The sequence below is a fragment of the Ziziphus jujuba genome, chromosome 12, assembly GCF_031755915.1.
Source record: "Ziziphus jujuba cultivar Dongzao chromosome 12, ASM3175591v1".
Taxonomy (NCBI): Eukaryota; Viridiplantae; Streptophyta; class Magnoliopsida; order Rosales; family Rhamnaceae; genus Ziziphus; species Ziziphus jujuba.
In genome coordinates, this window is record NC_083390.1 from 15562590 (window position 1) to 15687225 (window position 124636).

The 124636-nt window shown below is 30.3% G+C and overlaps 10 protein-coding genes and 1 long non-coding RNA gene across 19 annotated transcripts; 8 read left to right on the top strand and 3 right to left on the bottom strand.

The window, feature by feature from the left end:
• Positions 1-11938: 11938 nt before the first annotated feature.
• On the bottom strand, positions 11939-14898 carry LOC125418600 (probable inactive purple acid phosphatase 2). Its single transcript, XM_048462513.2, has 2 exons — positions 14065-14898; positions 11939-13559 (listed from the first exon to the last, which is right to left on the bottom strand). The coding sequence occupies exons 1-2, from the start codon at positions 14776-14778 to the stop codon at positions 12264-12266; spliced, it is 2010 nt and encodes a 669-aa protein (XP_048318470.2). The 5' UTR covers positions 14779-14898; the 3' UTR covers positions 11939-12263.
• A 2553-nt stretch (positions 14899-17451) lies between these two features.
• On the top strand, positions 17452-22712 carry LOC132800299 (uncharacterized). The gene is made up of 2 exons (XR_009635304.1): positions 17452-17962; positions 21805-22712. It is a non-coding gene; the product is annotated as an uncharacterized LOC132800299 (long non-coding RNA).
• Positions 22713-40280: 17568 nt separating this feature from the next.
• On the top strand, positions 40281-41081 carry LOC107428890 (inactive protein FON2 SPARE1). Its single transcript, XM_016039489.4, has one exon. The coding sequence runs from the start codon at positions 40592-40594 to the stop codon at positions 40952-40954; it is 363 nt and encodes a 120-aa protein (XP_015894975.3). The 5' UTR covers positions 40281-40591; the 3' UTR covers positions 40955-41081.
• A 1726-nt stretch (positions 41082-42807) lies between these two features.
• On the top strand, positions 42808-46602 carry LOC107428862 (heparanase-like protein 1). 2 transcript variants are annotated; one of them, XM_025078187.3, is made up of 10 exons: positions 42808-43233; positions 43944-44077; positions 44209-44245; positions 44605-44788; positions 44867-45021; positions 45108-45341; positions 45455-45644; positions 45721-45846; positions 45949-46048; positions 46166-46602. In XM_025078187.3, the coding sequence occupies exons 2-10, from the start codon at positions 44075-44077 to the stop codon at positions 46478-46480; spliced, it is 1344 nt and encodes a 447-aa protein (XP_024933955.3). In that variant the 5' UTR covers positions 42808-43233; positions 43944-44074; the 3' UTR covers positions 46481-46602. The 2 variants fall into 2 exon arrangements, with proteins under 2 accessions (XP_024933955.3, XP_015894941.4); XM_016039455.4 differs by lacking the exon at positions 42808-43233 and having other exon boundaries at positions 43266-44077.
• Positions 46603-50818: 4216 nt separating this feature from the next.
• LOC107428861 (protein KTI12 homolog) lies at positions 50819-52459 on the top strand. The gene is made up of 2 exons (XM_025077949.3): positions 50819-51188; positions 51362-52459. Exon 2 carries the CDS (start codon positions 51362-51364, stop codon positions 52268-52270), a length of 909 nt encoding a protein of 302 aa, XP_024933717.3. The 5' UTR covers positions 50819-51188; the 3' UTR covers positions 52271-52459.
• A 3351-nt stretch (positions 52460-55810) lies between these two features.
• On the top strand, positions 55811-57085 carry LOC132800143 (uncharacterized). The gene is made up of 2 exons (XM_060813149.1): positions 55811-55929; positions 56395-57085. Exons 1-2 carry the CDS (start codon positions 55811-55813, stop codon positions 57083-57085), a joined length of 810 nt encoding a protein of 269 aa, XP_060669132.1.
• Positions 57086-66639: 9554 nt separating this feature from the next.
• On the top strand, positions 66640-75531 carry LOC112493087 (retrovirus-related Pol polyprotein from transposon RE1). The gene is made up of 3 exons (XM_060813150.1): positions 66640-66884; positions 66996-67181; positions 75375-75531. Exons 1-3 carry the CDS (start codon positions 66640-66642, stop codon positions 75529-75531), a joined length of 588 nt encoding a protein of 195 aa, XP_060669133.1.
• LOC125418591 (probable methyltransferase PMT5) lies at positions 74750-81059 on the top strand. 7 transcript variants are annotated; one of them, XR_007237539.2, is made up of 11 exons: positions 74750-75044; positions 75375-76311; positions 76440-76575; positions 76833-77073; positions 77753-77978; positions 78354-78511; positions 78709-79012; positions 79230-79362; positions 79807-80008; positions 80227-80347; positions 80761-81059. XR_007237539.2 is itself a non-coding variant. In XM_048462437.2 (9 exons), exons 2-9 carry the CDS (start codon positions 75800-75802, stop codon positions 79954-79956), a joined length of 1860 nt encoding a protein of 619 aa, XP_048318394.2. In that variant the 5' UTR covers positions 74750-75044; positions 75375-75799; the 3' UTR covers positions 79957-81059. The 7 variants fall into 7 exon arrangements, 1 of the variants encoding a protein (XP_048318394.2); XR_007237535.2 differs by having other exon boundaries at positions 79807-80652; XR_007237537.2 differs by having other exon boundaries at positions 79807-80347.
• Positions 81060-81770: 711 nt separating this feature from the next.
• Positions 81771-83564, bottom strand: LOC107428860 (putative pentatricopeptide repeat-containing protein At1g26500). The gene has a single exon (XM_048462726.2). The coding sequence runs from the start codon at positions 83349-83351 to the stop codon at positions 81864-81866; it is 1488 nt and encodes a 495-aa protein (XP_048318683.2). The 5' UTR covers positions 83352-83564; the 3' UTR covers positions 81771-81863.
• Positions 83565-86828: 3264 nt separating this feature from the next.
• On the top strand, positions 86829-90003 carry LOC107428883 (14-3-3-like protein GF14 iota). 2 transcript variants are annotated; one of them, XM_048462105.2, is made up of 7 exons: positions 86829-87191; positions 88094-88400; positions 88764-88851; positions 88972-89081; positions 89165-89313; positions 89539-89585; positions 89666-90003. In XM_048462105.2, the coding sequence occupies exons 1-7, from the start codon at positions 87116-87118 to the stop codon at positions 89681-89683; spliced, it is 795 nt and encodes a 264-aa protein (XP_048318062.1). In that variant the 5' UTR covers positions 86829-87115; the 3' UTR covers positions 89684-90003. The 2 variants fall into 2 exon arrangements, with proteins under 2 accessions (XP_048318062.1, XP_048318063.1); XM_048462106.2 differs by having other exon boundaries at positions 86835-87191; positions 89678-90003.
• Positions 90004-94751: 4748 nt separating this feature from the next.
• On the bottom strand, positions 94752-96143 carry LOC132800144 (uncharacterized). The gene is made up of 4 exons (XM_060813151.1): positions 95994-96143; positions 95600-95855; positions 95306-95482; positions 94752-95257 (listed from the first exon to the last, which is right to left on the bottom strand). Exons 1-4 carry the CDS (start codon positions 96141-96143, stop codon positions 94752-94754), a joined length of 1089 nt encoding a protein of 362 aa, XP_060669134.1.
• Between the last annotated feature and the right edge of the window lie 28493 nt (positions 96144-124636).

The following is a 124636-nucleotide window of genomic DNA, read 5'->3' on the forward strand; positions in this document are numbered from 1 at the left end:
CCTAGGACAACTAGACTTGGCCTAAGCCATTTTGGACAAATTTATTTAGAACGAGAGAAAAATTATATAAAAGCACCCAACTCAAGTTTTAAGGGCCTTTTAATCAGGATCTTGGTTGCGGTTTAATTTGTGGGTAGAGAGTATGATACATTTTGTTGCCAACACTCCTTTCAAGCATACATGGTTATTCCAACACGAGATCCTATATGATAATTATGATTTAGGACCCATTTGGTATAATCCATAAAAGTAGAATTTAACCTGTAAAGCTTTGTATAATAGATTTTTATTAAAAAGTTAATAAGTATTTGGTTGTAAATAAAAAAAAAACTGTATTAAATACTCATTAAGTTAAATGTTTATTTGGTTACCATATAAGTTTAAAAAAATTAGAAAAATATAAAAATTAAGCTTCTTTAGAACAGCTTTAAAAAGCTTTTTTTTGTTCAACAAATGCTTGTTAATTCTTGTCAAATACCTTTATCTTTTAACAAAATGGTTGTTTGCCTTCAAGTAAAGCTTTTAGTTAAAAAAAAAGGAAAAAAAAAAAAAACTCAAACAAACACTTATTCTAAAAGCTTAATCTAGTATGAAGTGGACTTAGGTCCTATACTGTATCACTTTTAATTTATAATAATTGTTGCTTTTGGCATTAAGACTATTATAGATTATTTGGACAGCTTTTAGAAAGATCTTTATGCCCATAGAAGAGCTAATTAAGACCATATGTATGTAAACAAACAAAATACAATAATAAAAAATCAGAATAAAAAATTATACCAAATAGAAACTTAATATGTACATCTCCATGAACAATAATAATTACTGTAGTGTAGGTTTACATATATTGTCGTTGCCATATAAAAATTAAATTAAAGTAGCAACAAAATCTAAATAGGCAAGTGGTTGACAATTTATATACAGATATAAAGTTTTGATCTAGTAAAATATGTAGCTTACTTATGATGAATGTGGCTCAAAACTAAATGGGGATAAGAAATAAATGCATAAAATTTTTCAATCTTTTTCTAAAAAAAAAAAAATCCAATATTATTACCATGTATATAATCTACCAATCCTAATTCAAAGTAGTTAACGATAAAAATAAACTAAACAGTCCACTAAATCATTACTTTTATATATATATATATATATATATATATATATTCAGGTCTGAAACTTTTTTTAAGTCTTTTAAGTTCCATCTAAGACAAATAAATCCTAAATTATAGGCGCTTAATTATGCAGCAAATGAATGGAGAGATCAAGCTCAAGATTTGTTTATTATTAAGTTTCATAGGGGACCAAAAATTTTTGGCTTTGAGCTTTTTCCACTTTTGGTTTAGCCTTCGCTTTCATGAAATGACAGGCATCTTATTTTTATAGATGCCTTGTGCCTACAATTAATTTAATTTAATTTAATAGTTAATTTATTCATATATCAAATCATGACGATGATAATGATAATCATGATGATGATGACGATAATGATGGAGATCACAATTATGATTAATAATTCAACGGTTAAGAAACTTAAACAGCGGGGCCAACCGACAACACAGTTAGAGTAAAGAGTTATACGATGAGGAAAAAGTGGGACATAGTGGGGGGTTATGAAGAAGTGGGACATAGTGGGGGTTGTAAGCAAAACCATAAGCTAGAAGCATTGAATCTTGGTGATATCACCACTAGCACCATCATATATTTTCCCTTATTAGAAAAAGATCATCATCACATCTATACATATTTGTGGGGCCAAAGTCCATGGTATAGTATATGCATTTTCTTGAATTCACTCTTTCAGAAACTCTTCTGAAAATGACATGCAAAACCATTTTCAACAAGACTACTTCCAAAGATTTGTTATACATACATTTTTTTTATTTCTTTCTTTTAGAAATATAGTGATGAGAGTAAGTTCTAAATATTATCACTTTTTTTTTATAGGTTTTTAGTTTTAAGTTTATTAATTAAAGTGGACATCTTTAGCAACATTCAATTTTTATGTGGAACTGGTATCCAGCAGATCATAATTCTTCATATATATATATTTATAGTTATGATTCAACTTGATTATATTTCTATTTTACGATGGAAATTACACCATTATGAGACGGACTTTAAAACAGTGTCATGCTAATATATGACTTAAAACAAAAAATCTATAAAAATAAAAATGACAACTTCTAGGATTTATAATGTCATTGTAGAGCTCCAATAATAAAATTAATGAATGTACCTATTATATCAATATAATATATATATATATATATATTCATTATTCTATTTTAATCTTTGGTATTAAATTTTAAATTATTTAAAAATTCAGATTTAAAAATGTATTAATAAAATATGTAAGTCTAATAAAATGCGAAAATCATAAAATATATATATATATATATCTTAAGCAAAAAAAAAAAAATATATATATATATATATATATATAGAATTATATAAATCTTAAATGCATATTTAAATTTCAATGCCTCTTTAAATAAACTAAAAACTGATGAGGAGGTTCTCATATATTACTATCAGTAAGATCCCAATATCTCTCAAATTGAGTACACGTTTTATATAGTTGTATGCATGAACCAAACTAATGCTTCTATCGAAAATATGATCTTGCTAGGGTAGTGTAACTCGTTTTACCGCCTTTCATTTTTTTTTTTTTTTCTGTTTTTTTTTTTAATTTGTGGGTAGATTTGAGAGCCAAGGTCCCAAGAATATCTTCTTTCTTCGGCTTTTAGCTACGCCTTACTAATAAAATACATATATATACAACTAAGAGATTAAGGAGATGTACCAACTACTCGACAAGAGTTCTATGGCTTTTTTTTTTTTTTTTTTTGTTGGGGCTCCAAAGATAAGTTCATTATTGGCAAGATTAGCAATTAATTAAAAGCTCCACTTGCTAATAAAGTTTGACGCCTTTTAGGTGAAAGAGGTTGTGATTAAACAGCTCAATCCCATCATAAGTTTAATACGCGTCACGAGCAGTGTCGTTTAATAGTTTAGACAGATATATAAATATATTTAATAATTAAAACTCGGAAAAAATAAATAATTAAAAGATATATTGAGTTAGCATCTTTATATTTTATTTTGACGAACATTGAGCTAGCATTAAACGAAGCTCACAATTAATAATGACAGAACCCTGCTACGTAACTGGTCAAATTTAAAATTCATAATTTTTTGTCATTTTTGAAAGAAAAAAAAAATATTATTTTAAGGAGAAATATTCAGTTAGCTCTTATTTTCCATAAAATATATTGTGAATTTCATGTGTTTGTGAAGGGATCTATTCAAGGTACGCAAAAACATGGAGCAAAACCAGTGGGCTATAAGTCATGGTGATGATGCTCATATTGAACAGGTAAAAAAAAAAAAAAAAAAATTAATCATATACATAGACTATATTGAGCTCTAGTTAAGTGATCACGCGCATGCACTAGGGGTAAAGTACCTGAGCTACACGGCAATCTTATTTTTAGGATCTTATTTTAGATATGCTCTTTTTTTCTTTTTTTTTCTTTTTTCTGTTCATGTGGGAAAATTTATACTAAGTTTCTTGGGTTTATTTATTTAGTTGTATTATTTTTTTCTCTTTTGCTCTGTTAGAGTGGAAGTGGACCAAACTTTGAAACATTTCTTAAACAGTGAGAGAGAGAGAGAGAGAGAGAGAGTAGTATTTAGAGCCTATTACATGAATGAAAACCATGGGAATAACTAGTAAGAGAAATCAATCTTTACATCTGCTCTAAAGTGGTGTTTGTTTCACTGCCAGCACTTTTGAGTATAGGGAACTATCTAGGGGATCATAGGTGAAAGGTATATCAACGTGACACGAAGAAAAGATAAGTTCCAGAACTACTTTTCTGAAGGGAATCTTATTCCAAAGCATATATTATAAAAAACAATAGTTATATATATATGGTTTTTATCATAATGTTTGGCCAATTTCAATTCACTAGATATTAAATGGCATATTTCTTTTGTGTTCTCAATGAACTTTCAAGGCGACTTTTGAACAAAGTCACATATTTAATGAAGCAAACGGGGCTCTCCTCTAAAAAATAAAAATAAATAAATAAAATATTTACTAAATAAAAGTTCATATAAAATGACAAACTCAAGAAATCAAACCTACAAAGTAGATTCTAGATGTGGGGTTAATTTGGTCGTAACTTGGAATAGGGTAACTTTTACATAAAGTAATTACTTTTTTTAATTTTTATTTTATTGAAGTTCCTTTTAGCAAAGTAGAGAGCCATTCTCACAAAATAATAATAATAATAATTGTAATTATAATTACAATTATATTTACAATTATTATTATTTAAAAAAAAAAAAAAAAAACATGAGAAGGGATCAAAAGATTGCTACCTTTCTAATTAAGTTGATCAGATTTACAAGGACCCACTAAAGATTGATCAATGCTCTGATTGGTTTTGATTACGAAGTGACTAGCTTATAGATCAAACGGAATTTGATAGGGCCATTCTTAAAGCAATGAGAACATTTTTCTTATAGAGCGAGAAAACAGGAGAATAAAGAGTACATATTCTTGGCGAATGGTCTCCAGCACAACCCTAAGTTGAGTTTTACATATATGTATGTATATATATATATATATATATATATGTATGTATAAATAAATAAATTGGGATTAATTATACTTTTGTATCATATAATTTAGAAAAATTGCATTGTAATTTAAGAGGTTGTAATTTAAATCCTCGAGTTTTAATGGTTGTATTTTGATTCTACTATATGTATAAATATATATATATATATAGTGAAACTCAAATAAGATTTTTAATATGAAAACTAACATTATTTTTTTTATTTTTTTTTAGTTTTTAAATCATATCAAGGGTAAATAAAATAATATTTATTAATCATCAAATTTAGATAACGTTTATTTTTTCTAATAGGATTTAATATGCCATTAAATTTTTATTTAACTACTTTTTGAATTTTAAATTCTAAATCTTATTGTAATTTAATGATTATAAGTGAATCTTAGTTTAATGAAGTAAGATAAACATTACTTGAAACTGACTGATATATATATATATATATATATATATATGTTTTATGAACGTGCTATAAAGTATTAAAATACCAATATTCTAAACCAGATTGTTGGACCAATTGTATTTTAATATTGGTCACATGAGAGACAGGATGAAGTCATAAACATTGTCAGTCAAAATATTTAATTGAACCAAAATGCACAAAATTAAAACTTAAAGCCTTGCAACGTTTTAAACCTAAAGCTTAAAGTACAACAAACCAAATGATAATAAAATGTAATTAACCCAAAAGATTAGAAAGTAGTGTCACCATCTTTCTAGCCTTGAAAAATCTTCAATAAATATTCTCCAAAATAGTGTATCCTCTCTTAGTATGAAAAGTAATTTGATCTTGGAGGGACAATCTGGTGGTATGAATCCAGGTTATGGTTCAAGTCACCAAATGAGAAAAAGTATACATATGATTCAAAAGCAACTTCTCGAAATTAGGTGATATTAAATGCAATTAATCTAAATGATCAGAAGTAGTTTCTTCAACCTGCTAGCTATTTGGACTCTTATTTAATTTGGATTTTTATTAATTTAACATTTGATTATTCAAAAAAAATGGTTAGATGTTGAAGAAAAATGGATTGTCCCATATGGTTTAAAAGTAAAAGATTTTGAATAGTCGCAACTATAAATGGAATTTCTTAAAAAAATGTAAAGTAAAAAGTCTAACGTCAAAAATACAACAGGCATATGAAAAAGCTCCATACCTATATATTGAAGCTCCATTTGCTAATTGAGAAGACATCTCTCTACATACAACTACATGAATATATACTAATTAGTTTATTATCATTAGAATTTACTTTTTTTAATCTATTGTTCTTAGTTATTTTTAGTTGAAATTTTTATTTTTAAAAGTTCTTTAATCATTAAGTAGTTTTCCAATAATCAATAAAATCATCTAAGTAGTTTGCTTCAATTGGAGCATATGTTTTCTTCTTTTGAACCGTTATAAGTTTGAAATGGCGCTCTTTAGGGAATATTTTTCTTTCTTTCTTTGAACTGTTGCAAATTTGAAGTGAAGGCTTGAAGTGACATGCTTTGTTGAATTAACATTTTTCTTTCTTTGCTCTTTGGCAAATATAATTTTTTTTTTTTTTGAACGGTTGCAGATTTGAAGTGGCGCGCCCGCATATTTAGGAAAGTTTCCGATTTATTCCAACACTAGCCTTGGAAAATTTTCAATATTTATACACTCCAAAACAACATATTCTTTGCTAGATGAAAAGTACTTTTGACTTTGCAAGAACGATCTAATGGCATAAATTCATTTTTCCATGTGAAAGGTTCTAGTTTAAGTCACCCATTAATAGAAAGTACATATGCCGAATATGATTTTTATTAAAACTCCAAATATCATATCATAAAAGTATTTCAAAACTTTGCCTTGAAATTTTTTTTTTCTTGGGGGGGTTAGGCATGCCACGATTTATTACTAATTTTTTGGGGGATTAGGGCGGGGGATTGGAAAAAACCAAATCATGAGACGACTTAATAGAGTTTGATTGAGGTTTAGCAAAACCCAAACCAGTTGTTACTTCGAGGGCTTGTCGGTGTCTATGATCTCAAACCCAATAAGGCCCATGAAATTATAAAACTGTGGTCGGTCCAGAAAGATCAGGGCCCGGTACAGGCCCAGTCTTCATCATAGACATCATACGATCCATCATCCTCTTTCCTTCCTTTTTTCTTTTATTTTTTTTTATTTTTTATTTTTTGGTTTTGTTTTTTCTCTTTGTCTTTTTATATATATATATATTTTTTAATCAATAAGAATTCCATTAATCAAAATTGAATTTTTTTTTTTTTTTTTTTTCTTTGCTGGAAATTCTATGGTGAGGACGGTCCGCATGAGAACCGTAATATTAGTGATAGTTTTTCATAGTACTAACGACGGTTTTTTAGAAAATCATCACCAATACTATGAAAAACCGTCACCAATACTATGTTCCGCATAAGAACCGTCCGCACCATAGACGGACTGTTTATATATATATATATTTTATCAATAAGAATTCCATTAATCAAAATTGAAAATTAACAAATTTTTTTTTTTTGGTTTTTTTTTTCTTTTTTGATAAAATAGATTTTGACCTTTCAGCAGAATTTTTAAACCAAAAAAAAACTTGGCCAAACATAGTCATAATCTAGAAGGGAGATTAACACAAAAAATATACAACCTATGTAAAAATCATCCATCAAATCTGATTTACATAGCTTATGAGCTGAAAGATAAACTAATCTAGGAATCCAATAGAATTTTCAAAGTTCAAACAGAAAAGAAATATTTATAATGTCCTCTATGAATCCTTCACGCTCCCAATTGCTACAGCTATAAGTTCCGCATACAGATTTAACAATATTGTGCATTAGATTCACATATTGTTCTATTTCAACTATTACTTCTTGCTACTTCCAAAGCATTAAATTTTGCATAAGATTCAGCAGCCGATCGAAGAGTCCGATGAATTAAGTTTAAAAATCCACATTCCAACAATTTTCCTTTCCTCATCATAAGTTATATACTATAGCCATTGCCACTATGAGAGGCAACTGCATCTATAGTAAGTTTCATCATTCCACATTCAGGAAGAGCCCAAATTTGTTATACAGAAGAAACAGACCTTCTACCTTCATGCTTTGGACTTTTACCATTTCTTTTAAATTCACAAAGTCGTTTTTTAAACTTTACAAATTTCATCATTGATATTCATACTCCCATTTAGATAAGAACTTCATTACGAAGTTGCCAAATTTTCTCAATCAAAATTGCACCCCATATAGAAAAGTAGGAATTTAACGGACCGTTATCCATAATATCAGCATGCATAATGATAAATTTGCCTAAGTCCATAGTATTTTTGGAACTAAAAGAATTAATCAATTCTAAATCCCCATAGACTGCCATTGCAAAGAGCTTTAGCTAGAGGACAGAAACAAAAAAGATGTCTTTCATTTTCCTCTCCTTCACCAAAATAACATAACATTTATTATTATCTTGTAATTTAGAAGCCAAATTGCATTTAACAAGAGAGAATTAGATATCAAGCTCCACAAAATAATTTCCAGCCTCTCATGCATTTTCAACTTCCATAATTTCTCGAAGATTTGACAATTAGATTTATCAAATCTATGACCTTGGTTCAAAAGGTATGCTATTTCAACAGAAAAATTTCCATTCATGTTCCCTAACCAAATGAGTTTATCTTTTAGCCCCCTCCTATGCCAACGGATTTTTAAAATACTTTCAGCAAGTTATTCAACAAAAATACTTCTCACTAAATCTACATTCTAAAGAGAGTTAACAAGTATCAATTAACTTAGCTCGATATTTAATATTGGTTTGGCCATAAATCTTTTGTTCCAAGGAATCCAAGAATGTTTCCAAATACCCCCTGTTGAATCATCCCTAATATTAAAGCAGCAACCTTTTTTGAGCAGATATCTTGCTTGTCTTGAAGACAAAACTACCTTCATGCACTTTAACTTTCCATTGCTAGAAGTTTTTAAAAGTTCTATGAATGTCCTTATATATCTTAGAAGGAACTTCCATGGAATACATTTCATACATTTGATAAAGGAGCATCGCTTGAACAACATATTTAACAAGAATGGCTCTTCCAGCTTTTCAATAGAAGTCTACATTTCCAATCTTTTAATTTCTTCCACACCATTTCTTTTAAATCCCCTAAAACTTCTATTTTATTGTCACCAATAAAAAATCTAGTTGTCTTTATTCCTTAACTTTTTCATTCTCCAAGTTTCTTATGAAAATATAATTATTTTTTTTCTCAACATTGGCAGTAAGTCTCCGAGCAAATGTTTAATTTTGTTGTTCATTACGAATAATTTTTAATGTATCTTTATCGTAAAACTTCATCTCTATGTGTGATACTGTTCATGTAACATGGAAAATACACAGGTAAAACAAAATTCTTGATCATGTTTTTATGAGGATTTGGATGAATAAAAGCTAAATTCATTTGGTAACACGTTAGTTTTTGGTTTTTTACCTAATTATGTGTAGTTTAGTTATTTTTAAATGTTAATTGAAATTTGTTAGACATCTTATTAACTACAAGTTTAAAAAAAAATAATAATAATAATTAAATAAATAAAATATGCTCTGAAATTATTTTCGATTATTAATTTTATTTTTCCTTTTTATGAAATTTATAGTTACTTGAAATACTTTATAAATTTTAACTGATACTAACAAATATTTAAAGTAGGTAAGTTACACACTATTTGCTTATAAATTTAAAAAAAAAAAATGAAAAACAATGGATTGCCAAATGGAACCAATATTTTTGGGAAATATATCCGTTATAAATTCTAATATTAATATAGGGTAATTGGTGCCACTATCTCCTAAATTTAAATCAAATTTTGCACTTTAATCCTTAAATTTTTATTTTTTTTATCATTTAAGCCCCTGTCCTAGAATATGTGTTGCACCATAACGATCTTCAAGGCGCATGGATAGGCATTAGTGGTCTTCTTATCTTGTAGGCTAATAAAAGGGATCAAAATGCAATTTTTATATAATTTATGAAACAATAATGCCAAAATTTGAGGAAAAAAATCTGTAAAATTGTTGGTTAAAAAATATAAAAATATTTATTATTGGTACTAAAAAATACTGAAAAAGTATTTGGTAGAAAAAAAAAATTTTAAACAAAAATTGAAGCTTACAAATAAATATATAATAATTTCTTCATTAAATAAAAAAAGAAAAAAATTTGAATAATAATACAGTTCCACTCCAATGAATATGCTAATTTAAGAATACCGTGAGGACAAACATCACTCAACATATTGCATAATAAACTTGGCTTCCGTAGTATGTTACATTATTTACGTCCGCACGACATCCCTTAAATTATAATTTTTTTAAAAAAATGAAAGAAAAAAAAAAACAATTTTTTTTATATATTTTTCAAAGCTAGTTTAGTTGTATTCAATATATATGTATATATATATTATTTTCTTATTTCTTTGTTTTGAAAATAATATTTTCTTATTACAAGTAAAAGTTTTTAAACAAATATTTTTGCAAGTTTTTCAAAGTACCAATACTCAATAGTTTTAAGGTAATTGATGTGTTTTCCCCCTAAATTGAACATATTTTGGCATTTTAATTCTTCTTTTTTTTTTTTTTTTGTTAAGAACTTTATTAGTCTCTTAAGTTGAATTTTAGTTGGAAAAATCCTCCTTAAAGTGCTAAATCATTATCAGTTTAAAGACTATTTATGCAAGTAAATTCAGTTTAAAGACCATTTATGTAAGTAAAGTTTAAATGCAAAGACCAAAATAATAAAAATTTTAATTCATGAACTAAAATATCAAAACATGCTCAGTTTAAAAGGAAACACACTAATTACCCATTTTTTCAATTTATAGTTTTATTTTTGACAATTTTAAATATACATTTTTAAAATTTTACCCCCCTAAACTATATAACATTGTCATTTTGGTCCCTCTTAGCGAATCTACACAGTGAAATGACCAGCAATGCCGTTCCACATGCATTTCCCATAGGGAATTGACGAAAAATAGTTCAACTCCTGATTATAATACAACACATATTTGTGTAGAAGGAGCTAAATGCCAAAAGAAAGAAGTTTAAGGATCAACGTGCAGAGATATTAAAAAGTTTAAGCTCAATAGTTCTGCTTGAATTCAGGAATTCATGGAGGTGAAAACATCAGTGACTCAAAGATGGCAATCTCAACGGTTAAAGAAGATGATGCTTATTTAGGAATTAATTGTTTTTTACTTCATGATATTAAAAAGCTGTTATCTATTACGGGTGGTTTTCAATGTTACTTTGCTCACCGTGAAACAAAATGTTGCTATCATGCTCTATCTTTGGAGTCTTTTGAGTCTTGGAAGGAACAATGGTCTAATTGGTTAGTGTCCATTTTGCAAGATAATGTAAATCGTTATTTCGGTCTTAATAAAGTTACTAATGTTTATTTCAAAATAATAATAATAATAGTGCGAGAAATAGTAAAGTTTAGAGGGGCATTTGCATCAATTACCCATATAGGATAATGGAAGCAAATACCCCCTAAATATATAACATGGAACGAAGTCTGATTTACCAAAAAACAAAGAAATGGAAGGAATAGTTTAATAAAATTCACAGTTAACACATTCCAACTTCAGTGCATAATAGCGGAATATTTTTCTGTTAGAACACTGCGGCTTTTATTCTTCATCTATATATATATATATATATTTTTTTTTTAAATTCAGCCAAACACTTTCTACCCGACAACACACACAAAGCGAACCCCCAAAAAAAATAAATAAATATTAAAAAAAAATAAAAAAAAAATAAAAAAAAGAGGAGAAGAAGAAAGAGCCAAACACTAGAAACATAAAACGAAAGTTGGAAGTATCATGGCAGGATTGGAAATATATTTTTGTATCTTCTTTAGGCCAGAAACTATTATAGCCATCAAATTCTGCAGCAAGAGAGCCTAGATGTCAATCTAGAGCGTAAGCAGTTGCTATGTTCCTTGGAAAATAAGATATCGACAATTCCAAACCCATTTTTCCTTTTAGAAGATAAAAACGTTTCTGAAATTTGAAAAATAATTTGGTGGATTTAACCATTAACCTACTGTGCTGGTAAACGATCCTAAAAAAGATTAAATAACATGCTTGTTTTCAAGCAAACAGAAAAAAAAATAGCAACATAATAATAAATAAATAAAGTGCAGCTTTCACTGACGAGAAACATAGTACTTAAGAGGTGATTATATAAAGTTGATCAATCCACTTGGTTCCTTCTAGATTGGAACACGTTAGGTACTCCATTTAATTGAGAAAAAATCTTGTTAAGGTTTTTCTTTTATTGCTGAACAAAACAGAAATACAATAAGGCACAAAGTAGTATTCATCTACAAGGACATAAACCTCATTTTACATGCCACTGCTAAATATCATATTACAAACGAAGAAAATCTTTGAATATTTACAGAGAAGTTTTCAGTCTTTGCAGTAATACAGTTACAAAAGTTTGGATTATTTCATACCTGTTTTCCGGGCTTGCAACAATGAACAATAGCAAAGCCCCCTTCCATATCGCAAACTAAGAGGTGATGATGCTAACTACAAGCAGGTTTGGAGTACAGGAGGAATCAAATTCGATCTTCTAATTCATGTATCCTCACTGCTCTTAACAGGTGTCCAGTTATTTCTTGAGACAGCCTCTTTCCTTGCATGTGAAACGAAACCAAGAATATAACCTATAAAAGCCCCAAGCACCAAAACACTTGCTACTTTGACAAACCAAGAGAATGTGTCCTCGTCTTTAACATTACTCCTGGCTTCAGCAATGTCAATACTGTTATCCACATCACCTCCACCATTGCTGCCACTGAGAACTTGTCCAGATGCTAGAATCTCCACCATATCATGCTCCTTTCCATCGTGGTTTCCAACATATGAAAGTCTAAGCTTCTCCTTTGTAGCAACCAATTTAGTGTACCCAAATTCTCCACCTCGGTACATAGAGTACTTAGGTTGTGGGTAGATTGGGACATCTGGGTGATCTTTTCTTGGTTCCCAGATAGGTTGCCAGTCTTGTCCTGCCATACCAATCACAACATGAACAGGAAATGCTTCCCAATCATCCCCATTAAGGCCCGTTCTTCCACAAGTAAAGTTATTTATTGGACAAAACCTCTCGTATCTATGGACATGACCCCAAAATGCAAGGGTTACCTTGTTTTTCACAAACAAAGGTTCCAAGTGCTCTAACAGTCTTTCCCTTAAAGAAGTATCTCTATTTTCATTACTTGTTGTGTACATCGGCCTGTGTCCTTGGACTACCACAAAAGGAGTCTTGCCACGATCAACCGACTCCAAATCATGCTTTAAGAACTCATATTGTTTGCTTCCCTGTAGAAAATTGGTTTCGGTCGACATGTATACAAAATGGACTGACCCCATATCAAATGAATAGTAAAGGTTCCGCGTGGCTGGAGCACGAGTTCCAGTTGGTTCAGAAGAGTTCCCAGGCATGTTAAACTTAAGGCTGTAGGGTACACCACATTCACCACCTCCATCTTTCCTGTAGATTGGCATGGACCAATCAGGTCTCCAAGGTTGTTCAGGCCAATCATATTCATGATTACCAATGCACACATGGTACGGAACTTTGGATGCAACAGGTTCAATCTGAGTGAAAAACTGATCCCACAACCATGAGTAACCTCTTGCATAGCTGATATCACCAATGTGTGAAACAAAAGCAGGCTTGTCACCAAGAGCTTCAATATCACGGAGGATCCACTTTACAGTCGATATGCTCTCCTCTTGCGTACGAAGAAATGTTGAGTATGGTATTGAAGTTCCCATATCACCAAACAGGAAAGCAATTGTTTCATCGGAGTCCCTGTTCCGTGACACAAAGCTGTGAATTGCACTCCAACCTTTAGAATCACTTCCAACCTGTTAAGAAAAGTGTATTATAGAGTAAATGGGAGCTACGGCCTCTATTTTAAGGCAAATTCCATGCTTGTGACAGAAGGTAATCACACTACATTATAAGAATCGAAAAGAATTCTTAGATGCATATGAGAATCGAAATTGATAGGCAACAGAAAATCACAAGAAAAGAAGACAAATTTAAAACTTTGGAAGTTGGAATTCCTCTTGTCATCATTTAGTTTTAACCAATCCATTGTTATCTTATTATTAAGTTTCACGCTTAAACAACACTCATAACTATGAACTTGAGGTGATTTTCAAAAGTAAAGATTTGGAACTTAAACATTACAAAATAAATAAAATAAAATAACCCAATAATGAATTTAAAATTTTAAACAAGCATCCTAATATTTTTAGGCAATGATATGTATAAGCCATATAAAGAAAGGAACTTTTTTAATGATCTCCTAAAAATTACCAAAATTAATAAGAAACAGCAAAAGGGTATGTGACAAATGACAATTACCTGATAATAATATCTGACACCATTCTTTAAATTCTTCATAACCCCATCATGGATAAACCCAGGGTCTCTCCACCCAATGCTCGAATTCGCCGGGGAGTCGCACATGTCCTCCCTCTCGTACCTGCTCACCCGTGCCACCGCCACGTCACCAAGCGAGTCCCGTCCCTCCCCGTACCTCACCAGCCGCTCCCCACCATCCTCTGTCAAGAACATGACCCGCATCTCATCGTCACGGTCCGTGTACGACAAATGGACCTGCTCCGGCCCACGACCCGATTCAAAACCGAGCTCCTCCGAGGTGGCGAGCAGGTGGGCCGTGCCGGGTAGTGGGTTGTGGTCGTGATCCTGGCGTTTTGGGTTGACCTCGGATTCGGTCCAGTGGAAAATCCGGAAGGAGTAGTTGGATCGAAGGTTGACCAGGGGGATCGACACGTTGCCCGACCCGGATTCCCATGTGGGTGAGGAGGAGAGGAAAACGTAGCCCAGGAAGTGATCGTGTTTGGAGGAAGGTGGGGAATAGATGCCGAGCCAATCGAGCTTGGAAGGGGATTGGACGCCGGACCACCGGACGACGACGGAGTCGCCGGATTTGTTGAGGACGGTGGGGGAGATAGAGATTGAGACCTGTTGGGTTGGGTAGACGAAGAAGAAGAAGAGGTTGGAGAGGAAGAAGAAGAGGTTGGAGAAGAATATGGGTCCCACAGGAACGGTCATTTTGGAGGGTTGCCGGAGATCTTGGATGTTCACGGTGTTGGATATGTCCGACAACGCCCTGCAGAGATGGAAGGACGTGCAGCAGAAGTTGATTCTTATTGGTGATGATGTTTGAGAAGCTAATAGATATTTATTATTTATTATTTTCTTTTATTTTGGTATATTCCTCTTGATATTCTTTTTTATCTTTCGTGTAATTTACTTTTTTAATTAAGCAAAAAATATTACTTCTAAAAAATTAACAACGTTTGGACCATCGTTTAGCGAAAACAATTATTGGATTATATAGTGTAATCATTTATATATATATATATATATATATTTTTTTTTTTTTAATTTGAGAGCATTCTCTCAATATTTGAGTTTTTACCCCAAAAGAAATGGAAATAATATTTGAGCGTGAGAGTAGATGGGCTACCATATCATGGAACAGGCAACTTAGACTTTTTTTTTTTTCTTTTTCCTTCCTTTAAAAAACTCTTAAAAATATAAATTTTATTGCATTTTAGTTTTTTTTTTTTTTCTAATTTGAAATTTTTTGCATTTTGAGCATTGGGCCTAAAAGTCTGATTACATTGCCCTCAATTTTTAAATTGCTACAATCTTATACAATTTGATTTTGAATTAACAAGTTATTAATAGACATTTTTTATCAAAATTTGAAACTAAAAACTATAATATATAAAATTTTAAAACTAGAAGTAATAAAATACATTAAACATAGTATCATAGTGCTAGTTATGTCATGATACATATTTTTATAAGGCAATATATTACTTAATATTAGATGTATACGTTATAGTGCATATTTAATATGCAACATAGAAAATTAAACATGGTTGCAGGGAATTAAATTTAAAGATTTTTTTTCTTTTTCTGAAGAGAAAATTAAAGAATTATATGATGAACAAAACCAAAAATCCAAAGTGCAAATTCTCAACCTAAGAAATACCAACATACAATAAATCCAATAAAAAAATTTGTCCCTAGCTACTCCAAACTTTCATCTGCAAAACAAGTACATGTAACCGAAAATAAATTATGCTAACAATATGGTTGCAACCAAATTCGGTTTGAGAAATTTAGGGGATTCATATGCTAATTTTTTAAAGATTATAAACTAAAAATATATATATATAGCTGCCAAAAAAAAAAAAAAGAGAGAGAGAGAAAAAAAAAGGGGATAAAGTTCAAAAGATATTAGTGCAAAATATCTTTACTATTTATCATCGCATATGATATTTTTTACCCAAAAAAAAAAAATCGTATGATATATATATATTTTTTTTCCTATTTCAAAATATTCATTTACACCTAACTTCTAAAAAAAAAAAAATGCTCTCTAATAATATTATAGACATCGTTCCTTTTATTTATTATATACTATATTTATATTTATTATATTATTCTTACTATTTTTTTATTGCAGATCAACTTATATGATAATAAGGCCTTCCCACACCTTGGATTGACTCATTAATAGAATAGGGGGGAAAATAAAGGAAATTATTCATTTTTTTTTTGGATTATTAAAATAAATGGAAAGGAAACGATAAAGAATGAAAAGGGAAAGAAATGAAGATATTATATTATATATATTTTAATGAGTCTAGTTTTCTACTAAAATTTAACTAGAAATGAAAAGAAAGAAAATAGTTTAATAAAACCTTTAAATATTCTAAAAAATTTATTAATTAAAAATAATTGATTGAGATATTTTTGTAAAAAAAATAAATTGCATAAATTATTTCTTTTTATTTTCATCAGTAATCATCTAAACAATGTCTATAATTATAATAACGTTATATATATTAAAATATTTATTAAATTTATTTAACAATCAATGTATGTTAAAATATTATTAATTGACATATTCATATAATCTAAATATAAAAATATTAATTCTTAAATATACAAATGAATTAAAAAATTAAATCAATTGGTAAATAAGTGTGGTAACATTTAGTTAACATTATTGTTTTTATAAATACTTTCTTTTCCTTTCTTTTTCATTTTCCAATCATCCAAACAACAATTATTAATAAATATTTTCTCCTCGTTAAACTTATTTTCCATTTTCTTTTCCTTCCTTCAATTTAAACATTGTGCTTATATTTTTTAGCATTTTGAGATTAAAAAAAAAAAAAGAATAAATAAAGGTAACATTTTGATGAGGATATTGAGAATGGCAAAGTAATTCTCTTCCTCACGATGCCGTGCTCTTTGTTGGAGCTGCATTAGTGACTAAGCTCAGGCACTCAAAACCCCCTCCCCCCAAACACATACACTCAAAAAAAAAAAAAAAAAAAAAGACTAAGCTCAGGCTATTAGTGATTCCATAATACAATTTAACTGCAAAATTCATTGGAATCCGACATTTCACTTTGGTTTATACTATGCCATTGAGAGTGTTTCTACTATCTTCCCATCGAAAGCTCAAGACTTCTGAGATGAAAGATATTAGTGAAAGACACTTCCTTCCTTTCATGCCAACAAATAAATTAATAGATAAGGGAAAAAAAAAAAAAGAAAAATGTCCAACTGGCTATGGTGCAAATAGGCCAACACCAAAAATCGCAGAGTTGGAAGCTATTTTGAATGCAATTCAACTGGAGCAACGTCCAGTTCGAATCCGATGCTTTACATGTGATCAAAGCTCTTCAGATAAAAGACATAAGGAATCTTCACTGGGCTGCCGAACCTTTCTTCAATTCTCTTTCCTTGTATTTGGATATTTTTAGTAAGGGAAATTTGGCCTAATACCCTTGTTTTAAAGGCTCTAATGAAAACTACCCATCCGTTTCCAACCTTTTTTGTTTTACCCTTCTATTTTCAAATATCCCCATATTACCCTTTGCAAATGTGAAAAGGAAGAATGAAGATGTAAGGTTACGCTATTTTTCCCCTAAACGGAGCACGAAGAAGAAGAGGAAGAGAAAGTGAGAGAGAATGGCGAAGCGTTTTGGGACAATCGGAGTTCTTCAGGAGGAGGAGCGAGTGGAGGAAGCATCCAAGGCTCAGCAATTAGCTCTGTCATGCCTTTCTCGGTCTCAGAGTTGACGAGCTGGTCTACAACAAACTCCTCCTTCCTCTTCTTCTTCTGCTTCTTCTTCTTCTCACCACTCTTCCCATTCCTCTGCCTCTCACTGACTCACTGAGACAACTAAAACAATAACCTCATCAGGTGACGATGATTATTCAGCCCCCTTAAATCTTCTTTTACTTTTTGTTCCGTTTAGTTTTTTGGGTCTGCTTTTACTTTTGTTTTTATTAGCTGTTCTGGAAATTTTGTTGATTATTACAATTGAAAATATTAAGTTAATGGATCTTATACATGGGATATAGTAATTATTAATTACTGAACTTGTTTTTAGAATGCTATTATTTTTGGGTTTTATTATTTGGGGCCAAAATCATATGCATTTTAACTGTTTGTTGATATGTTTTATTGGGTTGTGTGTGTGTGGTAGAAATTATATAATGCTTTTGCTCATACAAATGAAGAGAAAATTTTAGTAGTGAAGCTATTCCATAACCTGTTCTGTTAAAGTCTTGGATGTGTCTATATGCTCAGATCTTCCTAAGATCTTATTATTGGCTATTTCCTATACGTCAATTACAAATTTCAATCTCCAGTTCCTCTAATCTAAGAAAATTTTATCATATATAAATACATGATATGTTGATATACTTTTAATTGGTATTTTAGGATGATGGATCTGTTATATGTATATTTTCTCTTTCTGGAAGTAATGCCTAAGATGGACATTTAGCTGCTGGTCGTAATGGTGTAAAGCGTCAGAACTATAAGTTCTCATCTGTTTTACTCTTTGATGTGGTTAGTATTTTTCTTGAGAAAGTTCCTATTCTCTTTGGTTTCTTAGATTGGTTTAAATATTCTTCTATTTGCAATTTTCAATATTTTGGTTGCTACTTTTTTGAATTTAGATATTAGCGGATTGATGCATTGTGGATTTTCTTGTCACATACACCTATCAAAATCAAAGAGGGAATTGATATGAAAGATTCTCACATCCCTGAAATTTGAAATCCAATAATCTGATAAAATTTAAGTGTAATATTTTTGTAAAAAAATGTTTAAATTTTTGATTTTATCAAGCATTAACTCAACATGGTTGTTTTTTCAAAGTCCATAGATTTTGTTTGATAGTATGCCTATTTTTCTAAAGCTTTAATACATGTTTTGTTTCCCTATCTAGCTACTTTATCCTTCTGTTACTAGCCTTTTGTAAAGGAATTTTTTTGCGATACCTACTAGTATAAAAAGGTCACATTTGTTCTTTTCAGGTCAAACAACAAAATATTTTATCATTCCTTTATAGTATGGAGACTAAAACTTTTTGTGGTAATACGACAAAGGTTGCTATCTATATTGTCATAGAGCCTATTGTTCCACTATTAGAAAATATCAAGGAACTAAATTTGGAAGGTACATAAAGGTATAAACAATCTGGTCTTCCTGGTTGATATTGGTTGTTTGATTGGATTAATCTGATTGCATGATACACGTAATTCTTCTTGTGCTAAAAAATGTTTAAGGTACTTGCATTAATGGTGATAGCATATGAAGAATCTTGGAGAATTTAAAACTACTCTTTGACTTTTTCTTTTGAAAATGGAAAATCTAAATCAATATTAGCCACCCGTTTAGTAGGTTATTGGAAACTCTTCCTGGCCAACTTGGTTTCTTTGATTCATTTAGAGAATATGTTCTATCAGTGTGATGTTAACTTTTGTTTTAGTGCTTCTCTTTATTTAAAAATTGAAATTTCCATCTAAATGCAAACAGTAACACGTAATATCTTTTGGTTTCTTTGTATGATTGTGCATACATAGGATGTGTGCCAATCCTGTTTATCACCATCTTGAACAATTTTGTAATGATCCTATTCAGAATGGTTTTCAGTGGTTTGGCTAGGAATATAGATTGAAGAAAATGGAGAGGAAAGTGAAGTAATAGAACTCGACTACAAAAACTATTGTCAAATATTTGTTAAGGCTGTTGAGTGTTTGCACTGATGCCTTTTAACGTTTTCTCCAAAATAGTTTTGTCCTACAAACAATTGGAATTCTGAAGCTGTTGTTAATTAGATTTTCTATATCTATCCTTCAAGTTTTTGAGTCCACTTTCAGCTGTTCCTTTGGTAGCTTTAGTTGGATTTGGGCTCTACGAGTTAAGTTTTCCTAGGGTAGTGTTATTCTGCAGCATTAATCATGGTTTACGAAGTGAATTGTTTAGTGATATTGTTTTCAGTGCCTTTCTTTGAGTTCTATGAATGAGTTTTTCGATTTAAAGTATTTGCATTCGTACCGCTTCATAACACTTAATATCTAATGTAAATGCACTTTGTTTTTCCTTTATTTTTTTGTATCAGCATGCATTTTTCTTTCTAGTTTTATTTATATTATTATTATTACTTTAATATCTTTTATTCAAGTAAATTATTCTTGTGTCAAAAAGATACTTCACAAATATTGTTCTCCATTTTCTTTGTTGATATTTTTTGTATTTATCCCCTTCTAATTTAGTCATTTCTCATACATGTTTATTGATTTAAACAGTCCATTGAGGCTTTCATTTATTGATTTAACTCAAACTCCAGTTATGATGTTGTGGAATCATTTCCCTCTGCACTTCATGTTAAAAGATGCAATGATAGGTTAACATATGATAATAATAGAAAACTATGGGAGCTATGCAAGGAAGACATTTTATATGAGTTCCTCGGTTTGGCTGCGAATCAATTATGCTTTTTGGAAGTTAGCCACCACTATATTATCTATTGTATTGACAAATACACACACATTAAGGGAAAAAAAGCCAAGAAAAGATATTAGAAAACAGGCAAAATCACAATGAATGTAAAATAAGGTGTTCATATGAAAAAACAAGTAAACCAATTGAAATTGCACAAATAGATATCAACATTTACATGCACTTCAAAATTTAGATGTTGCTTTTCCTCATTTCATCATTAGCCAGACTAAAAAATTTAGATGTTCTGAATTTTGGAGGTACATTTGGTTCCTATATTGATCAAAGTAGTGCAATAGTATTATTACCTATATTCTTCTTGTTCAGTTCATATTTGCTGACCTTCAAATTAAGGTCAACATTGAGTTCCTTTCATTGTTGTATATTTGTACATTCTACACACAGGGAGTTGGCATTTTGATCTCTGACTTGGTTGGAACTATTAATGGATCCTCATTATCTGTATAACAATGTTCAAATTAATATCTATGCTTTAGCTTTCTACTTTATTTTACCGAACCATAGAATTTCCACCTTTATCTAAGAACCTTTTTTCTCCTGTGCACTTAATAACTAGTTTTTAGGATTTTAAAAATTAAGCAATTTATTTGTCACATGTTCTGAAACATTGTTAATTTTTAAGAAATGCTCAACCCTCCCTGCTATTTGTTATGTGGGATGAACTTTTTCTCTTTAGGGTGAAAGGAACTGGTGGAAGATTATTCACTCAATTGTAATTGTGTTGTCAGCATATTATGATATCATGAAGCTCTTTCACTTTAGGTTTCTATTCAAAATTTTAAGGACCACAAGGACCACAGCTGTTGTGGTTTGGATTATTGGTAGGTCCATGGTAGGAGCCGCATTTGATGATTATTATCTTCTTGGGGACATATTAAATGTTTTATATGAGAAGTCTACTTGCTGTTGATGTTTTATGATATCTAAATATCCACAGTTATAGTCTTTAGTTAACTTTTAATGCTTTTATTATGTGATTACTGTGTTTAATATTATATTGGTTGATATTATATTGGGCTAGATCACATTTTCCGGGCAATAGATACAACATAATGACAACTAACATTGCAGAGAGCATGAACTCTGTGCTTATTAATGCTAGGGATAAACTTGTTTTGCCATTACTAGATCACATTCGTGATGTCTTGCAAAGGTGGTGGTATGATCGTCGAACTAACGCCGCTGCAGTGCAAACTCCTGTTACTAATTGGTTGGAAAAAATCATGCAGGACCGCTCAAATAATGGCAGAGGCTTACGTGTTATGCCAATGAACTTATATGAGTTTCAAGTTGTTGGCCATGGCATGTTCGTTGGAGTTATTAACTTAGAAAATAAGACGTGCTCATGCAAGGAATTTGACATTGATGGATTTCCTTGTGTCCATGCAAACGCTGCTGCAGTGCAAACTCCTGTTACTAATTGCTTGGAAAAAATCATGCAGGACCGCTCAAATAATGGCAGAGGCTTACGTGTTATGCCAATGAACTTATATGAGTTTCAAGTTGTTGGCCATGGCATGTTCGTTGGAGTTGTTAACTTAGAAAATAAGACATGCTCATGCAAGGAATTTGACATTGATGGATTTCCTTGTGTCCATGCAATTGCAGCATGTAAGCATCGACATATCTCTCCATATTTCCTTTGCTCGGCGCATTACTCAGTTGACTCACTCCGTGATGCATATTCGGAAACCATATATCCACTTGGAGATAAAAGTCAGTGGCATGCTCCAGATGATGTCATAAACCAGGTTGTAGTTCCACCTTAAATTGGCAAACAGTCAGGAAGACCGAGAAAGAAGAGGATTCAATCTCAAGGAGAGGAGCGTCATCAATATAGATGCGGGAGGTGCAAACAGGTTGGTCACAGCAGCCGATCATTCTCTGCCGCCGTACCTCTTGATAGCACTAACAACCAACAGCACCACTGAAACGAACGCCCATCAATCGCATAATGCTATATTCAGACAATGAGGCCATGTTATGTGGTATGCGTGTGTATGAAATGTAGTCAGGAATGCAATTAGTTGGTCAACCGCGTAACGTGTGTTTTGGAGTAATAGACGTTGGCTTTATGTGTTCTTTTATTGTCAAATTCATCTGTCGTATTGTTTTGATAACATATCATTCCATCTTCAGTTTTTGGTTCAGTTGTTTGTATGTTTCTTACTATTGCATGGATGATATTACTGCCCAATGGTAATGACCAATGCATCATCGGTAATTGACATTTGTACACCATCATAAAAGACTCACAACAATTCCATCCGGCAACTTCAATCATGTGTGTTCCAACCAATAACATGCTAAATGTAGCATTATTAATGATAAATTCTGGCAAAGTAAGTGATCAAACGGCTTAAAAAATGAAAACGTTCAATTTGTTTTTTATTCAAATATTACCGAAGGTTTTGTCGGTAATTACCGAAACCCTATGGCAATCACATTTTACCAATTTTTTGGGCCCCACAAGTCCCCTAAGGTGTGTTGAATGCAAAAAAATGAAAAATATGGATTCTAAAATTATCCTAAGGAGAGAAAATCCCAAAATTACTTAAAAAGTTCTCAAATTTTCTAAAAAAATAGGATGACTGTTCACCCTCGGTAATTCCCGAGGAAATCCTCGGTAACCAACAAATACCCTCTGGAAAAATTATCGACAGTTTCGTTGGTAATTCCCGAGGGTGTACAGTCCATAACATTTTACCAAATTTTTGGGCCCCACAAGTCCCATAACGTATGTTGAATGCAAAAACATGGCAAATAGGGATTCTAAAATTATGCTAAGTAGAGAAAATCCCAAAATTTCATAAAAGTGTATCAAATAAATCCCAAAATTTGAATGACTGTTCACCTTCGGTAATTCCTGAGGAAATCATCGGTAACCAACACATACCCTCTGGAAAAATTACCGATGGTTTCGTCGGTAATTACCGAGGGTGTACAGTCAATCACATTTTACCAATTTTTTTGGGCCCCACAAGTCCCATAACGTGTGTTGAATGCAAGAAAATGAAAAATATGGATTCTAAAATTATCCTAAGGAGAGAAAATCCCAAAATTGCTTAAAAAGTTCTCAAATTTTGCAAAAAAATTGGATGACTGTATTCCCTCGGTAATTCCCGAGGAAATCGTCGGTAACCAACACATTACCCTCTGGAAAAAGTATCGACAGTTTCGTCGGTAATTACCGAGGGTGTACAGTCCATCACATTTTACATTTTTTGGGCCCCACAAGTCCCATAACGTGTGTTGAATGTAAAAACATGCAAAATAGGGATTCTAAAATTATGCTAAGGAGAGAAAATCCCACAATTTCATAAACGTGTCTCAAATTTTACAAAACAATTGGATGACTGTACCCCCTCGGTAATTCCCGAGGAAACCATTGGTAACCAACCACATACCCTCTAGAAAAATTACCGACAGTTTCGTCGGTATTTACCGAGGGTGAACAGTCATCATATTTTTTTGCAAAATTTGAGACACGTTTAGGAAATTTTGGGATTTTCTCTCCTTAGCATAATTTTAGAATCCTTATTTTGCATGTTTTTGCATTCAATACACGTTATGGGACTTGTGGGGCCCAAAAAACTTGTAAAATGTGATGGACTGTACACCCTCGGTAATTACCGACGAAACCGTCGGTAATTTTTCCAGAGGTTGTGTGTTGGTTAGCGACGATTTCCTCGGGAATTACCGAGGGTGAACAGTCATCCAATTGTTTTGCAAAATTTGATACACTTTTATGAAATTTTGGAATTTTCTCTACTTAGTATAATTTTAGAATTCCTATTTGCCAAATTTTTGCATTCAACACACGTTATGAGACTTGTGGGGCCCAAAAAATTGGTAAAATGTTATGGACTGTACACCCTCGGCAATTACCGACGAAACCGTCGGTAATTTTTCCAGAGGGTATTTGTTGGTTATCGACGATTTCCTCGGAAATTACCGAGGGTGAATAGTCATCCAATTTTTTTGCAAAATTTGAGACACTTTTATGAAATTTTGGGATTTTCTCTCCTTAGTATAATTTTAGAGTCCCTATTTTGCATGTTTTTGCATTTAACACACGTTATGGGACTTGTGAGGCCTAAAAAATTGGTAAAATGTTATGGACTGTACACCCTCGGGAATTACCGACAAAACCATTGGTAATTTTTCCAGAATGTATGTGTTAGTTACCGACGATTTCCTCGGGAATTACCGAGGGTGAACAGTCATCCAAATTTTTTGCAAAATTTGATACACTTTTATGAAATTTTGGGATTTTCTCTACTTAGCATAATTTTAGAATCCCTATTTGCCATGTTTTTGCATTCAACACATGTTATGGGACTTGTAGGGCCCAAAAAATTGGTAAAATGTTATGGACTGTACACCCTCGGGAATTACCGACGAAACCATCGGTAATTTTCCTAGAAGGTATTTGTTGGTTACCGACGATTTCCTCGGGAATTACCGAGGGTGAACAGTCATCCAATTCTTTTGCAAAATTTGAGACACTTTTATGAAATTTTGAGACACTTTTATGAAATTTTGGGATTTTCGTGTATTTGTGTGTTCGTGTAAAGCCGTTTGTTTGGTTTTTTGTATTTGTGTGTTCGTGTAAAGACATTTAGAAAAAGTTTATTTTTGTTTGGTTTAAAATATAATAGGATATGTAAGTAATTTTTTTTTGTTTGAAGGTTACAATGAATATTGAGGGGTAGAACAAAAAAGATATCAAGTGAGGGGGCAAAAATCATTAACCTCGGTCCTATGAGGATATTGGGCCAAATTCCCCTTTTAGTAATTTTTCCTTTTGCTGGCCCCTTGGAAAGCAAATGCTTCGGCTTAATTAATTAGCCAATGGGCGGAGAACCAAGAAATATATAGGCCTATTGACCCAAATTGGCTCCTGCAAAATTGACTTCTTTGCATGACTCGGTAAAGTACTTCTGAGGACACTCCCCAAGTCTAGGCTTTTGTTTCTGCCCTGTTTTTTAGTTTCTATGAAACCCCAGATTTCAGCCAAAAAAAAAAAAAAAAGGGAAAATGTCCAAATGCCTATGTGCAAATAGGCCAACACCAGAAAAAAAAAAAAAAAAAAGTGGTTCTCACACAACCAAAATTTCGCCCGCAACTACAACTTTTCAAATTTTTTATTTAGAATTTTATCCTTATGTGAAATTAATAGAAATGACTAATAAATCAATTGCTAAATGCACACTATATATGAAATAAAAATTCTTCTATTTTGATGTTAAATATAAAAAATAACAAAATTTCAACTTCTTTTTTTTTTTTTGGCTCAAAAAACAAAATTTCAACTTCGAAAGTATGTATTTGGATCATCTTCATTACCTTCCTACCTTCCATTGTATATCCAATAATATTTTCTCCTTTTTTTACGTAAATTTATAAATTATTGAAATAAATTAAAATGGTTGTTTGTAATTTGCCGGTTACATATAAATTCATCCAAATTTGTTCGACCAAAGCATTTTACTTGTCTCTTTTTATTTTTATTTTTATTTTTTGATTTTCTGATTTAGTGTAAAGGTGTATAAAATTGGGGTATTTGGGAAATTAGATGAAATGTGAAAGTTATTTTCAAATTATGGCTAGTTATTTTCAAATTAATTATAGCTATTTTAACGCAATGCAAGAAGTAAAAGTGTCGAAAAAAGATTTTGGTTGTGTAAAGAAGGCACCTCAAGGTCAAAACAATATATAAGGGTGTTCTTTTTACACCACCATAATTTCTCCTCTCGTTGTTTTTCTTTTTACACCACCTTTTATTTTAGTTTATTTTATTTTTTGTGCATGATTTACACAGCCTTTTAGAAACTTTTTTACTAAAATATCTGTTTCTTCACACCTCAAAAACGCATGCGTCACCGTTCTGGAAAGAAGAAAAATACGAAAACGCGTCGGTGTATCCTCGAACAAAATAATATGTGGATGGAACTTTAGTTATTCAGTTTTTCATTGAAAGATCTTATAGTTAAGGTTCTAATTATCAAAATTTTAGTATAAATTTTTTTAAAATTTTTATATTTTTAAGGATTCGAAAAAAAATTTAAATCCTAAATGAAAACGGATAAAATTTTTATAATATCTATCGAAATTTCAAAATTTTTGTTCAAATTTCTATGAAAATTTCTGTTAAAATATCCACATCAAAATTCTTAATAATTTTATGAAAAAATCTATAATATCTATCGAAATTTGAAAAATTTCTATATAAACTTCCGAAATTTCCATAGAAATTTTGGAAATATCTATGAATTTTTCTTAAAGATTTTTTGTAAAAAAATTCATAAATATTATTGATGTTTAGTATTTGACCAAATTAACTTTAGTGATTTTTTTTTTTAATCTTTTAATTGTCTTTGAAATATTTAATGATATAAATGAAATGAAGTGAATTAAAGTGAATAACCTTGATAGGTTCTATTCATTGATAAAGTATATATATACTTGTTATACATTTTGTATAAAATTGATTCATTAGAATCTTATAATTACAAGTTAAAAATTAATTATATAAGAATAGAAAATAATAACATAAAATAATAACATGAAAATATAATATTATGTATATACTAAACATAAAGAATAATTAGATTTAATACAATATCTTTATGGTTGATATATTAATAATTAGAAATATACATGGGTCGGATTGAAAGAAAAATAATAACCGACCCGATCAATTCGGATTTATCGAGTTTCTACCCGATCCAACACAATGGCCCATAAAAATCCAACCCAAACCAATCATAATTAGGTTGGATTGAGTTGAATGATTGAGTTGAATCTCAAATTGGGCCTAAATCCAAATGTTAAATTTGAAGATTGGGCCACAAGTTGGGTCTAAGCCCAAATAATAATTCTGATCATTTTTCAATAAAAATTCATACAACTAAGGACCAATTATTAATTTTGGACTCTTTAAAAAATCAAATTACTTAAAAAAAAAAAAAACACAAATTGAGATCTAAAATAACACAAATTAAATCCAAACTTGTTCAATCAAATTATAACAAAAAATAGTTATCATATACAAAGTCCTTACAACTCAATATATTAAATAACATGTCACAAATTAACAATACACACATAAAATAAATAAATAAATAAATAATATATATATATATATATATATATATATATATATTATCCAATCAAAGCTTCAATCTCCAAGCCATTGTAATTCCAAAGCTAGCTTAAAGTCTCCATCATTCCAAAGTTTCAATATACAACACACATATCACACTCTTACTGTTTACAACACCACAAATAACCACAAATAAATAAATAAATAAATAAATATGATTAAAACATAGTTTGCTTACCACCAAACTCAATGAAAAGATAATTTCTTCATGTATCATAATCAGAAATTATAGCAGATCCTGTATCTAAAAGAAAAAAACAAAGTATAAAAGACATAAAAGTTTCATTGAAATATGTTAATGAATGTAAATATTAAAATAGAATGTTAAATTAACAAGTTAAAAAATTACCTGACTTAAGATGTTGACAAATAGCAAAGCATTCATCATTAGCACGATCACGAATATCTAATGGAAGTGAGATTGCACTAAGCCAATTTTGAGAGCAAATCAAAGCTTCCATCATTTTTGGAGTAAGTGAGCTTCGATATGGATCTAAAATGCATCCTTCAGTGCTAAAACCTGATTCGGAAGCTACTGTAGATAATGGGACAGCAAATATATCTCAAGCCATAAATGATAGAATCTTAAATTTTGTGGAATTCAATTTTCACCAATCCAACAAATCAAACAACTAGTTGTTGCAATCCTCTGTAGATTCCATTAGATATCTATCTACCTCATTTTTTATTTTTGAAGTATTGTCCACTCTCTTATTCTTGTACTCCCATAATAAATCATCTTCATCATCATTATCTCTCTCATAAACCTCAAAATTGGTTTCCTTAACATTTTTGGAAGATTGACTATCAGTTGTTGATTTATCACTTGCAGCATAAAAATCAAATAATTGACAGTTTCTTTCACTCTTTTCATCATTGTTTTACACACATCATTTGAATAAAGTTTACCAAAACTAAAAATCATATAATCTAGCTTGTATCGAGGGTCGACGACAGCAGCAAAAAACAACAAATTATTAATCTTATCAATTGTCCCTCAATACTTATCACATTTCAGTTTCATATGTTCAGCCATGGTACTTAAAGGTCTATTTTTTTTTCCAAAGTACACCTACTCAATTGTTGCTGAATTTTACAAAACTCTTATCATAAACAAGTGAGATGTCACATGCAAAGAGCCACTGAATTTCCAAGTAATATCATAAAAACTCCTTAAAAATTTCAGAAATAATTTAGCATCATTCCAATCTTTTTCTGCTGGTGGTTCATTATTAAAATAATTAAGGTAGTATTCATCCTATTCTTCCATCTTCTCAAAAGCTTTTTGAAGCTTAATTGCACTTTCTAACATTAAATAGGTGGAATTCCACCTAGTTAACACATCCAAAGATAAGAGTTTTTTAGACTCTATCTTTTCTTTTTCAACACATGCTTTAAATGTGGCTAACTTTGATGGTAAAGATCTATATACCTCACAACATGACGAATTAGATCAATTGAAGTAATGTGATCCTTCAATCCATCGCTCATAATCAAGGTAGTGATGTGAGCACATGTGGAGGAATTCACCATCTAAGACAAGACTATTCCAATTTCTAATCCTCCTTTTAATGTATGCAATGGCAACATTATTTGCCGATGCATTATCTATAGTGATAGTAAAGACCTTTTCAATCCACCACTCAATCAAACAACTTTTCAATTGTCTCACCCTTATGGTTAGCTATTTGATAAAAATTTAATATCCTTTGTTGTAATTTCCATTCACTATTAATATAGTGAGCTATGACAACCATGTAATGAATATTTTGAATAGAAGTCTATGTGTCTGTGGTTAAGCTAACCATTGGTGAGTTATTCATAAATAAATTTTTCATCTTTTTCTTCTCCCCCAAATAAAGCTTATACACATCTCTAGTAATTGTAACCTGAGATGGTGGATCAAACCTTGGACAAGCCACACTATAAAAATCTCTAAATCTTTCTCCTTCTACAAATGTAAACGGCAACTTATCTCTAATAATCATTCTAGCACATGCAGTCCTACAAGCCTCTATATTAAATCCCACAGCAATTCGATTACTAATATCACACATTCACCTTCTTTTTTACTTCTGAAAGGGAGTATCTTCTGACTCGTATCCTTTTTTCTATGTGAATTCTCTTTACATTGACTCAAATGATTCCACAAAGTAGTAGTCCCATATTTTTTAGTATTACGTGCATAATCCCTATCACAATAATTGCATTTACACCTATCACCTCCTTCAATTTTACTAAAATGAGCCCAAATTTTTGAAGTTCTTACCCGTTTTCTCTTGCTCCAAGTGCATGGTGGAGGCACTTGAGAAGAAAAAGGTGGTGGCTCTACTCATATATCACAAGCGGCTGATGTACTACATGCTTCAGTTGGTGTAGTAGATTCTGTTGTTGATGGAGTTTTAGAAGCATTAGATTGAATTTCATCCATCTAAAAATTAAAATTACAATTATATGAATCAAATCACATTAAGAAGGAAAATATATCATATAGCAGTAGCTAACATAAAAAAACCAAATATATCCTTTAGTGGAAGTGCATAAGGGGGTGGATATAGCTTTTTGGATTAGAAATATTTACACTTGGTCCAACATACAAATTGACACATTCTTCCAAATAAATCAATATATTTGGACAGTAATTGGCAGTGAATTAATTGATATATATATATATATATATAGAAGTTGCAGGGGTAAAATAATCCTAGAAGCAATATTCTCGATACAATTGAAATACCTTCCTCCATTTGTTAGGAAACATGTGTGTTTCAACATAATATTTTTTTTTTAATTTTTAATGTAATTTTCTTCAAATAAGAAGCTTCACATAAATTTTCTACCCAAAAAAAATGAAAAAAGAAAACAAGCCGTAGTCCAAAATTGAATCCAAGCTGTAGTCCATCTTCTTTGAACAAATTAAGAAATACACAACCTATTAGGAATGTTCTTGCAAAGATGGTCCAAAAACAATAGCCATTATTTCCTTGACTAGAACTCAAATTTGTAAAAATAACCAAACACCTTGACATATATATTCACCATGAACACATATTTAATCTATTGTCCAAGACTAGAACCTACTCACAAACTACCTTCAGAAGAAAGAAGAAGGAAAAACAAAAAACAAGAAAAATAAAAAATAAATAAACAAGCAAAAGTTCACGTAAGCTCCTTGTATAAGTTAGTCGCAATCACCTCCACCATGTGTTTCATTTTCTAAACATCTAAGCATCTTAGTATTGCAGTAAATAAAATTAAATAAACTAAATAATATATTTTTTTAAGGGAACTTCCTAGAAGAAAAGGTAGGAAAAGAGACCAATTTGAAAGACATTGTTGCTATGTGAATTGTGAAGTCCTACATCGGTTGGAAAGGAAAATAAAGCATGACTTATAAGCGTGTTGATATCTTTCCCCTGTAGACACGTTTTAAACCCGTGAGGGCTGGGTTGTAAGAGAATTCCTCAGGCCCAAAGCGGAAAATATCTACATGCGGATGGTCTGGGCTGTCACAAATGGTATCAGAGCCGGACCTGGATCGGTGTGCCAGCGAGGACGCTGGGCCTCAAAGGGGAAGGATTGTGAAGTCCCACATCAGTTGGAAAGGGAAACGAAGCATGACTTATAAGCGTGTGGATACCTTTCTCATGTAGACATGTTTTAAACCTGTGAGGGCTGGGTTGTAAAAAGATTTTCCAGACCCAAAACGGACAATATTTACATGTGGGTGGTCTAAGCTGTCACATGAATAGCTGGAAAGATCTGAACTAGGGGGAGAACTCTCAGGCTGGAGACTGGAGGCGCGTGAGAGAAGAAGCAAAATCAAGGGTTTCAGGGGTTTCACCAGTATTCACGTGTGAAACCTTTTTGTTTTTTGAAGCCCATGAGTCCAAAAACAGCCTTATCTAAGTGAGCCCACCAAATGCACAGGTCGGGTTGGATTATATCGAATTTTAAATCTGTAACCCGAAATCTGACCTGATAAACTCAAGTTGAAAAAAACCAACCCGCAACCCATCCAAGTTATATCGATTTCTTTTATTCACGGATTGAGTTGGTCGGGTTAATCGGTTTTTTGAACAGTCCTATTAATAATTACATAAAAAATTATCAAGGAGATATATTTTTTAACAATTACTCTTTATATTTCACATCTCAAAATAAAAGTAAAAAAGAAATAAATAATTTTCAAATATCTAAGAGTTTTATGAGTATTGAGATAATACTTATAAAATTTAACATAATTGTAATAATTATTTTATCTTAATTAATAAATTATTTAATCCAGTATATACTTTTTTCACAAACTCTTATCAATAACACTCTATTTATTATCATTATCCAATACTATAAACCAAAGTTCAAAATTTCGATATTGATGGAAACATCAAAAGTTCAAAATATGAAAATATCCACAAAAATACCGAAAATTATCAAATATCGATAAAAACTCATAAACAATTATGGAAATTTATTTAAAAATAATTTTTTTTATTGAAACTTTAGTATTAGCTTGTTCAATTAATTAATTATCAAATTAATATTAAAATTACAAAGATATTAAATCAATATCATATTTTTCTTAACCAATTGATTTATAATAAACGTTAATAGTTAAAAATATACTATTATTAATAAAAATAAAAATAAACATATATTTAATAAAACTAATTACTAATTAAGATATACAGAACAATTATTACAATTACATTGTATTTTATAAATGTTATTTCAATACTCTAAAGAATTTCTGGATGGTTGAGACTTGTTTGTATTTTTCTTATTCTCATTTTAAAATGTGAAATATAAAAAGTAATTATTAAAATATATATCTCCTTGATAATTTTGCATAGAATTATTGATATACTATGAATATGAATATTTGAAAGTTAAGTTTACATATATCAAATACCATCGATATCGAAATTTTAAACTTTAATTTGCAGAAAATATATTTCCTGTAGATCTTTTAATTTTTATCTACTTTATAATATTTACACAAATATTAAATTTATTATTGTAAAATAATAATTATAATAGATTGGTAAACTTGTAACTTATGATACTAATTTTGTTTAAAAATATGATAGGTAGATTTGTTTAATATAATTTTAGATATTATTTGTTAAATATGAGTATTAATTTGGCAAAAAGTTTTACTAAATATCAATAATATTTATAAAAGTTTTTGATAAAAAAATTTAACAAAAGAATAATAAATATTTTCAAAATTTCTATGGAAATTTAAGAAATTTCCATGAAATTTTTGAAATTTCAATTCCACGGAAATGATGAATTTTTAAACCAAATTGTGAAGGATTTGATATAGATATTATGATGGAAATTTCCATGGAAATTATGGATAAATATAAAAAAATTTGATAGATATTATAAAAATTATATCTATTTCAACTTGGGAGGTAAATTTCTTTTCGATATGTTTGAAAAATGGAAATTTTGCAGAAAGTTCATGGAAAGTTCGATATTTTAAACTATGGCAAAGTTCAAAATTTTAGTATTGGTGGAAATATTTAAGGTTTAAAATATGAAAATTTCTATGGAAATATCAAAAAGTATCAAATATTTTATATCAATAAAACTCATAAAAAATTATGTAATTGATGGAAATTTATTTAAAAAAATAAAAAAATTTGTTGAAATTTTAGTATTAGATTATTTAATCAATCAATTATCAAATTGATTATAAAAATTATAAAAATATTGAATGGATATTATATTTCTCTTAATCAATTTAATTTATACTAAAGGTTCAAAATTTCGGTATCGATAGAAATATCAAAAGTTTAAAATATGAAAAGTTCCTTAGAAATATCGGAAAGTATTGAATATCGATAAAAAAATCATAAAAAATTATGGAAATTTATTTAAAAAAATAAATATTTTGCTGAAACTTTAGAATTGACTTGTTTAATCAATCAATTATCAAATTGATTAACAAAAATTACAAAAATATTGAATAGATATTGTATTTCTCTTAATCAATTTAATTTATAATAAGTGGTAATGATTTAAATAAATTATTATTAATAAAACTATGTAAAAAAGAGTATATTTTTGATGAAATTGTTTGTTAGTTTAGATAAAATAAAGATTACAATTACATTATATTTCATAAATATCATCACAATACTCATATAATTCTTAGGTGATTAAAAATTATTAATCTCTTCCTCTTTCTCATTTTAAGATGTGAAATATGAAAAGTAATTATTAAAAGATGTATTTCTTTAATAACATTTAATGTAGTTACTAATATGTCAACCATAAAGATTTTGTATTAAATGTAGTTGTCCTTGATGTTTAGTATAATATATTCTGTAATCCTTTTATTTTTATTTGCTTAATGTTATTAATTTAAATACTATCAATACAAATTCTACATAATATTGTATTTCTATATTATTATTTTATGTTACTATTTTTTATTTTTATATAATCGACTATTAACTTGTAATTATGGGATTATAATGAATCCATCTTATACAAAATATATAGCAAGTATATATATACTTTGTCAATAAATAGAACCTATTAAGGTAATCCATCTTATACAAAATATACAGCAAGTATATATATATACTTTGTCAATGAATAGAACCTTTCAAGGTTATTCAACTTAATTAACTCTATTTTATTTATATTACTAAATGTTTGAAAGATAATTAAAAAGTTAAAAATAATATATATTAATAAAGTTAATTCGGTAAAATAATTTACTAAATATCAATAATATTTATGAATAAAAAAGTTTTTTAAAAAAATCATAGATATTTTTTAAATTTCATGAAAATTTTAGAAATTTACATTGAAATTTTCAAAATTTTGATGGATATTGTGGATTTTTTAACCAAATTGTTAAGGATTTAATGGGGATATTTTAAAGGAAATTTCCATGGAAATTTTGGTGAAATTTCATAAATTTCAATGGGTACTATAGAAATTCTACCTATTTTCATTTGGAACTTAAATTTCCTTTCAATCCCTTAAAAAAAGAAAATTTCAAATATATAAAACCTTGTTTACAGTAAGGTTAAAATATCTAAAATTTTCTCGAAATTTCCATTTCTTTAAAGGGATCAAAATAAAACTTACTTTCCAAATGGAAACGGCTAGAATTTCCATAAAATTCATTGAAATTTCTAAAATTTTGCCGAAATTTTCATAAACATTTCCATCAAAATATTTACGTCAATTCTTTAAAAATTTGGTTAAAAAAATCCATAATATCCATCGAAATTTCCATGTAAATTTTCAAAAATTTTCATGAAAATTTTTAGAATATCTATGAATTTTTTTAAATTTCTGTTAAAAAAATTCAAAAATATTATTGATGTTTAATAAATTACTTTACCAAATTAACTTTATGATATATTTTTTTAACCTTTTAATTGTTTTTTAAATATTTAATGATATAAATAAAACAAAGTGAATTAAATTCAATAACCTTGATAAGTTTTATTCATTGATAATATATATATATATATATATATATATATATATTTGTTATACATTTTGTATAAGATGAATTCATTAGAATACTATAATTACAAGTTAATAATTGATTATATAAAAATGAAAAATAATAATATAAAATAATAACATGGAAATACAATATTATGTAGAATTAATATTGATGGCATTTAATTTTATAACATTAAGCAAATAAAAAAAAATGATATAATATATTATACTAAGCATCAAGGACAATTATATTTAATACAAGATTCTTATGATTGACATATTAATAATTATATAAAAAATTATTAAGAAGATATATCTTTTAATAATTACTTTTCACATTTCAAATTTCAAAATGAAAACGAGAAAGATATTAATAATTTTCAATTATCTAAGAGTTTTATGAGTATTAAGATGATATTTATGATATATAATATAATTGTAATGATTGTTTTATCTTAATTAATAAACAATTTATCAAATATATATATTTTTTGTATATTTTTATCAATAACAGTTTATTTATTATCGTTATTGCTTATTATAAATTAAATTGATTAAGAGAAATATAATATCTATTCAATATTTTTTTAATTTTTTTAATCAATTTGATAATTAATTGTTTAAATAAGCTAATGCTAAAATTTCAACAAAAATTTTTATTTTTTAAAATAAATTTTCATCATTTTTGGTAATTTTTATCGATATTCGATATTTTTTTATATTTGCATGGAAATTTTTATATTTGGAATCTTCGGTATTTCCACTGATACTGAAATTTTAAATTTATTTATAATTTAATGATAAAAATTTAATAATTGGTGTCATTTGTGAAGGTGTTCAATTTTATTTTTTTGTTTTTATTTTTTCTTATAAATTTATGTACTTTGCTTACTTTTAGACATATTAATTAACTAGAAATGTAAAGGAAAGAGAAAAAAAATTAAAAAATAACACAATTTTATGTTTGCATCGTTTTTTGTTTTTTTTTTTTTTTTTTTGGGTTTACTTTTATTGTTACTAGATATTTCTAACTACCATAAACTAATATTAACAAACAATTGAAATAAATAAACTGCACACAATTTAGATGTAAAAAAAAATTAAAAATTAAACAAGCCAACAAGCAACCCTTAACTATTCAATTTTTTTTAGACTTTTATCTTGAATCAAGCTTAGTTGAGCTAAGTTCTAGTTTTTTATGTATGAGTCGAGCCAATCCAAACTCAAACTTTTTATTAACAAGTCGAGCCAACTTTTGAGCAATAAATTTCAAATTTTAATTAGCTTTAGCTGAGCTTGGTCATTCCAAGACTAGGTGAGCCAAGCTTAACAATCATAATATTCGACTCATTTATGAAAGGATTTATACAAAACTTAGATGCTTTATGAATTATCTAAGTAATTCATTCACAAAAATAGTATATATATATATATATATATAGACAATTACATGGGTAATAGATCGTATACGCAAACTCAACCTAAGCACCAATAGGAGTTATATAGCCTAATAGAGTAATCAACTGATATGGTAATAACTCGGACTACAAGTATGAATATTTCATACTACATCAAATTTACATTGTCATCAAGATAAAGCAAGGGAATTATCTTAGGTGAAGTGGCAGTCATTCTTATGCATGGAACAACATCCAATAAAGATACATTTTTCAAAATGGTATGAGAATTTTTTGTTATTGTATGGGTGTATGAATGGATAGCGTTCACACCTAAAACTATTTAAAAATTTAAAATCAAAATCTTTCAGGAAAATTTTTTGAAAAGGAGATTTCAATCAAAAAATTTTTGTTGGTAATCAATTAATTATGAATGCAACTATTGCACAAGTATTTCACCAAAATTTTAGTAGTAGAGAGCTGTGAGCAAGTTAGATATGTTTCGATCACATTACAATGTTTTCTCTCAATTTTTCCCCAACCCAATCTGACTGAAAACATTTTACTTTCTTGAAATTGATTCTCAATCATTAATTTAAATTTTAAAAATATTTGATTGACATTTTATTTTAGTCTCATTGGGTATATCCACACAAACTTAGAGTAGTCATCCTTGAAAAGAAAATAGTATCTATCCTTTATTGGATAGAACATGTGCAAGTTTCTAAACATATGAATGTATAAGATCAAGAGGAGAATGAGATTTAGTGTAAGATGGAGGAGCAAAAATTTTATGACCTTTACCTAATTGACAAGGTTCACAAAAATTATTCTCTAATTTAATAAAGAAAATTTATTACATTGCATGGAAATAGAATTTAAAACCGAAAAAGAAAGATGTCCTAGTCTAAGATGCCAAAGTTGATTTGTAGAACTAAATTAAACAATTGAAAAGACTCATTACTAATGCTAAACACTTTGGGACACATTGCATGAGTGAGGTAGGAAGCAGCTTGAACAATTGGCAAGTGCACCTTGTACAATCCATTTTCAAGTTTTTCTTTGAGTATTAACTTTCTCATATCATTGTCCTTCACAAAAATAAAATTTTTATTTTTGTCAAATTTAACAGTGGCACTATTGTCAATCTTAACAAGTTTTTTTTTAATGGATAAAACATGTAACAGGTTTTTCAAAACAAGTTTACCAGTGGGTGAGTTAACAAGAGAGTAACCAATATTTTTAATGATTAAAACTTCACCATTACCAATTACTAATTTTTCACCTCTATTTTATGCACTTTTCTTGTGAATATTAAATTGTTCTCCAGTGACATAATTGATGGGTCCACTATCCAAGAATCACTTAGGATTTGCAACTAGATCAAGAGAGGCATAGTAAATCTAATTGTTGTTGTTGTTGGGCATTGAAGGTGATCTTGTATAATTTTTATCAAACCGAAAATAACAATCCTTAACAACATGTCCAGGTATGTGACAAAGCTGGCAATACACCGTTTTTGGTTCATCGCGAGAACGTCCACTACCTTTACCTTCTAAATGCACCTCTATCCGAACCATCAGTCATGATTCTCATTACTTTTTGAATGATTTGGCTTATCTGCAATATGAGCTTAACGCATTGCCATGGAGATTGCATATTGAATCCTCATGTCTTAGCTAAGTAGGAGGACTTGAACTTCTTCAACATTTAGAAAAATCTAATGAGAATTTATATTAGCAAATGTGACATCATATTTAAAGGGGATACTTTGTAAAATCTACATGATAAAATCTTCATCAGAAACAGGATTCCCTACTAGTGCCAATTTGTTTGCAATTTCTTTTATCTTTGAAAAATAGCACTCATTGATAAGGCCTCCTTCTTTGTTGACTGAAGCTACAATTTAAGTTGCATTAGTTTAGCCCTATATTGACTACCAAAAAGCTTAGCAAGCGATGTCCATAATTGGAAGAACGTTTGAGGTATAAAGAGAGACATCTGAACATTTTGAGAAATAGTTGAGAGGATCCAACCAAGTAAAGCTAGGTCTAGTTGGCACTATCAATAATAGTCAGGATTCAAACTCCATTGGATGGTAACGGTGCTTCTCGATTCAACAAGAGTTAACTTTTGATCTCCTTTGGTGGTAGTAATATGTTGCCATTAATGAAACTTGAAGTTGCTTTCTATGATAATTGTATAGATCTATGAGATCCATATGTGTGATTATCAAATTCTAGTTTGTAGGGAAAACTATAAGTTCGTAAACTCACTTGGCTAAGTTCAGGGATTGCAAAAGTTGATGTAGCAATGGCCATGACTTTTGTTAATGATAACTCTGATACCATAAAAGGGTTTATACATGATTGAGATGTTTAATGAACTCTGTATTTCATTCATAGAGCAGTATATATATACAATTACATGAATAATAGATCGTAATGCAAACCTAACCCTATCACTAATAGAAGCTATATAGCATGGTAAGGTAACAAACTAATAGGGTTATAACTAGGAATATTTGATACTATAATCAATTTACATCGGATTTATGTCAACTAAGTAATTATTATGAGGTGAAGTGGCACTCATCCTAACATTTTACACCCTTAGTTTATTTATTTATTTATTTTTACATGAAGTGGAGGAGTATAATGGATATTATATTAAATCTATTAAGTAATTTTCTTATAGGGTTAAGATCTTAAGTAGTTGCCTTCAAACAAAAACTTTTAGCATTACAAGACCAATCATGGATGCAAATATTCATGATATTATCAATATTTTCATATTTTTTCATGTTTGATACTGATAACAAGGGGTAAAATATATTCGTCGACATGTTCGACATTGATAAAGAATAAATTTTATCTATCACTAATATCAATGGAAATATTGAATTTTGTCACTAATTGTCGATGGTATCGATAATTATGGACAAAAATTGAACAAAATAAAAATAAAAATTTATAGTTTATAAAAATAATTTTCATATTTGTAGTTTTTCTCCACTTTTAACAAAAATAAAAATTAATCACCATAATTCAGAATTTATGTATTGTAAATAATATTTATTACATTTCTCAAAATTCAATATCATATATGTACTAATAAGAGCTATATTTACTTATATATATATACATTACATATATAATATTTTTTCAAAATGTTTATCGACATCGACATATCTATTAATATTTTTATAAAATTGTAACTTCGATATTTTTGCCGATATCAAATCTTTTAAGCCGGCTAAACTAAACCCTTTAAGGCATGACATTTTTAAAATAATAATAAAAAAAATCATATTTTGCTAAAATCATATTCAAAGAATACGAAGCTTTTTTTATTTTTTTTATTTTTTTGGTTTAGAATAAACGTGGACAATTCTCGAGCAAGCTATTCTATTTCTTAAAAACAATAAAATCAATGAAAACGCCCACATAATCAATCTAATCCAAAAACAAAGAGCCATTTGGATTTATTTGTCAAATTGGTTGCTTCAGCAAACTAGTAATCATAGTCTTTGATAGAAACTTGTTCCAAATTGAAATGACCATCAAATTATCACCTATATAGATATATATACATATAAAACCAAATTAGTCAATATTCAATAAAAACGAAAAATTTATCAGATTAGACCCCACATAAAATTAATTAAGTGTAGGGTATATACACCTGCATATATACGTGACCCATTTGATGAATATTGTAAATATTGCTGACCATATATATTTATATATAAAACAATCTCAACCTTTTCTAGGCATATGCAATTTATATTCTTTCATGTGTCTCTTGCTCTGCGTTAAAACTCTCTCCCTCTAATTTTCCTTTTGTCTCCAACTATTAACTCCGTCTTCTATTTCTTTCGCTTTCTCATCTCTCCCTTTCTCTTCCACCCCACAAAACCCCATTTCTTTAATTTCTCTCTCTCTCTCTCTCTTTCTCGCTCTCCAAACAATGAAGAACTCTCACTCTTCAACCTCGAGTTCAGCTTGTACTCACCGGTTATCGCCATTCATAGTAGCGGTTCTACTCCTCTTCCACCTTGGTCTCGCTTTACCAACCAGCGTCTCTGACCAAAGATTGACGTCATCTTCAAGAAACCGCCTTGACGACCCTCGACTTCATCCTTGTGATTCCCTTCATCACGAAAAGTCACGCTCTTTATGTACTCGGTTCCAAAGATTGCATCAGAACCGTCACCGATCCGTTTCCTTCCCTCCACCACCACCGTCATCAGCGGAGCTCCATGAGATTGATCCAAGATATGGCGTGGAAAAGCGACTTGTTCCTTCTGGTCCGAACCCTCTTCACAACTGAAAAAATATCAGGAAGAAAACAAAAAAGACAAAAAAGAAAAAGAAGACGAAGAAGAAAGAAAGTAACCCATTTCATTGTCATTGTCAAATACCAGAGTTTATTTCACAAGGGAAAAAAAAGAAGAAAAGTTTCTAAACATTTATTTTATATATATATATATATGGTTCTTTAATTATCTCATTTTTCTTGCTATATTATACGGTTACAATCTTGCTTGTTTCTTGGGAAACTTACTGCTATACTACTTGAAGGGAATTTTGATGGTGCAGAAGAAGAACTTAAGCAGCAGAAACAAGCTATCAGAGGCAGAGAGTTTTATTTGTTTGTATTTTGTTTGGTGTTATTATTTTTAATGGATGTTGCTATTTCCATGCTTGTTTTTTATCCTTTTAGTGCTCTGTGTTTTGTGTATATTTTTGTGATTGATGGGTCTCTCTCTGATGAGTAACGAGATCAGCGGTAGAGAAATTTTGTTGGGAATATTGGCAAAAACAAGCATGGAAATGGACTACTCCTGGTTTTGGTTTTTAATTTTGGCTTTTTTTTTTTTTTTTTTTTTTTTGGGGGGGGGGGCAATTTTCTTTTTATATTTAATATTTTTTAAGTGTACTTTGATTATATACAGTTCAAAATTATGGTAAAGGCGGAGTTCAAAAGAAACCCATGAACTTCATTAAATTTGGGAGGTTGAGTGGAGCTGTTAAAGAGTCATGGTACTACTCCAATAGTCCAATCCATTGGGTTTAACCTTTTCTTTCTTTTTTTTAGGTAAAAAATTGACTTTTTTCCTAGTGCCATTTTGGTTTGCATTAAATAACTTCATGTGTATAGTTTATGTTCAAACTTGAATAATATCTCCTCACCAAAAAAATAAAAAAAATAAAAAAGCTTGAATAATCTCTCTATCAAATCAATAATCTTCTATTTACTCTTTTTGTGTGAATATTTGTATGAAAAGGGCAGAAAAGAAAAAGGAAAAGTGGGAAAAAAAAAATTTGTCTGATGTAAATTCTTGGGTTGTATATCATTTACACAATATTTCAAGCGAAACAAATTAATTAGATATGCTACGTTTTAGGATCTTGTTATCAATATTCGGAGTGGGTTCTCCGATTAATTAAATTAATTAACTTAATTTGTTGGGATTGAGAGATAGAAACCAAAAAAAAAACACTAAGGAGCATCAAATTGGACGATAATTAGAAACCGTATTGTTAGCAACTAACTAAGCCAACATATAGGTGCGACAATTCAATTCAGTTCTTTCCATTATTGGGTGGAAAAAGGTGTAAGAAGATAAAAGAAACTGCATAATAAGTATGAAAGCTGGTTCATTAATTAATAAATCATTTTTGGACAAAATTAATTAATATACGGTTGAAGATCTAAAATGAGATAGGAATTAAAACTTTTAAAAGGGTATTTAATAATAAAAATAATAATTTTCGAAAGAATAAAATAAAATAACAATAATAATTCACTTAGCATATTTCAATTTATTCCTTTCATGGGTTTTTACACACAAAACCACCAACCATGTCTATTTCGTCATAATTATTATGGTCCTATATGTTTAATAAAAAAAAAAAATTCTTGTAACTTTTTTTTATTTGATCAATTTCAAAATGCAGGATTCAATTAAAATTTTTTTGATTTAATTTGTAAAATTTTGAAAAATAGTAACCTTTTTTTCCCTTTGGACAGAGGATAATAATGACCTTCAAAATACGAAATTTTTAGCCACCGTAGCTATTTCAAAGAGAATTTCAAAATCTACTCAGAAAAATAATAATAATAATAATTATAAATATCCATATGGCAAAATAGGAGATATAAAAACGAAAATCACGGGGCCAAATTCCTAGTTAAAACTGAAGTCGTGAAGAGTAACAAGAAGCAAAGCTAGAAATGGCGCTATGTTTTCTGTTGTTTATTTTCTGTTTGATTCTCACGATTCTTATCTTTCTACACACCAAAACTCTCAAATGTGAAGCTTCAGGCTTCCTTCATCGAAGTTTTTTACTTGGGTTTTCTTATTTTCCTCTCTTTCTGAAGTAAAGATTTTCGTTTATTTTGGTAGTGAAAGAATTAAACAAGATAAGGGCTTTAACCAATTTCAACCCCAACCCCATTTCTTCAATTTCTCATCCTTCATTGATGGTTGAGTATTTGGAAAGTGTGCTTGAATTGGGTTTACTTTGTTTGCGTTCAGGTACATTTGTGCAAGGTTGATTATGGGGCATTTTACCATCATCCAATCTACTGAACCACTCTAGGCTGTAAGGCTCCTTCTATGCCATCCTCCGGTTTTTTCTTGTTTATTTGCTGTATAATTATATTTGAGCTTCATTATTTGCTTTCAAGGTTAAATTGTCACTATCACTGCCCATATTTTGCTGCAATACTATGTATATAGTCAGCATCTGTATTTTTTTTTTTTTTTGGGTATTTTCTGTTTTTTGTGGTTTTTTTTTTCTTTTTTTCTTTTTTTCTTTTAATCTGTATATAGGGACTATTCTTTGCTAACTAAATTCTGTTCTTTTGTCCAATTCTTCAAGTTAGCAGGCACATATCGGTTTCTAATAAACTGCTAGTATATGCTATACTTTGATGCTGTAAATCTAATCCTATATGCGTTTGTTAAGTAAAATGAACAAGTAAACACATTCCCATGGTGAATAATTATAGCATTTTTAATGAAATTGCTTTATTTAACAGTAGGATGACAGCTATATTTAACAATAGGATAATTGTCTTAAAATTAGAAAAAAAAATTAAAAAAAAAAAAAAACAAAAAACAAAAAGAAGAGTTAAAGTTTTGATGTTATCGTAACAGATTGCTTGTTATTTGAACAACCATGTAGTATATAATGTTCTCAAAATGTTTTCTTTTTCACAAAATTAAAGCTTTGTGAGAGAATGGAGTTGAGAGTAGTATTTTGTTGCTTCCTTGTACCATGTTTTTCACTTTGTTTTGCTGATAATATAGAAATTACAATTAGAGGAGAAACCTCAATAGCCGAAACAGATGACAATTTTATATGTGCAACCTTGGACTGGTGGCCTAATGAGAAATGCGACTACAATGATTGTTCATGGATTGAATCTGGCATTCTCAATATGGTACAACTATTATTATTATTATTATTATTATTATTATTATTATTATTATTATTATTGTTATCTTTATCTTTTTCTCCCTTTAACTTCTGTGTGTTGCGCTAACTTTTGTGGGAATTTTCAATATTTCACAGGATTTGAAAAACAAGGTTTTGTCAAATGCTATCAAGGGTAAGTTTTTAAACAAGTTATGGTTTTCAAAGTAAAAATGAATAATTGTCAATTTACTCAATTTGGAAGTTTCTTATTCACATTATCTCTGTTTGATCTTCCATAGTCTGTTTCGTTAATACTATCATCGCCACATAATAAATAAATATATTTGGAATACTATAAAATAATTGATGAGTTAAAAGCTTGTAGCTTCCCTAAGTTTGTGTTTTTGTCCTTGTCTGTTTTTAACTTTTTATTTCCTTAGTTTGTATTTTTGTCTTTGTCTGTTTTTACTTTTTGTTTCCTTTCAATTTGCGATCTTCAAAAGTGCTGTGCTAACTTCTTACTATTGGTTAAAAAAAAATAAAAAAACTCAGCATTCAATTCTCTTAGGATCAGAGTTGGAGGTTCATTGGAAGATCAGGTAGTGTACGGTGTTGGAAATGCAGCTCAAGAAGATTGCCCTGAGTTCACAAAAACCAGTGGTCTATTTGGATTCAGCAATGGTTGCCTTCCCCAGAAGAGATGGGATGAGCTCAATCACTTATTTAACGAAACAGGGTAAGTATGTTTACCAACTCTTTTCCATATTTAAAAATACGAGTAAGAAGCCAGTAAATAATTTATCTTTTATGACAGAGCAAAGATGACCTTCGGGTTGAATGCCCTCTATGGAAGGAAACAATCCCAAGAAGACAAAGTGCTTTGGGTAGGTAAATGGAACCCTCAAAATGCCCGTGAGCTTATGGAGTACACTATATCAAAAGGATACATGATTGACTCCTACGAACTTGGTAAATATGGCTGCCATGTTGAATTATGAAGCTTTCTCATTGAGCCATGCACATATTGCAATTACATATCAATTACTTTTTGTCAGGAAATGAACTATGTGGGTCTGGAATCTCGGCAAGGGTGGAAAGTGAACAATATGGGAAGGATATGATTGAGCTGAAGAATCTAGTGAAAGAATTGTACCCTGATACCTCTAGAAGACCAAAGGTGTTAGGTCCTGGTGGTTTTTATGATGAAAAATGGTTTAATACCTTCCTACAGGTCTCGGGGCCAGATGTGGTTGATGGTTTGACACATCACATCTACAATCTTGGTGCAGGTATGTTTGCACTCTGCTGCACTTTAATGAACCTAAACCACCAAATGTTATTGTGGTACTGCCGTGCAATATGAAATTGATTCTTTGGGTGCTGAACAAAATCATGGTTATAGGTGTTGACCGCAATCTTATCAATAATATTCAAGATCCATACTATCTGAACCAGATTGCACAGACATATGCTGATGTCTCCAGGTCCATCAAGGACTTTGGACCATGGGCAGGCGCATGGGTTGGGGAATCAGGTGGAGCTTATAATAGCGGTGGCAAAAATGTTTCACATACCTTTGTTGATGGTTTCTGGTTAGTATCCCTCCTACACATATTTTTTAACAACGAAACTTGTATGGAGACTAACTTGAAGGAGAGAGAAATACAGGTATTTGGACCAACTTGGCATGACATCAACCTTCAACCATAAGGTTTTCTGCAGACAAACTTTAGTTGGAGGGAACTATGGTCTTCTTAGTAAAGAAACATTTATCCCCAATCCAGATTATTATGGGTTAGAATCTCAATCTTAAGTTCATGAAGATACTCCAAAATTATTTATTCAGCTTATCATCCTTATTGATTGTTTCCAACTGCTTTCATGCTTTCCTACCAGTGCACTTCTGTGGCATCGCTTAATGGGAAAGAAAGTGCTGTCTACTAAACACGAAGGCTCTCCATATTTACGAGCTTATTCTCATTGTTCAAGAAATCATGTGAGAAAAATGCATCATAACTTGAAATTGAACTCTACTTTTCTTGTTGGTCTATAAATAGGATATGAATTTCATTGTTTGAAAACTTGTTAACCAATTCAAATCTCTGTTTTCCAGCCTGGAGTTACCCTACTTTTGATTAACATGTCAAATTCTACATATTTTGACGTCTCTGTTGAGAACGATTTCAATCTGTATCCAGAGCAAGTTGCAAGGTCAATACAAAGAGAAGAATACCATTTGACTCCAAAGGATGGTGATATTCTAAGTGACGTGGTTGTACTGAATGGAACACCTCTGAAGCTGACTGATTCACTGGGCATCCCTAATTTGGAGCCTGTTCTTGTGGATGGTTCATCCTCAATAAGGGTTGTGCCTGATTCTTTTGTATTTGTGGTTCTTAAGGATTTTAAGGCTGCTACATGTGCTTAGAGATCCTTATTTCTTTGGTTTATTTGTATCTGTATATATCCAAGAACAAATGCCATACGTGCTGTTGTAAAAGAATTCAATTAAATTTAATGAAACTTGCAAGCACTCAAATTTACTGTTAATTGGACCTGTCATTAATTTTCTGCTAAATTATTAAACTAATATGGCTAAGCACTCGGTAACTAAGAATTGCTCACAGAAAAACCCACAAATCTGATTGGATAGGAACTAAGAATTATTGGACGTCTTGAGACTTTGCCGTCTTCAAGCCTTTTGTTTAGAATTAAATTTCTTCTAATGTATAAAATAGCAGGCAGGTATTACTAAAAAAGATAATTAAAAATAAAATAAATAAATAACAAACCATAAGAGGACAACAGAGCCATTTGAAAGAGGATAAACAGTTAATGCGTTTACTTATTGATTGTTATAAAACACAGTCTGAGCTGATAAACTAAAAACAAATCCAATGTACACAAAATTAATAAACACATTCAACCAAAACCATTGAATGTGTAGTGGGTCAAAAAATTAAAACTTTTTGGGTTGTGGTAAACACTTTAACAACAGTTGAATACTATGCTATTGTAGCACTGGAAATTGGAGCTTGAATGGTAGCCTGATACAGCAGCGCCTTAAGTTGATCTTTGGCTGCTTTTGTTCGTTCAAATCTTGAATGCCGCGATCAAGAAGGCCGAGTTGCTGCTGTGACTTGGAGATCACGTCCATAAAGCGGGACTTCAACATGGAAACCCTAGTGGCCTTTCTTGGTGATAGTTGTGTCGATGATGTTTGATCGCTGCTGCCATGGATGATTTGACCACCGAAAGACTTGGGCTCGTTGGTTGTATGATCGATGATGACCTCCTCATCATCACGCTTGAGAAACAAGCCCAGCCCATTTAATGGGTTTCGACCGAATACATGATAGTAAGGAGAAGCGCGACACATATTCCTGATTTCCATCTCGATTTGAAGATTGTCTTCGAGCACCACGCTTTTTTCTAGTTGGTCCAAAGCCATGCGAAAGGCTTCCCTCTCTCTTTTTCGCCTCAACTCGATCTCTTCGCAGCTTTCAAACTCAATGATTCTTTCCAGTCGAAGTAGAGCAGCGCGTGAAGCTTCTCTTTCTTTTTCTCGGCTCCTCTTCAACTCCATCGTTTCCCAGATCATGGGTTGTGTGATCACAAGGGATTGCTGCTGTTAATGGCGGAATGAATGCAAAACAGAGAGAGAATAAGATTACAATTCGAAAACAGAGAGAGTGTGAGAGAAAGAGAAAAAAAGAGGGTGAAGGAGTAGCAGTTAATGTTATAGCAATGGCGGTGGATATGGTAATTATTGGAACCGCGTAAAGGAAGAAGAAGAAAATTGGAAAGTAGAGAAGGGCAGAGCAGAGAGAGAAAGAGAGTGAAGTGGGTAGGAAAGTAACATATATGACCGTTGGGTTTGAAAGGCGGTGGAATGGGTATATCCAATAAGAATCATGGGTTGTTGGTTTTGACTGAGTCAGCATGAGGAGGCCAAAAAGTTATGTTGCTTTACTTGAATGGTAATTTTACAAAATTTGAAGCCAAACATAGCGTAATTGTAAAAATGTAGCAAAATTAAAAATAAATAAAGTAAAATAAACAAATATTAAGAAATTAATTCGAGAAAAAAAGGGTTTTGTTTTTCGTTTGTTCTTTTGTTATTGCTCAACTCTGGTGCTGAAAGAAAATGTAATTGCGAGAAAAAATTAGAGAATTATGTAGTTAAGAAAGTGATTTGAGCTTCATAGCTATGTATAAGAAAATGATTGGGTTCGAATAACAAAAATTCAGTCAACTAACTGGTACAAAATTGCAGATGATTTAAGGAACAAGGTTTGTTTAATTACCAAACAATGAACTCCACAACCCTGTGTCAAATCTAATGGAAAACCATATGTGCCCCACAAAACAAATGGATCATGCAGTCAAAATTGGAAGGGAGTTACATTATACACAATCGCAGGTAAAATCATCAAGGTGATCCCAAAATAATACAGACTTCATCATTTAAACAATAACTCTATATTTTCTTTTTATATTTTCCATTCACTCAGTGAAGAAAATATATCTCCTTTAATTGCTTACTTGTTTCATCCGATTTTTGAGATTGGTGAGGCATGGTGAACAAGCATTCAACGTAAAGTTCAAAATTTCCAAGGTGAATTCAAACAGTTATATTTGTTGGACAGGAAGACTTTTGAGGTTTCTTCAAGTCCAAGCAACATGTAAAGTAAAAGTGGTTATCATGAAACTAGAAGTAAACACTTCCATGATCTATACGTTAAAATAATCATGGAAAGTTAGTGATTATCTTAACACCTAGTAGCACAGAAGAGTTCCTTGAAAGTCAACAACCTATAATTGTCCCGGTGGATGGTGCAACAGCATGTACATAGACCATCACAATCAGATTGATTTTGCACTTTCTTTTAGGTTTTTCTCCTAATATAAGAGAGAAATAAATGGATCTGAAAATTACCACACCACATAAACGTGAGATACACAGGAAATTCTTACCATCCGAAAACAGTAGCACCAGGCCTTCAGCAATCTATTTTGTAAGCTTGATTAGATCTTCTATAAATTTTCTTAACAATCTTCGTTTATGATTTTTCTATTAAAAAGAAAAAAAGACAATGGTTGAATGGAAGAAAGGTAGTAGCTGTAGTAGTAAAGAATCAACGGAAACAAATCCAATGAAAACATTTTGTTTAGCCATAGCTGCAATCCCAGGAAGCTGAAGGAAATCTTATTTTCTTGATATCAGCTTTCCTGGCAGCTGGAATTTGTGGGGATTCCATACTAATTTTCCGTATAAACTAAACAAATACATATGTCTAGTGCCTGTAAAACATTATCCTAAACTCTATTAGTTGAGGCAAAAATGGGAAAGGACTAGCTTTACTAGTAAGCTTCATTCAGTTCCTGCTCTAGTAAGTATGCCAATTTCATTGCTTTAAAGGCAATAACAGTAGGATTCCTTTAAAAATTCCCTCTTCTGATAAAGGGTAAACTACTTCATATCTATTTGATCTAATAGAAGACAGAGAGACCATGACTAGCTAAGCTTGATATTTGTATGTCTTGAGGTTCTGGTGCGCCAGGAATTGTTTTTTGTCACTCTTTATCCATCAAATCCACTAGTTCTTTTGTAATATTTAACACAGACGAGTACACATATATTTATATGGTTAACATTGATTGTTGATATATTGGCCGGGTGTGAGGGATATATGTGAGATTGTTCCCGCTCGTGATTGAAAAAAAAAAAAAAAAGGAAGAAAAACCGATGAAGAGGATGGCTTTTTTATGCGACACTGCTCATGATTACTTATTCCAAATGAAGCTATTTGTCCCAGTTTATTCATAATTTATTTTAAATATGTAATGTTTTGTTGAAGTAGATTACAATATTAATTACTTGTGCAAATCAATGGAGTTTCATTAATATACATATATTTATACACATTTATATATAGTACTTTGGAAGTTTACATGAAAGCATGGAGATTCTATTTTAGACGTTTGGTCAGACCAAGAAAGTAGTATTGGGAATTCCATCAACAGCAAAGAAGCAGTTAAAACAAGCAAAGCCAAAGTAAGAATGATGCCCTGTTAAGAATTTTTGTTGAAATAAAATGATACCTTCTAATAATACTATAGGCATCAAATCGAACTTTTATATAGCAAGAAATTTTTTGAAATAAGATTTGTCGAGAATTGAATTATAATTTTTAAATCAACAGATATAATAATTAAGTGACTATTTATTGTAAACTACCATTTTTACTAATATATTCTTTTAAAGATGTTTTTGTAAGAAATATCTTTTTAAATAAAGAACGTGAATTAGACATAAAAACAATAATTAAATATTCATCCAAAAATTAATTAATTAATTAATTAATTAATTATATATTTTTCTTTTTTTTAATACTTATTTTTTTTGTCTTAATTTAAAAAATAAAAAAAAAGTACATTTACCAAAAAATAAGAAACAGAAAAATAGAAGTAGATACCTCACTCTTTTTCTTTTTTGTGTAAATACTCTTATGTTTTTTTCTTTTTGGTCTGACAAGTAGATTTACATTAATCATCTTTAGTTACACTAGAAATCTAAATAAATTATACAGTCTAAACCTTTAAACTTATTTTAAATTTATTAGTGGACAATAAAATATATATATATATATATATATATATCTTTGTCTTTTGCTTATCATTAATTTTTTTTTTATTTTAAAAAAGGGAAAAAGAATGTTTCAAAACGGTGTCGCTTCTTCCAAACCGCACTTACCACTCTCCCCATTTCCCAATTTCCTTGGGTCGTCTTCATAAGCCCTAACCTACCTCCGTCTCACAGAGACGTCTAAATTAGGGCTTGGCAACGGTGATTTGAATTTTTCCTCTAATTTGTTCTTATTCAATACTCTCCCAATATATTCATTGTATTCTCCATCTATGTTTCACTGAAAAAACAAAAGCTTCAAAATTCTATCAGATTTTCTTCTATGAGCTTGAGGCTATTGAACAGTCCCAAATCCCAGTTCCCAATTTCCCTTGGTCCCCTCCATAAACCCCAGAGACCTAACTCCGTCTCGCAGAGACCCACGCCTATAATCTGTTCAACTCGCTTGACTTAATTGTAACGCTGATTTCACTTTCCAGCTTTTCAGGTATATTCGTATTCTTCATTTATGTTTTCTGACAAAGCTTCAGAATTTACCATATTTCCCATTAATTTTCACTCCCAAATTCATCCAAAGTCAGCAAAAAATTTTATGGGTTTTAGTTTTTAATTTTCAGCAATTTTTTTTTTTTTTTTTTTTTTTTTTTTTGGGTGGGGCAGATGGCATTGGTTGTGATTTGTGGGCAACCATGCAGTGGGAAATCAAAAGCGGCTTTCTGCTTAGCCGAGGCTCTTAAAGAATCAGAATCGAAGCAAACTGTTAAAATCATCGACGAGACTTCCTTTCATCTTGATCGAAACCAGAACTATGCTAATATGCCGGCGGAGAAGAACTTGCGTGGTGTTTTGAGATCGGAGGTGGATCGATCTTTGTCCAAAGACAACATCGTAATAGTCGATGCCTTGAACAGCATAAAAGGTTACAGGTACGAGCTATGGTGTTTGGCTCGTGCCGCGGGAATCCGATACTGCGTTTTGTTTTGTGATGTTGAAGAAACCCATTGTAGGAAATGGAACGAAGAACGCAGAGAGAAAGGTGAAGCTGCTTATGCAGACAACATATTTGATGATTTGTTGAGGAGGTTTGAGAGACCCGATAGAAGAAACCGATGGGACTCTCCACTGTTTGAGATTTTTCCTCAAAGAGATGGGATTGAGAAATCTTCTACTGCTATATCCGATGCTGTTTCGTATTTGACAAAGAAGGTGGATTCGAAATCAAGGGATGTTAAGATTCTTCAGCCTACCATTGCAACACAGAGTGTGAGGTTTTCTGAGGCCAATTCTCTGTATGAACTGGACAGAGCAACGCAGGAGGTGATGAATGCTTTGGTTGAGGCACAGTCTCAGGCACTTGGTGGTCCTCTAAATGGTGTTTCTCTTGGTCAAGGTTTGCCAATTCTCAACCTTTCGAGGTCCGTTGGGCTTCCTGAGCTTCGTAGGCTGCGGAGAACTTTCATAAAGTTAACAGGGCAAACCAGTTTGAGTGGCCCTCCACCACCTTCGGATGCAGAAAGTGCAAAGAGGATGTTTGTGGATTACTTGAACAGGGAATTGGAAACCCATTGAAGGAGACAACTGATGGATGAAAATGGTGTAAGAAAAGTTTTCTTTTAGTAAGATTTGGTGAGTTGAGATTTGTCATCTGGGTTTAGTTAAACTAAGATTCTTTGTACCAATAAATTTTTTTTTATTATTATGTGGGAAAAATTGTTGAGTTTTTTTACCAATAGATTCAAGAAAAACTCTCTTTTCAAATGACTCGCCCATCAAAAGGTTGTGTTGGTATTTTTTCCCTTCCCCCCCCCCCCCGGTTGGATTTCTTTCCCAACCTCAAAGTTCTCTATCTTGAATGGTGGTGAAAATCTAGAATCTCTCATGGTCTCAAATGGGCTGCCATGTCACAACCTGACACCTCGATCTACTCTCGCCACAACTTCATATCTTTCCCCATATTATATATATATATATATATTGGTATTCCCAATTTTTTTTTTCCTCATATACTAATATGGTGACCCTTTTTTTTTTTTTTTTTTTTTTTGGCTTGAAATGGTGACCGGTTAGTTATATAATTAATATATATATATATATATCTAATTTACATCCATACATTAAAATGTACGAAAATGTTCGCACGGTATCATAAAATTTTCGTTATATATATAAATATAAATTTATATATACAGTCTGTTTATGATGCGGACGGTTTTCATACAAATCACAATATTGGTGATAGTTTTTTATAATATTAGTGACGGTTTTTTAAAAAATCGTCGTTAATACTATGAAAATTTTTTATTATATATATATATATATATATATATATTTATATATATACTGTTAATTTTCTAAGCTCAAAAGGTTGACAATAATATTAATTCCTATAGGCTGAAAAGCTTTTAAGATTAAGCCATATTAGAAGCTGTGGCAATTTTATTTTCTTTCAGTCCAATTGTTTGCTCATGTCTTAGTAAAATTATATGAATGTTTAGTGGCTGTGGACTTCTGTGTAATTCTTACAACTAATTGTTTCTGTACTCTTTTTGGTCCTTGGTTTTCCTGTTTGCTCTTTATCATTCTGAAGTAGTCTATGCTTTTCCTGGCTATTCGGAATTGAATTCCCATACCAGTTGACTTTAAGATTCTTAACTCTGGGTTGCTGTAAATACTATTATTCAAGATGAGAAGGAATTCCTGAACCACATGATAAAGTCAACTAACAGGAAGTGCCTGACACCTACATAAGTTCTACTCTGTTATCATTGAACCATAGCTTTATCTATTCAAAATTTGATATGATTAATTCTTCAAAGGTTAAGAGCAACATTTTCCCAAAATCTCTCTCTCAACAATATTTTCTTCAAAAACCATCCTTTTGTAGATGTTTGTACATTCAAAAATTGCAGATATCAACACTATAGAAATACTAAAATCATCCATTTTTATGGATGTTTGCACGTTAAAAAGTGATGGAAATCCGCATTATAAAAAAATTTATTATTTTATATATCTTAATTAATAAATAATTTTATTAAATTTATATATTTTTATATTTTTTAATTAATAATAATATTTGTATAACTATTAACGCTTATTATGAATATAGAAAATATAAATTCATTTAATATTTTAGAATTTTTATAGTTAATTTGATAATTAATTGATTAAATAAGCTAATCAATAAGTTTCAGTAAAAAAATTTATTTTTTAAATTCATTTTCATTATTTTTTATGAGTTTTTATTAATATTTAATAATGTTTTATATTTTAATGAATATTTCTATATTTTAAACTTTTGGTATTTTCATTAATAATGAAATTTTAAATCTTAGACCACAACCAACCATCTAAAATTTAAAATGTATTAGAGAAAAATTATCTATATGATTTGGAGAATATGGTGGATCCAAAAACTTCAAAGTGTGAGTAGGTATAGAGGAATTGGTTTGTGCTTGAGTAAGTATCGAGGAATTGATATGAAAGCAAGACGACAAAGTGCTAGAGTCTATGCACAACTAGAGAAGGGCTAGTCGCAATGGTAATGAATGGTCATTGGTTTTTCACTATGTTAACAAAGAAGTTCTCTTTAGGTTGCTTTTGCCATAGATGGTATGCAGCTTTGATCCACCCAAGATAGACCAAAAATTTCATCTCTTTCACGGCCCATCGAGATTTATGCATTCCAATATGTGATGCAACCGTTTGTATCACTGATGGATCAAGTTTTGTTGAACAGGTAACACCCAATTGTTAGGTACAACACAGACAATCAATAAATACAAATACAAATAATAAAATAATTTGAAATGCAAGAAACTTAAATCAACCCAAAAAAAAAAAAAAAAAGAAAAGAAAAGAAAAACATATACAAAGAAAGACTTATAAGACAAGTAATAGTGAATTGATAGACGAGAGTCATGCTCATAGGATTGTCCTAAAGATGAGCTCTTAAAAGAACCACTTTGGTGCTAATTCCCAAGTCTAAATTCCCATCCTAGTTCAACCATCTACGCCCATTTAGCTTATGCAACACCATCTATAAAGTCTTCTCCGAAATCTTGGTTGATCGTTTGAGACATCTCCTAGCCAAACTCATATCGCCTAACCAAACAACTTTCACTCTGGGATGATGGATTGGTGAGAATACCGTCATTGTCAACGAAATTTGCTACACTTTAAAGAAGAAGAAGGGATCCAATGGATTGATCGGTATTAAGTTTGATATGCATAAAGCTTACGATCGAGTGAATTGGGGAGTGCTCAATGAGATCTTGATTAGGTTTGGCTTTTCAACTCGAGTAACTGGTCTGCTGAACCAATGCTTCTCAAATGATTCTGCATCTCTCCTTCTCAATTGAAGTATATGCAGGTCGATCAAGATGGAAAGAGGACTCCATCAAGGTGATCCAATCTCTCCCTATCTTTACATCATTTTTGCTGAATTACTTTCTAGATTACTGCACATTTTGGAGCTAGAAGGCAAGTCCACGATATCAAACTTGGCTGCACAGGTCCCTCTATTTCACATCTGTTTTTCGCAGATGATATTTTGATATTTTGGAAGGCTAACCAAGCTGAAGTTCAGGAAGCATCCAAATGTACACAAAAATTTTGCAAATGGATTGGGCAAATGGTCAACTTCACTAAATTTGGTTGCTTTTTCTCTAAGAATGTTCCGCCAAATCTAAAAGCCAAACTCAAATGTATCCTTAATATTAAGAAGTTACCAAAAGATGATAAATACTTGGGGAACCCTCTCTTCGCTGGCAAAAGCAGAACAAAGGATTTTAAAAAATTACAACAACGAGTTTCCGCAAGGCTCCAGAGCTGGAAAGCCAATCTCCTGTCCTAGGCAGGAAGATATGTGTTAGTAAAGTCAGTTATCAATGTCATTCCTCTATACACACTATCTACGCATAAACCGCCCCTAAGTTGGTGTAGGAGCATTGACAAGCTAGCAAGAGATTTCCTATGGAAGGGTCTGGCCTGTCCTTCCTCTAAATTCACTTCAGTTTCATGGAAAAGAGTGTGCACTTCCAAGTTTTAGGGAAGTTTGCGAATTCGAAGACTGGAAGATGTTAACACCGCTTTGCTGTGCAAGCTAGGATGGGGCTTAGAAAGCAACCTAGAACTTTTTTGGGTGAAAGCACTCAAGGCCAAGTATTTTTCTCACTCTTCTTTCATGCACTCAAGAAGAAAAAACTGTCACTCCTGACAATGGAAAGGTATCTTGAGTGTTAAATCAGTCCTAGATAAAGACATATGCTTTAATGTGGGTAAAGGTAACAACATTAATTATTGGGAGGACCCGTGGATACCTAATAACTCAAGCTTTCTACCTTCCCTAAATCCAATGTTGAGTGATATCAGATTTGGGATGGTTGACTCTCTTCTGTTAGCCAACGGGAGTGGAATAGACCTTTGCTGGAGAGCTTGTTTGATCTTGCCTCTGTAAGAAACATCTTAAACATTTTATGGGCCAATAGCACGTTAGAAGACAATCTTTTATGGTTGGAGAGCCCATCAGGAAAATTCCAAGTGAGATCAATGTATAAATTCTTAGATCCAGTGCAAAGCGAGGCCCACACGTGGTGGAAATTTCTTTAGCATAGCAACATTCATGACAGGCTCAAGTTCTTTATTTGAAAGCTCTCGTCTCACGGACTACTAGTGAGATAAACTCTTTTAAGGAGAAATCAGAATTTGGATAATCCCAACTGCCCCTTTGGCTGTGAGTGTATCGAGACTGAAGTGCACCTATTCTTCCACTGTCATTTAGCAAGAGCTCTCTGGTTGGCTTCCCCATGGAGCGTAAAATGGGAAGATATCCACCCTGCAAGTCTGAAGTACTATTTAGAAAGCTTAATGGATCCGACCGGGATACTGCCAGTTCATCCATCTGATTGGAATGAATTTTTCCTTTTTGCAGCTCTTATCTTTGAGACAATTTGGAGGATTCGAAATAGATTTATCTTCGATAACTCAATGTGTTCTCTAGAGGATGAAGTAAGGGCTTTGTTTACCAGGTTTGAGGAGCATAAGCTGCTTGGGACCGTTCATCATCAATTAAATAATCCTAAACTGGTTGCTGATAGCGTTTGGTGTCCTCCTCCGGTAGGTGTTGTCAAAATAAATTGCGATGCTGCAGTTAAGAACGGATCTGCCAACATTGGAATTGTTGTAAGAAATCACCTGGGACGGGTTCTGAAGGTTAAAGTTTTTAAGGAAAATATTACTATTCCTGAAGCAGCAGATGCTCTAGCTATTCTCAAGGCAATGAAACTGGCGATTGTAGAAGGTCATCTTAACTTATGCTGCGAAAGTGATGCTAAAGCTGTTATACAAAGCCTTAATACAACAGATTCTTCATCTAGCCACTAGTTAGCCTCAGGTTTCATTAAGGAAAGTCTAGATTTATGTTCAAATCTCTCTGCCTGTTTTGCTTGGACCCCAAGAAACAATAACAAAGTAGCTCACTGTATAGCTTATTGGGGTATGTCTAATGGTTGATCAGGGGATGTGCCCCCTATTTATTTCACAGAATTTTTGTTGAGGAGATGAACAAGGAGAGTGGTTAACTCTCTCTTCCTACTCTTGGTCTGTTTTGTGTATTTTGCTTTTGTTTTGGTTAATATAATCCCCTTTTTTTCTTAGCCAAAAAAAAAAAAAAAAAAGATTGTCTTAAAGACAATAATTCCTCCCTTTCTTTTATGCTCGAAGTTTTGTAAGAAACTGCCTTTGGGATTACACTTAAATTTTGAAAACTGGCACTCAATCGATTTCAATCCTTACTGAATAGTTTGTTTTTTTTTTTCCTCTCTAAAATGAATGTAATTGTAAAATAAAAACTATAAATTAAAAAGTGACAAAACTCTAACAATTTCTATATATTTATAAACATCTAAATACCTTTCCCTATGTTGATATAACTTTTATGTTTTTTTAAGATATTTAAAATGTGTCTTTTGAGGGAAAAAAATGTCGACTAGGATTTTAAATCATGCAAAGTAATGGTACACACATTAAAAGAGAGAATATATATATATATATAATATTTATTCACAGAGCATCGCAGGAGGTGATGGATCCTATGGTTGAGGACCTTAAGGCACAGAGTCACTTGGGGTCCTTTAAATGTGGTTTCTCTTGGCCAAGGTTTGCCAATTGTCAAATTTTCAAGGTCAGTTGGGCTTCCTGAGCTCTGTGGAGAACTTTTATGAAGTTAGACCTGTTTAAGTGGCCCTCCACCACCTTTGGATGTAGATTGTGCAAATAGGATGTTTGTAGATTACTTGAATAAGGAATTGGGAACCCACTGAAGGAGACAACTAAAGGATGAAAATTGTGTAAGATAAGAATAGTTTTCTTATAGTAAGATTTGGTTATTTTTTAGATTCAATCTGGGTTTTGTGGAACTCTGAGCATTTGTACTAATTGCAACGTTTTTTGAGGATTGAGGAAATAGTATTGCCACTTGTTTTACTATGATTACTATCTCTATTAAGATTGTTTTGTCTATACAAAATTAATACTCGGGAAATGCACAAGCACATTTTGAATTTGAGGTTTTTGGAAAAAAATTCTAGTACTCCCGAAATATTGGCCACTCAATGTTTCTGCCATTCACTAATTGACACTTGTTTTACTTTTTTCCACCTTTCAAATGGCTTCTTCTCTTCTCCTGCTGCTTCATTTTTCTCATTTGACTTGTTGAGAACCCATTTCACATACTCATCAAGGAAAACATAAGCTATTGGAATTGTAGAGGTCGGATTTGGGGAGTGATTTGATGAAATTTGGTTGGTATAAGAATGAAAAAAATTAAAAAAAAAAAAAAGCACAGATGGTGACACTTCATTTTGAAAACACAAAAAATCAAAAATTATCTCTGCACAAGAGAATATGGATCGAGGTTTATTAATCTTTTTATAATTTGTTCACCTTTTACTTCTTACTTTTAAATATGCCGATGCATATATATTTTTTTGTTCTGAATCCTATAACTCGTATTTTGTGATGTGATGATTGATGCATGCAATGTGCTCATGGGTTATACTTGTACACTGGCCATTTATGAGAAATTTGAAAACCATACTGTTGTCTTGATTTTGTTTTTTCCCTTATCTATTACATAGTTTTATAATTTTTTTTCCTCATCTAATTTATAGTTTTATATAGAAGATGCAGCTTTTATATGTTTTGCAACACAATTTTAATATGTGAACTAGAAGTTTTCTTAGACATCTTTTGGTTGGGAGAACCTACAATGGATATTTTAGATTACTAAGAGACTTTTATAAGAAAAGCAGTTACTGATATAGATCAAATTTGGGCATACATGAGGTTGCTTTTATGCATGGAAAAATATGCGAAGTTATTGTTACAGATCACGTTTAAATGTTTGGAGAGTTTCTTTTATGTCTGGAAAACTTGCACTCTAGTAATCATAAAATATATAATAGATTCCTGTCATAGTTTGTATATTGCTATAAAGAGAAAGCAACAGATGGCATGTTTATCATCTTTGGATTTGATTCTTGTTTGCTGACTAGATGGTATATTTATCATCTTTGGGTTTGATTCTTCTTTGCTGACATTCAGATGAGTAGATAAGATTAAAGGGTGTGCCTAATATTGTTGGAAAAATGTGTTTATTTCCTACTTTTAGGAAATTCTATTTTTGGAAATATGTGTAATATTTGTATGATAAAATTAGTTGCTGATTTGTAGCTAGCTAGAAATTAAGAGTTAGTTTCGTTTTTCTCTATAACTAATCATAACCTATTTGTATATAAAAGAGGCTTATTACCTCTTAGGTTAATATATGAGATTGACGGCTAGGTATTATTTGAACCTACCGATTTCCACATGGTATCAAAGCAAGGATCCTACCTTCCTGTATGAATAGTATGGTCGCATGAACAGTGCCACCGCATGATCAGTGTCCCCCCTAGTGAACAGTGCTTCTAATAAAAAACTACCATGTCTGACACATCCAGTGTAGGTGATTTTGGACCAGCGAAATCGTCTTCGAAATATATTCTCCTATCAAATACTTATGACAGTTTTTCTTCTTAACCGATCACCACTCATAAACTCAATGGAGAGAATTATCTCCAATGGTGCCAGTCGGTCAAGTTATTTATTCGAAGTCATGGAAAAATTGGATTTCTAATAGGAGCTACACAAAAACCAAAAAAAGGTCTCGAATCCATTGAAACCTTGGAATCTGACGATGCCTTGATCATGTCATGGCTAATTAATTCAATGGAGCCATCATTCAGCAATACTTATATGTTTCTTGCCACTACTCAAGAAATCTGAGAAGCTGCAAAAGAGACTTTCTTGGATCTGGAAAACTCTGCTCAGGTCTATGAAATTGTCACGTGGATCCACGATATGAAATAAGGCAATCTGAGTGTACTGCAATACTACAATACGCTCAGAACTTTATGGTAGAAGTTGGATCTGTTTTATGACTTTGAATGGCACTGTCATATTTTGAAAAATGATTAAGAAGGAATGTGTTTTCGCATTCTTAGCTGGCTTGAACAACGAGCTTGATGAGGTTCGTGGGAGAATTCTTGGACATGAAGTCTTGTCATCTACTCGTGAAGTGTTCTCCGAAGTCCATAGGGAGGAAAGCAGGAGGAATGTTATGTTGGGAAAAGAAATCCGAAAGGCTTCTGTCACTGAATCAGAGTCATCAGATCTTATATTCAAAAGCAATCGATTCTCCAATTTCTCTAATGGTGGTAATGACATTCGAAATAAAAAGGGAAATAAACCCTGTTGTGACCATTGTAAAAGACCTGGACACATCCATGAAACCTGCTGGAAATTACATGGAAAATCTCCTCATATGAAAAATGGACAACCAGACCAAGGGATTAGCAGAGCTCTTCAAACGACCTCTGAGAAATCAACATCAGAAAGTGCTCCTGTTTCTTTCAATAAGGAGCAACTAGAAAACTTTATGAAACTCCTAAATTCAAAATCCCTTCCATCTACCACTATTGCTCAGAAAGGTAATTTTTCTCAGTCCTTCGGTATGCTAACTGAGGACAAAACTCCGTGGATTATAGATTCCGGTACTTTAAACCATATGACAGGTTGTTCCACACTCTTCACTTCTTATACTCCTTGTACTAGCCACTTGAAAGTAAAATTTGCTGATGGTTCGTTCCCCACAATAGCAGGGAACGGTTCAATAATTGTCAAAAAATCTGATTCTAAAGTATGTATTTCATGTTCCATCTATTTCATGAAACCTTCTATCCATTAGCAAACTCATAAATGACCAAAATTGTGTTGCTAAGTTTAGTTCTTCTTCGTGTCAATTTCAGGAACTGGCTTCGGGGAAGATGATTGGCAATGCTAAAGAGTATGGAGGACATTACTACCTTGATAAGGAAGACTTAAGTAGACAAAATTCAGTTTCTTTTTCTGCTTCTTTATGTGAAAATAATATCTTATTGTGGCATTATAGACTCGGCCACCCTAGCTTTCCATAAAGATCCCTCTTCTTTTCAATGTGAAATTTGTCAAATCTCTAAACATCATCGTGTATTTTTTCCATCTCAACCATACAAACATTCAGCATCATTCTTGATAATACATAGTGACATATGGGATCCCTCACGAATTAAAAATTTTTCAGGAGCTAGGTGGTTTATTAACTTTATAGACGACCATACTAGACTATGTTGGGTATACCTCTTGAAAGCAAAATCTGAAACAGAACAAGTGTTTAAAAAATTTTGTTCAATGGTCAAAACTCAATTTCAAACCCAAATTCAAATTCTCAGAACTGATAATAATGAGATTATTTTAAAGTTGTTCTAGGTAAATTTCTTCAAAGTGAGGGAATTGTTCATCAGAGTAGTTGTGTAGACACCCCTTAACAAAACGGGGTGGTTGAAAGGAAAAATAAGTACCTACTGGAAATTGCTAGGTCCTTGATGTTCACTACTAATGTGCCTAAAAATTTTTGAGGGGAAGCTATACTCACTACATCATTCCTCATCAATAGGATGCCTACTTGGGTTTTAGGGTATAAGACGCTCCTAGAATTATTTCAAAGTATCTACCCCACAAACCATTTGATTTCTAATTTACCACTTAGAATATTTGGGTGCATCTCATCTGTCCATATATATTCCCATAGCCGAGGTAAATTTGATCCGCGGGCAGTCAAATGTGTTTTTTTGTGCTACTCACCAACAAAAAATGGGTATAAGTATTTTGACCTAAAAACTAGGAAAATGTTTGTTAGTAGGGATGTCTTCTTCTTTGAGAATCAGCCTTACTTTACCAAAAACTCACTTCAGGGGGAGAGTGTGACAATAGAAGAGAGTTTTTGAAATTTTAAAGATACTCTTCGTACCTCTGTGAGCTCTTTCACCTCCCCAAGTCCCCAACCTGTGTCTATTCCGCCATTAGATCATTTTTTTCCCTTTACTACTGCTGTGTCACTCGAGCCTATCTCCACTCACCAAAAGAACTGAGAAAGAAGTCCAAAGTCCAGAATTACTTATCTATGAGAGATGGAAAAGGAAGGAAAATGAAGAACTTCACACACATAAGCAGAGCCAGTCATTGGATCCACCAGTTCTTGATATTTCAAATCAAAACACTCCTGCAGATCATGTCTCTACCAATTTAGGATTTAGATATTCCTATTGCTCTAAGAAAAGGAAAAAGAACATGTACTTCTCATCCCATTTCAAACTACTTGTACCATAGTAATTTGTCTCCATCTTATCGAGCCTTTGTTACTAATCTGTCCAATGTAGTGATTCCTAAGTCAATTCATGAGGCATTGAGTATTCCAGAATGTAGGGTAGCATTTATGGAGGAGATCAAAGCACTGGAGAAAAACGGAACATTGGAATGTGTAGCAACACCGAAGGGAAAGAGAACCGTTGGATGCAAGTGGGTGCTTATAATAAAGTATAATTCGGATTGTTCTATTGAAAGGTTCAAGGCCCGCTTGGTAGCAAAAGAATTCACACATTCCTATGGAATAGACTGTCAAGAAACTTTTGCCCTAGTAACAAAACTCAATACTATTCATGTAAGGACCCGTCCAAAATTCTTCACAGGAACCCTAGACAAATCCTAATCCTAGGAAAACACTACCGAACCTTTCAAGGAAAATCCGACAGTATCTCCTCTAAGGATTAGACTTACCACAAAATCCCTTGCACAGAAAACACATTTTCATATGCACCACTTTATTCCTCCCACCTTACAACAATTTATTTCTACAAGTTTGCAGCACTTCAATTAAATAACAGGGAATCAGTGCATAACTAATTAAATAACACATCCAGCATAGTATACAGAGCATTTATAAAGTTCTAGGTATGATAGTTATTACAACACAAAATAGAAAGAAATATTACAAGATAGGAAAAGAAGAAATGAAGACGTCTGGGACTATCAGAAACGAACAAGTCATTGAGCTCACCCCTGATCGATCAACGTCTACAACCTGAGCCTAGGGGAATAAAATTTAAAACTATGAAATGCTAATCATCTCAATGAGTGACCCAATCTATTATACAATACTAATAATAACATAACAATAAATTAAACTTAATCAATTAATGATAAATAAGTTAATAAATAATTACTAAGTATTGAAATACTATTTTCTCTCAAAACCCTCACAATTCACTTAGATGGAAATGTCCCCATTTTTAAAATATTTCACAAAACCCAATATTTATATACCTCAAAAATCAAGAAATAATTAATTAAATAAATTGCAAACAAAATACAATAATTTAAGGACCTAAATTTATAATGAAAAATAAAAGATAATTTTAATAACAATTATTAAAATTGTAACACAATGTCATAAATAGAATAAAGCAAAATCACAATGAAATTCATATTAGAAATAATCAAAGAAATATTCAATAAATAAAATGCAATAAATTAAAATGCACATAAAATGCAAATAACAATCTAGAACTCAAGCTTACATTGGAAACACTTTGAAAACTAATTATTAAATCTAGAATAGGATATCATAAGATGCAATAAATAAACTCAATATATAAATTATAAAATTTACCAATTAAATCAAGAAAATAATCGAAGAAAGATTTAGATAAATCTAAACATCTATTTGAATAAGTGGTAAAACGTAATAAAATTTGTTTTACAACACCAAATCAATTTAAATATTAAAATCAAGGTAAATTGCATTTTTAAATCATCAATTGAAATAAATTATAAAAATACTATTTAACACATTTTAAATACGATTATAAAATATTTTGTTTTGAAAATCATGAATATCTTGACGCACCATATTATATATCAGTAATGTCCAACGGTGCCTAGCGTCCAAAAGCACTGACTGATGGGGAGGTTAAAGAGAGAACCTGCATCCAGGCGGTGTCCCAGCAACACCGATGCTATAACCCTCAATCCTGGCCATGGAATGGGACAGTTATGGCCAATCTCAAACTTGCCTACTTTCGGTTCGATGGTAGCCACGGGAAAGTATAAACCTGCACGCTCATAACAATCCACCTGCGCGCTACTCACATCCACAACTACAAAACACTGGTACTGTATGGGTGCGTCTAAAACCAATAAAATCATATACATATATATATATATATATATATACTATTTCCAATTATCATAAAACAAGGGCTAACACCCACCAATTTCAATTCATCAATTAGTCCATCATCTCAAAATCCGATGGTATATATATATATATATATCCAAAATCTTCTAACACCATAAAATAATTTACGAAATTCATCTCAATGCATAATAGATTTAAATAATTATTTCCCTTCAAATCTGACAAATCAATCCATACCAAAATAATATTAAAACCTCATGAATTTTCATATATTCTTAAAATCATGTAAACACATTTATCATGCATCATAATTTCTATAATAAACAAAACAATAATTTATAAGGATTTAAAACCATAAATCGTTTAAATTCCAAATATAATTTTGGCAACAACACATATATTAAAATTACCATAATTGACATTTTAAATTAAAATGGAAATTCTCTTAAATATTAAGCATATATTAAAATTCACATGAAACATTTTTAATTATACAATAATCCAACAATAAAATTTAACAATTATTAACAAAATTCCAAATCCATAATATTCTTAAAATCAAAATATTTCTTAATGCATAAATATCTTTAATTCAATCACTTTGGCATCAAAATTTCAAATATAAGTTTACTAAACATTTAAAACATGAAATATTAAATCCAGACATTTAATTATCACAAAATATATATAATTTAACACTTGAAAATAACATTGAAGGTGGTTCACTCACCTCGAGCACGCAATTCAATTAAGATCCTCCATAGGATCGATTCCACAATTCACACGTGCTCCTAAAATATCAACAACACACAAAACCGATTAAATTAATATTTTAATCAGGTAAATTATACACGATTATCCAGGGGAGCTAATACAAATGGTAACCAAAAATCGCAAATAATATATCGAAATGAAGCTGACAACACGAGGATTAAGGATTGACCATTACCTTCTGGAGATCGGATCCGAGGTGGCCGGAATCTCACCAGGAAGATTTCAGACTTTAGGTCCTTGATTCTCATAAACCGCCTTGAATTGGAGGAAACCAATCTCGAATTTGGGTTTAGGGGGTTCAGAGTAGTGGGGAAAGGTAGGTGGTGTGACCTGGGACTCGTCGGAATCAAGGTTTCCGACGAGCCACCATGCCCACTGGCAACCGCCACCACTAGTGGCGCGTATGGTGGCCACTAGCAGTAATTTTTGGTAGGGAGGTAGATCGGAGAATGGATGAGGCAAACAGAGGTTAGGTTTAGGAGAAATCGAGGTTGAAAAGATTTCGGCCGCTCGCCGAAAAAAGCTCCAATCCTGGTGCATCGGCGGTCGGGTCTCCTTGAAATTTTGGGGGTTAGCCTGAAATGGAAGGGCGGAGATGGCTTGCTGGCACGTGTGGTTTAGAAATGACCGGATGACTGTCAACAATGGTGGTTGGTCGTGGTGGTTTCTCTCCTCTCTCTCTTTCTCTCTCCTCTTTCTCTCTCTTCTCCCCCATTGCCCACACGCGTTTCAGGCCAAATAAAGCCACTCGTGAGTAACACTATTCACTCATGGGATTGGCTAAGAACATGACACGTGGCACACACTGTTCATATTATTCATGTGTTTAAAAATATATTAAAATAATATGATATTCGGAAAACTTTGCATGTCCATAACTTTTCAACCAAATGTTCAAATTAGGCGTGCCACTAGTTTATGGACTCGTATCTACAAGTACTTTACAACCATACATGAGTCAAACCAAAATCTTACAAAATTAAAAAGTCAAACTTGGCACCCTCGGATAGTTTGGATCGCATCTCATTTTATTTGTAACTTTCAAACCGTAGTTCCATTTTCAATGTGCTACTAGTCTACAGACTTGAGTTGATGTGTACTTCACAATGGTGTCTCAGTCAAAGTGAAATTCCATTCGGAGGAAAAAGACAACATTTTGACTCACTTGGTCAATGGTCAACTCTATCAACCTCGGTTAACATGCAAAAATTTTGGTGTGCTTTGGGACAAGGTGTTACGATTCAAGTTCTTCTCTCTCTTGCTGCAAACTTAGATTGGAAAATTTTACAATTAGACATCAAAAATGCATTCCTAAATGGGGAATTGGCATAAGAAGTATTTATGGATGTTCCTCTAGGTTTTGAAGATGTTTATGGGGTAAAGAATGTGTGCAGACTTAAAAAATGCCTCTACAGGTTAAAACAGTCTCCTAGAGCCTGGTTTGATCATTTTTCAAAAATAGTAAAGAGGTACGGCTACACTCAAGCTCACACTGATCATACTTTGTTCTTTAGAAAATCTCAATATGGGAAAATTTTCAATCCTAATTATGTATGTTGATGATATTCTACTTACTGGAGACGATACAATCGAAGGAGAAAGAATGAAGCAGGTTCTAGCTAAAGAGTTTGAAATCAAGGATCTCGTGCCTATGAAGTATTTTCTCAGTATGGAAGTTGTAAGATCAAAGAAAGATATTTATGTGTCACAAAGAAAATATATTGTTGATTTACTTAAAGAGACAGGATTTTTGGGGAGTAAACCAGTAGATACACTTATTGAAAAGAATCACAAGTTAGGATATAAGAAAAGAGAGATCCCTGTTAATAAAGGAAGATATCAGAGGTTGATTGGACATTTAATCTATTTATCCCATACATGACCTGATATTGCTTATGCTGATAGTATGGTCAGCCAATTTATGCATGAGCCACATGAAGAGCATCTCAAAGCAATTCATCGCATTTTGAGATATCTTGAAAAAACTCCAAGAAAGGGGTTGTTTTTCAAAGAGAATGATTCAAGGAAAATTAAGGCGTTTACTGATGCATATCGGGCTGGATCAGCCAATGATAGAAGGTCTACTACCAGGTACTACACATTTATATAGGGTAATCTAGTGACATGGAGAAGCAAAAAACAACCAGTGGTTGCAAGGAGTAGTGCTGAGGCTAGACTTCGAGCTTTTACACAAGGAATATGTGAACTTCTATGGTTGAAAAGGATTATGAGTGAGTTATCACTTCAAAGTGAGAATCCCATGCTGTTGTATTGTGACAACAAGTGAGCAATCAGTGTTGCTCATAATCCAACCCATCATGACTGTACTAAGCATGTGGAAGTGGATAGACATTTCATCAAAGAGAAGGTCAAAAAAGGACTTGTGTGTATACCTTATGTTATATCCAAAAAACAACTTGCTGATTTTCTAACCAAAGGTCTACCACGAGTTATGTTTGAAGAACATTTATCTAAGTTGGACATGATTGATATCCATACTCCAACTTGAGAGGGAGTGTTGGAAAAACGTGTTTATTTCCTACTGTTTAGGAAACTCTATTTTTGGAAATATATGTAATATTTGTATGATAAAATTAGTTGCTGATTTGTAGCTAGCTAGAAATCAGGAGTTAGTTTCTTTTTTCTCTCTAACTAATTGTAACCTATTTGTATATAAAAGAGGCTTATTACCTTTTAGGTTAATATATGAGATTGACGGCTAGGTATTATTTGAACCTATGGGTTTCCACAAATATGTTGCTTGAGCGTAGTGTCAATGAGACATTGTGTTTTCTGGACATGGTTATCAAAAATGTCTGAGGTGTGCATCTCAAGATAAGGCACGGATCCAGCACCTTGAGATTATATGTGCTAGTGCTCAAGCGGAGGCTAATACTGAGGCTTAAGCCTTGGTTTGGTGGGGGAACTTCCTCGAGCCTTAAGTCTCAAGGCAGCTGGGATGGGAATTTTACGTCTTGAAAAGAAGAGAAAGGATGAGAATAGAAGAGTATTGGATTTGCTGCTATTTGATGAAGGTGTTGAAGACTGCCTTTGGGATGGGAATTTTAGGTTTTGAAAAGAAGAGAGAGAAAGGATGAGAAGAGAAGAGCATTGGATTTGCTGCTATTTGATGAAGGTGTTGAAGACTGTCTCATAGAGCCATAAGAGAGTTGAACCATGGAACATGTAGACCAAGTTGAAATGTCATCCTTATTATCAAATTCAAGGGGTTTGTATTGAACATATGTCTAATTATTATGGAAGATACATCATAATCTGGTGAAGAAAAATTATGTACCTTCATGCTTATTGTACAAAATAAGCCCACACCATTTGTGTGGTTTTTTTTTTTTTTTTTTTTTTTTTTTTTTTTTTTTTTAAGATTGTCACTCATTTAAGGGTACTACATAAAAATTTTTTTCAAATTTTTGAATTCATTTTAATGTATAGAACAAAGTGAAAGGACATCACGAAGAATGCACTTAGTATGGTGGTTAATAGTTGATGATAGGATACTGAACAACTTCCCTATGCTACTAGAGGGAATCAAAATGAGGTGTTCTTGTCACTACCTATATATTTTTACAAAACCTATCAAATTATGTTTAAAATAAGGATTTCATGAAAATTTGTGAAAGGAACTATGTAATTTCGGAACTACTTGATTTGTTTTGCACTAAAGATGTCAATAAATGATGATATTGCAGTTGGCAGAATCCACCACAATGTCACCAAAGGGGAAATTATGGGGTATGATCTAATTAATTTTGCACTTATTAAATATGAAAAAACTAATTATGCTAATCATGTAGCTTAAGAGGAACTACTGCTACTCATTATTTAACACTTTTTGGATGCTATCTATTTTGAAAAATTAATTTCACGTTTTTGTGAATGTTGTGAATCCACCAAAATGTTGTTGTGATGCTTTATTTTACTATTTTTTGTCTTTTAAATTGGAATAAATAATATGATTAAAATTATCAAATCATGTCCATTTAAAAAAATATATATATGGAAGTATAAATGTTTTGAATCCTTTTTAGGTATTGTTGTGATGCTTTATTTTAGTGTTTTTTTTATTTTTTTCTAAATGGAATAAGAACTATGATCAAAATTATCAAATCATATCCGTTAAAAAAAAATGGAATTATAAAACTTGATTCAACTATCTTTTATGATAATACAACGTAAGGTTCATTTTCCATATTATATGTTTAATATATAAAAATCAAAAAATAAAATAGATGCATTCAATTTAAAATTTCCATTTTAGTAGCGGATGGTAGTGAAACTCTCACCGTTTTTTTAAAATTATGAGTTCCTACTTTAACAATTAGATGGTATACCTGGCAATTCGGGTTGGTGGGTCGTGTTCGTGTCAACCCGTTTAATAATCGGGTCAAAAATACCTAACCCGAACACGACCCATTTATTAATCGTGTCAGGTACCTAAAACACTAACCCGACCTGTTTATAAACAGGTCAACACGACACGACCCGTTTAACACGATTATTTTAACGGGTCATGTTGACCTATTAACCCGTTAACCTGAAATTGACCTATTAACCCGAAAACTAACCTATTAACCCGTTAACCCGAAAATTAACCTATTAACCCGAAATTTTTTTTATTTTTTTTTATTTTTATGTTTTTGTTTTATTAAAGATGTATTTTTTGTTTTTAAAAAATTAGTAATAGAAAATTATTTTTATAAAATTTTTAATTTATAAAATTTTTTAGTTATTAAATATTATATTAGTGATAAAATATTAATTTAAAATTAAATTTAAGTGGGTTGTAATAGGTATATAATCGTGTTAAACAGGTCAACCCGAAAATGACACGATTAATAAATGGGTCGTAACGGGTCAATTTCGAGTTAAACAGGTCAACCCGAAAATGACACGATTAATAATCGTGTTAAACGGGTTGACCCGATTATGACCCGAACCCATTTATAATAAACCCAAACCCATTTATTCCGTATCGTTTTCGAGTCGTGTCGCCGTGTCATGATCCAAATTGCCAGGTCTATTAGATGGGGTGGACATTCGAAATGTCAATTTTGCCCTTAATAAAAGTGAAAAGTAAATAAATAAATAAATCTATTTATTCTTTTTGAGGAAGTCTATTTAAAGTATAATCCTATTCCTATATTGACTTGAAATAGAGTTGAGAATAGAATTTGAGATCAGAAGGCCTATATATAGGAATGGTGAGAGTTCTCAAACCTCTCTGCGGACCATTCTCTTCGGGTTTTCTTCCTCACTGTAAGTTGTTAATTATTATTATTTTTTTCAAATTTTCTTTTAAGTTCTTGTTCATACATGTTTTGCGTTACTTTCTTTTCAATTTTACTTTCTTTTTTTTAAGTTCTTAGTTTATTTGTAATTTTATTCTATTGTGCTGTTTTACTTAACATTCTGTTCAAAGTTTTGCTTTTTAAGTTATTAATTCATTAATTACTATTTTATAGTTGATTTTATCTTTCCATTCTGATTCTTTTAAGTTTTTTGATAATTTCTTGTACTGCTTTTTCGCAACTTTCTTGTCCTTTTTTTTCTTAAATTGTTAGTTCATTAATGTTAATTTTCTTTTTAATTTTTCCGAGTACTTTTTCAGATTATTAGTTCATATGTCTTTTGTTACGTTCTTAGTTCATTAATCTTTTTTTACGTTCTCAGTTTTTTTTTTTTTTTTTTTTGGGTCAATCTTTAAGTTCTTAGTTCAAGTTCTCAGTTCATTTGTCTTTTCTTTAATTAAGTTCATAGTTCATTACTAATAGTTCTTTTTCATAATTTTTCTCTTCAGTTTTTCTTAACTTAAGTTTTATTAGTTCGTTAATTAATCTTCTAAGTTCTTGGTCCATTAATCCATTGCTTTTTTAGTTAATTTTCCATTCACCTTTTCCGTATTTTAAAATTGTTTTTTTTTTTCCTAGATTATTTCAATGATTTTGTTGCAATATTATATTGCAGATAATACTCTCCGATGATGAAGAACAACATCATACTTACAATTGGCAAAGATTTTGGTTAAAGAGAAGCCGGTGGAAATATTAATCACAAACTCTTAACTCCTAAGAGTCGTATTAATATAACTCATGACAACACCTTTTATTAAGGTTGGTTTGGTCGTCAGGTTGTCTCCCTCCCTCCGTGAGTGAAGAAAAAAAAAATGAATGAAAAAAAGAATGAAAAAAAAAAAGAGGGGAAAAAAAGAAGGAAACAAAAAAGAGTGAGAAAAAAATGAAAAAAAAAAAAGAGAGAGAGAAAAAAAAAAAAGAATGAAAAAAGAGAGAGAGAGAGAGAATGAAAAAACAAAAAGAAAAAAAGGGAAAGAGGAGGAATGCAACTTAACTATTTTTGGGAAGCACTCTTTATGAGCATAAAAGAAAAGAATAGCAGAAAACTATATGGTGTAATAGAAACTATATATGTTTTGTTGGAAGACAAATACTACTACTCTTTTGAGAAGACATTATATGTTCAGGTGGCTCCGAGGATCCATACTATGTGATCCACCATATTTGAAGAGATTACTCCTCAATCATCATCATCATCATCATCAACGGATCAACTTCTGAGAAAGAGGAGAGTAGGAATGCAATTAAACTTCTTTAAATTTGCTTTCGTTTGGATAATGTCCAAAATTTTATTGTAATCATCACTCTGAGCCGAAATTTTTTTTGTAACCCATTCAATTTCATTAGTGAAGAGTTTGGTCCCGTGGTTTTTTACCCTTCATTTTGAAGGATTTTCCACGTAAAATATGGTGTCTTGATTCATTATTATTATGTTTTTATTTTATTTTATTTGTTAATTACACTTTGCCTATTTAATTCCTAAAAAAGAAAAAAATAATTTACTGGCCAAATAATTTCATGGATTACATTTTTTAAAAAATAAATAAATAAATTGACTTATTGTATTTCACTTGATTAGATTCCCAAAAAAATAGATTAAAATGGTTTTGCTCAAGTAGCTTTTAAGAGTTATTGGTTTTGCTCATGGATTACGAGTTATTTTTTTTTTTTTTTTGAAGTCCAAATTTGTTTCCCCTTTACACCCCAGGAAATAATTATTAAAATAAAAAAAAAAAAAAGGCTCAAAGTGAATTCTGCTAGTTTGGCCTGTTACAAAGAACCGTACCACCCATAGATTAGAGCTTCCCTATTTTTGAACCAAAATAATCATTTTATTAAAAAACTCAAAATAAAAAAATTCCAAAATTAAATAAAAATAATAATAAAAAAATTCCAAAATTAAATCAATCATTTTTTGGACATCTAATTATATACACAAAACAAACACCTCTAGGTCACTTAAAATATACACAGTGTTTTCTTCTCCCACTTTTGAATTTTGAATTCCAAACTTTGTTAAGACTTCAAGATGAGGCCCTTGCATCAAAGCAAAGCCGTCTCTTATTATCTCTAATATTGCTGTTCGAATGATCTCTCTCTGGCTCAGCCCTTCCTCTACCTCCAATTGCACTACAATCCCACTGCGTGGCTCGCAAATGGGTCGCTACATGGCCGTGCCGATTTGTTGAGAAGTGATTAGAAAGATGAAATAAACGGAGAAGTGAAGGAGCTGCCCCAAGTGGAAAAGGCAAGAAATGTGTCAATTGGTGAATAGTAGGAGTACTGAGTGGTCAGTACTCCGGGAGTATTTAGAAAATTTTCCAGGTTTTTGATATATAAAACTGGAATTTATATCCACCTACCACTTTTATTTTGAGCATTGCCAGCTAGACTAAATCGACAAGCCCTGATAATGGCAGAAAAAGAACTATGGTTGACACTTGACAGATTTTTTTTTTTTTTTTTTCCTTCTTTTGGTTAAATATATTGACACTTTGACAGTTTCTTCATCTGTCATTCCCCCTTATGATTGGTGATTTGTGGTGAATAAATTATGTAGATTTTTTGGTAACAATGGCAGTTGAACATTTTTCTATGCTAAATTCCCAAAGTTAAGTGGGTTAGATTATGAGTGGGATTAATTATGAGTGGGATTAACTGCTGTCATATTGTAATTTGTTGCATTTAATTCTGTTTCTACTTATTATAAAAAATAAAAATATTTAAACTTTTCTAAACTAAAAATTTAATTAGTAAATTCATAAGGGTAACCAATTAAAATGTTGCATAACTATGTGAGTCCTATTGGTAATAATCCTAGTTTTTTTTTTTTCTCCTCCCTTTGATAAAGATAATTTGCGACAAATGATTTTTTTTTTTTTAAATTTTAGATTTAAGATGATGTTATTAAATTAGTGTAAAACTTATATTGTGGATATTGGATATTTATTATAATTATCAACTATTTTTGTTTACTTAAGTAGACATTCACCATCACATAATTAACAATAAATAGTTCCCATTTTCAATTTTGGATGAGTAAATGTTGGATTGTTATGATTGGTACACCTAAGGTTCCATCTTTGCTACTCTGGGTGAGTAGAAATAGTTAGAATAAGTAACCATATTCTTACCTGACAAAAAAGAAAAATGCTTATGCTCTCAAAGATAAAGCCCCATAATATGCAACAACTATACTGTATTATTTAATGCAAGTTGGCTTCAAGGTAGGCAACCAATTGGACCAACCCAATTTAAGAATTTTCTACCTTATCTTAATTAAGTTTGAGTCTTACGCCACAAACACCCAGTTAATTAATTTGGTTTGTTTTAACTAATTTTGCAGCTTTCTTTATTCATTTTTATTTAATAAAAAAATAAATAAACTAAAAATAGAAAGAAAAGTAGTTAACGATAAAAGAATATGTAGAAAAATGGGGTTAATTAATTTTTTTTTCCAGTTATCATTCCTTTTTTTCAATTCAGAAAATGAAACTTAAAATTCATGTTTTACTAGAATTTTGTATTTTAGTATTTAACATGAAGAAAAAAAGACAAGAATAAATGGACAACTGTACAATTACATTATATTATAAAAATTCAATTTCCACATATTTCACATCAATTTTAACCAAATAAATAAACGGAAAAAAAAAACAAAAAAAGGGGCAAAAGTAAAAGTGCCATTACGGCATTACCACTCAATTATAAAAATGAATTAAAAAAATAAAAGAAAATACAAAAGAAAAAAAAAAAAAAAAAAAAAAACAAAGCCTCAAAACAGTGATTGTGACATTGTCATATGGAATTATTGGAGGGCAATGTTTTGGTAGAATGTCAGTACAGCAGCAACTCAGTAGCCTCCATTTCTCACTGCCATCCAAATCTTAAATTCATCAATCAATCAAACGACTGTTAATTCACTTTCACAATCTGACGGTTAAACGACAACCACACAATTTTTGTCGGCTCCACATAATCAACGGCCAAAGTTAGACCCGTTACCGCCAAAACAATAAAAACCTGTCAGTTTAACCAATTTCTTAAAAAAAATTTTGTCATAAAAAATAAATTTGAAAGTGGTAGTGGGACAAGATGACAAAAAAAGTAAAACGACAAGAACTAAGCAGATGCTTTTAAATTTTAATTCCAAAATACTAATAATAATAATAATAATTAAAAATAATTAACCAAATATTCTATTTTTCAGTTAATTAAAAAAATTGATTAAGATTAAAATATATATATATATATATATATATGCCGCAAACAGAAAATAATGATGATCTGTGAGAGGGTGTTGGTTGTTTTTCTAAAACAGCGAGCCCCCTGGATCTGATTTATTTGTGAAAGCAAACGCAATCAATCACACGTATAAATACAAGCCCAACACTAACTACTGAAAAAAAAGAAATCCCATAAATTCGGACTCGCCCAAAATAGCTTTCTTTCTTTCTTTCATTCATTCTTTCACTTTTTTTTCTCTCTCTAATCTAATCTCTGCCCTTCTGCTTTGTGCTTTTCAATCTCACTCTTTAACGACCCCGAAAGTGCTAGGAGCCTCAAAACCCTAACAACTGTTCTTGTGAGTTTCTTTTTCATTTTTATCTTTTTGGAATGTATTTGCATTGGTTGTGTTTGTGTTGGTGGATGGTGATTTGTATTGGTTTTGATTGGATCTGATTTTATTATTTTATTATTTTTTTTTTAAAATTTTTTTTGAATTTTTTTTTTTTTTTTTGAGATCTTGGAATTTTATGTAAGTGTGAGAAAATTCATGCATTTGAATTTTTTTTTTGTTTGGTTGGTTGGAATCTTAGGAAATTTTATGGGAATTCGGGATCTTTGTGCTGGAGTGTTTTTGGGACGTAAATTGTGGTAAACTGATGTAGTGGATCTTGGATTCTTGTTGCAGGTTGGATACTGTAGGAGGGTGGGTGCTATATTTCACTGAAATTTTGGCATTATTTGGTGGCGTGATAACTGCTTTGTATTGTTGGATTCCGTGGATCGCTGATCCATTATTGGGTACTGTGTCTCATGCATTTGGGATCTCAGTTTTGCTATTCTGAGTTATGCTTGTGAATTGAATTGTGATGGACTTCTAAATAAATCTCTGAGTCTGCTGGTTTGTCGAAGCAACAAAGATCTGCAACGAAGTGCAAATTATTGTTTCAATGCAAGCAGGGGTTGTCTGGATTCATAGTAACGTGTATAGAAGCTTGTGTGCTGTAGTAGGTTATGGTTGTCCCTGTTCTTGGAGATTTAGGTTTAAGGGATTGATCATTTAGTGAAGTTTTATTTAACTAGATTGTTGAAAAGGGGTTCAACAATTTGGACATGAGAAGCTTCTGGTGGAATAAATTATCTGTCATTTTCGGCCCTAGACCGCCGCTCAGCTGGTTACTTTTGTGCTTCATTTCTGCACTCGCACTAATTGCAGTCTTAGGATCTTCATCTTCCAGTGCCTTTGACTCTATAACTCCCACCACAGTTCCTGACATTTATTCAAACTATAGACGGCTTAAAGAGCAGGCAGCAGTTGATTATCTGGAGCTTAGGTCTATCTCTTTGGGAGCTACTCGGCAAAGGGAGCTTGACCTTTGTGGTAAAGAAAGAGAAAATTATGTACCCTGTTACAATGTTACTGCAAATCTTTTAGCTGGGTACAAAGATGGGGAGGAATTTGATCGGCATTGTGAACTATCAAGAGAAGGAGAGCGGTGTTTGGTTCGCCCTCCTAAAGACTATAAGATCCCCTTAAGGTGGCCAGCTGGTAGGGATGTGATATGGAGTGGAAATGTCAAGATAACCAAAGACCAATTTCTTTCATCTGGAAGCATGACTAAAAGGTACCATTATTCAGATAAGATTAATTGGTTTTTAATCTTTTGAAAAAATTCACAAAGGTCTATAGAACAGAGGTAAGTAAAAAGGATGGTTTTGATGTTATTTTCTTTGTTGGCTTTCTGAGCAACAGGTTGATGTTACTTGAAGAAAACCAAATTGCCTTTCACTCTGAGGATGGTCTGATCTTTGATGGTGTCAAGGATTATTCTCGTCAAATTGCCGAGATGATAGGGTTAGGAAGTGAGTCGGAATTTCGACAGGCTGGTGTAAGTCTAGTTTCTCTCTTGATAAGTCCTGCCTGTGATCATGGGATAACATTGTGTTTTAAAAGCTGTCATCTGTTGAATACTTATATATATTGCCTGTGCAGAATACTAAAAAAAAGGTTTTAAACTGTAACCAGAGGTTAGGTGTTACTTTTTTTTGAACATGTGTATAAATACAATTCTTTTAATAAATTTCTTTAGGTCTATATTGTGTGCAGTAGGACTTTCAGTTAACCTTTCCTTTAAAACAATTGTAGGTCCGAACTGTACTAGATATTGGTTGTGGGTTTGGTAGCTTTGGAGCTCATTTATTATCACTCGGAGTAATGCCTGTTTGTATTGCGGAATATGAGGTAACAGGAAGTCAAGTTCAGCTGGCCCTTGAGAGAGGTCTTCCGGCAATGATTGGAAACTTCATTACAAGACAGCTTCCATATCCATCATTGTCATTTGACATGGTTCACTGTGCTCAGTGTGGAGTCCTTTGGGACAAAAAAGGTAATCTTTTAGGTAGATTTGGTGTTTTTGGTTCTTTATATTAACTCTATTCATGTGTAACCATATTAGAAAGCATTAAATTTTAGCTCAGTTGACAGTCTCCTTTTTTGTTTATGTCACAACCATTCTAGGCGCACTTAGAACTAAATTACCTGAATTTCTTCTTCAGTTGAGTTTCTCCGCTCTTATTTCAAAAAATAATTTCTGTATAACTAGATGCAGTTTGCCTCATGATGGAAATTCACTGCTTTATGGGCTTAAATTTTAGAAATTCATGCCAAATTGGGATATTAGAAATTGATGTGGTTTTGTTCATATGAGAGAGTGGTATTTGAACAGTGTGATCTTTTTTATTAGAAAAATACCATTGGATACCGTTAGCCAAACTGTAGCATGCGTTTTGTAGACAGTCAAACCTTTTCTCAGAAACACACAAAATTTGAAGCTGAACTGATAATTTTTGAAGGATATATATACTTCCCAAGAATATGCACAGGATAAACTAGAAGTTTTGATGCTTTTCAATTGAACACATGGATGCTTCATTCCAAAATTTTCACTTCCATTACAACATGTTCTTTTCAGTAAATTTGTAATTTTGCAATTCGGTCAGCTTATGTGGCCTGTCTTGTTTTCTTTCTTAAATTGAGTGTCTAACAATGATTAGTTCATGAACCAGATGGGATGCTACTCCTAGAAGTTGACCGGGTACTCAAGCCTGGAGGTTACTTTGTTTTAACCTCACCTGCAAGCAATCCACATGGAAGTTCATTGAGTATGAAGAAGAAAAGCATGTCAACTCCAATAGAAGAATTGACTGAGAAAATCTGTTGGAGTGTTCTTGCTCAACAGGATGAAACTTTTGTTTGGCAAAAAACTGCTGATTCTAGGTGCTATACAACTCGGTGAGTATTGTCATAGTAAATACACTCTTCCATTTTAGAATATTATTATTTAATTTTATTTTTGGATATTCGGAACTTTTCAAGTAACCTTTCATAGAGATGCTATTGACCCGAATTGGTTCTATTATAGTACTTGTTACATTTATTATTTTACGGTAAGGGTCGTTTAGTATTTACTTGGTTTGCTTATTAGCCTACATAACTCTCTTTGTGTTATTCATTGGCAATTGCAATAAGAAACCTAGCATTATTTTCTCGCTTTTCCTTCACTTTTCCTTTGATTCTTTCTTTTGTGCTGAATAACATAACAAGTTGGACACAGCAAGGTTCACTTTTGTGTCTAACTTGACATTTTACTTTTGTTCTTTTTTGCAGCAAGCATACTATTCCACCATGCAAAGAAGGGCATGAGACACAATCTTATTATCGAACCCTGGTGTCATGTATAAGTGGAACCAACAGCAAACACTGGTCTCCAATACAAAACAAGTCCTCTGGTTCCAAATTAAGCTCGGCAGAGATTGAAATTCATGGCAAGTATTTTTCGATCACTTTTTCCTTTTTGCTTTTCTTCTTGTTTTGATGTTCATGGTGGAGCTTGCTACCATGGAACAATTTTATTTTAACCCTTTTTGTTTATTTTAGATTTGATGGGACCTTGTTTTCATTCAATCCTCTACCCAAATAATTGTTCTCGGCAGGAATATTGACACCCTTTTTATCTTTCCAGGAGTTCAGCCTGAAGATTTCTATGAAGACCTGGAGGTGTGGAGGTCAGCTCTGAAAAACTATTGGTCTTTGCTTACACCCTTAATTTTCTCTGACCACCCAAAGAGACCAGGTGATGAAGACCCTTTACCACCATTCAACATGATACGCAATGTTATGGACATGAGTGCTCATTATGGGGGTTTAAATGCTGCATTTCTGGAGGAAAAGAAATCTGCCTGGGTGATGAATGTTGTGCCTGTCAGAGCTCCTAATACACTTCCTCTAATTCTAGATCAAGGGTATGCTGGTGTTTTGCATGATTGGTAAGTTGTTGGTTTCAGTTTCTTCAGATGTTCTTCTGATTATCTTGATATTAAAATCTTCTTTTAGGTTAGGATTTGGTCTGACTGCTTTCACATCATGAACATCTTGCACATATAAGTGGCAAAGAAAATTTGCACATGATGGTGGATAGATGCTCATTTTGCTGCAGACGCTTTCAGCAGGTAGATTCGTAGTTCTAATTCATGTTTGGTGCAGGTGTGAACCCTTCCCCACATACGCCCGAACATACGATATGCTTCATGCAAATGGGCTACTCTCTCATCTCGGTTCAGACAGGTGTAGCATGAGGGATTTGTTCTTGGAGATGGATAGGATATTACGCCCTGAGGTATCTTTACTGCATCCCTTCTATCCTTATACACATGCTCGATTATTCCAGGAGGTTACCTATGAACTCTCTTAGTCTAAAATGTTTATTATGCCAAGTTGCCTCTCCAGACAGAAAGTTGTGTCCCTTTTTCCCCCTCACTTCTGGTTCCTGTATTTTATTTTAGTTATTTATTTTTACTAATCAACTCTCAACAAATAACGTTCCATTTTGCAGCTTGATTGATGTCAAATCTTGTTTTTCCTTTTTGCCTGTTTTCGTCTTTGGTGGTGCTTGTTGACTTGGCATGTGATTAGCCCCATAATGAATTTGACGAAATCATGTTTTCTTGTGCAAATAATTATGACTTGCTCGGTCATTTCTGTTATATTATTAACCTCATAGAACCCACTCAATTTTTTCGATATTTAAGAAATTTAACATTTGACCTATGATTTATGTCAGGGATGGGTCATTCTTAGTGATAAAGTGGGAGCAATAGAGATGGCACGCATACATGCCACACAAGTACGCTGGGAGGCAAGGGTGATTGACCTTCAAAATGGCAGTGACCAGCGGCTGCTTGTTTGTCAAAAACCATTTGTGAGAAAATGATGGATTTAGACGAAGTCTTACCACATGAAAGTGTACAATTCTTTTTGCTCCGGTAATTTCTCTACTCTTTCACCAAACTGGCCGATATCCAACTACTGACGTGGAAAAGTAGTCATGTTAATTGTTTAAGCAGGTCTCATTTATTAGATCAGAGTAGGATTTTCCATTTAAAGCTTCATGAACTACTCAAAAATCCCATAATTCACTGATGCTGAAAGGCCCTTTGCCTATTTAAAGAGTGTTGCTGCACCTTACTTTACTGGCGTATAGGATGGAGACTGAGCTCTAGACCGTGAGATCAAAGTGGATACAGACAGAACACACCCCCTTAGTGGGGCAACCAGGGACATGCCTCTAATGAGAGCTTAGGGATTGAACTAGCAGTGCCATGGTAAAGTTAACAAGAAATGTCTGCCTGTTTACTTCAATTATAAACTGAAGCAGCTTAATGCAACAAAGTCGTAAACGCAATAGAAATAGTAGAAACCACACCATTTATGGTTCTAATTATCCCTTTGTTTCATGTGTTTCATTCTTTCCCCGGTCATGAGAGCTTATCATCTATCCAACTCTCCCCAGCTAGATTATCACTGAACTAATGCCAGATGGCATTGGAACTTTTCATATTGATTAGAGGAATTCCTATCAGAAGATTGTAATGCTAGCTTCTGAGGCTATAAACTTCAAGAATCCCTGGTAGTATGAGAGAGAGAGAGAGAGATGTATGATGATTTAAATTCATGTTCTGAGATATTTGTTGGGATTACTTTGTTGTGAAACTGAGGAGGTGTTGATGTTTTGCAGCTGACTAGGATGTTATCCATATTTATTATCAGAATATGAAAATCATATGAATGCAAATCCGTGTACTCTATGCTGGGAATCTTAAGGATCTGATGGCCTGGAATGGGGGTATGTGGAAGCTGTAGATTAGAAGGTTTGACGCCAAAGTAGCTGCACCTATTTTTTTTTTTTTCCCCATTTTTTTCCTTTTTGTCACGGCTTTTGTAGTAATTCATTCAATCCATTTTTTTTCAAATTTTTGTCCTATTTCTTTATTGATTTTGATAGAATGTCAAAGGGCCAGGAAATGTCTTGTGTTACCTCTCTCTCTCTCTCTCTCTCTCAGCATTTTTGTGGCAAACATGTCAATAAAAGAATGAAGATGTCACATATACAAGTCTTGTTTTCTTTATTTTACGTTAATATATAAAAGAGTAATGAGATACACATTGAAAAAAAAAAATGATAAGAAGAAAGGACATAAATGACAATATATTTTTATTTTTTGATATTGGGATAGAAGATTTGACTTGGGAAAAACAAAACAAAACAAAAAAGGTGTCTTTGCCGTGGATGTCAGAAAGTTAAAATGTGTTACAAAAGATCTGTGTCTTGAGAAGGATTTTTAATGTTTTTTTTTTTCCAGAAAGTTAAAATGCGTTACAAAAGATCTATGTCTTGAGAAGGATTTTTAATGTTTTTTTTCCAAGTGGATGCGGTGCGTTAAATAACATTGAAAGAAAAATATACAATTTTAGTTTGCCATAAAAGAAACAATAAAATGTATAATCATATGATGGTTACAAAATATTTTGTCATTATTGACGATGATCTTGAAAGAATTTATATATCAATTAATAATTTAAATGATTATTATTAGATAATTTATTTTTATTAAAATTAAATATTTTAATTAAAATAAATTGATGATCATTAATTGATAAAAAATAAAAAAATTTATAGTTACGCAAGGTAGGAACTGTTAATATTCCATAGATCTGTAACTTTTTTCCTGATTCAGGAGTATTCACAAAAAAAATAAATAAAATAAAAATTCAGTGTCCAAAAATCTATCTCCTAAGATTTGTATAAGGAAAATTCTGTCTCATTAATGTTAAAATTTTCTACAAAACTCTATTTCTTCTCCTATCTCTGGTTGCCATTTTTTCACCATATCTCTCAAAAATATCAGCCAAATCAACCAGCCCACCCTCTCTTAATTTCTTCCCTACCTCTTCAAACATTAAAACACCTTCCTCATTTGAATAATAATGCAAGAATTTATTGTAATCAAATCTAGGTACCTCAACTCCACTTTTCAGTGTTCTCTCAACATACTTCGTAGCTTCTAATAACTTCCCAGCCTTGACAAGACCACCAACAAAAATAGTATCAAAATTCACGAGTGGGTCACATCCTTTCCTTCCTCTCTTCCCCAAATGTCCTTGCAATAGCATTATATATGTGTGCATTATAGGTTCACAACCTCTCGATATCATCTCTCTGAATACTTGTGTCGCTTCACTGGCTCTTCTCAATCTCAGAAGCCCCTTGATCAAACTATGGTATATATTTATATCTGGTTTCTCAATCCTTTCAAAAACCTTGTAAGCTTCATTCACTCTGCCTCTTGCTAGAAGCCCATAAAGTAGCGATCCTAATGTCAAATTATCAGCTGCGATACCTCTCTTGCGCATTTCTTCAAACATTAGGTGGGCCTGAGCAATCTTGCCCCTTTGACACATCCAGTTTATCACAAGTCTGTAAGTTGAAAGCCCCAGATCTTCCATTCTCTTGGATCTCATCGCCTGGAAAAGTTTCATAGCCTCGTCGTATCGATTTATCTTGAAAAGGGTCTCCACCATTTTCTCAACGGCTTCGGTATCTGGTTCGAAACCTTCGTCCACCATTAAATTCCATACTTTCGAAGCTTCAATCAGATCACCCACATCGCAAAACCCCTCGATCAAATACTTGTAAGTAAACACATCAGGCTTAATCCAATCTTTGAGCTTGAAAACCACAAATTTAGCTTCCTCAACTAGTTTACACCCACAGAGCGTCTGGACGACCCTGTTCAAAGTCTGCAAACTGTAGTCGAATCCATACCCATTCATGGAGTGAAAAAACTCCACGCATTTCTTCAACTCCCTAGCTTTAGCGAGCGTCTTCAAAGCTATCCTGAAAGTCTGATCGTTCACCAAACGACGACGTCCCATCTCGTGAAGTATTTCCCAGAAGAGGTCGATGTTTCGGGATTTGCCGATCACATCGACCATCTTGTTGAACGAAACCGTGGTGTGGACGAAATGCGGGTGGGTTTGGGTGTATTTGAAGAAGCGGTAGAGGGGTCGCCATGATAAAGGGAAGTAGTTGCAGACCTGGAGGAAGAATTCGTGGTTGAGTTGGAAATCGCAGGAATTGAGGTTTGAGTGGAGTCGTGACTCGGGCGAGTTCTGTTGCTGATAGAGGATTGTGCAGACTCGGAGAAGGTGGGCTGAATTCACCGGTGAGATTGAGTTGGTTTGTGTGGACTCGGTGGACTCGAATTTTATGGAACGAAAATGGGTTATGATGGATTTAGCTAGCGTTCTTTGTCTGATCATTATCATTTCGTTGTTCGATTTTTCTGTGGAAAATTTAGTAACTTTCTCGAGAAAATCCTCAATGCAGTGAAGCTCTAAAATCCAACTTTCATGGAGTTGGAAAGCGATTTGAAAGATTTCCGTTTATTCTGAATGAAGCTTCTTTTCTCTAACATCCAACTTTCATGGGGGTTGGAAAGCGATTTTAAAGACTTATCATTTATTATAAATGATGTTTTTTTTAAGAGGGATTATTTAATTTAGAGTTTGACGGATTTAAAATGAATTATAGATTTTAAAAGATTTGATGGATTATTATGGAATTTTATAGATTTCATAAAGATTTTGTAAGAATCTAATAAAATTTTTGGATTTAAAGGTGGATTTTATATTGATAATTTTCTTCATAATTTTCCTGTTAAAATCTTTTCAAATCTATTTAAATCCATTATTTTTTAAAGTTTTTTAAAATCAATAACTTTTTAAATACCATCAGATTTTAAAAAAATTATATAAAGTTCTAATTGAATACATCTAGATTTTAATGGACTTTTATAAAATCCATCAAAATCTGAATTGAATATCATTAGATTTGTATGGAGTCCTTTAAAATCTAAATCGAATACCTCAAAACTTTAAAAGACTTTTAAAATCCTTCAAATTTTAAATTGAATACATCCTCCAAGTTATTGTTGTTGGTATAATAATGCATCTTCCACCAATTAATTTGATAAGATTAATCATTTCTACCTAATATATATATATATATATAAATTAAAAATCAAAATTCAGCTTATACCGTATCAAATTAATCTTCATTAGATAATCATTTTAATAAGTTTAAAAATCAAAAATTAAGATTTAATATTTTTAATATGCATGTATCTGTTAAATTGATTGGAAAATCTAAGTCAAAATGAACAAAACCATTACATAAATTTGTTTCTATATATATATATATCTCAATATTAATAATTGATTTTGAAAAAATTATCATAAACACTTATAAAAACAAATATTTGAAACAATTATTTTAAAAATCGTAATTTATATTATAAAATTTTCTTATATATATCCTGGTTAATTAATAAAATTAAAAAAATAAAATAAAACAAAGTTTTTTTGTTTCGTTTTTCAAACATGGTTAATTTTATCAAATTCATGTATTAAAAATATATAATTGAATTGAAACTGACAAAAAATATATAGTTCATAATTTCTTTGGTAAAATATATAGTTCAAAATTTGAATACAAGGTTAATTGTATTTTTATACTTTCTATTCATAGTTTTGCATCTCAATTTTCAAAAAAAAAAAAAAATGTTATTTAAATTACTAATTTCTCAATTTGTCACATTTTAGTCAAAACCTTAATTTGGAAAAAAGGTTGGATAGTTGTTCCATCCATGTGAGTTTCATATCATCCCGCGGTTGTCTGATTATCATTCACGGGTTCCATTTTTCAGTGGAAAAAGTTAGCGACTTTCTCCAGAAAATCCTCAATACGGTGAAGCTCTAAAATCCAACTTTCATAGGGTTGGGAAAGCAATTTCAAAGACTTCTGTCTTTTTCTAAACAATGACATACATGTATTTTACTTCCATATTTACATCAAAGCAATGTTTTATTGTTTTAGTTTAATAAATTAATAATGCATCTTCCACTAATTAATTTGATAAAATTAATCATAAATAAAAAGGTAAACAAAGGTTGTATTTTATTTTTTTTATGAACGGCATGGTAATACAAAGTTAGATTAAATAAAGTTAATTTTATCAAATTGATTCATTGAGAATATATTTAACTGAATTGAACTACAATAAAGTCAATAATTCATAGGAGATACAAATTTTCTATCTTCTTTTTTATATTGTCATTCAAGTCTACCGTTATATATGATGCATTATCATATAAAAATATGAACAGAGAAATAAAATAAACTAGGAGAAAAAAATAATTTTAAAAAGAAATAAAATAAATGAAGTATAAATATAATTTTAAAATAAATATAATCCTATCATTGATCATATAGAAGAAAAGAAAAAAAAAAATTCATCCATTTATATAGTTTATTATGAATTTTTATTGTTTGAGGACGAAATGCATTACACATCATAAATTAAAGGTATAATAGTTTATATATCATAAATTAGGTATAATACTTTATATAGGAGGAATTTAACAGATTTACCTTATAAATCATCTTTCTTATCCGGTGGATAATTCATCTTTTTTATCCCGTGTTTTTTAACCAACAAGCGCTTATAAAATTATAATCAAATTACTTTTAATATAAAATCTTTAAAAAAAATTCATCTTTTTTATCCCAACAAGCGCTTATAAAATTATAGCCAAATTATTTTTAATAAAAATCTTAAAAAAAATTATACCAGATGGAAGTTAAATCAATCTAGTTTTTTATTTGATAAATCTATTCAAAAATATAAATAAACAATTAAATGAAGTTCATATGATGGCTAGAATTATTAGGCAATCTCCTCTTAATGATATTAACGATGTTTTATATATACTATAGATATGTTGATCTTAGTATGTGGAATATGTCCATATTCATATTTCATTTCTTATACTTATTTCATATTGACTAATTTTATTAGAATTTGAATCTCTTATCTTCATGAGTTAAGTCGTATTTTGTTGATGGAAATAAGTAGTTTTTTTTTTTTTTTCAAAATAACATATTTTCAATTTTTTTTATGTCTAATTAAAGAATATTATTCATATAACTAATAATTATTTTAAGATGAAAACTATTACCTTTATTTTTTATTTTTATATATATATGTATAAAAGAGATGAAATATATAACTTACCCACAGTCATTAAAAATATATAAATTCTATTTTTATGTAATTCTTCCTTCATGAGTTAAGTAGTATGTTTATATAATTATTTTTAATATTTTATACGATCCTCCTTTAATGAGTTAAGTCGTGTTTTGTTGAAAGAGATAAGTAGTTGTTTTTTTTTTTCTTTCCCAAAATAACAAATTTACATCTTTTCAAAAAAAAAAATTAAATTTTTTATGTGTAATTAAAGAATATTATTCATATAACTAATAATTATTTTCACATAAAACTATTACTTTTTTTTTTAATAAGAGACGAAATATATAACTTACCCACATTCATTAAAAATATATAAAATTCTATTTTTTAGTCTAAAATAATTTTTCAACATAACAACGATTTTAATTCACCAAAAAAAAAAAAACGATTTTTATTTTTTATAAGAAAATATTTTTATTTGTAAAAATAAAAATAAAAAATTGTATAGGAATAATAAAATACTAATTAAAATACTTAAAAAAATATTAAAAAAAAAGGAGAGAGAGGAAATTGAGGAAAGAAAAGAAAGTAAAAAAAATAGTAAAATAACGAAAATACCCATCCGACAGAAGAGATTTTGAATGAATCCAAGTGCAAGGTTCACCTGAAAACGCACAAGAAATGAGCGCTTCCTTTCAAATTTTTCTCTCTCTACTCTCTCTCTCTAGATCAACGGTCCAGATCTGGTCATCACCCACCCTAAACTTGCTCAATCTTTAACACTCTCACCCCCTTCATATTCTCCTCCTTTATATATATATATATATATATATCATCTATCTCCTTTTTCCTCGCATCTCATTTTAATTAGTTTTTCAATTTTTTCGTGCTAAGCAAATATTTGACCCCAAAAAAAAAAAAAAAAAAACTCTCTCTCACTCTGTCTCTGAGGCTTTTGGTGGTTTTTCTGCATTTTTGTCGTCAATCTCTCTCTGAAAAACGATGTCGTCTACCGAGAAGGAGAGAGAGACTCAGGTTTACATGGCCAAGCTCGCCGAGCAGGCCGAGCGCTATGAAGGTCCTCTCCGCTTCATCCATTTTCATTTTTGTTTAATATTTGTTTTGTTTTTTAGGATTTTGATCAATATATTACTTCTTGCTTATTTTGTTTGGATCTTGAATTGTCGCTGAAGTGTGGAATTCCTATGCTATTTGATTTGTCTTTTGCTTTTTTTTTTTTTTTTTTTTTTTTTTTTTTAATTTAGTTTTTGAAGCTTGATTTTGTATTATTTTGGTGCCATATAATGTATTGGTTTCGCTGCATTGCTTGGGATCGGTTTGTTCGTTGGAAGATTAGTGTAGTTATTGTGTTTTTTATTGATTTTTTTTGTCTGATTCCGTGCAAATAATGTTGCTATATTTGATTATCTGTTTAGTTATTTTTCTACGCATCTAATGGAACAACTTCATTCTATCCATGCTTTTTACCCATTTTATTTTATCATTTTTTCCACATTTTATATATTTCTGTGAACCAGGGAATGAATAGGGTAAATGCTCCTTGTGTTGATCCTTTCGCAATCAAATGGTCCTTTATGATGTTTTTGACTGAATATATGTATAGGGTTGTAGAAATTGGATTAACTGATTTTATTTGCTGGTGTACCTAATTATGTATGTGTTTTGATTGAACAAGTATGACAATGTGGGCAGTTGATTTGTCGGCTAAACACCGGTAAAGGTGATAAATATTACTTTATATGGTACATGTAGCATCCTTCAGACACAGGTGCTAAAAAGATTTGATTAGATAGTCACAGTTTTTAGATTTACATCTTGTAATTTTCCGATTTGTTGTTGACATTCAATGGCCCTTGACTTTTATGAATGTGAAGTTATGCACAATTGTGTGACTATATATATATATATATAAAGGGATTTTGACTGATGAATCAATTATTTTTAATTGAAAACTTTCAGAAATGGTGGAATGTATGAAGAAAGTTGCAAAACTTGATGTTGAGCTGACTGTGGAAGAGAGGAACCTTCTTTCGGTTGGATACAAAAATGTCATAGGTGCTAGGCGGGCCTCTTGGCGCATCATGTCTTCAATCGAGCAAAAGGAAGAATCAAAGGGAAATGAGCACAATGTTAAACTGATTAAGGGTTATCGCCAGAAGGTAGAGGATGAGCTCTCTAAGATTTGTGGTGACATTCTTACTATCATTGACAAGCACCTTATCCCTGCTTCTGCCTCTGGAGAAGCCACTGTTTTCTACTACAAAATGTGAGTCATGTGCCATTTTCACTTACAGTACAAAGCGATTCTTTTCGCTTTCATTGTTCAGTTGTTCTTTTATCTGTCAGTGGAATATATTCCAAACTGTGCGATGCAAGAGAATAATTTTGTATCTTATGCTGATAAGTCAAGCTTTCTATCTCTACCAAACAAATGGTATACATGTAATGGGTCAGATGATTTCCTTTTTACATGATTCGCCCTACCTAAATTATGGGCTGAAGAATTTTGCAGTGACATGCAATTATGTTGTCTTCCTCTTATTTCTATATATTGGTATGCGCTTATAAAGTTGTTTCTGAAGACGGTAAATGGATTTTTTAAATAATGTATTTGATATGCATGATTCAGGAAAGGTGACTATTATCGGTATCTTGCTGAATTCAAGACTGACCAGGAAAGGAAAGAGGCAGCTGAGCAGTCATTAAAGGGATATGAGGCATGTTCTTTGAATCACCACACGTAGACAGTTAGACTTTACACAAAATGGTGAATCGCATAAAAATTTATTTGTTCTTACTTGTTATGATTGGCCCTTCTGTTGTCATCTTTCTGTTAGGCTGCTTCAAGTACTGCAAATACAGATCTCCCATCAACCCATCCAATCCGTCTTGGCCTAGCGCTCAACTTTTCTGTTTTTTACTATGAGATTATGAATTCTCCTGAAAGGTTGTCATGCTCTATGCTTGTTGTCTTTTTTGTGCATTTCAACTTTTTCACGCAACTGATTTATTGTTTCTGAAAATTTTCAGGGCCTGCCATTTGGCTAAACAAGCTTTTGATGAGGCAATTGCAGAATTGGATACCTTGAGTGAGGAGTCTTACAAAGACAGCACCCTCATTATGCAGTTGTTGAGAGACAACTTAACTCTTTGGACCTCTGATTTGCCCGAAGATGGAGGTACCGTATATTTGGAAACTTCACATAAAATGCATTAATTGCTACTTGCTAAGGATGGAATATAAATTGATTGAGGATTACCATGTGAATTTTTATCTTGTCCTTGACTCCTCCATTCAATAAAATATTGAAGTTTAAAAGTTATTCATTCTGGATTAGCAGTTTGTTTTTACTCTGAAACTTAATTCAAATATCAAACTTATGCATAATTATGCTTACATCCAGGTGACGAGAACTTCAAGGGTGAAGAATCCAAACCTGCCGAACCGGAGGTACAAATATTTGAAAAATATTTTAAAAGTTTTTTGGTTATAGTTCCAACTTATTTTCTACAGCTACTGAATAAAAAAAGAAACTTTTGCAGCATTAATGGGGATAAGCTGAAAGAACCCTGCATGTGGCTAGTGGAAGTTAATCGACTTTGCAAATGGCAGCCTTTTTCCTTTTATTTTCTTAAGTTCACGGGAAGAGTGGATTTTGAAGAACATAAACATTTTGATGAAGTTGTTTTTCATGTTAGGGCCCATCCCATGCCAGGAGATAAGATTTGATCAATTGTATGGCCTTTTGGTTATTTATCATTTTTCTTCTTTTCCTTTTTATCTTGCATTTGGTTCACTTTCTTTAATATAAAGTTCTTTATCTCAAGCAATTAATTGCTTGGCTTTTCGAAGCTCTTTATTTTGTCAATGCCTAGTGGAGGCTTACATGTTGAAAAATTGTGCCTTTATTTTTCTTGGTTCATGCTTGTGGGTTTCGTCGTGCTCACAAAATAAAATACCAATCGAGACTCTTTGCACTATAAAATAAGTTTGCCCCATTATTATTTTATAACCTATCTTAGCTATGATAAAATTTGTATTCATTTTATTTGAGTGAAACACTTATTTTTAGAATCAGCCAGAGACTTTAGGGAAGAAAATATTGTTATTGATCATATGTTATCTAGCATTCAGAATGATTGCTAATGATGAAGTTGTGGAACACGGTTGCTTATTGACCGATGCCTATCTATGCCTATTGGAAGAGAAATTTAGAAAAATGAAATTATTTAGGGTATTTAAACTATGAGGGCCATTATGGGGTTGATCAGCTGGTGGAACTATATATTATTATTATTATTATTTATTTTCGTGATAAAACTCAGCGTAGAAGTGTTTGTGTTTGTGTTTATGTTTGTTTTTGTGTGTTTTTTTTTTTTTTTTGGTTGGTTTTGTTTTTGTTTTTGTTTTGGGTCAGGTAGTGTTTCAATATTGGTGAAATAGAGGGGCAATGGAATGAGCATGCCATAGGAATCCTCAGTTCCATTCTCATATTCGTGTGAAAATAATAGTTTACCCTCCAATAATCTTTAAATAAAAATAATTATTTACTCCAATTTTTCTCTCTAATTTTGTTGGGTATTACAACATCCGCTTGAAAACGAAATATTTAACTTCAGAACAAAATATGTACAAGATTTTGAAACATTTTCATTTCTTATTCTGCGCTGTTTAATTAAAACGGTTGAAAACGAAGATATTTTCGTATCCTATTATGCACTATTTAATTGAAAATGGTTGAAAATGAAGACGAGATCTTATTTCTTCTTCTAATTTCATTTGTGTATACGTGTAACAGAAACTGAAGCAAGAAAGTGCAGGAAAGTGTAAAAGTAACAGAAGCAAGAAAGTGTAAGAAAAAGAAGAAAAATAAAAAGGAAGAGAGAGAATTGAAAAGAGATTCTGTATTACAAAGAAAAAGATTGATTACAACCACACGTTTATTTTGCCTTTTTGGTATATATTATATATCAGAAACTAACACAATAATACTCACTTGACTGACATGTCACTAAGCATAACAACTTTTTACTAACACCTTAAGCTGAAGTTTAACTACTTAACAAACAAGAGTAAATTTGGTGTAACTTCTTCTGATCTGGCAAACTGCATAGCTGATTCAGTTAGCTAGTATGAAGCCAAAATAAATATGATGTGGCAATCTATCTTAAAGTCTTTAATACTCCCCCCTCAAGCTAAAGTTACTCCAGTAACTCAGCTTGATAAGAAAATACTTCAAATAAACTGATCTTGAAAGTTCTGTCTGACTCTGCAGCATTTTGTAAAAATAATACAACACTGGTGACAACAGAACCAATTTCAACAAAAACTCAATAAAAACATGATCACAGTAAATTTGACTTCATAGAGTAAGGAACCTCACAGACTTTCAGCTTGGTCATTAAAAAATTGAACCGTGAAGTCCCTAAAGATTTGGTAAAGATGTCAGCAATCTGCTCTTTGGATGGAACATATCTTATTTCAATTTCACCTCCTAAAACTTTATCTCGCACAAAGTGAACATCTATTTCAATATGTTTGACCCGAGCATGGTGAACTGGACTTGCAATCAGTAATGCTGTACCAAGATTGTCACTCCAAATAACTGGTCTTGGAGATAAGAATTTGAGCTCCCTTGTAAGATTTTTAAGCCAACATAACTCAGCAGTGATATGAGCTAAAGCTCTATATTCAGCTTTAGTACTAGATCTTGCAACCACATGTTGTTTTTTAGCATTCCAAGATATTAAACTGGCTCCCAAAAATATGCAGTAACCATTAATTGACTTTCTGTCATGTAGATTACTAGCCCAATCTGAATCAGCAAAGGCATGAAGAATCAATTCATTTGAAGCCTGTAATTGGAGACCAACCTGTATAGTACCTTTCAGATATCTCAATATTCTTTTACAATCCTCCTAATGAACATTTGAGGAGAATGAAGAAATTGACTCAATTTATTCACAGAAAAAGCAATTTAGGGTCTAGTCAATGTTAGGTATTGAAGAGCTCCAACTATACTTCTAAACAACTCTGGTTTATCACATAGATCTCCTTTATATAATAAAAGTTGCTTACCACTTAACATAGGAGTAGACACTCTCTTAGCACCTTCCATTTTGGTTTTGTGTAACAAATCCCGAATACACTTACTTTGAGTAAGATGCATAACACCACTTGACCTGTGAACCTCTACTCCAAGGAAAAAAGGCAAATCTCCAAGATCTTTGAGAGAAAATTCAGAATTTAGATCTTTGATAAGTTGTGTAAGATAGTCAATATCATTTCCAATAACTATAATCTCATCAACATGCATTAGTATCATAGCACATACACTGTTTGAATGCAACATAAATAAGCTTGTATTAGCTTGAGAATTTGTGAATCATTTCTTGATCAAAACACTCTTCAAGTTAGCAAACCAAGCCCTTGGAGATTGCTTAAAACCATACAAAGCTTTTTTAAGCTTACACACATGTTTTGGATACTTAGAGCAGATAAAACCTTCTGGTTGAGTCATATAGATTGTCTCAGCTAAGTTATCATTTAAGAAAGTATTATTAAAATCAAGCTATTTGACAGGCCATCCTCTTGAAAGTGCCACAATTAGTATCAAACGGATGGTAGCAGGCTTCACAACTAGACTAAAAGTCTTAAAGAAATCTAAACCAGGTATCTGCAAAAAACCTTTTGCCATAAGCTTGGCTTTATATCGCTCAACTGTCCCATCAGCATTATATTTAACCCGAAAACCCACTTGTTACCTATAATATTCATATCAGGAGTCACAAGTGCCAAATCCCATATGTTGTTCTTCATCAATGCTGAAAATTCCAGCTGCATTGCATCTCTCCATTTTGGATCAAGTAGGGCACTTTTGATAGATTGTGGTTCAGCAACTGAGGCTAATGAGCTTACATGTATAGAGTGGTTAGTAGTGAGAAAAACTCCAGAACGATTTGGTTTAAAAATTCCATTTCTGGACCTAGTAATCATAGGATGAACAGAAACTCAACTTTTTTGTGCCTTATTGTGTTTCAAAGTGGAAACAGATTTTGACAGATCATAATTTGAGGCAGCAACTAAAGGAGAATGAGAAGCATAATCGTGAGATACAACATGAGAAGGTGAGGAAATAGAAGATGATGTTATTAAGTTTTGAGATGTGACAATACTAAAGTTTGGAGTAGAACCATTCAAAGTATCTGGATTTGTAGAAGCAGGAGGTACAACATTTTCAAAGGTTGATTTTGACAAAGAAGTTTGTGATGCAGGAAAAGAATTATGAGTTGTAGTAGGACTAGACAAAACGAAATTTGGTAAAGTAGGATTAACAATGGTGATAGGACTTGTAACAATGTCTGAATTATGTGAATTTATGGTTTTATTAACAATGAATAAATGTGTAGAATAGTAGTAGTCAACAATGTTTGAATTAGTGCTTGGAGAAGAAGATGAAGGAAAACCATGCTGAAATGGAAATTCAGACTCATGAAAAACTACAGTGTTTGTGATATAGACTTTTCCAAAGGGATGAAGACATCTATAGCCCTTATAATTAGGACTGTACCTCAAACACATTTTGAGATATGAAAGTTAAATTTGTGTTTGTTATAAGGTCTTAAGAATGGGAAACAAGCACAACCAAACACCTTTAAGAATTTATAATATAGTTTTTTGTGAAAAAGAACTTGATATGGTGAGATATTGTTTAGAACTAAAGTTGGAAGCCTATTTATTAAGAAAGAAGCACTATAAAAAGCTTCCCACCAATAACTAATAGGCATATGAGCTTGTGTTAAGAGACATAGACCTAGCTTTACAGTGTGTCTGTACTTCCTCTCAACTTTACCATTTCGAGTATGAATATAAGGATATGGTGTCTAAAGAGAATACCTAAATTTGAGAGATAAGAAAGAAAAGTTCGAAACTCACCTCCCCAGTCAGGTTGAACCACTTTAATTTTCTTGTTAAATTGCCTTTCAACCATTGCTTGAAACTTAGAAAAAACAGGTAAAGCTTTAGATTTCGCTCGAAGAGGATAAATCCAAACAAATCTGGAGAAATTATCAAGAAACTGAATATAATATTTGTAGCCCTCTTTAGAAGTAACTGATGTAGGTCCCCACAGATCAGTATATATACAATTTCCAAAGGAGCAGTAGTTTTAGAAGTAGAAATTGGAAACTTAATCAAATGATTCTTCCCAAGCTAACATGCATCACAGAAAAATGTAGCTTTATTAACGAATTTTTTATTACAACTTTGTAACACTTCATCCATCACCTTAGTATTAGGATGACCTAATCTTCTATGAGACAAAGAAAACTTTGATTCACTAATTTACTGACATAGAAAATCTGATACATTTGAAGATTTTGAATCAACAACTTGTGTATTCACAGAAGCAGTGGATAATGGAGAATGATTACAACTAGCTTCAGGATCACCACAACAACAATTGTTTCTATACTTATGACACTTATTACAAGTAGCAAAGATATTATTAGCTATCAATAACCTTTTTTGAACAGCAGGAGCATGTAATTTGTATAAGCCTTCTTGTAATACTCCTTCAAGCTATATTTGACCTCCTTTGTCTTTTATAAAACAACATTAAGCAGTAAATTCAGCAGTTAACTCATTATCTTGAGTAAGCTGAGAAATACTCAATAGATTTTTTGCTATACATGGAACGACTAGAACAATGTTCAATTTAATCATCATAGACAGTGAGAGTAAAAAAGTATTACTAAGATGAGTAATCTCCAAGTTCTGACCATTTCCCACAACCAACTTGTTATTACATTGATATTCAATCTGTTCTAAAAGACTGTCACCATCAGCCACTGCATGGTTAGTTGCTCCACTATCAAGGAACCAAGAAGGATCTTTCTGTAAAGAAGTAGAAACAACATTAGTAGTAGGATTGTGATTATTATACAAAGTAGAAGGCACATTATAACTTGTCAAATTTGCTAGCATCAATACTGGCAGCTGGGAACTAGGAAAATGACCAAAACCATTCGGTCCAATCACATTCTGACCAACCATATTATTTGGCTGAGCACTTGGCATAAAATTTCCAGGAGAAACTAAGGCATTAGAATATCCAAGGGAAACTAAGGCATTAGAGTACATTGATGAAACTTGAGAAACAGCCTAAGTACCATTCGAAGGACCAAAACTTCCTGCCAACATCTGAGAGCCATGACCAAATTGGCCTTGAACACCTAGTTGAGGTTGAAATTGAAACAAAGTAGGAGTAAATGACATAGCTGATGCAGAATTACGAAAACCAGATTGCATGCCAATGAGAAAACTACTGGGATTAGGTCCTTGCAACGCTAGAGAGTGCTATTGAAAAGGTTGAGTATACCTATAGTAACAAACAGCGCCTACATGTCCCATTAAACCACAGACTTGACAGATTGGTCTATTTCCTCTTTCTCAGCCAAAATAACCTCTTCCTCTATTGTTATATCCTCTACTACCTCTAATGTCTTGAACAAAACGTTGAGAATTGGGACTGTAAGTCTGGTTATTATTAGCAAAATGAAAACCAATGTTTGATGGAAATTTGACATGCCTCATAAAATTATCAACAGAATGATTATGCTGACTGTTTGAGACCGCAGCATTGAAATTCAGAGACTTTAAAGAATTCACAGAAAGACCAACAGGATTAGCAGAGAGATTTTCTGAATTAGCATTAAAGGACTGACCAAGCACATAGTTCATACCAGATTTAGCAGCCACACTAGTTATATTTTTAGAATGATTACTTTCGATGTTGATAGTAATAGCAATATTATATTCTTCAAGTTTAATCTCATAGGCTAGTAATCATGAACTTACCTCTATTAGATTGATTAAATCTAACTGAGAATTGAGATTCTCAGAAATTGGATCAAATTCTAGACCAAGTCCTCCAAGAATATAAAAGGCAAAATAAGTTTCATGAACAAATTCAACTGCAGCTTCAAGGTTATCGGCAATTGTTTTCATTTTGAGCCAAAACTCATTAATACTCATATCTCCTTTCTTTGTAGATTTAAGTTAAGTGCGAAGTCTCAGAATTTAAGATTTGAGTAAGAAGCATATCGAGCTTCTAGAGTCTTCCAAACATCAAATGTGGTTTCAAGTCCAACCAAGTGACGAAGAACCTCTCGAGAAATTGCAGTGTGAATCCAACAAAGCAAAAGCTGATCTTGCTTAATCTAATAATCAAGTTCCTCACGCCACCTTCAGATTCATCAACTTCCAAATCTATATTCTTCTTCAGCATTGGACCTCTCGAGAGAATGAATTTCTCAAGATCATGACCTCTAAGAGTTGGAATAATTTGTGATTTCCAAAGAATGAAATTATCTTCATCTAATTTCATTATGTTGCTAGAAAAAGGTGAAACAAGCAGAAGCATATACTTCGAGGAAGCCATAACGACGTGCTCTGATACCATGTAACAGAAACTGAAGCAAGAAAGTGCAGGAAAGTGTAAAAGTAACAGAAGCAAGAAAGTGTAGAAAAGTGTGAGAAAAAGAAGAAAAGGACAAAAAGGAAGAGAGAGAATTGAAAAAAGATTTTGTATTACAAAGAAAAAGATTGATTACAACCACACGTTTATTTTGCCTTTTTGCTATATATTATATACCAGAAACTAACACAATAGTATTCACTTGACTGACACATCACTAAGCATAACAACTTTTTACTAACACCTTAAGCTGAAGTCTAACTAGTTAACAAACAAGAGTAAACTTGCTGTAACTTCTTCTGACATAGCAAGCCCAAAATAAATCTGACGTGGCAATCTGCCTTAAAGTTTTCAATAATACGTATGTGTAACTACTTCTAATTTTACATTTATATATTATGCATGTGCTGCAACTAATTTTACATTTGTATTTATGTATGTGCAGCTACTGCTTCTTCTTCTTCCTCTTCTTGCTTTGTGAATGCACATGGCATTTTATATATTGAAAAAAAAAAGAAGTACTGTTTATTTTGTTCCATCAAAGTATTGATTTCAATATTCAACAAAACAAAGAAATCAATTCTACTATCTATTTCATTCCACCTTTTATTCCATTCCTTTCCACTCTTCGTTTCACCAAGGAAACACCATTTATCTTTTTTCCTTTTGTTTCTTTGGTTGCTACTTGGTGTCATTATTTTTGAATTGTTGGCTTAAGTGAGCTTGCATAATAAATACTAGGACTTACCACCAAGTCACAAAGATAACCAGATAATAGTTATTAACCACAAAGTCACAATTGTTAACCACCAAGTAATAGTAGAATGAAGAAATATAGTTAGGTAGTTGCATAAGCTTGCAAGTAAAGAAGCACCAACCTCAGTAAGTGTAGTTTTTGCTGGAAAAACACAGCTTCAACACCGTGTCTTTAAGAGGTTTTTAAATGAAAAATGATTTTTGTAATAGAGGTTTTGAAAAAATTCATTAGCCCTGTTAAATGATTGTTAAAAATGGCTATTAAATTGGACTTTTTATGGGCTATTAATTTGGGAGTTATATGGGCCATTTATTTGGGTGTTACATATATATATATATATATATATATTTGATTAATTTTATGTAATAGCCTTATTAAAGTTTTATAAGGTTCAAGTTTTAAAGCCAGGCTTTACAAACACCTCATATGAAAAGCATATTTGTACTCTACCCCGTGAGTTGAAAGAGATACAACGTAAACAGAAGCACCAAAATATTATTCAAGTCCATCTTTCATTCTTTGTATATTAGAACTTTCTAGGATTTCTTGCATAGTCGAGTTCTGGCACAATTCTAGTTTGAAGAAGGAGCTTTGAAGGTGCTTCTATTCAAAGCTCTTGATATCTGTCGTACATTAGGATATAGACGCTTTAGGAACACTTATATCAGAGGAAGTGAATCTATTTTAAAGAAATTGTAGGATTACAGGCCTCAGATTTTCTTTTTAAAATAGATTACTCTCGTGGATAACAGGTTCTTAAATTTTTGTAATTCTTATTTTTTGATTTTATTATAATTAAATATTTTTCATTTGTCTTATTTCTCCAATTTTTATTTAATTTATTAGATTATTACAGTTGTAAAAGCTTCCAAGAACTAATAAAGAACCATTGGTTAACTACCACCTATCACAGTCAACTATCACCAATTATAGTAAACCATTAAATTCTATGTTGATACTTCTATCTGACGAAAGTCAGTTTGTGAAACACAATGGACATTGTGATTGGCCATCACCATGGTGACAATGAGGGTGCGACTAATGGACGCCCTCGATATCTTCCTTAGTAAAGGCAACGATTCACGATTTTGTCTTCATTGTATTGATTCGTGTCTAGGTCAAGAAGATTTAACAATCTCAAGATACTTCATATAACAAACATTATTTCCCCATGCTTGATCGGAATCACTTCACAGTATGTACTCCAAGAATGGTATGGGTCTCTTTGTTGGAAATTCTATTAGCATCTTTGATAGAACTGCTCTCAAGGCTTTTTCTGGACACTCGAAATGGTCTCATTTTGGAAAATTTCATTAAATTGGTATTGAAAGTTCAGTAAAACCTTTTTATAAATTGGATATAATTTAATAGTATATATAAAGTATCATAGGTATTTTAATAAAAATCTTACAAAATCAATAATCAAAGATAGTCAATAGTCATACATATTATATTAATGCATGATATCAACTTAAGGAGTACAAATAAACAAATGTAAAGTATCGAAAGTGCTCAATATAATGTATACATCAAAATTAGCAAAATAAAAAAATATTTAGTATCATTTGAGTCAAAGGAAAAGAATAATACATAAGTAGTGGAATAACATACGAATAATGAAGATGCTTGGATGTAATATATGTAACCTGTTAGTTGAGGTCTAGGGACATAGTTTAGAAACATAAAATTATGAAACGAGTTTAATGAGTGAACGTATATAATATTATAAAAATAAATATTATTCTTAAAAATCATTTTTCTCAAAATCTCACTTTTACTCTTTAAAAGTTTTCCTATTTTGATAAACAATTTTCATAAAAACCATATTTATTCTCAAAATATAATAGTTCCATTAATCATAGGATAATAAATTAATTCATAAATAGAATAATACTTTTACGAATCACAATTCATAAATATCAATAATCATAAATATATGTAATTATAGATTGTATCAGCAATGCACCCATCGATATCCCTTTGTACCGTAGTCATTACCATAACTTGTTACATGATCACAACCAATGTCCTAGTGTGTCATCACATACCAGGGGAGGGGGAAATAGTTATTGCAACCCTTAACGTCCTAAAGGTGTCGTAGACTGGGACCTCCCATCTACCTCAAAGAACACATGATCAAGCAGGGGATTGTTAAATAAGCGCGCTAATTATAATCCAACACATTCATATCCATGATAGAGTATGATTTACAATAATCCACAACTTAATATCCAACTCATAACCTAATATATTTATAAAATTTATCAAATAATCCTCATAATCATCATATCAAAATATTCTCACAATATCTAACATATGTATATACTTGTATAACCATATACCAAACTTTATTTGTGCCAAACCATTCCTTTTAATATACCATAATATGACAAATCAAATAGTTATTTCAAGGCATTGGTGCTTAATAACCTCTTATCTTATAACTAAGGGAAGAGTGATTAACACTTTCATTGCAAATACCTGCCTACCCTTTTTCACCTTAGTTCTCGTAAGAATTGTTAAACCTATCGTCCTTTAACCATGAAGAGGGTGGCTAATACCATCATTGCAAAATATGTGCCTATCTTTACTCCCCCTAGTTCACCAAGGAGAGAATTTTATAATTTGTTCGTTGAAATCAATTCATATATATATATATATGTATCAAGAACATCGGTACTAAATGATGCATCTAAAAACCAAATATTAGGTATAAATATACAAATATGGAAGTATCAATTTTTCGTAATTACATTTTTAAGCTGTAAATACATTTTTTAAATAAATAAATAATAAGAATTAAATATAACAAATTATTTTACATATTTTATAAAATCAAACGTAGCTCTATCTGTTTAAGTATTACCAAAAATCAATAACCAATAATAAAAATATTGTAAACTCACATATAATCTTAAAAAAATATACTACATTAAAAATACACTTTAATACCTTATACTTTCACATTTTTGCATTTAAGGGTCTGTAAATTTTTTTTTTTTGACATCTAATAACCTCTACTAACCAAATCATCAAATGCTAACCTTTTCTGTTAAAATTTGCTCATGTGATACTCACATGCCAAATAAATTGATTTTTATTATATTTTTCTGTAATTTCATAAAAATTTTGGAGGAAAAAAAAAAAAAACACAAAACTCACCATTTAATAAGTGGCAAATGACACCATGCATGCACACACCACAGTTATGATTAAAGTTGTTAGATTGTTATTGTGTTTAAAGGTGAGGAACCCACACTTAGGGGCTGTAGTGCTTGATTTTTTCCCATTGATTTATGCAAGAAGTGTGTATGAATTCTAAGGCTTTTGTTTGCTTTCATTTGAGAAGTTTAGGGAATAAGCTTTTTTTTTTTTTTTTTTTTTTTTGGGTTTAGGGTTGCTGATCTCGATTAATTTATGCAAGAACAACATTGGTGTTTGATGTGGACAAGATCGGAAGTTAGAAAACCGGAAAAGCTCTATATTTTCAACAAGAAAGTGCAGGATTGTCACATAAGGTCGTGGTATGTATGAATAATAGCTTTATGCTAAATTAAACCTTAAAGTCTAGTCATTTTCTTTCTTGTCTATATGTGGGTTGTTTGGATTGGAAGCCGATGTCTAATTGGGTTGTAAAGGTCAGAGTTTGTCTAAAGTTTCGTTTATATAATATTCTAAAACATCTTATATTTTCACATGTTTAGTTAATTTATTTCTTAGTTATTTTTTTCTTTATATTGTTTTGTGAATAGAGGGTCCCGTTGATGATGATAGATGTTGTTTTAGTCATTTTGAGAGTAAAAGCATGATCCTGAAAATGTTAAATTGAATTTAAAAATATGGCTTTGCTATTTATTAATAGTTTGCATGTTTATTAAATTGATTCAACTGTGGTTTGTTATTTATTATTGTAAAAATTCAATATTTTTTTACCTTTGCTTTATTGGAAAATAAAATATATTATATAATGCATATCTAGGAGATGTAAAATATTGGTTTTTTATTTGATATATATGTTTGGGATTTCTATTTATATATGTTTGTTGGCTATATATAAATATTATATTGGCAGCATGTGTTGTTAATATAAATGTTAAAACAGTGGTACTGATCCCATCGATGAAGTAGTTGGATGGAGACCTTAAATTATTATTATTATTATTATTTTGTTGACCAAGTTGGCATTGTTTGTTATTTGACTAATTGTGGCTTTGTATTGTATTTATATAAGGTTGATGGATTTGTTTTCAATCTATATATGGGATGGTGATCATTTTAATTTTAATCCATTTAGGAATTATATGGGTGAGAAGGTGACCATTTTTGAAAATTATAATCCTAATATAACCAACATAATGGACTTAAGAGACATGGTTAAAGAGATGGGGTACAATAAGTTTAAGTTATGGTATTTGAAACCTTATGGTATATTACAGTGGGGTGTGAGACCATTAGAAACTGATGGGAATGCATTGAAGTTGGTTGAGTTGGATAGTAAATATGGAGTGATTGATGTTCATGTCAAACATAAGGATAGAGATAAGAATGAATTAATAAATGAAGTAGTACAATCACCATTCGATGAACTATTTCTTTCACCTTTAGATGAATTAGTTGATTCATTGTTGGAATTTCCAATAGATGAAGTAAGTGGATGATCAAACTGGAAGTGTGGGAAGGGTACACAATAAGGATGAAGTAAGTGTTTGCAATGTACTTGAGGATGATGATGATGATGATGGTGATACGAGAATTGGGTATACGACTAGTGAAGTCCTTAATGGTGATATGAATATTGATCTAAAAGAAGATGATGATGCTTGGTTACATGAGAGGGTTAAGAACCAAGAAGATGATGACAGTGCTTGGTTATATGAGAGTGATGAGGACCAAGAAGATGATGATAATACTTAGTTAATAAGAGGGTTGAAGTCTAAGGGGTTGTTAATGGTGGGAATGCAAAAGGTAATGCTATTGGAAAAATTGTGGGTAATGGTGCTAGTAGTTTTGCTAGGAGTGCAAAAGATAATGTTACTAGGAAAAATTTTGGGAATGGTATTAGTAATTTTTCTAGAAATGTAGGGAATAGTCATGTAGTTGGGAATGCTAATGAATAATGAAGGAAGTGTTGGGCAAGCTGAAATTATAGACAATCAAGCCCATGCCTCTATCTTTAAGATGGTAACAGTATGAAAAAGGTTAATTAAGACTTTGATAAGCTTTTCAGTTTGGCAAGTTTTGGTGAAGATGGGGATACTATGCCAATACCTATTTATAGTTCAGTGAGTGACCAATTGGAACTTTCTGTTGGAATGGAGTTTTCTAGTCAAATAGCTTTTAGGGAATACTTAATGAAATATCCTTTAAAAAGTGGTTACAATATCAGGTTTACAAATAGTGCCTCGTGGAGGGTTATAGCAGTTTGTAAAAATCACTACCTTTGAAGAGTGCACACTTCAAACATATAAAAAGAAGAAACTTTCCAAATCAAGACTTTACAAGAAGAGCACAAATGTAGTAGGTAACTCAACAATAAATTGGTGAATTCAAAGTTGTTTAATACTACCCTAAGATGAAACTTGCACATTTTCAAGCAAAGGTTAAGCAAGATCTTATTATTGGCATATCAAATATACAAGTATATAATATAACTGCAAAAGCTAATGCACAAGCAACAAGTGATGTGGCACAACAATACAGTAGATTGTGGGATTCTTGTGTTAAGATTGTTAGAATCAATCTTGGGAGCAATTGTAAACTCAAGGTGGATAGAGAATAAGGGAAAAGATATTTTCCAAAAGGTCTATATTTGTTTAGAACCATGCAAAAAAAGGTTCAAGGCTGGACATGTTCCATTTATTGGATTGAATGGGTTGCATTTGAAAAGTATGTATAGAGGACAACTTTTAGCTAGTGTTAGAAGGGATCCAAACAAGCAAATGTATCCAAGTGCTTATGCTGTGGTTGAGAATGAGAGCAAGGAATCATAGATTTAGTTTTTCAAATATTTAATGGACAATATTGTATATGTCGATGGAGATAAGAAATTTACCTCAATGAGTCATCAACAAAATGTATGAGCTATTTCTTTTTTTGTAATCTTACTAGTTTATTAATACTTTTAGTTTCTGTTTGTCATTAATATTTTTATGTTCTATTTGACTCACAACATTTATTGTTACATGCGTTTTTGCAATTTAGCATTTATTATCAACATTTATGTTGTTGTTACTAACAACCTGGATTCTTAAGACTTCATTGAATTTATGTGAACAACTACTTTTTTATATTTACATCTTTTATTAGATTGATCATAACTCATGATCGTTTGGAAAGTTGTTCAATTTGGTTGAATTGCGACCATTTGAATAGACTTCATACGAAATTATAGGGAAAGATAGTACCTTAGCAAATTATCTACTAGTTGTGTGTGGCTTTATGATGAAAATGTCTACTTTTTTCATAAAGCTTGAGATAAAGTTACATATATCATGATATTTATGCATAAATTGGCTTTCTTAAACTTAAAACTTGTGCGAATATAAGATATGTAACTTTTGTAATTACCAATGTGTCATTATATTTTTTCTATTGCAATATATAAAGGACATACACAAAATTACTAACTTTTGTAAGTTCAGTAGGTTTATTACCAACTTTTGTAAACTTTGTTTAACTAACAATGTTCTTTCTCATATGACATTGTAGAGACTGGTTCCTGCAATTGAAGAGCTTATACAAGATGTGGACCATCACTTTTGTATGAGACACATCTATGCAAACTTCAATAAGCTGTATAAAGGAAAGAAATTTAAATATTTGATTTGGAATGCAGCTAGGGCAAGCAACACACCTGATTTATGATGAAAATGACCTTCTAAAAAAGGTTGAAAAGAAGGTAGCTGAGTGGTTGCTAAGATTGGATCCAAAAAATTTAAAGATGAAATTAAATGTGATTTACTAACAAATAATATTAGTGAGTTCTTTAACTTGTGGGTTTGGTAAGGGAGAAATAAACCTATTATATGTGTTTAAGAATATATAAGGCAGAAGCTAATGTTAAGGATAAGGGAGAATAGGGAGAGTATGAGAAAACATGATAATAAGATCTGCTTATTACTTTTCCAAAAGTTGGAGAAAATTAAAGTGGACAGTAGGAGCAGCTTGCCATAGTAGGCTAGTGCTGAATTATTCGATGTAGAAGATCATCCAAATAGATTTGTTGAAAATTTGCAACACCATTCTTGTAGTTAAAAAATATGAGGTGTTACATGTAGGCATACCGTTTCATACATTTTTTTTATGAAACATGACCCAGTTGATGACATTGACCCTTCATACACTATAGCTATCAACATGAGAGCTTATGAACCTATTATTTTCCCATTAAAGGGACCACAGATGTGGACAAAGACTTAAATGACCTTATATACCCACCTCCATATAAAAAGGTTACTGGAAGGCGAAAAATAATAAGAAGGAGAGATCCATTTGAGAAGGACAATGCATGGCCTACAAAAGGACCAACAGTCAGGTGCCAAAATTGTTGGGAGTGGAGACACAATAAGAGGTCATGTAAGTAAACTGCTGCCAAGAGATCAAAAACTTGGTACCTTGGGAAAGAGTTTAAGCAAGTGACTACAATTTATTTGGTAATATTTCAATTAATTTATACAATATGTACATCCATGTGTACCATATGAGTAACTGCTACATGTTTATTACTTATGTAGGGAGCAATGAAAATGATGGCATAGTAATTGGCAACTTAATGAATATGGCACCTGCATCTATAGTTGCTTCTGCAGCTATAAGTACTTCTTTCTAATTTTCTGCCTCTGTTTTTCAATTATAATTGGGAACTCATTTATTTAGTTATTTGTTTTGTCTTTTGCGTGAAGAATGCATTAGTGCAGTAGGCTATAAATATTAAATATTAGTGTTCATTAGTTTAAAAAACTTTTCCTTAATTTGCTTATACCTGCAAGGGTATAGTGTGAAGAGTTTGGACATGGTTGTTATATTTAAGCTGTCATGTTAGATTTATGGTACCAATGCCTGCAAGTGCATTAAAATTGAGTTTTCTAATTCTTACTATGTAGAGTAGCATTATGTTTTCCTGTTTTCGTGTGTATATTAATGACTTTAAGCTTTCACATTCCTTTTTACTTTATGTCATTGGAATGGAAGCACTGTACTTGTCATTAATACTTCTAAGTAATTTAATTACTTGGCTTTTTATTTTTGTTTTGATCAACTGCTACAGATATATAAAATGTTCAAGGCCTTTATTGGCTTTATGCTTGTTAATGTGACTGATATTCTATGCCTTCTATTTATGGCCTTAGTGTAAACTATTTCCTTTAAATAATCACACAAACTATTGAATTTTGTTTCAGCATGTTATACAAATAGCTATAAAAAGTACAACCATAGAAAGATGGACCTCGGCCGGAATACGAGGAAGATGAAAAGGCAGAGGGAGAAGGGAGAGGAAAAAGACAGTGTAGGCGGAGACATTTCAAATGATGACCAACGACCTGAACCAACAGAGCTAAAGGCAAGAAGCAGTACTCAATCACCACCTTCTGGAAAGATTTCTAAAGGCAGAGGCAACGGAAAAGGGAAATTAATGACATAGCCAAATTGAAAATGGGTTAAGTGTATTTTGGATTGTTGTTGATGTTTTGGGCATTACAATATGTTTTTGTAGCAACATTTAGCAGCTGTGTGGACATAGTAAACAACTGTTAAGTGGTATGCTATTAGGTGTTGTGGGCTTGTTAAGTCATAGCAACCAAGTATTTTTTGAAAAGTGACTTTGTTAATTATTAAATCTCTTAGATTTTGTAGGTATAAAGTTCAACAATATCTATTAATGTTATTATATTAGACACAGATGAACGTTATTTTGTGCTCAACAATATATTAGAATATATAATTTCTTCATTACATTCAAATTAATGTTAGTTTTAAAATTTCCTCATTACTTAAGATTAGATAGGAATTATTCTTATTTTGTGCTTAAAAGCCTATTGATCAATAATCAACATAAACTATTTGAAATATTTTTTATTTTGTTTGCAGAGAGTATTGATATAGTTTTATTATGCTCAATGATCATTATAAACTAATTAGCCCTAATTAGTTAAGAGCAAACCAGCATAAAAGTCAATAAGCTGCTAAACAAATACTCTTTAATTAGACTATACTTCTATTACACAAGAACATAAACAATTTGATCCAAAAATTAAGATCAAAACAAGATAACAACTATAAGCTAGTAAACGAGATCTTCCATAACTATAAAATATTTCCATTACAAAGGAAATCAATTCTCCATTGTACATAACACAAAATACCTTCCATTGAACATCCACTATCTAATGCCAAATTAAATACATCATTGTAACTAAAAGACATTAATTAAAAGACAATAAACATTCATCCACACAACTATACCAGCTATTACTAATTCATATACAAATAACTCTTGTTTGTCATACATTCACAACTACAATTACTCCAGAGTAACAACATAAAAACTATCACAATTTCTATTAATACAATGTATAGCTTTCTAATTTTGATTAAATAGTTGTTTACTTCGCCCTCAATTTATTAACATTTTTTCTCCATATGCTTTTTCTGAGACATCCATTTTTCCAACTCTTCCTTACAATCTTCTATCGTTAGTTTGTCATATATATCTTGTTGCTTATAAGCTACAATTGCATCATCTAATTTTTGAGTTTCCCTCTTAAATGATCCACCATATCCTTTGCATTATCTGATATAGGTGCATCAATCCATTTAAAAAAATTGTATCTTCCAACATCTTATAAACATTAACAATTTATTCATTGTGTAATAGGTAATAATTGTCATCAACTATGTCATTAGTACTTATATATATGCATATATTGCAGCTGATAATAAATTATCAATTTGGAAATATAAAATAGAATTTAGCAAGTTTTATAATGCACTCTAAGCTTTCAAGATGAGGTACATATTCCATATTTAAGAATGAAAATCCGAATGTGTCCAATTAAAAATAAATAATCAATTAATTACAAAACCTCCTCCTAGTATTAACACTGGTCATTAATGTTCTCACCACAATATGTCATGGTTTTTCATAGTTGCATAACAAATCCGTTGAATAAATCAAGCTTTTTAAAGACATCTCAACTGCTTCATATTCTTTGTTTCTTCCTTCTTCCTCCCCTGTTTTGATAAAACTGCAAAATTAGTTTTGTCGTTTGTTTAAGTTAATCGTGAGTTTTGTATTTTACATTCTACAACCATTTTTTTCTCAAAATTATTTATGTCATGAATATCTCATGAGTAAATTTTAACAGAAATGATTTGGTTAGTAGAGGATATCAAAAGTAAAAAGGTTTTTTACAACCCCCAAATGTAAAAATGTAAAAGTAAAGGGTACTAAAGTGTATTTTGCCCTAATATTAAATATTTTTATAACTCTCAATACTTTTAAATCAGCATAAATAAATAAATAAAGAAATAATAAAGAAATAATCTTACAAAATCATATATATATATATATATATATATTTATTTATTTATACAAACACACACACGTACACACAAACATATATATACATATAAAGGAACATGTTCTAACAATATGGTTACTTTACTGATTCGAAAATTAATGGTAAACATTTTCACAATTCAAACATAATTTAGAAAATGGCATACAACTTATATTTATATAACTTACACATATATACACACATACACATATTATAATCAAAATTAAGGCACATAAGCATTTAAAAGAAAACCATATATACAATACCTTTTTTTTTTCTTTTTCTTTTTTCTTTTTTTAAGTTCTACAACCAACCCAAATAAGTAGTTTAATATTTAATTATGCGCGATTTACTTTACGAAGAAATCGAAACCACTTTTAATCCCATCTCATAAAATAATCACTATTATACATAATAAAATATACTTTTCAGAACATATTAAAATACATTTACATATTCCATTAATATGAGCACTAATTTCAAATCAACATTACACTTTAATTAACCAGGTATAGAAAACTATAAAATATTAAAATGCTCTTTTGACAGTTTAAATCCCTCAAATCTATAAATCCTCAAATAAGCAAAAGCTTGGATAAATTTAAATAAATGTATACCAATAATTTAAATTTCACAAAACTACATATACCAGTATTTAAAACAAATACATCAATGAATGAAATTATTTTAATTAAATATAGGCATCTAAATCTCTTAGAAATTTATAAAATACCCAATTAATAATAATTTATTAAATAACACATCAAATCCATATATATATATATATATACTACCCTAAACTATAATTTAAAAAATATATCATTCACAGTACTAATATTTACTCATCTTGCTCTACTGCAGGGTCAGTGGCAAGTTCTATCAGGTGCCTAACAAACACTATGAATATTTTTTAGATGTCATAAACATTATTCCAGGATCTTGGAATGCTTTAAATATTTTAAATTTTACTTTTATTATTTTAGAATTCCAAAATTTGACTTCAGGGGAGTCCAGCTATACAATGATCAGAATGGTTTGTCGCCTAAAATTTAGGGTTTTTCCTATTTATAGTTAATTTCATAAAATTGAATATTTCATTAACCTACATTAATCACTATGAACCTAAATTCAATAAGAATTCCTAGGAAAAACCTTCAACACCGACCAATTTTTACATAATCATTAAAATTAGCTCAAAATGGTAATATTTTAAATATTCATCCATAATTGGCAAACTATATACCAAATGAAAGCTTGTAAGACAAGGATTAAAAATAATTAGCTCAGGTTAACAAAACTTACCACCAGTGGTCAAAAAATGTTTGAAAAGTTTTAACTAAATTTCAAATCATCATATCTATCAAATAGCCTAAAATTTGGAAAAATGGACATCATATTCAGAATTAGGTGATAAAAAATAGGACGGTTAGAGGTGTAATTCAAATTGAGTTGGCTAGAAAATGGCCAAATCGTCGAAAAATAATAGGTGGTGGCCACCGGATTTAAGAGCCCAATTTGGGCCCATTGCCAGTCAATGGCAGTTAAACTTGGTGGTTAAGGTCATCGCACCTGGGCTTTGAAGTTGGTCGGTGCCTGTCAAAGTTTGGTGGCCTGAAACAATCAAATATAATTGAACCTGAGAGAAAGAGGGGGGAGAGAGAGAGAGAGAAAGAGGAGGCCGTCGTCTTGGGGGGAGGAGAGAGAAAAATAAAGAGAAAAGAAAAAGAAGAAAGGGATTGACCACATGGTACTTGTAAATTGATGACACATGGCACCCATCAAGGATGTTTTCAAACTTTCCTTTACATGCTTTTCGAGAAAAACTACCCAATAAGATCAGTCCTAGAGAAATAATTACAACTTTAAAAATCTATAAGATCTATAACTTTTTGACCGTAGGTGGAAATTAGGTGTGTCTCTAGTCTACATACTTATATCAATAAGCAATATACAATGAAACATAAGTCAAAGCCATAATTTTATACAACCAAAAAGTTGACCTCGATCGTGCTCGAATAGTCCATATCTCATATTGATCTGACCATAACTTTCTAATTTCAACTTCAATTTTGGCATGCTATTGGTTGATGAACTCATGATGGCGCGTACTTTGCAATGATGCCCTAGTCAAATGAAACTTTAGTCATGCTAAAAAATCAACTATAGGATCCACTCGGTTAATCCTAGTCAACTACAGTTAAATTTGATCAAAAAATTCAAATTTTTTATACACATTTTCCCGCAAATTTTTTATAGTGTCAACTATATTTTTTTTGGTTTGTTTGGAGTTCTTGAATGGCATCAGCTTTGTCTACCATGATGGCATTGCATCAGGCAAGCTCCTCTCTTCGACTAATATCACAGCTTGGATGGAATTTAGAATTGCCTTCTCCTTCATTTATCAAGCTCCAAATCTGGGTTCTTATGGTTTTGAGCAACATTTTTCAACTTCAATTTGCTCATTGGCTTTCTAGTAAAGTCGTCTTTTAATGTTGGCTCTACAATTGTGATTTGGGCCTCACACATGCATCCACTGATGGGCTTGTCCGGATAGTCCTTCCATGTGCCAATGGAACCCCCTAGATTCTTGAACAATTGGAGCCAAGTTCGATGTCCTCCAGCTTGGATTATTTTGAAGGAATACCTAGTCACAAACATATAGAAAAATACTAAAAAGAATGAAAATCTGGAGCCTAGCTCACCAAAAAGGGCTAGTGAAACACAAAAAACTTAAAAAAAAAAAAAAAAAAAAACTATATCACTCCTTCATATAAAATATGCTAGATGTAGTTCATATTTAAGCAAAATAGAAAAAATGGTTTTAGGAAAATATGGGAGTAAACTTTACATTATGGTCGATAATAGCCTATCATAAAATGGTTACTTAAGGGTAGTAGCTTAACATACTATGGCCATGGGGAAAAATATGTATTACTTAGGAATGAAAAATTGAATGTTTGTTAAATCTAATGGGTCGTCTAGATAATCATCCGGATGATTTAAGCGAATGCTATAATTCACTCCGGATCTTTGGAAAGGCTTAAATGTTAAGAAATGGGAAGAGTTCAAAAAAATAAATAAATAAATGAAGGTCTTTTTAAGAAGAAGCAGAAGAAGAAGAAGATCCTTTCTAAAGGGAAGGCTTTTCCTTAAATAGTGAGCCAAACCCTTTCTTAGATTGCTCTTTTAACCAAGAAAAATATTTTATCTACAAATAATGATAAAACTTTCATAATGATAGTGGTTAAAAGCATGGAAGAAAAAATCGGCGAGACCTTCAAAATGTTGCCGACAATATCATGTTTTGGCCATCGACGACATCGACCGGGGGGGGGGGGGGGGGAATTTCTATAAGACGTGTTGGAGAAATGTCGCCGTTGCGGAAAAGTGTCGCGGGTATCGTCTAAAGTCGGTGGGATTTTCGGATTTCTGGTGGACATGGATGAAAAAATCGACGATAACCTTGATATTGTCAGCGATAAAAATCAAACGGTATCCATGGAAGTTTCTACATGACTTGAACTAGAACGAATTCTTCTCATATTGCTCGATGGCGACACAGTTAATGTGGCAATGTGTTAGGGTTTAATAAATATGGGTTGAGGAGTTTAAAGTAAAAATAAATTATGGGTTTTAGATTTGGGCTTCTAATAACATAAAATGAGATGGATTGGGCTTTTTAAAGTGAAAGAGTTTTTAATCCTTTTAGAAAAACGATGTTATATAATTTTGTTAATACAGATAAATTATAGATAATATAATAGACTGACCGCCCAATAAATTAGCGAACTAAATAAATAATTAACCACTCAGTAATATTTAATTAATTTCTATTATCTCAATTATATTGCACTACTTACTATTTATATTTAAACATTTAGATACATTATAATTTAACAGAAAATAATTTTTCTTTTAATAAATGTTTTTTTTAAGTATCTATTAAATTTACTTAGTCATCTTTATCATCAATATTCCTATATATTATAAAGTTATTGTTTTTTTGTTATTTTATAAAGCTTATGTTGTGAATAATGCATTATTAATAGATTTAGTACTTGTCAAAAGGTTTCAATGTTCTAAAATTTTAAAATATATAAATCATTTTGGTAACAAAAATATATAAATAAGTTTAAATATAATAAATATATAAATAAGTATAAATATACTAATATCATTTTAAAAAATGATAAAATCAAATCAACAAATAAAGAAAAAAAGTAAATACTCATTAAAATAGATTCTAAAAATTTAAAAATAAATTATGTATTTGTGTTTAAAACTTGTAAGCATGTTAGAAAGTATAGATTTTAATGCTATATATATATATATATATATATATATATATTTTTTTTTTTTTTTTTCATCAACAATCAACACATATTTACAGTTTTCATGATTTTATTGACATTTCCATCGATATCGACATTTCTATAAAAATCATACCCTCGATATTTTCATCAATACCGATATTTTTATTACTGGTTAAAAAAGAACTAAGATGGTAGAGATGGTTTCCCTTCTATATTTAGCAACAAGAAGGATAAAACATAAAAATGGTCATCCGGATAAGTTAGATGCTTTTTATCTAGATCTGAGATGGGGAAGTGTGTTAGATGTGACTTTTCTCGTTTTTAGACTTTCTTTCCCATTCAGTTACAGTACCTTTCTGACTAACATGGGTTTTTTGGGAAGGCAAAAGAGTTTGTTTTTCTTGGTTAAAGAGAAATTAGCATTCATCCCCATGCGATGTACGGTATATCTAATTATCATAGATGGTTTTAAAAATAATCTATAATAATTAATTATGTTTAAAAGCTTATTTAAAAATTTTATAGTTATTAAGTATATTTGAAATTTTTTTTTCAATTTATACTATAAAAGTTTATTAAAAACTATAAATTTGAGCTCTACATTCAATACTATACAATCATAAAATTCAAATTAAAAAATATTTACCGATATAATGTTTTCCATTTATGGAATTTAAATTCAAATTCATTTATATAATTTAATTCAAATTTAAATGTATTTAAATAATATTTTTCATCTATAAAATTTCAATTCAAATTCAAACGTATTTTGATTCCTTGCAAATAATTCATTTTTATATATTAAATACTCATAATGTAATTTAATTAATTAATTAATTATTATTATTTAAGATTATTACATATTAATATTATCATAATTTTAAGCATTTGTTCCTATTGTTAACATATATATATATATATATATATATATAAAAGTACATCTTTACCATTTTTTGAAAAATATTAGAAAAATACATTATTCAACATAAATTTATTGGTAAGAAGATCAATCTCATTATTAGTTACCATTTTTTAATATTATTATTTTATAATAAAATTTCATTTATTACATATCTATATGTGAACATGTATTAGTTTATGAAATTATTATGTGAATTTATTATATACATGTTTTTTACATGATCTTTTAAAATTTAAAAAAAAAAAAACCAAATAAGGAGAATAATTTTATTATTAATTTATTTATAGTTATATATATTTTAAGGATATCAAATAAAGATATCAATATTATTATTGAAATCTATATATTAGAATATTGAAATTACATTTATTACATATATATATATATGAATATGTATTAGGATATAGGATTTTTATATGAAATATATTTAATAAAAAAAATCTTTTATTATATAATAAAATAAAAAGATCAATTTCATTATCAAATAGTGTACATAAAATCTTATTATTTTGCAATAAAATAAATATAAAAACTAATAAAAATATTAAATATTTAAATTATAATTTTTTTTAATATTTTCTTATAAGTATATAAAATTTATGTACTTAAATTTGAATACATATAATATTCTTTATCATTGTTTTTGTATTTTTATTTTTTTATTATTTACTGAGAATATGGTATGAATATACATATATATATATATATATATACACACAATATTATTTGCTATATATCTATTATCATAATTTCAAGATTATTTTTTAAAAATAGATAAATATATATATATATATATATATACATACACATAAGTAATTTTAAGCATTTGTTTCCTTTGTTGATATAAATATATATATATATATATATATGTAAGCACATTTTAAATACTTTTTGAAAAATATTTTAAAAATACATTATTTATCTAAAATTTCTTGGTAAGGAGATCAATATCATTATTAATTACTATATTTTAATCTAACTATTTATAATATAATTCAATTTATTAATATACATATATAGATATGTATTAGTATATCGAAACTTTAAGTAAAATACATTTTGTAATAAGAAAATCGTTTATTATAGACATGTTTTTTACCTTATCTTTTAAGATATAAAAAAAAAAAAAACAAATAAGAAGATCAATGTCATTATTAATTTATTTCTGTTTATATATATTTTAAAAATGTCAAATAAAGATATCAATCTTATAATTAAAATTCCATTTATTACATATATATATATATATATATATACATATACACACACACTACAATAATAAGGAGAATGTTTTGATGAATTATCATTGATAAAATAAAATATAAATAATGGCTGACCATATATATGCATATGTTATCATAATTTCGACATTATCTTTTAAATGCAACTAAAAACAAAAAAAACAAAAAAAAAAGAAAAGTATATATATATATATATATATATATATATATATGCAAGTCTTTTTAAGCATTGGTTTCCTTTGTTAATATATATGTATATATAAGTACATCTTAAACATTTTTTGAAAAAAATTTAAAAAAATGCATTATTTACTATAAATTTATAGTAAAAATATTAATCTTATTATTAGTTAACGTATTTTAATCTCATTATTTTACAATAAAATTTCATTTATATGAATATGTATTAGTTTGTGAAATTATTATGTAAAGTATTTTAATAATAAAAAAATATTTTATTACATACATGTTTAATAAAAGTAACTATTAAAAGTACCTTTTTTAATAAAAAAATTAAAAATAACTATTATATATTTTGGAGAAACCTATGCATTAATAAATTTATATGGTAAACAATGCTTACAAATCAAATAATCATGAAAAAATGTGATTTCTGTTTCTAAATTGATATTTATTTTCAAGTAAAATAATTAAAATTTAAATAGTTTTAGGATTAATTAAATAGGTCAACATTTTCCTTATTAATAGTTAATTTCTTTATTTTATTTTTATATTTTTTAAATAGACATTATTAAAATATATATTAGGCCACAGTTAGGCCATAATTCCATTGTAATATATATGCATATATTTAGGTCATAGTTCCGTTATAATATATATTAAGTCATGTATATATTAGACCATATATATCTATAATTCCGTTATAATATATATATGTATACTAACTAGGCCATAAATATATATTTGGTAAATGCGATAAAATCAAATATTTTATTTATCTTCAATTTATTTCAAAATTATTATCATATGTAATTTTATCAATTGTTCGATAATTATGAATATTTATATCAAAAATTAATTATATATATATTTGGTTATATCCATAAAAGGTAAGATAATGAATAATAAATAATAAATAAAATAAAATTAAAGTAAAAACGGTATTTTTTGAGGGAATTTAGAAGAATAGTATGCTGACACGTAATGCATACGCTTCTTCTTATTGATAGGATTTCATAGTTCTTTGGAAAACTCAATCCCTTCCTAAAATACTATTTTCTTTTATATGAAAGATGCTTAGATTGCACTTTTGATAGATAAATTGCATATAAAACATTTATATAAATACACATATTTATACATTTTGAAATCCAAATGGTTTATATATTAGGAAGATATAAATATAATTTTAAATACAAAAAATGTATAGTAATTCATGCAAGGGTAAAATCATAAATAAATAAACTCACTTTAATGTACAAAGTATGTATATATATAGGGGCCTAATAAATGTACCAAACAAAGGTTTTGGCTTCAGGATTCTCAAACAGATGGGCTTGCATAAAATCAGTTTGTCCAAATATGAATTTAGGCTTAGGGAAAACAAAAATTAAGGGATAAATACCTCTATTAAGGTAAATTTATGGTCATCCTTAGTTTGATTTCATTTATTTTATCATTATTAAGTTACGAACCTTAAATGGATCATTTTTATGATAAAATAAATTAAATTAAGCTCATATTATAAAGTTTGTACCAATAAATTATTCTCCAACCATGAGCCCTATAAATAGCTTGGGACTAACTTTGCTTTAAAATAATATATTTTTTAAATAAAATATGTATTTCTAATCAATTGAGCCTTTTGAGCCTTTTTTATTAAAATTGGATATAAATGTTAGTCAACTCATTGATCACTAATCAACCGCTAGTGAACCACTAGTTGGATATCATATCATATCTTAATTTAAGTAGAGCAAATCACGGGATTCATAAGAATATGTATTAGTGATTCCACCATGTATCCTTGAATTAATTTTACGCAACAAATGATTAGATTAATTTTATCGCATCCAAATTAATCTAGAATCTAATTCAATAGTGGGAAAAAGTAAAAAAAATAAAAAAATAATGGTCTTCCAATTTAGTCTTTGTTAGTTGACTAGGTGAAGTGTTCTCTACGCAAATGTGAATGATACTGGCCATGGAAACTTTTTACCAAAAAAACAGAAAAGGACCATGGCACCTAACACTCCCTTTCTTATTTTTCCATTTTAAAGTTACTTTAGCTCCCTCATTTAAAAACAAAGTTACTTTTTTTTAACCTACCAAAAAGAAAAAAAAGAACAAAATTTGATTGGGCTATGAATTCAATATTGCACTCCGCTTGACAGCTAAATATTTAACTGTAGAACAAATTGTTTATTGGTGAACAAATGCAGAACAAAAATTGTGGGTACAAAATTTTGAAACATTTTCGTATCTTATTGTACACTGTTTGATGAAAAATAGTTGAAAACAAAGATAAATTCTTATTTCTTTTTTTTTTTTTCTTTTGTTATTTGTAATCCTGATTGAGAATCATATAATTGGGATACTTTGGCCTTTAATTATAACTTAAGCTCCTTTCAAGAAATCTATTCATCTTCTTCTTCTTTCAAAAAAAAGGTCCGACTTACTCTCTAAACTGTATTTTGAATTTTACATTTGTATATTATATATATGTATGTTAAATGCACATGGCATTTTATATGTTTAGGAAAAAAAAATGCACGGTTTATTTTGTTCCTTTATTGGAAAAACGTTAATTTATATAACTATATAATATATGAGAATAAGATAGCCAGCAAAAATTATTGTAATGTGTTATCTTTAGATTTATTCTGTTTCTTTTAAAAAACATTATAGTATAAAAAATTAAAATTTAAAAATAAAATTGTCTTAAAAATTTTATAATTTTAAAATCATTATCATATATCATCATTAAATTTATTTTATTTTTTTCCAAAGGCATTATAAAAAAAATTAAAATCTGAAATTAAAATTGTTTGAAAAATTCCATAATCTTAATAAAAATTAAAAAAAATAATTTAATCTTTATTTTTGAAAATTTCCATAACATATGGGTATTGTCAAGATTTGGTTATAAATATTTGCAATAACGTGTATAATAGTTTTAATATAATTTATATAATAATATTTTTCCCAATAACAATTACACAATCTTCATAAAACTTGGAAAGAAAAATTTGATGTTAATTTTTGGAAATTTCTTTAACATGTGAGTATGAAGATTTTATTTTTGGTGATGAAATGAAACTTGGCAAGAGGAATTTTTTTCTTCTCCTTATTTTATTTTATTTTAGTTTTTTAAATTTAAAAAAAAAGGTTAAAAATGTCTATACAATAAAGGAAAAATTTTAAACTGTAGTACCTGAGATTTGCTCTAAATCATTTCAATCCTTTTATTTTTTTGACATTTCAATTGCAATTCCTATTTTAAATAGACATTTATTCAGTGTTAGAAAAAAGCAACTGCAATTATATTTATACCCCTCAATTTAAATATTAATTTAGAAAAAAAATTCACTTTTCACTTTATTAAATATTTATTTTATATAATTAAATTAATAAAACCAAAGATAAAATTAATAAAGCCAAAGATAAATTAAAAAAAATTAATTTTAGATATGAATTTTATATGAAAATTAATAAAATTTATGTCTGTTTTATAAATTTATAAATAATATTAATAGAAGAGATGGACTAAAAAAAAGTTTCATATAATAAAATTTATAAATAAACTCATTTAGTCTCTATCACAACCTTTCACAAAGCTTTTTGGATCTCACTGTAGAAATTCTTAAATCTGCTGCCCATCCTAGAGGATCTTGTATAGAATTAACTTCTTAAACAACTAATTTAGGATTTGAGGCCATAATATATATCTACTAGTTTAGAATTAACTTCTTAAATAAAAATATCTATCCATATTTTTAGCTAAAACCAACAAAAATGGAAGAGATCTGCGAAGGCCATGGGAAAGAAAGGGAAGAAGAGAGAGGGACGGAAGGAACCAGGAAAAAAAATTTGCATATTTTTCATAAAATAATATGTGTGTGTATATATATTTTAAATGTGCAATTACATATTTTCAATCTTGTTCATAGATTTTTTTTTTATATTTTATATACTGTTATTTATTGTTTTAGTTGTTTTTTTTTCTTTTTTTGATGTGTTTTTTTTTCTTTCTATTTAAGATCCAGAAATAAAGAAAAACTATTTTTTTCAAAAATAGTCTTGCAATTATCAGATTAAGTTTGAGGGAAGAAAAAAATATTTTAAAACATTTTATTATATTATATGTTTCCCAAAAATTATATTTGCGTTTTTAAAATATAAAATGACTCATTTACCCTTTGACCATTAACTTTAAATGAAGAAAATAAATGGTGGGCACCGCAATTGAAATGTCAAAAAATTGGGGAACGGAAATTAAATTAGAGCAAATCTCGGGGACTGCCGTTAAATTTATTCCCAAAATAAAAGATACTTTATTATTAAAAATATTTCACACAAAAAAAAAAAAAAACAAAACAAAAAACAAAAAACAAAAAAACTCTATACACAAATATATATATTTATGTATAGGTATAGATGGGAAGGAGCCTTGTCAAATAAAGGCCATAACCAGCCTCTTTATTTATGTACGTACACCTTTGTTTCAGGGTGGGGCCGCCCTTTTTCGTGCTAATCCGGCCATTTCCGACCCTGTCTTTTCCACCCCGTTCAATTCCATGGAGGACTTCTCAATTCTTGCGATGTGCAATAAATAGAATTTCGTTGTAAAATAAAAACAATTTTAATTACACTTGTTATTTTAAAATTCATTTTTTCTCTCGAAAAGCATTACAAAAATAAAAAATAAAAAAATAAAATTCAAAATTTAAGTTGTTTTAAAAATTTCACAATTTTAAAATTATTGACATATATTATCTTTAAATTTATTTTATTTTCTTCTAAATGCATTACAAAAAAATTAAAATCTAGAAATAAAATTATTTGAAAAATTCTACAATTTTAATAAAATTTGAAAAGAATAATTTGATATTGATTTTTTAAATTTTCCATAATGTATAGGTATTATCAAGATTTGATTATAAATCTTTACAATAATATATACAATAGTTTTAGCATAATTTATATAAATAATATTTCCACAAATAATTTATATAAATAATGTTTTCACAAATAAAAATTCCATAATCTTCATAAAATTTGGAAGGAAAAATTTAATCTTAATTTTTAAAAATTTCCACAACGTGTGAACATGAAGATAAACTTGGCAAGGGGAATTTTTCTTTATCTCCTTGTTTGGTTTCTTTTTGAATTTTTAAAGATAAAGTAAAAAAACATGTATATAAAAAAAATATTTTTATTATTAAAGATATTTCATACAAAAACTCGACATACTCATACATATTTATATATAGATATGCAATAAATAGAATTTAATTGTAAAATAATAAAAGTAATATACAATAATTAACAACGAGATTAATCTACTTATCAGAAATTTAAAATAGATAATGTATTTTTTCAAAAATTGCTCAAAATGTACTTATATATATATATATGATAATATACATGATAATGAAATTTTATGGTGCGGACTTTCCACACCATGTTATGATGAGGAAATATGGTGCGGATTGCCTCAAAGATGACAGTTTTTGAAAAAACCATAGTTAATATCCATCTCTGTGTGATAGTATTGTGGATGATTTTTGAAAAAATCGTCGTTTTTGTGGAGGTCCACATAATAAAAATATGCAGATGTTCGCACCATAAATTAACTTTATATATATATATATATGTGTGTGTGTGTGTGTGTTAAGAAAAGGGAAAAAAAAAAAAAGCTTAAAAAGACTCTTTTATATATGTGTGTGTGTATATATATATATATATTTAAAGTTTGTTTAAAAATGTAATTTTAAGATTATGGTAATATATATATATATATATATATGATTAACTATTATATATATTTTATTTGTGAATAATAATTTGTGCTACATTTTCAGCCAAAAAAAAAATACAGGAATACAAAATCAATGATGAAAAAAAATATATATATATATATATTATATGTATATATTCAAATTTATAGGGCAGATTTTTACAGGATAATTGACATCTAATTTTTATCTTCCATTGGAAATTTCCATCTTCCTTCTTCTTAATAATATGTAATTATGAGAATATCCATCTTTAGTTTTTTTCATCTTTAATAATTAGGACATCAAAATCTTTTCTCCATTTTTCTTATCCATAACAAAGAATTGGACAACCTCACATTAAAAAAATAAAAAAATAAAAGAAGCTTCACTTCAACTGGAAAGAAGAAAATGGTTTAGATCAACCTCCATTCTTTACCCATTTGCATAAAGCAAACCATTAAAAAGATTAGAGTTTAAAACACCCATAACACATCCTTTTGTATGAGGTACTTACACTAAAAACGTTAGAGAATTAGAAGAAATTATCAAGAAATATGGATTTTAACTTATCTTGGATGAGGTAACTATTTTATTTGTTTATTTCTATGTATTTATTGATTAGGTTTCATCTCTCATATCCTCATCCATTGCAAATTTTGGCTATGCCTATCCTTGAATTTCTTAATTTTCTTTTTCCTCTCAATAAAGATTATTTGAATACATTAAAAAAAGATACAAATACTATAAGAGTTAGGACTTAATCCAATTTATATTTATGCACTAAAGATAATCAAGTACTAGAATAAGAACTCTTTTTTTTTTTTTTTTGGGACATAAATATAGATTTTAGATGGTTTACTTGCATGTTAAGAAAGTTCAAATTATAAATGGCTTGGGGCTTTTTCTTGATTTGAAATTGGACAAACTATATATAATTAGATGTTTGATATATGTGGCTTTGCATTTAATTTTAATAAAATTTAAAAATTGTGTCAGAAAAGATTATTGAGTTCAATCGAGGTTGATTTTTACCCTAATCATTTTTTTAGGGATTTTAATCATTTTTTGGAGGATTTATTTGTGTTTTTTTATTGACTAGTGTTTTAGGTGTTTAAACAATTCAGAGTATCCTGATGTAAAATGTTGATACCAAAATATACCTCAGTTATAGTTCGTCGCATTCCAATTCCTCTTAATCCTATCATTATTCAACCAAAGTAATATCTCAAACCTCCTTCTAATTCAATATATTCAGAGGCACCAAAATACTTTGTTACTTTATCTAATCTTTCTAATTACAAATTATGATCTAAAATAACTATTTTTATTGTACTATTATGTATCAAATTGGAAGACTTTATGTTCTTTCCTTTTGTTATTTGCATATGTTTTAGGAATATTTGTTAAATTTTAAAATTTCTCTATCACTTAAAACTTCATATGTTTTAGAAATTAATAATGTTGAGATGGTTTTAATCGACAAACATGCTCTTTTTTTTAATTTTTCATTATATATTATTGATATATTAAATAATAATAATAATATTATTATTTTTTTATTTCAATACAATATTATTATTATTGTTATTATTATTATTTAACATCATTGTCAAATTCACTATATAATACATATAATATAATTTAAAAGTTTGCCTGTAAACGTGCATATAATACATATATATAACAATATTATCATTAAATATTACTATTTAATATTATATATATATATATATATATATATATGTGTGTATGTATATATATTTATTATAATAGAATATTATAATATTATATTTTTTGACATTGTTTTTCTGTAAATTTTAACAAATTTTGCTAAAAATCTATAGGGTGGAGGGATATACACAACAACAAAGTATTTTATTGGTTCTTTATTTCAAGACATTAATTTAATAAGACCAATTTAATAAAGAATTTTATAGTTGGATTCAACCATGTCAAATTTAAAACTTCAAAATATTGATACTGTAGGGCAATTGAACTTTATGATAAAAGATAATACCGTAGGGCCGTTGTATTTAATAAGGAATTTTATAATCTGTCAAAGTATTTTGATAAGTGGCTATCAATGTTGAATTATTTTCCCTCAACTTATTTAATATATTAAAGTTGGATAGTTTTATCAAGTGACAATCAATGGAGAACTATTTAAATTAAATATTATCTATAATTTTTATAAAAATATGTTTAAGTTCTAACGTTTAATATTTAATAGTAGATAATGTTAATTATTGAAAAGAATACATTGATCTTGATTTTTAAAAAAATTTCATAACATGTGGGTACTGTTAAGATTGGGCTATAAATCTTTACAATAACGTGCACAACAGTCTTATCATAATTAATATAAACAATATTTCCAAAAATAATTTATATAAATAATATTTTCTCCAACAAAAATTCCACAATTTTTATAAAACTTGGTAGGAAAAATTTGATTTGACTTTTCAAAATTTCCGTAATATGTGGGTATGAAGATTTTATTTTTGCTGGTGGAACGAAAGTTGGCAAGAGGAAATTTTTTCTCCTTATTTGACTTTTCCTGAAATTTTTAAAGATAAGGTTAAAATCATATATATAATAAAAGATAATTTTATTATTAAAGATATTTCACATAAAAAACTTCATACATTAATACATATTTATACATGGATATGTAATAAATAAAATTTCATTGTAAACTAAAAACAATGTTAATTACATGTGTCATCCTTAGATTCATGTTTTTTCACTCTAAAAGCATTACAAAAAAACAAAAAAACAAAACTAAAATCCAAAAATAAAATTGTCCTAAAAATTTCATAATTTTAAAATAATTGTCATATGTCATCCTTAGACTCATTTTATTTTCTTCTAAAGGCAAATAAATAAATAAATAAAATTATTTGAAAAATTTCACAATCTTGATAAAATTTGAAAGAAATAATTTAATATTAATTTTTGGATATTTCTATAACGTGTTGGTATTATCAAGATTTGGTTATAAATCTTTGCAATAACATGTAAAACAGTTTTAGCATAATTTATATAAATAATATTTCCTCCAATAAAAATTCTATAATCTTCATAAAACTTGGAAGGAATTTGATCTTTATTTTTGAAAATTTTCATAATATGTGGGTATGAAAATTTTATTTTTCATGGTGGAAGGAAACTTGGCAAGGGGAATTTTTTTTTTTTTCTTCTTATTTGGTTTCTTTTTGAATTTTTAAAGATAAAGTAAAAAAAGTTTATATAATAAAAGATATTTTTATCATTAATGATATTTCACACAAAAACTCCATACATTATTACATATTTATATATGCATGTGTAATAAATAGAATTTCATTGTAAAATAACAAAATTAATATATAATAATTAAATAATAAAATTGATTTCTTTATTAAAAATTTAAAATAAATAATATATTTTTACCAATATTTTCCAAAACGCACACAAAATGTACGTATACATATGTTAACAAAGGAAAAAAAAAAAAGCTCAAAAAGAATTATATATATATATATATATATATATATATATTATATTTAAATTTGCTTTTAAAAAATAATCTATTATGATAATATATATATATATATATAGATATGATTAACTATTGTATATTTTATTTATCAATGATAATTCGTACTACCTTCTATAGTGAGAAGAGAAAAGAAACAATGATCTACGTAGTGTTTTCTCCTTATTTAATTTTTTCTGAAATTTTTAAAGGTAAGGTTAAAATCGTATATATAATAAAAGATAATTTTATTATTAAAGATATTTCACATAAAAAACTTCATACATTAATACATATTTATATATAGATATGTAATAAATAAAATTGCATTGTAAACTAAAAACAATGTTAATTACACGTGACATCCTAAGATTCATGTTTTTTAACTCTAAAAGCATTACCCAAAAAAAAAAAAAACAAAAAAACAAAAAAACAAAAAAACAAAAAAACAAAACAAAAATCCAAAAATAAAATTGTCCTAAAAATTTCACAATTTTAAAATAATTGTCATATGTCATCCTTAGACTCATTTTATTTTCTTCTAAGGGCAAAATAAATAAATAAATAAAATCTAGAAATAAAATTGTTTGAAAAATTTCACAATCTTGATAAAATTTAAAAGAAATAATTTAATATTAATTTTTGGACATTTCTATAACGTGTGGGTATTATCAAGATTTGGTTATAAATCTTTGCAATAACATGTAAAACATTTTTATATATAAATAATATTTCCTCCAATAAAAATTCTATAA

What these genes read in the sequence shown, in the direction of transcription:
- LOC132800143 (XM_060813149.1), top strand. Translation starts at nt 55,811, where the DNA reads ATGGGGCTTAGAAAGCAACCTAGAACTTTTTTGGGTGAAAGCACTCAA. An exon ending in TCACTCCTGACAATGGAAAG is followed by an intron (nt 55,930 to 56,394) that starts GTATCTTGAGTG and finishes AACTCTTTTAAG; the next exon opens with GAGAAATCAGAATTTGGATA.
- LOC107428860 (XM_048462726.2), bottom strand. Translation starts at nt 83,351, where the DNA reads ATGATAATGATCAGACAAAGAACGCTAGCTAAATCCATCATAACCCAT.
- LOC107428890 (XM_016039489.4), top strand. Translation starts at nt 40,592, where the DNA reads ATGAAGAACTCTCACTCTTCAACCTCGAGTTCAGCTTGTACTCACCGG.
- LOC125418600 (XM_048462513.2), bottom strand. Translation starts at nt 14,778, where the DNA reads ATGACCGTTCCTGTGGGACCCATATTCTTCTCCAACCTCTTCTTCTTC. An exon ending in GTGTCAGATATTATTATCAG is followed by an intron (nt 13,560 to 14,064) that starts GTAATTGTCATT and finishes TTTTCTTAACAG; the next exon opens with GTTGGAAGTGATTCTAAAGG.
- LOC112493087 (XM_060813150.1), top strand. Translation starts at nt 66,640, where the DNA reads ATGTATGTTGATGATATTCTACTTACTGGAGACGATACAATCGAAGGA. An exon ending in CTTATTGAAAAGAATCACAA is followed by an intron (nt 66,885 to 66,995) that starts GTTAGGATATAA and finishes TTATGCTGATAG; the next exon opens with TATGGTCAGCCAATTTATGC. An exon ending in GATAGAAGGTCTACTACCAG is followed by an intron (nt 67,182 to 75,374) that starts GTACTACACATT and finishes TTCTTGTTGCAG; the next exon opens with GTTGGATACTGTAGGAGGGT.
- LOC107428883 (XM_048462105.2), top strand. Translation starts at nt 87,116, where the DNA reads ATGTCGTCTACCGAGAAGGAGAGAGAGACTCAGGTTTACATGGCCAAG. An exon ending in AGTCATTAAAGGGATATGAG is followed by an intron (nt 88,852 to 88,971) that starts GCATGTTCTTTG and finishes TCTTTCTGTTAG; the next exon opens with GCTGCTTCAAGTACTGCAAA. An exon ending in TGATTTGCCCGAAGATGGAG is followed by an intron (nt 89,314 to 89,538) that starts GTACCGTATATT and finishes GCTTACATCCAG; the next exon opens with GTGACGAGAACTTCAAGGGT.
- LOC107428862 (XM_016039455.4), top strand. Translation starts at nt 43,874, where the DNA reads ATGGAGTTGAGAGTAGTATTTTGTTGCTTCCTTGTACCATGTTTTTCA. An exon ending in AATCTGGCATTCTCAATATG is followed by an intron (nt 44,078 to 44,208) that starts GTACAACTATTA and finishes AATATTTCACAG; the next exon opens with GATTTGAAAAACAAGGTTTT. An exon ending in CACTTATTTAACGAAACAGG is followed by an intron (nt 44,789 to 44,866) that starts GTAAGTATGTTT and finishes CTTTTATGACAG; the next exon opens with AGCAAAGATGACCTTCGGGT.
- LOC107428861 (XM_025077949.3), top strand. Translation starts at nt 51,362, where the DNA reads ATGGCATTGGTTGTGATTTGTGGGCAACCATGCAGTGGGAAATCAAAA.
- LOC125418591 (XM_048462437.2), top strand. Translation starts at nt 75,800, where the DNA reads ATGAGAAGCTTCTGGTGGAATAAATTATCTGTCATTTTCGGCCCTAGA. An exon ending in AGTCCTTTGGGACAAAAAAG is followed by an intron (nt 77,074 to 77,752) that starts GTAATCTTTTAG and finishes TTCATGAACCAG; the next exon opens with ATGGGATGCTACTCCTAGAA. An exon ending in GGCAGAGATTGAAATTCATG is followed by an intron (nt 78,512 to 78,708) that starts GCAAGTATTTTT and finishes TTATCTTTCCAG; the next exon opens with GAGTTCAGCCTGAAGATTTC.
- LOC132800144 (XM_060813151.1), bottom strand. Translation starts at nt 96,143, where the DNA reads ATGAAAACAATTGCCGATAACCTTGAAGCTGCAGTTGAATTTGTTCAT. An exon ending in ATTTAATCAATCTAATAGAG is followed by an intron (nt 95,856 to 95,993) that starts GTAAGTTCATGA and finishes GTGCTTGGTCAG; the next exon opens with TCCTTTAATGCTAATTCAGA. An exon ending in ATATAACAATAGAGGAAGAG is followed by an intron (nt 95,483 to 95,599) that starts GTTATTTTGGCT and finishes AGCACTCTCTAG; the next exon opens with CGTTGCAAGGACCTAATCCC.